Here is a 115,304-nt window from a genome sequence, read left to right on the forward strand (position 1 = left end):
AACCTCACTAGTCCTTCCTCCACTAAATACAGAGTTCCTGGATCTCTCTACCTGCTCATTGGAAACTATACCATCACTGCACAACCTCTGGAGACTCCATACACTACTTCTGGCACAGAATCACATTAAAGAAGTGAAACATGGACAGTGGAGAGGGTTGCAGAGTATACAGACCCTAAATCTAAATGGGAACCATATAAGAGAGCTGAATGACAGTTTCTCCTGGGGCTTGGATTCACTCACTCATCTTTTGCTTGCTTTCAACCAGCTGCATACTCTGCAAGGACTCATCTTTCAGCATCTTCAGAGTCTGGAATTTTTGGACCTTCAGGGAAACCTCCTCTCTAGCATTCAAGTCGGTTCGTTGAGACCCCTAACTCAGCTCCGTCGTCTACAGCTCCAAAACAACTTACTCCAGAGCTTGCAGAATAATGACTTTTCTGTGCTGCAAAAGCTAGAATGTCTTGACTTGTCTGGAAACCAGATCCAAGCTCTACCACCATTTGTGTTTGCACCACTCCTATCCCTCACTTTGCTCAACTTACAAAGTAACAAGTTGCGTCACCTCCGCTTTCAGACGTTGCGCAGTTTACCAGCACCCGGAACAATCATCTTGCTCTCCCACAATCCGTGGGAATGTGACTGTGATTTGCAGCGTGTATTTGGGAAATTAGGTGGAGTGCAAAGACTAAGCCTGCAAGACAGCGAGGAACTATATTGCTCAGAGCCTCCTGCACTTAAAGGGAGGCACCTAACATCTCTGGACACACGTCTCTGTGTAGCCGAAACAGTTACTGTTCTGGTCATCACCCTGACTATAGTTGTCACTGTAGTTGGAGCCATAGTTGCTGCAGAGAGGAGCAGGAAAAAAAGCCCCAGTAGCCGACATAGTCAAATGTTTGCACAGGACTGATGCTGATGAGATTTGGCAAGAAGAAATATGAAACCTGGAGTAACAATGAAAATCAAATTGTTTTCATTGTCATGCTGATGCTGAGCCCCCCATAGTTTAAACCAGAAATAATTTAACTTTGAGACAAGCCGCACTTATTAAAAATCGAATTTCTGATACTTTGTCTCTATGGCCTTATGTTAGAGCACTAAAAGTTCCCCAACAGGAACAAGTGTCTTCATAATGCATAATTAAATCTGTGAGTTAAAGTTTTCCAAGTCGCTGTTTGCTGTATGAGACACCACTAACATACACCTAATGCATGAAACACAGAGAAAGAGTGCCCGGGGCAAACAGAGGCAAACATACGGACTGGCAGCTTACAGCTTAGTGCACTAGAATACTTTACTCTCTGAAAAAGTGCTAATCATCAATAATTGGTGATAAAACTCCTTTAATAACACTGCACTATAACTCATTATCAATAACCTCAGATGTGTGCATCAAGGGTTTCAAAACTGACCTTCAGGGTTTGCAGTCATAGGCAAAGGTGGGTACCCATAAAAACTTACTCTGCTACTAAGTTTGAAAAGCAGTCTTATCACCATAGCAACCAGAGTAATATCCCTGCTGGTCAGACTGTTCCATTTGTTGCTATGGTGATGAGACCACTTAAAATGTTGTACATACACATAGGATTTGAGCCACGTACATTCGAAGTTTGCATATAAAAATACTTTACACTAATATTAATCAAACTTCTAACTGGATAAAATGCACTTGCCGATTCTCTCATGTAAATACAGCATGTGGTGCATCTGGGACAGGATGGCTTCTACAGTTTTGAAATAGTATGTAGTAATCTCGCAGTTCAGGACATTTGTCTCGGTTATAAACACATTGTCTCCGCGGTGTCTATCAGTGAAGTCAAGAACAAAAATATTGTAATTGTAACACCGTTCTAAAGGGTAAAAGATAACGGTAGATTTGCAGAAGGAGTCCGGTGATTCTGTGCAGGAGCATCAGCAGGACCACCAATGTCAGCAGGATCGGTCAGGTAAGTTCCCTGGTATGGGAGTCAGGTGCTTATCTAGTAGACTGGGCCAAGGTAACAGAGCTAGAAGCCTACGGGACATACCGATGCCAAATACCCAGCAATACCTATAACAATATATCCTGCAAAGCCCACAGCCGCTTCAAAAACGAAACTGCAAATATATTTCAAAGATTACTTTTAAACTGAGACCAGCTAACAAAATGGTGGCAGTTCCCCTTTAACACAGCCTGGCACTTTTAACCAGGACTACCGATCCGCTACTGATGGACTACACCTCCCGTCATCCTCCAATCAAGTGGCCGGTAGGGGCTCATCCGCGTTTCCGGGTTGCATGTGACTCATAGTCATGGAAAGATGGGATAAGAACCGGACAGGATAACAGAAAGAGACAGTGAAGGGCCATGGAGTATAAAGTAAACTGATGGATTTCTGCATACGGCTTACCGCCGGGGTCACAGCGGGTACATACGGCAGCGACATGGAGCGAGTTGGGTGTACGAGGAAAGAGACTGATGCGGAGGTCGCCGGGCGCGGGGAGGCTGATGCGGAGGTCGCCGGGCGCGGGGAGGCTGATGCGGAGGTCGCCGGGCGCGGGGAGGCTGATGCGGAGGTCGCCGGGCGCGGGGAGGCTGATGCGGAGGTCGCCGGGCGCGGGGACACTGAGGTGGAGGTCGCCGGGCGCGGGGACACTGAGGTGGAGGTCGCCGGGCGCAGGGACACTGAGGTGGAGGTCGCCGGAGGCGTTGTGGGGTGCCGCGTCGGGGACCCCGGCCTGGGTCCGTTGGGGTGCCGCGCCGGGGAGCCCGGCCTGGGTCCGGTGGGGTGCCGCGCCGGGGAGGACTATAGAGTTAGGAGAAGCTGCGTGGGTTTATCTGAGTCAAGAGGAAGCGGTGTGAATATTGGGTCACCGGGGAGTGAAGAGATCGAGTTGTCAGCAGCGCCTACCGAGCTCACAGCAGGGCAGAGTTCGGACACTGATGCTTTAGGGGTCTGCAGCACGGACGGCGATGCAGAGGAAGACGGGGTGGATGACCAATGTGAGAAGCTACAGGAGTTTTGGATGAAATGTGATTACTTTGCCGCCGATGACACTCAGGTATGTAGAGCAAGAAGTACAGCCAAAACTGCTGTATATTAACGGGAAAAACTCTGCATCGATATATATTAACAACAAAATCGAGAAAACCAATAATATTCTCTCATTTGCCTGAACAAACTACTTATAACATTTAAAGTGCAGATCATTTAATAAAAATTTGATTCATTTTTTTGCATAGTAAGGAGAAACATAACTGTCCTATCTTTTATAATTAATGTAACAACAATATAAATAACAGCCTCACTAATCCGATAATAATAATAATTAATGAAGTAAATGGCGGATGAAGAAATATGTGACCGTGCAAACTAATACACCTGGAGAACCACCAAGCAACAGGTTGTACAGCCTTGGATGATGGAGTTATGGCAAGTAGACCTGTTTGTAAAACAAAAATATACAAAATAATTTAAAGCAAATAAAAGTACAGATCACCAAACACTAAAAAGTCTGTGTTGACACGAATGTGGCGGAAACTATTGATGTTTGCGTAAGAGATTAACCAAAGGACAAAAAATGTAACAAAAATAAATGAATACTAAGCACAAGGGACTTGCTTTGCGGTATCTTAATTCATATCATGGTTTCTTTAAACGATCTCGTCTTGATTTTATTTTGCCATGTTGTTAGTGGTAAATATCATGTTTTATCTTAGATCTGTATCTTGACGTAAAGACTTGTTTACCGTGAAATATTTGGCCATAGTTGTGAGATTAAATGACTTGGTTCTATTTATTAAGTGATATTCATCACAGAATCTCTCTACCAAGCAGTATAAATCTTCATCAGGCTAAGTCTATTCATCTCATGTCTACTTGTAGCTCACTTTGTTTCAAGGAGACAAGGTGTCTCTAATCAATGTGGTGACACCAGATTGGTGGTGGGTTGTACACGATGGCAGTTATGGTTATGTACCGTCTGATTGTTTGAGCGAGACAGATACTGAAGAAGTGGATGACCCGTGGCAGGATGATGAATACTATGGAAGCTACCAGACTCTGGTGAGTGTAACTGTCATCTCATGCGGTCATGTGGAATAGATACATACCCGGGTATAAGCAATTTAGCATTCCGCTTCTTTTTAGTATTGCTAAGGATAGCCATGTTAGTCCAGTGGTATACACGGACATAATGAGTAATGTAGTATCTTGTCCTCAAAAGAACGGTTAGTCTAGTAAAAGGTATCATCACATACTGGAATATTTATGGTTTCCATTGGTGAATATCTCATCCATACATTCAGGAGAGATCCACAAAGGGAATGATACAAAAACAAAAGAATAATTACAAATTTAAAAACTCTAAAAGAAAGTGCCCCTTCAGCATACCAAGACATTTTGGACAATGCTATGCAGTGTGAGGGCGACCCTCTTCCATTTCAGCATGACTGTGTCCAAGTGCACAAAGCAAGGTCAATAAAGACATGGTTGGATGAGTTTGGTGTGAAAGAACTTGATTGACCTGCACAGAGCCCTGACCTCAACCCCATCGAACATCTACGGGATGAACTGCAATGGAGCCAGGCCTTAGCAAAAATGCTCTGCTAGATGAATATGCAAATATCCTTACAGGGACACTCAAATGAATGGGGGGGGGGGTTGCAGGTCATGATCTGGCCAAGATGGTTCTTTGAGTACTTTAATATCCACTTACCTTAGGGGAAAGCTCTATTAGAGAGCTGTCGCATTCAATCAGACAACTCGGGGCTACAAACATCTGCCCCAGCTGTAAAGGGGGACAATAGGTTGTTAAATAGGGACTAGACCTGCCACCAAGGGTCAACCGCTATTTCTGCCATATTAAATGTTAAAATATTTATTTTCAGAAGCTGCACTTGGAAATGCTGTCTGATGTTCCACGGACCGAGACATATCGAGAAGTCATAAAGCGCAACAGAGCGTCTCTGTTAGGCAAGCACATCCTGGATTTGGGTTGTGGAACTGGGATCATAAGCTTATTTTGTGCACAGCTGGCTCAGCCAAAGGCAGTGAGTATTGTCTCACCACTTGGAAAACATATGTTAAGAGTTAAAGAAACGCAGCCATGAAACTTGGATTTGAGTGATGAAAGTGACTTGTTGCTCCCAGGTGTATGCAGTGGAAGCGAGCAAGATTGCACAACAGACACGCAGGCTAATAGAAAAAAATGGATTTTCTAACGTTGTGCATGTTATTGACCAACGAGCAGAAGAAATGGAACTACCTACCAAAGTGGATGTCCTTGTGTCCGAATGGATGGGAACCTGTTTACTTGTATAGTCACAAGCTTTCTGTGCATTTTCCTTATATCTGTGCAACTAGCATGCATTTAGACCTTTAGCGTAACACTTTCCGTAGTGTACCTCGTAAATCTTGTGATTCAGGTCTTTTCCTGTATACTATTGTCCTGTGTAGAAGTCTGATCTTATTTTAACAACATTCCTACCTTTTATCTGTAGTTTGAATTCATGTTGGAGTCCGTTCTCCTAGCACGTGACTTCTGGCTAAAGGAGGATGGTGTGATGTGGCCAAGCACAGCGTCCATTCACTTGGTACCATGTAGTGCAGCCAGGGAATATGCCGGTAAAGTTCTCTTCTGGGATTCTCGGTACCAGCTGGACTTCAGTCCATTACAGTAAGTGGGACAGATGTTATCGCTTGCAATGCACAGCTCGTTCATATTAGCAGTATACATGGATCAGCCATAACATTATGACCACTGACAGGTGAAGTGAAGAACACTGATAATGTAGTTATCATGGCACCTGTCAGTGGGTGGATATATTGGGCAGCAAGTTGAACACTTAGTCCTCAAAGTTGATGTGTTACAAGCAGGAAAAATGGGCGAGCGTAAAGATTTGAGGGACTTTGACAAAGACCAATTTGTGATGACTGGGTCAAAGTATCTCCAACACCGCAGCTCTTGTGTGGTGTTCCTGGTCTGCAGCGGTCAGTACCTATCAAAAGTGGTCCAAGGACGGAAAAGAGGTGAATCAGGGTCATGGGTGGCCAAGGCCCATTGATGCACATAGGAGGAGAAGGCTGGCTCTTGTGGTCAGATCCAACAGAGCTACTGTAGCTCAATTTGCTGAAAAAGTTAATGCTGGTTCTGACAGGTGCCAGAACACACAGTGCATCAGTTTGTTGCGTATGGGACAACAGATCAGTCGGGGTGCCCATGCTGAACCCTGCCCACTACTGAAAGTGTGTACAATGGTGGGCATGTGAGGTTAAGAACTGGACCACGAAGCAATGGGAGGTGGTGGCCTGGTCTGATGAATGTTTTCATTTACATCATGTGGATGGCCAGGTGCGTGTAAGTCACTTACCTGGAGAACACATGGTATTAGGATGCATCCATGGAGGCCCCACCTCGTGCCTTACAGGAGTTAAAGGATCTGCTGCCAATGTCTTGGTGCCAGATACCACAGCACACCTTCAGAGGTCTAGTGGAGTCCATGAAACAACGGGTGGTCATAATGTTGTGATCACTTCATGTAGCAAAGATACTAGTTAAAGGACACTCCAGTCATCATAGGTGCTTCAAACCATATGATAACTGCGTGGTCCGTTTTGCAAAAGCAGAAAATCTGTGGCAAGAATAGTCGGATGGTGGAGGATGGTTAGTATAGCGGCTTCTGTTTTAGGTAAGTGATTTAGTTTTAGAAGAACTTATTCTTCTTTAGAGGGGGTGTCAGGACCACTAAACTATTCCTTAATAATAAGCACCTGCTTGGCATTATCTACCCCAGTTTATGTAAGAATATTATATGTATGTGAACAAAACCAGTAGAATGGCTCCACACATCTTTAATGATTGAATCACCGCACTGCAGGTCACTTGCTGTGAAAGAATTCCTTTCAAAACCTAACCCAGACTATGTGCTGCAGCCTGAAGACTGCCTGTCCGATCCCTGCATTTTACTGGATGTTAATCTGAGGACCCTGCAGATCGCTGATCTGGAGGTGAGCAATATGCTTATTGCTTCTGTTACAAAATGGCGGTATCTTCTGAATAATAAAAATAAATAAAAATAATGAATCAATGTGTCCCCTCAGCGAATGAGCGGCAATTTCACTTTCTGTGTAAAAAATGATGGCATCTTTCATGGATTCACTGCTTGGTTCAGTGTCCAGTTCCAAAATATTGAGGACAAGGGATGGCTTGAACTGAATACTGGACCCTTCAACATGTAAGTAAAAGAGCTACAAGCAAAGAAAACAAAACAAGCTTTCCCAGGTCTCCTTCACTTTGTGGCTTTAACTCTCCCGCTCCATTTTTCATAATGAAGAACTGAAATTAAATTGGTGAGGAGACGTATGATCTGTCACTGATTTTATGATGCATTATATATCGCCAGCCAAAGCTTTATGCAGCAGAAGTTCATTGTAGATAAGCCTTTATAATTTATAAAAGCTGTGAATAACCCTCAATAGCACAGACTTTGAAGAGTAATAAATATTGATAGGAAGAGAAAAATGTCTCAGGCTCAAATAATACAAATGTATAATACGAGGCCTACCAAACAGTGTGAGCATGCTGCAAATACAGTGTATTGGCTGTACAATGTATACAAAAACTGTCTGCGCTTCTCACCCTAATAAAGTTGGCAACAAATATATAAACTTAATATAAATGAGAGGTTTTGGTTATATGAATTGGCCAAAGCATAAATAATAAATATTGATGCTTACATGCCTTTCCCTCCCAAGGTAGGCCACACTACACAAACACCACTTTATCATAGTAATAACTTTCTTTGCTGTAGCAGAAAGCATTATGACGACATATTACAATAACTTCTGTCCTAACACTCAAGCTCAATTTCTGCTCCTGGTAGCTTCAGTCCAAGATGTTCATTTTCAGTGCAATTCAGATACCAGGGATCTTAAATATACCTAGGGTGAGCCACTCGCGGCAGGATCTGGCGGCAACTATATGCAAGCCCATTTCTCAAAATTCCAGAAATATGGGTAAAGTACTTTGGCTACAAAAGCCTTCTAACTTGTAGCTCACCAACTTAAATGTGTGATGCTGTTACAGGCTCACTCACTGGAAGCATACACTCTTCATGCTGGATGAACCAGTGCATGTGCATAAAGGGGATAGAATCAGAGGCACTGCCTTGTTCCAAAGAAATCCTGTATGGAGGCGTCATATGTCTGTCACATTGAGTTGGGAAATCACAAGCGATGCACATGACGTTCCATACGAGGTGAGTGTATAGTGCAACTGTGCTCCATATATGATGCAACAGGGTAGGTTGTTTGTCCACCATACTCCTGATTGATGATGTATACATTTGAATCCTCTCGGCAGGTCGGCTGCAAGAAATTTCCAATGTGGAGATGAGCCTTTTAAAGAAGCATTTTTTTTGGTTAAATACAAGAAGTGTGCTGCATTGTATCCAAGAGACACCTATAGAATCATACCCTTTCCATATGGATTACTAATATAGTTATTTAACGTTTTTGCCCCGTTTATTACAAGGATTTGCTGTTCCTCATACGTTTCTGTACCTACTAACACAAACCAAAGAGATGTTTTTAAAATGTTTAATGTGCTTTTGTCCATTCTTTATCACATGTAACATTGCCGGGCTTTGTAATGCTTTAATGCATTGCCAAAGTTATGTTTTGGTTTTTTTTTTTTTAACTATAAAAACTACAGTGTTAAAATTAAAGTGGTCCTGTCCCCTGATGGAGAACCAGCAGGAATTTCCTTTTAGCTTGATGCATTTAATAAATTACACAGCGTCTGTACATAATTACATTCAGTTCTTTGATAAGTGAAGCAGCAGCTCACTCAGGGCTGGTGAACATTCACAATTTGGAAAAGTTCCACTTGGCTCAGAGGGAAAGTCTTTCCCCCAGTTCTATGTAAAAAGACTGTGCTCAGCTTAAGGAGATTCAGAAATTCACATTATTGCATGAATTTGACTCTGTAAGGCGATACAACACGGGAGGGTGGACACCTAACGCACAGAAAGAGCAGCAATCGCAATGAGTAATGCTACATCCAGTGTCACAGTAAGAGGTAAAAGGTCACTAGGTACATTCTGATCTAGGGACTCTTGCCATCTGTGACTAGAAGCATCCCTGCTTTATAGTTGATGGGGAAAAAGGTTTAAGTGGCCAGGAATCACTTCAGAAGGAAGACGGCAGCAGTGTCCTCTCCAGCTATGCTTCCCTCCCCATAGCACCCACGTTTGTAAAGGGTTAAGGCTTGAAGCAATTACTGGCCGCTCACATGTTGTATGCCACATAAATAGGATCCAATTGATCGGCCAGGAAACCATCTCGAAGATGCATACGCTGCTTCTCTCCCCGTGAGTTGATGGGAATAACCCCCGGGTCCACAATTACCACTACTCCCACGATCAAGTAGTGCTCTTCCAAGACTACATTAGTCACCAACGCTACCAGGTCTAGCGCTTCCTGTTCCGGGCCATCGAGTTCCAACACAACCACCAGCAAGTTTGTCCATGTGAACACAGCGCTGGGAAGAAAGGAAAGATGTCGTCGAATTGTCATTTACTAGTTAAAGCTTAAAAGGTCCTAGCATTGTCAGATAAAGCAACATACTAACATTAAAAGACTAATGACAGCGTGTCCCCCACCCCAAGTCCTGATGCACTAACCATTCAGCGATATTCTTGTGAGAGCGGATCACAGACGTTTCTATATCAATGGGATGATATCTCATTCCACGCAACTCCAATGTCTCATCAAGGGATCCGACTACATACAAAGCATCATGTCTCTCTGCGAAAATATTTAACATTACCTGCTGTGGCACTATATCAAGTAAAACAACAACACTGTATGCTTTGCTCAATCCGTTACCTCCGCTGGCATCAGTCAATTCTGTCCTGCGGAGAAATCCAAGGTATCCCGTACGTGCCCAAACAGTTTGTGTATCACCGAAGCTGAGCCGCGCATTGAAATGGTCAGCGTGCAAAGCCTCCTCTCCATAAACCGTGTAATAACCATTAGCATTGTGTGGGCTGCTTACCCATACCTGCAGGAGCAGAGACGTTGCAAAAATCTTACAATCATCCACAAGCCCTATGCGTGAATATAAACTGCATGTATGTGAAATGTATCATACATGTAAACGATTAAACAGGTTTTGATGCATACCTCACCCAAGTGAGAGTCGCCAAGTGGTCCTTTGGTCTCTGTGTGTGCTATAATGACTTTCACACCAGGAAGAATCTATACGGGAATAAACAGATCACTTTGGAGTCGTTTGAAATAACCAGATACACAGGCTGAGGCCTTGCCTGAGCCATATGACTACAGGGTATGGACAGACAATATTTTACGATAAAGCCTAACATTCTCCCAGGACCTCGGCAGAGGTGGAGACTCTAAATAACCTACACACATATCTAAGAGAGTAGACATTACCTTTCCAGATTCCATTAGCGGAAGACTGTGCGGTGACCCTCTTTCCACTAAGCGTACCCTAAAGAATACAGACATGATTAGAGAAGGAACCCTAATGAGAGAAATCCGAGAACAGGGTCTAGACTTACCTGTCGTGACGCAGAGCTCTCATATCTACGTAAACAGTAGTTGGATCAGGGCCCGCAGTGCCCTGTAAAATAGTAAATTACGTGTCATTTCACAGGTAAAAATAATAATAAAAAAAAAAAAAAAACCCAAAATGAACCACGAGCTGGGGCTGCCATGCAGGTGATAAGCTGAACAAACCAATTCTACAAACGTGAAGGTGTGGATGTGCACTACAGTCCCTCCTCATCTCAAGTCCTGCACCTGCATTCAGCACTGTTCTCCAAAATGCCTCCTACCCTCGGTTTGCGTGTTTGGATACTACCTGTACCTAATTCACATATTGCCCTGGAACCAGCTCCCAACTTCCACTAATACTACGCTGACATCCATCTCGCCTGCACTTCCCAGGTATTTTTAAGGCAAAGCACGCTTTGGTTAGCATGTCAGCACGTACACATGCAGACACCATACCTGGTCAATAAGCTTGCCCAGTCTGTTGGGCTGAAAGAGGAACCACAAAGAGAAGTGAGTGCCAATACAGAATGAAAGAAAGAGTGGGAATAAACAAATGGTAGATAAAGCATACGGCTGAACATGAGTGGGGTTACGTGACCAGTTCCACGTGGCTCTAAATACAAAGCATTCCCATGACTCGCCCTGCACGGCACAAATCAGAAGGGAAACATACTCACTTGTAAACAGATGGCGACATTGACCCGGCAGCCAAAGGTGGTGCTGACAGCTCTGGTGGATAAGCCTAAATCCTTGAACAGCTTGGAGAAGGACTGAGTAAGCGAGATCCGTGGGCGCTCCTCTGCTACCACCATGCACGTGCGCACACAGGACAAATTTACACCACGTGACTGGGGAAAGGGAACAAATGGTCGCGGGTGAGCAATGGAAAGAAAGGGAAAGGGAAGTCGAGGCAGGAAAGCCACAGTTTCAAAGGTACAGGAGACAGGGGACAGTGGTAGGCTATAGGTGGAGGAATTCATATGGGAGAAAAATAAAAGTAGAAATGCATTTAGAGTAGGGGGATAAACAGTGTATGAGGAAAAGATAGAAAGCATAGTTTTACCCGCAGGGTGCCTGTTTGTGTACCCAGACCCCGGGTGCACATCTCCATCACTGAATAGGAGCAGAACGTGACACGCACTTTGTATTGACTCACAGCACTCAACCATAAAGATGGATTACTCTCCAACTCTAACGGTGGAACTAGAATAGACTGGTGCCCGGAATAAACACTGTAGAGAGAAGGGTACGTTGGTATTTTGCAATGCTGATTACCGTTATATCAATAGGAAAATGATGGCTCACCTGCAGAGGCACCAGAGGGCAAAGCCCAAGCCACAATATGGATCCAGGCAGATGGCAATCTGACGAGAGGGATATAGCTCACACTGCAGCTTAATGGAGCGACATAAGGCACTGCAGGCTGCATGCGTCATCTAGAAGGGAAATGGATGCATGAACTTTAGAGGGAAAGCAGAGAAGAAAAAAAGATGGCTGGGAGGGGAGTGTGTGAACACAAACTGTATGTAAAGTGCATTGGTGTACGTAGGCTGGGCTCTTTTTTGTGTGCTGGGATACAATGTCATAGCCTCCTGTTACTTTAGAAACACACCACAAGCTACATATACCAGAGATGACGCCAGCTAAGCACAAACCTACATATAGCAAGTTTGCCATTTACAAGGGAGATCTTGTGGCTCTCCCCACCAGATCTGTTACACCAGGCTGACAAGTATATGCCCTGTTTGTTTAGGTACTTAACAATACTGAGATATAATGCATAGGAGACCTAAAAAGACTGCATTCATAGTTAATTCAGAGTTAATATCGCACCTTCACTCCCGCTAGTATTCCTGTGGTGGATACACTGAAATCCAAATAAGCTAGGGTCTCCGGAGAGGGTGGCTTGTACACATGCGATATCTTCTTTTTGGGCATGTCCTCTGTAGAAACACACATAGATCATGCACATAGTTCAACTGCAACAACAAAAACATTCAAACAAACAAGCTTTGGCAGATTACAAGAACACCACATATTCTGGAACTTCATTTGACTGATACTGTGATGGATTACTAACCAAGCACATATATCAAGAAACATAAACACAGACGCGTACTACAGTCTCATAACTGCTACAAGGGGATCCCTGTTCCTGTGAATTGTGGATACTCTTAAAACCATCATTAAGGTACAAACCAGTTAAACTGCATTAAATCACAAGAGCAATCTTGAAGAAACTATTCATACAGCTTAGTTAGTACTTTAATCTCAAACACGGTATATCTAAACTAAGCTGCTCACCAGTGTCCAAAATGGTTGGCCATGTTTTGATGTCTACAGCTGCAGCAGCTTCCTTGGACTTGAGTAGACGCATTATTGCTTGTGTGGTAAGGATACAAGATGACTTACTGACCTGCACATGGAGATAACAGACATCACCAGCCCAGCACAAAAAGATGTAGCACAATTGGACACGTCCACACAGACGTACACAAAACAGGCCAGCACATGCAGGATAAAATGTTTATGGACAAAAGAAAAAGAAAAGGCGTCATTTACCTCTACAATCATCTTGACAGTAGGCAAGGTGGTTGTAAGGTTCTGCGGGTGAGGTGGTCGCACTGTGATTGGGATGCAGCCAGCATAAAGGCAGCCAAAAAACGTGGCAATCAGGTCAATTCCTGGGTTAACAAAAAATAGAAGAAAAAAACTTCAAACAAAGAACCCTCCTCCAAGTATGTATGTTATATTCTAAATCACTTCTGACCTCCGCAGCACACACAGTCAACGTATCCTGCTCCCACTAACCTGGTGGGTACACTAAAGCTACGTGATCCCCCACATTGAGACGCGCTTTCTCCACCAAACCGATGGCTATACGTTCTGCTTTCTTATGGAGCTGTAAACAAGATGCTGTACTCGACACAGTGCCCTGCAGAGAAGACAGAAAGACATCAACACAAATCAGTACGTAAAACAGAAACTAGACTACTTATAAATTATATACAGTATACACACACACACAAATGCATATTATTAAAAACATATTTAACATTTTCTATCGATTGATACGATAATAGCATTAGTAGCCAAGGAACTTATTACCTTAGCGTTCAACAGCAGTAGCAGTTGATGATCAGGAGTTGTTTGTGCCCTCCACTGCAATACATCAGCTAAGTAGAGGAACTGGGAGAGAATCAAGAAGAAAAAAATGATAAAAAGGGAAAAGCTAATTCTATTTAAAAAAATAAATAAATAAAAATCCTATTTCACCTTTCGTGCTTGATCATTGTCCTCGAGCTGAGACACATCTCTTCCACAAGCCTGAGCGATCCTCTTTCCAGCCACCAGATTACCCACAATCATGGAGGCAGGGCCCACATCTTCGACACGAGAAAGGAAGATTTTAGTGTGGCACGGGTAGCTAAAGTGAACTAATGATGTTTTGTAACACAAAAATTCGTCAAATGCAAGAGACAGAAAGAGAGCTCTTTATTTCCACAAGGCAGAAAAATAAAACTAGGAACGGATGAACATGCACATTCAGAGACCAGCTATCACAGGTAAGCTGCCAGGTGAATGAACGTGCAGCGGTTCTGCTCAAAGGGAGATCTGGATCGTGAATATAACTATTTCCTCTGCGGGTCAGTGAATAAAAACTGGCATGACTGCCATACAGATCTGAAAACAAACAGTGTGCTTTTATATGCCCATTATATGCAATTACTGTAAATTCTGTTCCAGATTTACATATCATAAATCAGCTATCTGCATTCACGCTTACAGAGTTCTGCATACGTGCTCAAAAGATCTGCGGGCAGAGAAATGCTCAAACAAACCCCTGCAGGAGGCTTTACCTCTGAGAAATGTTCGTGATCAAAGCAGTCATACTTTATGTGGTGAGGTTATTTAAATCATTTCATAACTTCAAGATTCCTCTCAAGCCAACAAAAGAAAATAAATGCCAGTTTCCCACCACGCCAATACAGAGAGGATGACAGAAAAAAAGCTCAAGCTGGCAGTTTAGCATGCCATCGTACCCGACCAATGTCAACGGGGTTAAATCCCGAACCCTGCTTGTTGAGAAAAAAAGCCCCCCATTGCTGATGCACTAAATGCATTCGTATCAGACGGTTGTGCTATGTGGAGCTACCTCAATGTGTATAAGCATGCCATTTGAGACCCCCGATACAGACACATTGCTCTCATCCCATTTGTTCTTATGGTATGTATATTATGTGTATTGAGGCAAGTGGTTTTAAAAAATAAAACAGATCTAATATTGTAGATTATGTAAATTATTAAAATTTTGAGTAACTAATTATGTGGCAAGACACACCTCATTTTGTTTAAAAACTCATTATGTATCCACATCGTGATACATCACCAAAGAGTTAAGACATTGTATTCCCTTTCACTTACCCGACTGTTTTTGGCGTGGCTTAGGCAGGTTGGTAACACACGTGTGCGGGCACATAAGAACATTGCAGGGGTGCAGAGATCCCTCCAAGAAGTGTTGCTTGGTTTCAGAGATATGGATTCCACCGAGAGGTGCCTTGGGAAGAGTGTTAGCAGGTACTAAAGCCAGGCAGTAAACTCCCACCTGGTGAATGCTGTCAATAGCCTGTGGAAATGATATCCTATGTAAAAATCGGTTATGTACAAGTAAACACTTAGGAAACAATCAAAGTTTGATTTACCTGCAGGACTCTGCTCATCCACTGGAAACTGTCTTCTTCAGAGGAGTCAGGTCTCTGCTCTGCTACCAGGACAATCCTCTCATCGTGTAATACATTAACTGAAAACACAGCTATCCTGCATTGGAGAACAGAGGACTTGTAGCACATAAAGCCTTCCCATTCCTAAATATAATATTACCAGCCAAATGACTAATGACTCAAGTTTTACACATCTAATTCAATAGGCCACAGTGTCCTTAGCAAGGACAAAGTGCTGCATCTCATCCATTCTCTCCAACACAGCCATCTCCCGTAGCATCTTACCTGCCTCTGTATACAAACTTCATTGGTTCCACAGCCAAGGCCGTTGCCACTACATCATCACAGCTGTGCCTGCGACCACTCACAACCATTTGGCCATCTACCTTCCCAACAACGTAGACCAAACGTTCCTGCAAAAAGGAAAAGAAATTAAAAAATGATATTGCCAAGAACAGCTAGCAATTTGGGGAGAGAAATATGATGGACTTGGGAGCGGATGACAACAAGCATGCAACAAAAATAAAGCTCTGAACATACTCACTTCCCCAATAAAGCCAAGTAATCCAGTTCTGGTAAAGTGTTGGTTGCACACCGGATCTCCATTGGCAGTCAGTGGGATGGTCTAGAAAAGGAAAACAGTTATTTCTTAAATTCACTTATGTGGGCTCATTATTCTAACAAAGCCTCTAAGCTTAGCACTTAACATACCTCAAACACATTTTTGGTAATTCCTTGTAGACCAAAGTATGCCGTTCCTGTTGACTGGGATGAAACACACAGCTCTCCAACCTCATCGGTTTTACAAAGGTATGGTGCTCCTTCTGCCTTCACCACACAAATGCTGGCTAGAAAATAGCATATACATATCACTGATCATGCTACCACGTTCAATGCAGGATATACCTTTCATCCAGTTTGTTACAGTTTGAAAGAATGCACGTGGAATTCTCTCAAGTACATTGTAATGATAGCAGAACTTTATCTTACCACCAGGAAGGACATGTCCCACATCCTGAACAGTCAGCACAGATAGTTTCTCCTCTGTGTCTGCGCGGATGACACCATAACTCAGCCCATTCATAGACAGAACTGCTCTCCCAGGCGGCATTCCCCCCATATCAGGTGGCCTGAATTGAAGCACATCAGATCAGAATGCGAAGGAAGTTGAGGGGATGAACAGTGACATATACTGGTGCATTAGAGAAGGCAACCAAAGCGGATGTTTACAGAAAGGAAACAGCATGAACTTATAATAGCATTAAAGTATAAAAGGAATGGGATATTGACAGAGCGGATGATAAATTATTGAAATAAGAACACACCTGCGCAAGGAAACCGTTAGCGCTTCTGATGAGCTGGCACATGGAGAGACCACTTCAGGTCTCAGACCTCGAGACTGGAAGACATTGAGAAAGGCATCGCAGGAAGAAATGGACCCTGTAAGTGCAGAATTTTGTTTAAGGTAAAGCCAGATATGCATACTACATGAGCAAGAAATTTGAGAAACGTATGAATCGTATGCGTTCAGGGCACACGTTGGTCTCACGTACATGGGTTAGCTCCATCTGCCACTATGAGCATTCGTAAAGAGCTGAGACTCACATCGCGTTGGTCCCTCTGTGCCAGGAGCGACCAATGCATATCTCTGGATTTTACCAGGGCTACACGAGCTACGGAAGAAAAAAAGGGTATTAAGACACGGGATGGAAACAATACGAGAGAAAATAAATACCTTGCACTTATTACTTCCATGTGTACACCTTTAAAAACTGGACAAATACAGGACAATTACCTTTGTAAGCACTGACTTTCTGGATCCATGAGAGGGGATTCACCTTCATTAAGGCATATGGTATACTGACAACATGCATTCTATTCATGACACTCTGTATGGGAATACATATACGAAGAATACAATGCCAATTTTGAAAAGAATACAAGTGATTTTTATCTTCTACAAATACAAAATTCAGGTGACCAGTGCCACTTGTTTAAAACAGAACTCATATTAGAGATCAAAAGGACAGAATCATTCCTAGAGCAAAGGTGTAACTTTAAACGGTTAAAAGTGAGACAATAAATTGCATGTATAATGGTAAATTATATAAAAGATGAGAGTTGGTACCGTGTTAGCCGTAGAACTACAGGAGACAAGTGGAGTTTGAATGATACCTTTATTGGCTAACTGAGTAAATATAGATTGCAAGCTTTCAAGACCTCTCAGATCCCTTCATCAGGCCTGATATTTACTCAGCCAATAAAGGTATCATTCAAACTCCACTTGTCTCTAGTAAATTATATGACAGAGACAGAGAGAAACTAAACAAAACTAACAAAAGAATGAATAAAAATAAAAAAAGAAACTCACAGTCAGTACACCATGCCACAGACCAGCATCTCTCTTGAAGTCCAGAACATTGGTTAATGTTTCAGCTAGAAAACAAAATAATCTGAAATCAGACGTCTTAGGTGTTTCAAACATTTTCAATGCACTACATTGCGTTCTTCTCAATACACAGTGATGGCATTACATTTTAATGCAGAAAGAATAATCCCTTTAATGTGTAACACCAGTTCTTGCTCATATTTATCCAGGCCCTAATGTACTGGCCGAGTCAGTCATACCTTCTGAGTAGCCGCACGCCTGTGTCAGTGAATGACAGTGCGCCAACATGGCAGCTTGAGACACCGTGACTCCCATCGTACTGCCCTCCTTGCTGGTCTTATACTGCGCAGAGACAGATACAATGTGAGAAAGATAATCTGTCACAGAGGAGAAGAATGACACCGGTACTGTGGTTTTAATACACTTTACATTGCAGACTACTGGATCATCACTATAACTAGTTCACAAACCAACGGCGCCAGAGAATGTACGTACTGATCATCGATTTACATAGAATGAAGCAACAGAACTAATTCGCTGTTTAAGTCTTTTCATATTGCAAGAACATATTACACAGAAATTTAATGCCATTCTGTAAATGGAGCATGTTGTGAGTAGGTTTCTTCTTCGAAGAAGAAATAAGCAGCCCGTACCTCGATATAGGCTGCATCGTTACTAGCATCTTTGATATGGGGTTGCCAGTCTTTAGGTGGTTTCATTAAGTGCTTTCCATCAATAACGAACCATGCCAGGCGAGGCCAGCCTGCAAAAACAAAAGAGGATCAGAGTACAGACTCACTAAGTCTTGCCATAAAAAGTCTAAAACAAATGTTTTTATGCCACCAAGTATGTGCCGACGTTTTTGCTTCATTCTCACCTTTGAATGTCACCACATCACCAGTCTGAGATTTGGGAAGTCCCTTCTGACATGCATCTGTTGTAAGAGCCAAAGAGACCCCACAACTTCCCAAAAGGAATCCAATCTGCTGACTGCCAGCATCCTATATAAGAAAGCAAACAGATGTAAGGCCATCATACACATACTAATGCAGAAGAGCTGAGAGAACTCGGTATTCCCAATTACAGAAGCTCGCCCTATGCATTTACCCCCTTGCCCACACCTCAGCTATTTTCCGTACACATTGCCTGGGATGTGATAAACTCACTGCCATTTAGCTCAAATACTGGCTCTGTGAACCACCTGCGCATGTGTGTGAAGCGCTCCCCTCGATCTCAATATCAGACCACCGTGGATGCTGGGAGCATTCAAAGAATACATATTGATGTACCCAAAAAGTATTTTAAAATGCATTCTTCTTTGGAGAGACGGTAAGGGACAGAAAACCGCCCCTTTAAAATGTGAAAGTGACCACCCCAAACCCAACTGAAACATTACCTTTCTAGTTAGAGGCACCTCTATGGGAACTGGAATAAGATCAGAAAGGAGGCAGCCATAAAATGCTACCATAAACATCACGGGATCATTGTTGGGAAACACGAGAGCCACCTGCAAGACACAATGAAACAAAGACTTATTTTTGCAATCATTCATTACCATTAGTCAAAGTGGCACTAATTCTGACACTAAAATGACATCTCTTCGCAGGGATACCGACAAACACGCCTTCAGGGTAACAGATCATTGACTCTCTGACACCCTGGGTTACATAGCTACATTCACGTTCCTTGTCCCTCTGTATAATGCTCGTACATACCCGGTCCCCTGGTTTGAGCAGTGGTTCATTCTTATTGGTCAATTTGTTTAGGAGTGTGTAGGCCAGTTTAACACTTCGACTCCATAACTTGCCTGAGAGAAAGATACATCATTTAAAAAAACATCTGTAGATGGTACAGGAATGTTATAGTGGACACAAGAACAGCGTAGTACACCATATGCTCTTAGCACTTTCCCGTTGAAAACATTTACCATAGGTTAGCGTATAGACTGCTTTCGCAGTGGTGTCTAGAGACGTCAGACACGGAGCTTTGGGCTGAGTAGTTCCCCACCGTTGCAGAGCAGTCAGCAATGAAGGAGGCCAGTTAGACACAACTCCAAGTGGCTCCCCTTTGAGAAGAGCCATTTCTACACCCTCTGGTTTTGGCTGGTTGGGGTCCGGCTGCTGGACTACACAACAAGGTGACAAAAGTACAGCATAAGGAAGAAATGTCTTCAAATGAACTAGAATACTCAGGAATCAAAAATAAAGCTTAATACGTACCTTCAAGGAGCTCCTCAAAATCATCCACGAAGAATTCTCTGAGTGGTGGACGCTTGGGCCTTTTAAGGGTATTCAGGAGCTGCTGTATTTTGGAAGATACTCTGCTGCTTACCGGTACCCCTGTTGGTGAAAAGAATGAAGTCGGTTAGAATGTTAAAACACTGTGTTGGCACAATAGCATGACTTAAAGTCAGCGCCTCTTCTCAACGCACCATCTGCTGTTTCTATAATGCTGCTGTTGAATCCCCTTGGCACACCACGAACTGACGCCACCTGTGGGCGCTCATGGTGTGAATGTCCTAAGAGTCCTGTGGTCACGTCTGGTGGCGCAGAAATACTCTCTAGTTATCAGGAAGAAGAACATAACATGGATCTGAAAATGTGCAGATAATATAGGGAGCAAAGCCTATTTCCCAGGGGTATAGTTAATAGAGAAATGCAAGGGTAATATATAGCCACAACTACTGAAATTACTCCAAACCGCCTCAAGACCCAGCTGCATATTTTACACGGTCCCTATAGCAAGGAAAAAACTTTTGTCCTTGCCATAGTGTTTGGCCTAACCATCTGAGTTACCCTCCGTCAACATAAGATTTCTTTAAAAACAATAAAGAAGCAATACAACTATCACAGTTTGTCTTGGGCTCCCATGACTAAATCCTGGCATACATAGTATAAGAGACCTGTAACAACACTAAGCATCCAGGGCTATATACAAGATTTTTTATATCCCAATATAAGATTTATAGAGTTGCAAATGATTGCAAATAGTTTGCGCTAAAACATATACAGAATTTGTAGAGCCTGTAACCCCTGGGGCTCAATGTGCCAACAACTATCCTTCAATAACACATCATTCAAGAAACAAAACACGTCAGCCCATATAATGGAGCGGACGTGCCAAAAGATTGGACAGCACATGCCCTGATACTGACCTATCTGGGCATGTGTCATGAGGTCTGCCAGCATGGTGGCAGTGGAATTAACAGAGCAGCTGTTGGAGACTGCAGGCTTGGCTCCTGGGTGGGATGAAGTGGAAGATGCTGATGATGAGGTGGAGGAGCCCTGGGTTACCCTGCTAATCCAGGGCTCCACGCTGGAATGACCCTGGAGAGGAGTGGATGTGAAGCGTCCCTGACGGAGCAATGAGCCCTCATCCTCTGAGGCTGACGAGGTGTCTGTGAGCAAAATAACCATGACAGTTGCGTAATGATGAGACTCCAAAATAAAGCTATATCAAACAAATGGAGAACAAGTGAAGGTTTATAACAATGGAGTAAGCTGGAACAAGCAGACCTAAGCGTTCACCAGTGACGTGCACTAACTGCTTGACCTGTGGAAAATTAAACTGCATTAAAAAAAACAAAACAAAAAGAAAATCCCAGTTACCAGGAGGAGTGTAGACCTCTACAGAAGACTGGACAAGGGTAGAGCGTCTTTTAGAAGGCATGGGCACTTTCCTTTCCTTGTATTTGGCCAGAGCTGCTTGTACGGCTTCTGTGTGAACATCTGTGCAAGAAACAATGCTCAGGGACACATCATTGCTGATAAACTCATTTGAAGGGGAACTCCAAACCAGGTTTTGCATTGCCATAAAAAGGATTTCCAAAATATTCTGCTGTTTTTCTTTTTAAAAACCGTTTTAGTTTTCGCAAAATATAAAGTCGTAGACAACGGTATATCAGCCATTTGTAGGTGGTCTAGCTCTGTTGCCGTAACCCAGTCTACTAGACACATACTCTGATTTCCTTATCTCACTGCCTGTGATAAACAATACAATGGCTCATTGCTAAGCATCTCTATGGAAGAACAGATAGTATTGCCGTAAAGAAATAGCGCGGTGTGGTGTTTGTGCAGAGAATGACAACGATGGCAGCCTCCAGGTTTGCAGATAACGGAAGATTATCGGAACAAAAGAAGATAAAGACCGTGTTTTTGTTACTGTGTTTCCCCCTTTAAGAAGGAAACTGAAAACTTTGCAGAAGAGATGAGATTCAGCTTTGAGATGGAAAAATCGAGTACAACCCCCATCCCATGCAAAACCTAAAGCCGCAAGAACAAATAAGCATTTTGTAACTTTGCATTACTCACCTGATCGAAAGCGCTCATCCCGTGAGCTTGTGGAACGAGACCTTTGCTGCTTATTCGGAGCTACAGTAATCTGCGAGGTCCCTGAAAGTTTACTCTCAGCTTGTAGAGAAGGATCTACTCCTACAAGGACATAAAGGTGAGAATAATGGGGGGGGGATAGGTAAAATAATCAGGCCATGGTGGTACATATCTTCATTCCCCTTCAAGATAATTCTATCCTGTAACCTTCCCACTACCCAGTTGAGAAGCAAACATGCTCTAACAAATTGTGCGATATTATTCAGCTTTTGCTTTTATTGACCACAAGAATCTCTGCTTATTTAGTTGGAGGTGAAACCGGGTAGCCGTCTGTGCATGGTTTTACAGTAATGCTGCACCAGGCGTTGGAGCTCAGCAAACACATTGGCTCAGCTACTGGAAGGTGGCCAGAACCTCCCAGAAAACCAACACGTGAGCACCAACAATTCCCGTTCCCACTATCGACGCATGCCTCACATTGAGTTACAGACAACAATTACGAGCTGGCCCAAAAGGAACAGGAAAAAGTCAAATTTCGAAGTTAAATAAGTAATGTCATCAGGTAAAACTAGCGCTTTACAACTGATGGGGACACCTGCAGGAACACACTGAAGAACTCCATGTTTCCCCACCTATAAATTACTATGTTGCAAATTCAGACACTGTTCACTTAAACCTTGCAATAATGTGCACAGATAGGAAAGAAAAGAGCAAGGATACATATAAGAAAACATTTGGGGGAGTAATCACTGTCATTTTGTTACTGGGGAGGCAGGACCCCCCTCATAACAAAACTACAATAATAAACTTTTACTCCCCAGACTGTTTTCTTATAAGTAATGTATCTTCATTGTATTCAATGTTTTGTGTTCCTATGTTAAAAGGGCACATTATTTTCCTTATTTGACTTTAACTTAAACAGGTATAAATTAAGATACCAGTTTCCCTTGAGTTCGGCAGCTTGCAACTCCATGCATCGCAAAAATATAAAACACTTAATAAACTTGGAAATAAACTATGCATCTATATGAAAATAAACAATCATTTTATCTTTAAAGGGAAAACATATTCTTTTACAGAGAAGAGAGGCTTTGGTCATTTTACGTTACTCAAGGCACCAAAATGTTTTTGTTCTCCTGTGAAGTACCCTCTTAGACTTCATGTCTGTCAGACGTGCCGAAAGCCTCAAAACTCAGACACTATAATGCCAAGCACTATTCGTGAACCCGCTGGAATAGACCCAAACTGCTACACATTTCATATGTTTTCATGAAAAGCCATTTTCTATGGAAATTGTTACCCTCTGAGTCTGAATAGAATTTGAATAGAATTTGATAGCAAATATACCCACTCAGTCCGTGTAGTCTGTCTATTATTCATGCTGTCAAGACTAAAACCTTAGTTATTTCTTGCTCTTTTCTTCTGTTCAGGATAGCCAAACGCCTATCCCATGCATGTTTTAATTCTCTGTTACTTTATAACATATCTGCTGGGAGGCTCTTACGCTTACCCACCACCCTCTTGGTAAAGTATAACTTCATGATCCCAGATTCTTAGTTTTAGGACATCTCCCCTCCTTTATGTATTTATAAGATATTCTCTCTCGCTTCTCTTCTGTGGGCTATACATATTGAGATCCCTTAGTCATTTATATTCTATTCATAATTATAGTAGACCCTGGATGGTCTCCTGAATGTCAACTATACAACCCAGCACCCCTGCATGTTATTGCATTTACTTGCCTTAAAGTCTTTATAATTACATTTATAAATAAAGACTACCAAACCCCTCTCCTCTATTGTCTGCAACAACAAAGTACACCTGATACATTTGGATTTTTACATTCCAAGTGCATTATTTCACATGTTTTAACATCGAACTGCAACTGCCACACTGTTGACCATTCTTTTAATCTACTGAAACCATCAGACATTTGGGATATTCCATCAGGAATGTCTACATAGATGTTACAGACCTTGGTGTCATCTGCATAAAGACATACTTTACCTTTGCGACCGCCTGTAATATCACTGATAAAATATTTTAAAAAGTATGGGCCCCAGTACTGATCCCTGAGGTACCCACACGGACAGACATGTACGGTATGTCCCCACAGTAATGTCCGTATCAGAAGCTGCTCAATGCAAAACAAAGCCATACCATCTAAGCATCACACTGACATAAAGCGAATGGTGTCATAACCAGACACCCTTAATCAGTACTAAAAGGAAACAGAGCAACAATTGCGTGATAGCAACAGAACAGATCCACACAACCTAACATATTGGAAACAAGATCCTTTGCAACCTTAAAAGATAGCCAAGTGGTAAGAGATCCAATCATTCCGTCTCCTCAAGCACTTTACGTCTATCCCTCTCGCCAAGAGGCTATCAGTTCTTCCCCATTGTCCATCAATTTCTTTTACAGCGTCATTACTTTTCCAACCCTCCTAGCCCTTCCAGTCCATACATACCTCCCCAGACTATTGCAACCTACTGTCCTATCCCAACTATACTTTTCCCAATTACTGTCAGCTCTTTTTCTCCCAGTCCTGTTTGTCCTTCTTGTCAGTTGCATTCCGCACTGGCTACTCATATACTGGACATTCTAAACTCGGAGCTGCATGAAGACTCCTGCAAACTCATGACTTTAATCTACTTTCCCCCGAAAAAAAGCTCACGTGTACCTTGAATGAGTGGGATATACCGAGCCAACAGTTTGGCCCTCTTCTTCTCATACCCCTTTTGAGTGATGTCACCTAGAAGAGACAAATGTATTGTACATGAGACAGGGTACGTTTTTGACTTTGCATCATACTGTTATTATTTTTAACATAGTGATGAGGATAAACGTAGTATTGATCTAGTAAGAACCAGACTGGTTACAGTAGCAAAAAAAACCCAGACACTGTTTTATCTAGTAGACAAACAAATGTAAATACAGTACAAATCTGTCTGGCCCAGAAGAGGTTTAATGTAATGCACGGAAAATCTCTTTATTATCAGGCCGCTTATCTACTGAAACCCTGCAGAGAAAAGAGTAGGCAACATAAAGCCCAGCGTAAGCCCGTTAATAGGATTCCAAAGCTGGGTTTCAAATAGGAGACAAGCAGCTGTCTCATACGCCGGCAAAACCCTAACGGAAGACACGGCACATCAGAAAATAACATGTAAAAGGCCATGATCGCCTTACATACCTTCAACATAGAGCCATACCGACTACACAACCACCAGGTGTATCATTCTACCGATTCGCAAGCGCCTACTGCAAATTTATATCAATGTCAAATAGGATGTAGATTAAGCCAGACAGGACATGCCAATCGCACCTCCACACAAAAGGTTATGTCCTGTGTTTCAGCTTCCTCAAAAACATGAACACATCCGATGTTTAATAATATAGGGTACACAGAAAAACAGCATCAAACCTTTAGCCATTAAACGGCCATTGGGAATCCCCAAAACATAGAAGGGTCATTATCTACCCCCCCCCCCAAAAAAAATGTTAGGGCTTACAACTTCCAGCATGAAATACAACGTTACATACCTGAGGTCAGTTTCAGTCTATACAAATATAATGAGAATCCATTTAATATGGCAGTACTTCATGTTAAGGTTTCCATGCATAGAATTAAAAAAATCCCAGTTTTGCTATCAGGAAGATGTTAAATTCCAGAACTGGACACAATTATGCCACCGCGAGCCAATCTTCACAGAAGAAAGGGTCCAAAATCCAAGTGATCAGCAGAGCCGTGCAAGCTCCAAGTGACTGTATTCAACACAATCACATCCCTTTGTTCCTCTCAACACACACTAGGGATGAGTATTCCCTCTCCATCGCAGAGACAATTTAAAGCTTTAACCACCCACATGCCCTGCCCCCAACCCCACACCCCTTAAACTGTCCCCTAAGCACACGGGAGCTCCAAGCAAGCAGCTGCTCCCCATGTCTACAGACAATTGCTCCCCCAGGAAAGATACAAAGTCACCAGATAATGTACTATTGCCCCAAAAAAACAGCTGAAGCCAGGAAAGCTGATATAATCTGTCCATTGGCAAAGTAAAGAGAGCTACAGTAACGACTGGGAGAAAGGTTTTTACACCCACAGCTTGAAGAAGGCTCACTGACCAAAGGTTTCACAGAACCAAATCAAATCACTTATCACGGTGATACTGACTACAATGCCTACAACCACCTCCCTCTATTCATCTCCAGTCCCACCATTCATGGGAATAAACAAGCATTCTGAACACACAAAGCATCGCCCATTCATGGACTGGGAAGGATAGAATCCATCCATCTGACCAAAAAATCCAACAGGCCAGACATACAAAGGCCCAGCACAGTAGCAAGGGGATCCTGCCCCAATCCTCTTGGGAGCATAGGGCACAGAACATAAACTACTAGCATTTAAACAGACAATAATACAAAGAGGATGAGGGATCCCAAAAATGTACTTAATCTATTTAATTATGTCTGTCTCTATGTCTCCAAAACTTTCCTCTAAATGTCTCCAAGAAAGAAAAACATTCAAATCGAAAAGCATATGCGGTTATTCATAATAAAAAAATTAAAAAAGACAACTTTTTCTCATAAAAAGCATTATGCTTCATAAAATAAAAATGGATTTCTAGCACAATACTGGTGGTGACTGATAACTGCACAGCATGATCCTAACCCACAGGAATTTACAGACAAGCCCAGCTGAAACAGATAGAGAAGTGCACACAGAAGAAAGGCAAGTTGAGTTGAAGACGATCATATCTTGATGACGCTGGCCTGTTTAGAAACCAAACCTGATGCTCGGGGGGGGGGGGGCGGTGCCCCAATGTCTGTTCATGAAGTGTCACATTAAGTGGGGGAATTTTGCTATACTGTGTGTTTCTATGAAAAAGTGGCTCTGTAGCAAAGGCAGGACAGATCCTTTTGTTATTAGAGTTAGAAGATTAGACTCCTATCTTATTTAACTCCGCCCCTGACTGCCTCTGCATAAAACAGGAAGTGTAATTAAGTACACTTCCTGCACGTACCATGTAGTGCTCCTATTGAAGTCTATGGGAGCAGCAACCACCAATCACATGTATGCTAGTTTAATTGAAATAATAATACATGCTATCCACTTGCAGTAACATTAGCTAACTACTGATTGGTAAAAAAAACAAAACATTGTAAACAATATGAGGATTAAACTAAAGGGGTAGCACCAATCAAAGCAGCTTCAGCTGCCATGAAACATTTAAATTTCATCTACACCACTCTACCTAAAAAATGATGGCTTCACATCTTAACACAAAACCAAAACCTGGTCTTTCTGCAATCCACGTATATCTGAGATTCTAATGCATATCCCAAAATCATTCACTATTGAAATGTGATTGCAAATTATATACATTCATCATAAAACCTCATGTATAGCTTGGAAGAATGAATTCAGCTTGGGATAGCTGTGATAGTCCAGCAGTGTACATTTAAGGAATAAAAAATACCATTTTATTGGACTAACAATACATTTTAAGGATAAGCTTTTAAGAGAGTATCAACATCCCTTTATTGAGTATTAAGCCATACTCCCATGATAAAATACATGGATTTACAAAGTACAGGCAGGAGATTTACTTTAAAGGTGGAGAAACATCAGAGCATGTCACAGTCTAACACTAGATTGTCAGAGGTTTACTTTACTGGACAAACAAACAAGTAGAACCACCTTCCATCAGAAGTGGTAGAGGTAATTGTAAGCTCTTATGAGCAGGGCCTTCCTCACCTTCTGTTTATGTAAGTCGAAATGTTATATAATACACTACTTGTTATGTCCAGTTTACACATTGTACAGGGCTACAGGATAAGATGTCGCTATATAAAATAATACATGCATGGGACAGGCATAAATCTACACTGAATCTAAGAATCTATTGAAGGAGCACGTTTCTACTTCATGGGCTGAATGCTGTCAAATTCTATGTTTCTATCTGATTTTCTGTCTATTCCAAGTGTGACATTGAAACCTCATATATACCCAATTATATTTTATTATACGCATGCTCCGCTACAGGTACTGCATATCACGTTTTGTATGCACTGTGTTACTTAAAACGCATGAATGTTCTATCACAAAAACAATACAGAATCATGGTCCATATCCTCCATATTTGAGTCTCACACAAAGGTTTTTCTGCCCATAATGAAATCCCAAGTCTAAGCCGTCCACCTACACTCACCGGCCACTTTATTAGGTACACCTGTTCAATTGCTTGTTAACACAATCAGCCAATCACATGGCAGCAACTCAATGCATTTAGGCATGTAGCCATAACCAAGACAACTGTATATCAAATCAAAAAGACGTACACTCGCTGGCGACTTTATTAGGTACACCTTGCTACTACCTGGTTGAACTCCCTTTTGCCTTCAGAACTGCCTTGATTCTTCGTGGAATACTTTCTAGAAGGAAACATTCCTCAGAGATTTTGGTCCATATGGACATGATGGCATCACACAGTTGCTGCAGATTTGTCTGCTGCACATGATGCGAATCTCGCGTTCCACCACATCCCAAAGGTGCTCTATTGGATTGAGATCTGGTGACTGTGGAGGGCATTGGAGTTCAGTGAACTAATTGTCATGTTCAAGAAACCAGTTTTGAGATGATGTGAGCTTTGTGACACGGGGCATTATCCTGCTGGAAGTAGCCATTAGAAGATGTGTGACCACTGTGGTCATAAAGGGATGGACATGGTCAGCAGCAATACTCAGGTAGGCTGTCGCTTTAACAACGCTCAATTGGTACTAAGGGGCCCAAAGTGTGCCACAGTATTACACCACCACGTTTAATACAAGGCCGGATGGATCCATGCTTTCATGTTGTTTACGCCAAAGTCTGACCCTGCCATCTGAATGTCGCAGATGGAATCGAGACTCATCAGACCAGGCAACGTTCCTTCAGTCTTCCATTGTCCAATTATGGTGAGTCTGTGCGCATTGTAGCCTCAGTTTCCTGTTCTTAGCTGACAGGAGTAGCACCCGGTGTTCGACATGTTGTGCGTACAGAGATGGTATTCTGCATACCTTGGTTGTAAGGAGTGGTTATTTGAGTTACTGTTGCCTTTCTGTCATTTCGAGCCAGTCTGCCCATTCTCCTCTGACATCAAACACAACTGCCACTCACTGGATATTTTCTCTTTTTCAGACCATTCTCTGTAAACCCTAGAGATGGTTGCGAGTTAAAATCCCAGTAGATCAGCAATTTCTGGAATACTCAGACCAGCCTGTCTGGCACCAGCAACCATGCCACATTCAAAGTCACTTTAATCCCCTTTCTTCCCCATTCTGATGCTCGGTTTGAACTTGTCTTGACCATGTCTACATGCTTAAATGCATTGAGTTGCTGCCATGTGATGGCTGATTAGCTATTTATGTTAACAAGCAACTGAACAGGCGTACCTAAAAGTGGCCAGTGAGTGTATTCACCACAAGCCATCACAGTATACTCTATTGAGGCTAACAATAAACCTGCTACATAATTGTATTCTTCCTAGAATGGTTTAAACTGTATATGTGAAGTGCTGGCCTGAAGATCTGTCTCAGACATTTGCTCAAATGGTGGGGCATACTAGCAGCACGATACCCCAAAGCGGACCACAAGACCAATAAAATAAAACACTAAAATATTAAGCATTTATTTGTTGTTTTTTACATGTTTTTCCAGTGTACATGCCCACATTGGTACTGTTGCTTGGATCTGCACATACATATGCACTGCTGGATGCCTCACGTCAGTGACTCCACCGCGCACCCGCAGGAAACCATAGTGTGCTTGTTTCACAACGGCAGAACATAGGCAGCGGCGCAGCAAGACGGGGAGTAGTGTATGTGAGTGTGTATGTATGTTATAGTGCGAGAGTATGTATTTATATGTATAGTGCTGGAGTCAGTCTTTATGTGTATACTGTACTATTAGTGTGTGTGTATATGTGTGTAGCCCTAGAGTTAGTGTGTGTAAATTTAAAGTGCCAGAGTCAGTATGGCTATTGTATTGTAGTGCCAGATTGAGTGTACACGTGTCCATAGTGTTAGTGTGTAATTTTATATATGTATAGTGTTAGCCAGTGTGTGTGTATAAGAGTGTGGTGCAAGAGTGTATGTTGTTGCTTATGTTACAGTATGTCACCATAGAGCATGTGTGTACATGAGCGTAGAACGTTAGCGTGTTACTGTAAGGTGTTAGCTTTGGAGAGCATAAGATGTTAGTGTGTGTCTGTTACTATATGGGGTTAGAGTGTATAAATGTATGTTACTGTATGGCAAGGCTGAAAAACCCCAGGTTGGGTAATATATGAATAATTAAAACATTATCCGAACTTAATTTGAAGACCCCTGGTCTACATTAAATCTGCATCTTCTGCATCTGTAATGCGATAATGGGCATATCTACCGAAGAGTAAGGCAGCAGTAATAGCGGAAAATAATAATTACTTTATTATAGTGAGGTCTAGTATTCCATACACATGAACACTGTGTATGTTGTATAGAATAAAGATCTGTATATGTAGATAATATGGAAAAGAAAAAGTGTCTGTGCGCTAAGCTAGTCTCAGGCTCAAATAATACAAGTGTGTAATACGAGGCCTACCAAACAGGTGTAAGCATGCTGCAAGAAACAGTGTATTGGCTGTACAATGTATACAAGAAACAAAAACTGTCTGCGCTTCTTACCCTAATAAAGTTGGCAACAAATATATAAACATAATATAAATGAGAGGTTTTGGTTTCTTGTGTAGATAATATGTTACATCTTTGTGTGAAAATGCACAGCTATGTACACAGTTGATTACCATTTCTACCAGACGCAGTAAGTGGGGACCTTGGCCCTTTTTCAATTTTTATGTAAGCTTGGTTCTTTAAAAAATTATATACAGTATGTATCAGTACGCTCATCACGGGGAGTGAAAGTGACTGGGAGTGAAACGTGTCAGACTGTTGTGTGTGAGTGTACGACAGTGGCTGAGAGTTGTCTGCATGAGTGTGTGTCGGTATGATCTCTCCAATTGAGCGGTAGGTGTGATCCCTCTGATCGAGTGATCAGTGTGATAAAGTTTGATGTGTCCATCAGTCCGGCTGAGAGCAATAAGTACTAATGTATACAGTAGGAGGGTGTGTAAGTGAATCTGTCTCGTAAGTGATTTCCAGGCCCTGGGGCATGTGGGTTGCGATACGTGGAGGGAGTGATCAGCAGGGCACAGCGAGGTCACAGTGGCTGCTCACACAATGAACACTTTAACATCTGGGGCCTCTTCCTCCTTCACTTCCTGTAAAGACAATAAGCCGGACAGAGGCAAAAATCCAGCACATTCTTCCGTATGGAAAGTGCAAAACAACCAGAAGCACTCTCATACACCGTGTTTGTTTCACATTCACCATGACAGCGTGCGTTACACAGCATTCTGGAACACAATGTAAAATCAAGAGACTTTAAATGTTCACTTATTTAATATTTAACCTATAAAGCTCCATTTCACTTTAAAAATGAACAAAGCCTGCATATAACAACAGCCCCTCTTCTAGGAGGGGCAGTCCCTCTGGGAATCAAATACCTCTGTGCTCAAAACTTTGGTCACATGGTGGGACAGCCCTAAAAGTCACAACAATGTGACTATGAAAGTAGGTTTATAAATCAAATTATGTACAAAAATATAACATAATATGCCTTATTTAGTTACATACATAGCCGTCAACAGATCATAAAGGTGCATAGAAATAAATCTCAGTAAGAGCGTGCAGTATAGTTTTCTTCTCTCTTTAATGCATTTTGTAAATCATTTCTACACTTTTGTATCTCATCATTTTACGGCTACTTTCTATAACTCAGAACAGGATCCAGATTTTCATCTGACGTGATCGAGCGCGAATTAAATGAAAATGTTTTAATCAGTTGGGGGAATGCTTTGGGGATCCAAGGGTGCTGCAGGGGTAGACAGAAGTGTGAACATTACGGCCTTTACTGCAAACCGACTGCTAACGGAAAATCATTTTTTAAATGAATATATACATTTTCATTCCATAGGTATGTGTAGGACTTCTTAGTCTTCTTCTTCGCCTACAGTAGAAACCGACAAACTGCACAATTGGATCACGTCGAGAATAACAGGTATAAGCCTTACACAACGAGCAAAGAACTAGAAACCATCAGCCTCGATCCCAAGCCCTGCGAGTTGGTACAGGTGCCAAAACCACAGCGTGGTGCTTAATACAGTTCATCACAAAGCACTAAAGGTACGGGTAAAACACGAAATATACCGTACGTTAGATCTGGACCGGCGCAAACATGTTTCGTAATGAACCACAGTCTGCAGACATCTAGGATATTGTTTGGGAAACAGAATAGCGAGGACATTATTGTAACAGAGACTGTCACTGGGAGCCGGCAATGCAAGCAAAACACAACACAAATAAAACAAGGCAAAAACATTTGATATTTGGGAGCCGTTTGGCCTTTCCGAGCTGGCCTGGCTAGGTGAGGCCAGCATCAGAATCCTGGTGGGCACAGTAACTGTAATTAGTGGGCAGATCAGATTAGCACTAGATATAAACTACTGGCACAGGTTGAAACTTCTCAGCACAACCCATCCCCTGACATCAAGCGTCAAATCACATCCTCAATTATCAATTACCGACCCACTCCCACCCAATGGATGATAAAAACAATATCACTTCCCCATATCCATGCGTATTGATTTATATAGCGCCATCATATTCCGTAGCGCTGTATTCTTATGTGAGTGTATAAGGTCATATGTATAAAATTCAAATACATAAAAACCTTTAGGGGCAGTCTAATGCGCCACGCAGCCCCACCAGCAAAGGCATATTAAAGTACATTAACCCCTTAAGAACCAAGGTTTTTTTTTTAGTTTTTTTTTTTAACTAAAGCATTTTTAGCACTTTTGTGAAGTCTTTATTCAACTGTGACTTGCCTCTCGCTTGTTCAGACTACCTACACAAAATGAGGGCTTTTATTTAAAACTTTATGGCTATAAAATACTATTTGAATATTGCTGCTAATCATACCCAATTGAGGTTAAACAGCATCCCCTGAATACAGCAAAAGCCCTTGTGCAAGAGCAATGTGACCTTATACACTCTTGGGGTCTTTGTAGACCCCATGGATCTCCCCTGTCTCTAGTAGGTACCCATTGTAACATCACAAAAGTTCTATAATTTATCTTTTTATTTAGGTTTCATTTAAAAAAAAAAAAAAAAAAAGTGTTTTAAATTTTTCAAAAGGCATTTATTCTCTCTCTCCTTCTTACTGTGTGCTGATCACGCCATACCAAATGTCACGCCATACACAAAGCTAGAGTATTATCGCAAATACACATTCATTTTGTTGTTTTTGTGATATTTGTCTCCACTTGTGGCATCTATATTTATGCAGTTGCTCTGCCTGCTGCCTCATGTGTAAAGCAATTGGTACCATGTTCCGAACGCTAAGAGGCTTTCAGGTAGCCAAAACTAGATCCCCCAAACAGCAGATGGCCAGGGGTAGTAGACGAGTACCCACATGAAGTAAAATGAGAACGTTTGTGACTTTTTAAAGCAACTATTACATGCATAAGCCTTACAACCCTTGGAGAATAAAGGATATCAAAGTATGGTGGGAGTTCCACGTTAAAAAGCTTTAACATTCCACAAACCACCCTCCGTTCCACGTACCATGATCTACACACCCTTCTGCCACACATCACGAAAAAACACACCCGAGATCAGTAAACCGGGCATGGTTCCAAAATAAACATGAAGAACTTGGGACAAGTGCAGCCTGGACAACCCAGATATCAGAAAAATGATGTCTGATAAATCCATAATTAGCATTTCTGAATGCAAAGAAAGTTACCCCGCTCAACAGTCCGGGTGATGTTTCACACAGATAATCACACGTACATGTAAACTCTTGCGATGCTCGGCTTCCTTGTGGCAACCTAACACAGAAGCATCAACACGTTGTGGCTCCACAAAAACGGCATGGTTCCATGATGGCTATTCCTGATTTACAATCTGCAGCAATTGCTTATAAATGTATATATTTCAGTTATTTAGGGTTAAAAATGCATTTTTGTAATATGTTCCTCTTTGTAGTGTTCTTTACATTAAAGGGGGAACTCCCAGCAAAATTATTTAGAATTAAAAGAAAGTTCCAAAAGTATATAAGTGAATGACTCGGTACTAATCACCCACTCGGTACTAGACACCAACACTCCGACTAATGAAAACCTGTTGAGGATGGACTTCATTACCATAAGCAGTCAGCTCAATTTAGTTTTCACCCTGGAAAAGTTATTGGAACAACGCCAGTCTACATTATTGTATTCCGGACTGCATTTTATACTTAATACATTTTTTCCTACATTATCCCTTAAAATGCATCTATTCACTTACTTCATTTGATAGACTGAGTTTTCTTTTTATCTCTGTCCCTCAAAGAAAGCCTACGCTCCACCGCGATACGCCGGGCGTCTTTTTTCAAAGTGAAAGTGTTGAATGTTTCAGTGGAATTAAACACACATACAGATCAGTGAAATAACACTAGCCATTTAAAGTAACGGGCTACCGTAAAGGGTTTGCTCTGTATTAATGCCCAGCCGGTGATACACCGCAGCACATACGTGCCATGTGTCCTGAGCGTGCGGTGCAGGCAGCAGGTAATGTCAGGACTGAAGCCTGCTGAGGTGCATTTAAGATAACACAACTGTACTACAGCCAGGGCTTCATGGAGAGTTTGGATTTGCCTTCCTTCTAATGACCATACCTGGTGGCCACTTGCCTACTGGTCCTATTTCTCTTACTTGATTTTAAGGCACATTGAAGGCAGCCGCCTCTTGTTAATTTGACTTTGTTTTGTTGTGAAACCAGCGATACTAGACTTTTGGCCCTGACAATCTACTCTTTTGGTCTCTTCAAGTCTAGAATGGCCAGAACGGAGGATGGAGATGGACCTGGGATAAAGGTCCAGTCATCTTGTTTGGCCTTCATCTCAGAGATTAAAAAAATCGGGAGACGAGGACTTGGTTTACAGGAGATACTCATCATTTCAGGATCTCTCACGTCCCAAGAGGTTGACGGCCGAACCCGACTGGCCTCAGGAGAGTGACATTTCCGCATCCCTTAGAACTAGATTCTTCACCGGTCTCCAAAGAGTTTAGAATTTCTCAAACATAGCCTTGTAGCCAAGCAAGTGCATCACTGGGAGCATCTTTATTACATTTATTTATGTAGCGCTATTACAATCAGTGGGATAAGTTAAAGTCACACATAATAAGGAGCTGGTACAAGAAGAAGCGGGCCCTGCTCTTGCGAGCTTCTGATGCATATTGAGGTTGATAGTCACCATATGACACAGGCCTGCTTCCAAGACTGCACGTTATACAGAGCACACAGCTTGTACGGAGATACAGTAACGGCCCGGGTAGGTGTCACGAGTGTGCACGACAAGGGCACCAGGATGCGGCAGGCGGCTACTGACAGGGTACCAACAGGTCTCTGCAGTGCCGGTAACTGAAAGAGCAGCAGCGGGTCGGAGGGCGGGATGCATGCTAGCGGAACCCGGCTGGTATGAGGCTCACCGGGATCTTACCTTCAGAAAGCTCCAGCTCCAGCTCTGCCAAACTCTCCCGAACATCCACTGGCAGTGATTCCAGCAGTGCACATCCCCCTCTCTCAGCCATCCCCTGCTGCCTGTCACATACCCCACCGAGATCACGGACACTTCATAGCCCCGGCACCACAGACTAAACCAGCGGGAGCCCCTTTCCGTCTGCCTAGGAGGGGTAGGTCAGGCTCCTTCCCCGACTATGTTACGGGTCAATGCCTGCTTTGATTTTGTCAGACCCTTCACGCCCTCTGCTTTGCCTATTCTGTCAAGGCCTCTCCTCACTTGCTTCATCCGCTCCTGTCCCCACAGGACCGGCCCGACGCGGGACCGCGCGTGGGAGCGGTCCGCGAATGCGCATAGGAGGCGTGTAATTTTCTCGGGAACACGCCTAACGCACAGAATCTGCCTGGTAACTGCGCAGAATTGTCGCTTCTCCGAGTTCCATTGACCACTCCCCCGGAGGTGTGATCTTACGGAAGACCCGCCCACAATGCGCGTGCAACGCAGCAAACGTATATCACAACCATGCCTCATTTGATTGGGTACAACATAAGTCGCTATGGTCTTATTGGTCAGCAGCCGCCGCACCTTCGCAGTGATTTAAACGCTTACAGCAAAACGTAACTGTTTAACGGTTTACAGAATGCGATGGTCATGGTACAGGCGACGCATAGGCAAGAACAAGCTTCGCAACTCACGTTTGACTAAACATTCCATATTAGCTTTTACCTCCCTATTGTGGACGCCGGTGTCAATGTGCTGCATCCGACCGTTAAAAAGGCAGCCGAGCGATTGACGGCTTCAGAGAGAATTGTAGGAGTTCGCTGTTTTCAGGATGCCTTTTCTGGCTGCCTGTTGAACTATTTTTCAGTCATTCCAAAACATGTGACCCGGTTCCTACAAACACATGCCTGATGACATAAAAGGAAAGCACTAATTCTTGTGAACCAGACTCTCCTCCCAGTCACATCTAGCAGTACATTAACTCAGAGATATATCTTGGCTGGGTCAGGCCCCGGGGCCCCTGGCTAGGGTAGCACTGCACCATACTTCTTACCTCTGTGGCCGCCATCTGGCATGCCAAGTGCCAGATGTGATATCATACCCATATGAAGCACCAGTTCTCTGGGTTGACACCTTAATCCTCAGGGTCTAGTGAGCGGGGCCTGACACACCTATTTCCCCCTAAAATGGGGGGGGTCCTATGATGTCAGCAGGAACTCCCACAGACATCAACGGGTAGTCATGGGCACATCCCGCAAGGGGGGGCTCTGGGTACCAGAGCCTAAAAGTTCCCATGTATGGTATTACCCCAGTGTGCTTCATGCGCCCTGTGGTCCAAGGTCACTATGGAGGCTGTGCAGATTAGGCACACTGCTCTATAGTATATTGGCCCCAGTCACAAGCGAGATCTCCAACCACTCCAGTGGGCCCAACAAGAAGCAGTGCATCTGGCACACTGTTATGCAGCAGAGGGGCTCAGCTCCCCAGGAACTGTCTCCCTAGGCGAGTATACGTCACTGAGTCTTCCCCACATTCTATATCTATAAGGTTTCCTCCTGGCCGGAGAGCCACATTTCAGAAGCACACATTTTTTTCAAATTGGAATTTTGACAAGTTGAAAATTCTACTCCCATGTCCTATTTGGGAGATCTTTGAAGCAGCCAATACTGGGGGCTGGCTTTTAAGCCAGGGTTTAGCAATCTGTTCTTCCTTGGTGTAAACAGGAGAAACAATATTTACAATATCTGCTTTCTCTCTGTCCTTACTAACCAAATTTCCAATTTTGGATAATGAAGGACAAATGTTTTCTGTCTTTAGCTTTTTTTCATACAAACATTTTTGGGAAATTCTGCAGATTAGCCATTTTAATAACCTCTTTACAGGCTTTAACATCTTTTTATTGATGCTGCCGATTCCTCACTTTTATAAACATTTGAATACTAAATTTCTTTTTTTTTTTTTACGTTACTGGTAAGCCCCATCGGTATTTGTTTCCCAAAGGTATACATTGATGTGTGTAACTAACATGTGTTTAAATGTATTCCACTTGTCTTCTGTGTTATATCCAGAAAATTATCCATCCCAGTCTACATGTTCAATAGATGCCCTCTGTCTGTCAAGGTTGTGTTTTGGTGAAGTAGTTACCAATTTGCTCTTTTGAATTAATCTCAAAGTAAACCATGTTTACGGTCACTATTCTCTTACTTGGAAGATTCTTGCATTGAGGCAACCGGTAGTTATCTTTCAAGTCTTCCAGGTCTCTTCTGTATAAATCATTCCCCAGCAACATCTCCAGAGTACAGTGATACCCATGCATGGGTTTTTCAGGTTATTTGGGGCTAAAAGGCCGCATTTAGGAACCTCAATTCAGGTTTTCAACTTGGAACTTTGACATCTGGTCCTTTTGCCCCATGTCCTAATTGGGCCATCTTTGAAGCCGGTTAATTCAATTTACCCCATCAAACTATATATAAACTAGACACCCCAGGGTATGGTATTTTAACCCTTCCCATACACGATATTATACCAACAGCATTTGCCAAAGTTAGTGGCAGTAGTTTTTTTTCCCCCACACAAATTGTACTTCAGGTATGGATTTATAGCTCCTGGTATATGTCACTTTCACACAACACCCCACCCAATATGTGTTCAGCAGCATCTCCCGAGTACAGTGATACCAGCCATGTTTTTCAGGTTGTTTGGGGGCTAAAAGGCCACATTTGGGAGGTGCACTTTTTTCATTTTCACATCTGGTCAGTCTGCACTTGTGCCCCAATTTACCCCATCAAACCATAAATTTCTTTTTGAAACTAGACCCCCAGGGTATTTAAAATGATAGTATTTCCATGCCAGTATTTTTGGGAAGAATAAAAAGAATATCCCCCCCCCCCATATTTTTGGACTTACAGTACCTGCATTCAATCTGCAAGGGGAGCCAAAGTTCTCAGGAGGCTCTGGAGAGACCCTCTTGGAAGCGTTTATTTTTTTGAAGGACGAGAGGAAAAATCTCTTGCATCGGTACTTGTGATCGCTTTCCGTAGCAGTGACAGTGCGCCCTGGGCTGAGTTTATTGGGGCATGCCCGAAATGTCATTGGTCGGGTTAATCTCTGATTTTTTTCAGACTCACTACAGAATATGGTCCAGTCAAATGAATTCAATCATTTGTAAATATAGGTTTATTTTGTACAAAAATCAGATTTACATTTAAAAACTAAACAAAACAAGCAGACAAACATTACATTGAACACCCTGTGCTTCCGTAGTCTGTGCTTGTGAACAGAGATCTTTTCTGTGATGGGGTGGTGTGCACCTAATATAAAAACACTTAATTATTATACGTGCTAAAATATTTTCAGTGCATGTGTTTATCACAACTGAAAGCAGAGCAAAAAATTATAAATAAAATAAGACGGGCTCCAGGTTGCACTTCCCAGGTAAATTTAAAAAAAATGGTGAAACTTCAGAAAAGTACCTGTAGGCAAAGAGAAAAGATCAGTGAGCAAAAAAGATCACTATTTTAGGTACTATCCTAGCCGACACTAGGGTTGCTATATCTGCCATTTGTGTATATGATAACCACATATACAGGATGTATAAAACTCACAGAACACATACAAAAATTTAAATTTTGTTGAATTCAAAGCACACAACACGTTTAAGACGACTGCTTCACAGATACATTAAGATAACTACGTGGAAAACAAAACTCAGCAGATCCAAAGTTTGTGCAACAGGTAAGCAGAGGGCACCAGCTCGCATGAAAATTAGATTAAATAGGCTCACTATACGTGGAACATAATTAGACAGCCCTAGCCTGTACACAAGGACAGATATGTTTCCATTGTGCTGGTAACGAAGCATTGCACCCTACCATGTGTGTTGTAATTTGGCTCTTGGAACCAGCATCCTACAGCCCGCCTAGTCTCTTCTGTACCATCTCTAGATGTTTGATATATTTTGTGATTGAGTGCTCAGGATTCTGACTGTTGCAATGTAGTCGTTCCGAGGGTATGCCAGGAGAGTACGTAAGTCTGTAAAAGAAAAACAAAACCCAATCTTTAAACTAGGCATTCACTATCCAGTGTTGGCACCTTTAATAACATATCCTATCACTGACCTGGTGGGAGTCCAGCTATTCTTCTGCTTTGGAGAAAGAATACCTACTGGAACAGGGCTGCTGCGAAAGGATGGTCCATCTCTAGTAGGAGGAGAGTTAAGCACTTTACTGCCCAACTGTTGCAGAGCATCTGTCCTGCTCAGGGCCACTGGAAACAAGAAGATGTTTAGCTCGACAACCGTAACAACGCCATTCTCTGCACTTCCAACACATTATATGATTTACTACGGAACCAAGTTTGTGAATAGGAGAGTGTCAGTACAGGGTTCATGTTAATGATGAACCCTTTGTCACTTTCCTACTGTAAACACCTCAAATCTTATTAAGACCTTGGTATTAGGATATAGCATTATGAATATCCAATGTATGCCACAAATAATTTCATAATTGATAGCAACTGCCACCATACATTATCAAGTCCACAGTACATGAACACATGCTAAACATAAAGAAAGCAAAGGGAACAAGAGACTCCCTTTAAACAGAAATGTATAATGCTAATCCAAATGTACCTTGCTGAAGCAGAGCGGAACTCTGTGCTCCTGTCTCTCCAGAGCTTCCCTTCCTAGTAATTTTGTGCCATTTCTCTACCAAATACTTTAATCTGGAAAAATAAAATGTGAGAAATAAGAAAGGAAACGCGGTTATGTGTGAAAAAACAAGCATGAAGAGTTAAACTGGCATTCTCACTGCAATTGCAGTTAGTAGGCATATGCAAAATGTTTGACACCAAATATCAGATATAAAACCGCCACTGTTTTAGAAGCGTAATCTACTTGATGATCACCCTACATACACACACTACAGACTTGTTTTTACCTGGAAATCGCTATTACAACTCTCACAGCGGATCGAAACCTGGTAAGCCCCGGCCGGGAAACCGCAGGAACCTGTACATCCGCAGGTGATGGGTATACACCCATGCGGGCGATCAGAGACAGAGTCGCTTTCTCACAAGCCTGGAAACCACCAAGCAGGAGCAATAGATATTTCTTTTGGTAGATAAGAGCTTTCCGAAAGCTTTCTGCTCTCAGGTACTTCCTGTAGAGCCGCTGTATCTGAAAAAGGCAAATTAATTTGCGGTGGGAAATATTTAACGAGCCCGCTCACAAAATGTTTCCATTTCTATTACAATGTAATAGAACTAGCTCAATTGTATAACTTCCCTCTTCAAAACAACGTCAGTGTTCTACATATCCACGTGAAAAGCAAGCCTGATAAATTATTACTGCATACCTTGGAGTCAGACAAGTCCATTGTAGGCTTGTTCTCAGAGGCCTTCTTGCTGAGTTCTGACTCGGCACGAGCTAAGGCAGCCTGCAAGAGACGTTTCTCACACTGCCAAGCGGCCCTTTCAGCGTCCAACACGGAGTTTACAGCATCAGTTGAATGCAGCTGAGAATGGGAAGGAAGAATAGTTAGCAATTACCATCAATACACTGGGCAAAGATGACCGCATAACATAAGGTTTACAAGCCGTGCCATAAGCCATTTGTTAGTTTGGCTAGCTGGCTTCTGAGTTCTAGCTTTTCCTCGCTCAACTAGGCCAAAGACTTTGTAAGCTCCTACTTCTCACTCCGCAGGCCATCTATTATACTCGGCAAAAGCCAATAAGAGGATTACATTTATTTCAGAGGAAAAATTAGAACAAGAGGGTCAGAGACTTAGCTGAAGAAAGAAAGAAAAAAAAACACAACAGCTGTAAAACTAGAGGGTCAGAGAGCTGTAGAAAGGGAATTTTAATTTACCAAGACAGTGGTAGATTGGCGGGGTTACTTCAGGGAGAGAACTTAAACCTCAATACGGCTATCCTGAATCTAAGATGAGACCACAGACTGATTTATTTGAGTCTTTAATAAAGACACTAAATGGGAAGATTAGATGGGCTGAATGGTTATTATGCGTCAATTTTGAACATAATATAACATGCGCATTATGAACATAATACAAGACGTTATTAACTGCAAACTCGCTGAATACTCACTGGTGAATTTTCTTGCTGAAGTTCAGATTTCAACTCTGACAAGGTTGCCAGCAACGACAGCACGTCTTCTTTTGCAGGAGGACTTGGCAAAACAAGGCAAAAGAGAAACAGTCAGGGCCGGCCCAAGACAAAATGCCGCCTGGGGCGAAGTTTAAAATAAAGCCCCCCCCCCCCATTATCTACCCATCCTCTCCCTGCTGCCCCCCATTATTTACCCTCCCCCCGTACTTACCTTTCAGCAGTCTTGCGGTGAGTCTCCCTGCTCTGTCTCGGTGCCGGCTTGTAATGCTAAGCGCCGGAAATGATGTCATCTTCCAGCGCTCAACATTACAAGCGGGCACCGAGACCGAGCTAGAGGGCTCGCAGGAGAGAGAGAGGGGCGCCAAGCAGGTACTGACAACTTGGTAAGAAAACCACTCGGCGCCCCCTCTCTCTCTCTCGGCTTTTAAAAAAGGGCTTCAAAAGTGCCGCCTGGAGCGGTTGCCCCACTCGGCTCCATTGTCGGGCCGGCTCTGGAAACAGTGTGTTATTAAAGACCATGGTCATCCTTATAATTAAACCGCTAACAGATATTGTATTCACCTGCTCTTATTCTCCACCCAGTTCTTCACTTGGTGGACAGCTTGGAACAGATGCTGCTGCCAAACCTTGTCCTGTCTGTGCGCTACAGATAAGCTGCCGCCAGGGATTTTTCTAGGACTGCGCGTTTCAGCCCACAGTCGGCTCCTTCGAGAAGTCAGCGCACGTTCCTGGTCCTCTAAATCTGCCAACATGTTCTGCAGTTCTTTAATACGAGACATATCTTGTTCATGCTGACGCTGCAAATCCTGTGCGGCAAGAACAGGTTAATCTACAATCATCCAACTAAAAAGGGTACACCATAATTAAAAATATATACATACATATACATCTTTCAATTTTCTACCCATTAACTATAATATGTGCTTACTTTATAGAAATCAATCCATTTGCTACTCAAAAAGCAATGTTTGGAAGAGACTTTTTAGCGCGACCAACGGATATTCTAAACATTTTGATTAACAAAACCATGTTTCCAAGACAACACAAGTATTTCTTGAAGACACATACACTTTTGTATCATTTATAGGCACACTACACTAATCAAGTGTATGTTAATACATATGATTGCAGAGTAGGGTATAGTGGGAAGCACGGCCATTGATTTCAATGGGGGACACTTACTTGCCAGTGATTGGCTGATTTTTGCAGCCAAAAAATGGTGTGGATTTTAGAGATGAGGGGATGGTATGCTTAAACAGTTTGTATTAGTTTAGATGTATTATTTCCAAATACTTCCATTTAGCCTTCACCAGGCTCACTATTCAAAAGGGACAAAAGGAATGAATCTTAGCACATTCTCTCCTGTTTTGCTCTGCCGAAGTAAAGCGAATTGAAAATATTTTAAAAAAGTCATGCACTAGTGATTGTTTTTATGTGGTCTGCTCACTTGGTGACTGGACATTTGCTGATGCCCAACTGTAATGGAGTAGAATTAAAATCAGGAAATACTTACATATATCCGTCTTTCACGTTCATCTATTTTCTCTTTGTTTGTCTTTGCTTCTTGATCCCTTTTCTTTTCTCGCTCTCTCTCTTTAATCCAGTTTCGTTGTTCCGATTGGAGGAATAAGATTTCGGCTTGGCAGCGATCACACTCTTTCTGTAGACCGCTCACGCGTTCCCTGTGCACCTCTAGGAAGCTGTTCAGCTGTTGTTTCTCGCTCTGCAAGGACTCTACGAGAGCACGTAGCCTTAAGGCCTCTTCCTGAGCTTTCTTGGTTTCCTCACGAACGCTTTGCACCTCAGACTCATGCAGACGTTTGGTAGAGTTGGATTGCCTCTGGGCCTTCTCCAACATGGAAGCCAATTCCCTGGCCTGACTGCTCAGTTCCTCTATCCGGCTTCGTGATTGTAGAACCAGACTGTGCTCTTGCTGCCTTTCTTGATCTTTTTTGGACCACTCTTGTGCATGATTCATTTTTAGTTGTTCCCTCATATTGCGTTCGAGGGTTAGAGTGTCAGAGAGACTCTGCAAGTCTTGCCTCAGCTTTTCCACCTCTTGCTGCGCATGTGACAGTTTACCGCACTCCAGGGAAAGAAGAACTTCAAACCGAGACTGCTCTATCTGAAGTTCTTTGATGAGGTTATAATTACAAGATGGTTCCCGACTTATATCTGCAGATAGCTTGTTAATCAGTGCTTGTTGTACCTCCAAGGACATAGAGATCTCCTGAATGCACAATACAGAATGAAAAATAAAAAGTAAAAACACAATATGTAAGACATACATAAGAGATAACAATGCACAGATAGCTACTAATATTATGCGAGCGTGCTTATATTTCTTTTTTTGTACCACTGCTTGCCAGCAGAGGGGGACCTTGGAACAACCAAGTAATGTGGTGTCCAGACCGACGTGGACATGTAATGGAACAGAATAAGATCAGACAATTTACCCTTAGCCACTTTTCCCGTCCATCTCCTCTCTCTTTGTTCGTCTTTGCATCTTGGTCTGTCTGCCTTTCATTCTCGCTCGGTTTTATCCAGTTTTGTTGTTCAGCTTGAAGGATTAAAAGTTGAGCTTTTGAACGATCACGTTCACTCTGTAAACTGCCCTCGTGTTCTCTGTGTAGTACGAGAGAGCTATTGAGCTGTTGTTTCTCACTCTGTAAGGACTCTATGATGGCACGTAGCTTTAAGCCCTCTTCCTGTTCTCTTACAGTTTCCTTGCGTACAACTTGGATCTCCGACTCTAGCTGATGTTTGGAAGAGTTGGCTTGTTTCTGAATCTTCTCCATTGTGGAAGCTAGCTCTCGGGCCTGACTGCTCACTTCCTCTAGCCGGCTTTGTAACTGTAGAACCAGACTGTGCTCCTTCTGCCATTCTTGCCCCTTCCTGGAGACCTCTTGCACGTGCTGAATTTTAAGTTGTTCTTTCATATTGCGCTCAAGCGTTAGAGTGTCAGAGAGACTTTGCAAGTTTTGCTTCAGCTTTTCCACCTCTTGTTGAGACTGTGACAGCATGCTGCGCTCCTGCGAAAGCAAAGCCTCAAACCGAGACTGCTCTATTTGAAGCTCTTTGCGGAGGTTGTTACTGCACGAGTGCTCCTGGCTCAGATCCGCTGAGAGCTTGTTCGTTAGTGTCCGTTGCTCCTCCAACGATGAAGAAAGCTCCTGAATGCACAACAAAGAAGCACAGATAAAATGTGCAGAGGAGACAAACAAAACGGGTATCATGGAACATTACAAAATTCTAAATTTTTCAGAACTGTTTGTTCTTTGTGAACCTTATGGATGCTGCGCATTTTGGTAAGAAAAAAAAATCCTAATGCATCAAAAGTGTTTGTGATCTCACCTGAATGCATTTTTCATTTAGCGCCTGTCTCTGCTGTGCAAACGCCTTCTCTTCTTCCATCAGTTTATTTTCCAGTTCATGCTGCACCTTTAAGGCTTGAATGGCTTGCTCCCTTCTCTCCAGTTCTTCACTAAAGTGAGAAGACAAGAAAACATTCCAATTCAAAACAAACTACAGTTCAGGAAAGCAAGGTAGCTGGGGGTGAAGAGACAGGTTATTTCTCACAGCAAGAAAGGGCAAACTGATCATATGATCCCACCTCAGCCTGGATATTTCCATCTGGAGCTCCTTCTGGGACTGCACAAGCTTTTCTTGCTCCAACATCATTCTTTCCTGTTCTTCACGCAACTGAGAAACGGTGCCCTGCGCTAGCGTTAGCACGCCAAGCTGCTCAGCCGCTCTGTCTCTTTCATGGGCCAGGGAGGCCTTCAGATCTGCAGAAACGGTGCATTCCTGCTGCAGCTTATATTCCAACAGCTCCGCTAAATTAAAAAGAAATCATTTTAGGAAATGGTTAAAATTAAACTATAAAAAAAGAAGCCAGAAAATACTTGCACTGGGCAACAAAACAGCTTGTTTCACAAATAATGAATAAAACATGTAAGATTAGCAAAACAAATAAAATAAGGAATGGTTACACAGTACAAGACCAACTTAACAGCATTTAACAAATAACATATCAATGCAGAGTATTTGAGAATTTGTGCTCTGGAGTCTCTGAACGAAGTCACTTACCCTCCCGGCGCAGCTGATGCTCCACGGTTTTCCCTCTTTCCTCGGTTTTGGCGAGGGTCTCCTGCAGCTGCTGCAGTTTCTCTTGGTTTTGTGAGTGAGCCCTCTGCAACTCTGAGCGCAGGTCCTTCACTTCCGAGAGGAGGTTGCTACGGTCAGAAGCCAGGAGATGCTCCACTTTCTCAGAGAGGAAATCGTGCGGAGCGGACACTTGGACAACGGGGTGTTCTGAAAGGGCCAGGATCTCACAGCTCTCTTTATGTACCACTTTCACCATATTCTGAAAAAAGGAAGCCACAAAACAAAAACACATCACACTAGCGCTCCCATGAAAGAGACCGTTAAACCCCGGAGTAGTCCACTTTCTCAGATTTTGTTTTAGTGCCAGATAATTCATTCACATTACCTGTAGGTATCCAATGAGACCTTTTTGACCCACAGAATTCACATCCTGTATTTTATGCAGCAACTGTTCTGTTGTCATCATTTCAGGATTAAAGTGATCGCTAAAGTCTGAATTGTCACCTGAAACACAAAAAAAACTTTACATTACACCTAGCACAGGCCAGTGTCGTGCACACAAATCTGCAACAATCCAAGTGATATCGCCAGCATAAGTCAGTCCTCATTTTACATCGGTAGCATAATGACGCAATAAGCACTTCACCGATATCCTTATATGCAGAAAACGTTACATAATAAAGAAAAAAAGCTTTTTTGTGGGGAGCGGTTGATTTAGTATTCTTAAAGCAAAACTTTATACCAGCACTTAAGATTATTGCTAAGGTGTAATCTTTACCCCAAAATTTCAAAAGGTCATTTTTCATCCTCACGTGTTTATAAGAAACACAAAATATGACACCAACGCTGCTTTTTGGGGTCCCAATGACTGAAGTACATCTATGCGTACGCTATACATTTGAGATCTCAGTGGTACCTTGTTTGGGTAGAATATGGTTTGAGTACAAACGTTTGGTACGTGCAAAGGGACTCCATGTCCTCTATGAAAATGGTGGCCGACTAAAAGCTAAGTGGAATATGGGAACTGTTGTCTTTTAGCTTAACCACTTCTTTACAGAGTGCCCAAAACACCGTTACCTTAACCATTATTCTCCTTTTTGATTTTTTATACAGATAAAGACAGATAATGTTTTCTTGATGCCATTTTTAGATGTATAGTCCAACAATAAGGATGAATACAAATAAAATATTTTTCTCACTATCTTAATAAGAAAATGGCCTTCAAACCAAAATAACAATAGCAACTGTATAACAAAAAAAAAACAAAACAAAAAAAAACCACCCAAAACATTCAGGTAGATTACAGAAATACTGCATATCAGAATAGGGCAAGGAGGCCACACAAAGTCAAGGGTTGAATGATAATACACTACAAACACACGGGAAATCCGGAACGGTGGTTGCAGAGGACTGCCTTGGGTGTGAGGCAGTCCTCTGCGACGATAACCACCAGGTAGCAGGAGCGCACACCACTGCGTTCTTCATGATGTTCTATGCCACCATGATAGGTTTTTTGTTTTTCTTTCGGCAATGGCATGGAATGTCATGACGGTTTTAAGTGGTTAATTTAACAGGTTTCTTATTTTAAATCTATAAAATTACATTTATTTGGTATAGAGCACAGTAAAAGGTAGGCTTCTGGAAAAGCGACAGAGCTGCTTACATTAAAGTTTAAAGGGTATAAAGTAGAATGTTTTTAGGAAGGGTAGAGATAAATGGCACTCCCATGTGATAAACCCAACTTGTTTTCCTGCATGTAGCACCAAGATGCCCCCTTTATAAAGCTCATCCTGTGAGATGAGAAATTAGGTGTAGAACAAGTCACAGCTCAGGTGTACTTACAGAGCTCAGATCGCTCATAAACCATTTCACGATCCTTTGCGGTTCTTGGGTCTTCACTGGAGTCATAGTCTATGGTGGCATGTTCTGTGCTATCAACCTGATATGGAATGAAACAAAGTATATCACAACTACTAATTCTATCACATGTTGCGGTTTCATTACTCTGTCTTTGTCTTCCTACTATCATGATTTTTTGTATGAGGGGAACAAATTGACACTGTTTCTAAGCAACAGTTTGATACCCCTGCTCAATCCAGCGCAAAGTAATTTTACAGTATTATATATTCAGATCATGAATTACAACAGAATTGAATGTATCCGTACAGGGGTGACCTCTCTTTTTTTTTTTCTTACAAATGTACAAAAATTTTTTTTCTTACAAATGTACAGAGATTATTCAGAATAAAACTGAGAAGCATTACTAGATTCTGTGAGAGTGAGAGATTTACCGGACTGCTCCTATCGTTGGAGGGTGGAATGGAGTAAGTGCTTCCGGCAACAGATGGTGTACTGAATACCCTGTCATGGGGCGGATCAAGCCTTGATACGTGGCCAGATGACTTTGAAGAAACAAAGTTTGGTTCGTTGCTGCATTCAATGCTGAGAAGAGACAAGGGAGTGAAGGCTCTCAAACTGTTCATCGCCTCTTCTTGTTTCCTGACCATCTCTGGAGAATCCCAGGCACTCATGTCAGTCAGACTCTCAGTAAAGCTTCCAGTCTTGATAGTCTTCAAATCATTAGTGTTATTACGTTGGTGCTCATGGCTCTCTTGCTGCTCTGACATGTTGTAAATAGAAGCCTCTTTGAATCTATGCCCCAGAGCTCCATAATTCTGCAAGTGATGCTGCAATTCCGCCATATTAACATTTTGCCTCTGTTGAAAAGAAAAATAAAATGAATTTCTGAAGGCAATGTATTGAGGTTTTCATTGTAAATGCAAACTATCATTTGCTAGTTATGATCTACGGCATTCTCTCAAGCTACAACCCAATAAGCTAGTTTTGCTGTCACTAAAAACCTCATGAGTGCAAATTTTGTTTACATAAAATCATTGCTCAGCTAGTACAGGAAAAATATATATCATAAATTAACTTAATATTTAGAATATGATGGACAGGTAACTACTCTCCAGTCCAGTAAACGTAAGCAATAACACTAAAGAAGAAACAATATGCGTTTCATTTTGGAGGGCCAACTTCTAAAGTATAACAGGGACCCTGTCCCTGGGGGAATTCAATAAATAGCTTTGAGATGGCAAGGTAAGAAAACAAAACCCCATCTCAAGCCATTAACTAAGCATTTATGTTTTGTTTTAAATAGAGGACTCCCTTTAATGCTCCTTCCAACTCCAGAATTCTATAAATAGTTTTCAGTCGAAACTATGAAACCCATGAGTAGAGTTAATGAAGGTTGAATCTCACATACCATGACAGACTCAAACAAAAAACATCTAACTTCTGCATCTCACACATTAAGCACTGATCTTTAATCTTGTGTTTTTGTAGGTGTACCTTCAGGATCTCCTCTTTGAACTTCTCCCTCTTGCCAACGTCCTGGTGAGCAGCATTGCTTTCCTGTAAATCCTGCAGCTCAGCCCATGCCTCTTCCAGGTGGATGCCCCTCTGCAGCAGATGATTTTCAATCCCAAGCATATATGCAGCCCTTTGCTCCTGAAGGGTTTGTACCAGCAGGTCCTTCTCTATGAGTGAAGCAGTCTGTTTGCGCAGGGAGTCTTGCATTTCCTGCACCCGCGAGGATAAAGCAGCAAGTTCATCATCCCGCTCCGCCAAAAGACTCTTGAGTAGTTCACTCTCCTCTTGGAAAGTTGTACACTGCATTTGAAGAGAGACAAGTTCTTGAGACTGCTGCCTGTTGGTCTCCTGTAGATTGTGCAGATTCTCCTCCAGCACCTCCACCTCTGCATTGTGCAAAACCTCTTTCTCCTCTAGTTGTTGCCTCAAGGTATCTAGCTCAAGATCACGCAGATCCTCCTGACCCTCCACCTGCCGCAGTTCTTGACTCAGCTTTCTCGCTTGCTCAAGCCCAAAGCCACTAGTTTGTCGAGGATGCTGCACCCCTTTTCTCAGTTCGTTATGCAAGTTTTCCACCACGCCAAGCTCCAGCTGATCCAGGCTTTCCTGGCTGTCGCTGACCTCATGCCGATTGGGTCCCAGCTGCTCCAGCTCTTGTTGCAGCTTCTCAATGACTTCATGCAGACGTTCCACCTCTTCCTCTTTGTCTTTACGCAGCCGCTGCTGGTCACTGCGGAGATGTTCTACTAGTGATTTCAAGTCTTCTAGCTCCGCATGGTGCGAGTCAGCAGCCTGGGAGAGGGGAAATAAAAAAATAAATAAAAAAAGAAACAAAAAAAAATTAATGACGTGTAAACAAACGTGTAAATAACTGGAATGTTACTCAAAACAGATTTCCATATTTTTACTAATTTCTATACAAGCAAATGCTATTCAATATAAGCAACTTTTCCGACGGTATTTGTGATGAGGGAGAGGGGAAGCGGTGTTAAACAATTTCTAGGCCTGTAGCTTCTGAACCAATTAACCTCACCGTAAGGCTCACATACACCAGTACCAAAAGTTGCTTAATTTGAATATCACTTAGATTTTGAGGCATGTGAAGCGTATATTCAGCAGAGAGAAAAATGCCAGAACTATTAAAGCTACGTGCTCTTAAAACATCAATTATTTAGCAAGAATAAAAATGACATAACATTCTTTAATGCAACATGTGTTTTTGATGTCTAGTACATATAGATAGCCAAACTTGACTAGAAATATTTTTTAGCCCAGTAAGTTGGTTCGCATTATGTTAGTACTAACGGTGTGTTCTCGTTGCAATCTTAACAACTGATCATTCAGGTGATCAATTTCTTGGTTTTTCTCCTGCATCAATGCCTGGGGGAGCAGCATCGAAGAGCTGGCTCTGTTCTGGTCCACTTTCTGTCGCAGTGAATATACTTCATTCTGTGGCAAATACATTTTAAAGATTACCAATTGTTCCTAGAGGAGGGAAAAAAAGGCCTAAATAAAATGACAGCAACTGTAACCAAATATTCTCACCTTTAGGTTAAGGTACTCTGCTTGTGCTTGCTGTAAGGCCAGATCGGCTTGTTTGCGTTGTATCTCAAGCTGCATATTTAGCTGAAGAGCTTCCTCTGTTTTATTCACTAGCTCCCCTCTGAACTGCTCCAGCTGTTCAGCCAGATTGTCTGCCTGGAAATAGAAGCACATGGCTTTAGCTTATGTTTTTGTCATACCTCGCCCTTTAAGTACCCATTTTAGTTCTTTACCTCCTTTTCTTTTCGGTGCAAAGCCTCCCGCTCTGCCTGTAACTCTTCTCTTATGGCACTGTCAGGATCTCCTTCTGTAGGGACTCTATGCCTGGTCTCATCTAGTTTGGATTGAAGAGCAGATATCTGAAGTACACTGTTGTACTGCTGCTGTTGCAGAGCTTCCTTATCCTAAGATATAAAACATGATGTGAGTTACGCAATACTACAGAGTCAACCATAATGACCACACCAACTTATAATGTACAACAAGCATGCACTCTTATTCAACACTTTCCGAATCTACACCAACCATAAGGCAGTAATAATTCAAGATACTAGTGCCCTCCAAGAATACAGCCAATATACTAATATAAAGAGGGTGGGGTATGCTCATCACTATATTAAAATTTTTTAACGCAGATCTTAATACAACTACACCCAAAACGGGAGGCTGTATGATCCAGAAGGAATAACTAGGGATGGACTTTAGCAGTTCTCTCCTGGTCAATGTGATTTTTCTTGCATGACCTTGTCTATGGACACATATATAACGAGCTATAACTTGAGTCTGACTGACACTGTTGCAAGAAACACACACTTACACTCTACTGAAAGGGCTGTGGTACATGGTCCTTCACGTGAACGGTCCAGTTGTGATACTTACATGGAAATGCATATCAAACTGGCGCAGGCATTTCAATGAATCACTTTGTACCCGATGGCTACCTATCAAGGGCAACCTGGTACATTGTGAAGATGCCATTAAAACCTGCCTTGCGAACTGGAGTATTCCGCTACACAATATTAGAACGTGACCGGAGTATTGAGGTCTGGTAGCACCGCCTTGCACATAATTTCTCCTCCATATTTACCTGTTGAAGCTCTTTCTGAACCTTCTGCATTCTCTGCAGTTCTGCTTCCAACTGGCTGCACTTTTTGGCTGCATCTGCGTTGCTCAGGGCAGCTTGTTCTAGGTCTTGTATTCTCAGGAGCATCCGATCGATTTCCTCATTGCTTTCAGCAATCTGTTGCTCTAGATCATCTTTCCCCTTAAGCAGTAAGTTACAGTTTTCTGCCTTCTCTTTCACTTGAGCTTCTAAGCTCTCAACCTGTGGCAAGAAGGTAATTGGGTGGAATGTCAAGACAAAAAAAGGTTTGGGTGGGGAATCTGAATTAAACATCCACAAAATAAAACTACTAAGATTAAGAATTTTATCAACATGCAGATAGGCCGACTACGATTCCTATGTAGCTTTAAATACATTTTACATATTTAAATATGTAAAATATAAGTCCCAAGGTCAGATGTATGGAAGTGGTGCCATGCGTGAACACACAATTACCAGCCATCTACGGGTTGCAGCAGACACAGCCTAGCACTACTGAAGATAAGCGCCATGCAGGAATGAAAGGAACATAAGGGGTTAGAGAGGAACCATTAGGGCTATTATTCCAGCCGATAAGATACCTGGATACTCCAGTCAAGGAACTGAGACACCATCACATAGAAAAGAGCAAAGGAAAGTGCATTTTAAGTTTTGTGGTCATTGTACACATCAAAACAACAATCTTAAGAGGATCTGTCAAACCATTACCAAATTCCGTAGTAAGACACTATCACAAGACACCTCCTTTCACTCATTAAATAATTAGGGCAAGGGAACTGAAATCAGGAGTAGCCTGGAGTGTGACAGTTACCCTTTAAAGTGCTTCAATCACCAAAACTATACCGGACTTTTTATACCTCTTGTATTCTGTTCCAGTTGTAAAACTCAAATATCAGTGACCAATACAGAAGCACAACTGAAAAAACCTTAATTTAGAATATAGTGCGTTAAAATAATGTTAACACACAAACCCCCCCCCAGGAAATGCTCTGATATTAAGGTCACACATACAGGATGACATAAAGTTCAAGAGGTCTCCTAAAAATTAATTTAAAGCTGAACAGCAGTTGATGTAGGTGTTGAGCCAGAAAATCAAACGCATGGAAATAATTTCCTTTTAATCAAATGAATCTGCACATGCACCATCAGTGCCTCTATCCACTGTCACACTACTTGTGCGTTTCTCCGGGTTTATTTAGACACCGGGGAAACGCTACTACATTTCAAACTCACCCCATATCCTTTAAGATCTCCTTGATTCTTTGACGCATGCTTCAGCTGCTCCTCAAGGTTTTGAATTTCTTGCTGAAACTCATCTCTCTCATGCTCTCTCTCCACAGCCTGCTCCTAAAAGTCAAAAAATATGAAAATCTTGTGTAAGAACCGCTCATTAATCCATGTCTTTCCGCCGGTCTTTCGAGCAGGTTCATGACCACCAAGAACAATCTTGGCCACTAATAGACGTGTGTGTATTAATCAAAAAGAAAAAAGGGAGCACACTAGAACTCTTAGTTTGATTAAATAAGCATGGCAAAATAAAGGTCCTGGGTCCTTTCTTCAGGACAACCACCAGTGTTGCAGGTGAACTGTACTAAAAAGAGAAAAAAGTAAAAACAGCAAATATTGCATACGGATATATACACTTATTTGTATTTTAGAGACTGGAAACATTGTTCCTAAGCATAAAAAAAAAGTTTGAAACATTTTCCTTTTAGTGGGTAAGTGATAAACAGTCCACTCTGAAATATTTGTGCACTCTCTCGTGAAAAAGAGAGATCATGCCACTGGGGGCTTCCAGACAGTTTCATCTGTACAGCCCACATGGCTACAAAAAGGTGAGAATTCCATTTAAACGCTATATAAAACCTTTGCACCCATATCAATAGGTATAATCCCTCACATGGATATATAGCTTGGAATCAGAACTTTTTACAATACACGGTCATTAAACTAAAATGTTATTTGATAATAATAAAAAAAAAGTCATTTATACCCTGCCAAGTACTCACATCCATAAACTGTCTCTGGTTCTTTAATTGCTTTTCCAGAGACTGGATTTGCTGTTTAAGGTCAGACATTTCTTTGGTTTCTTTTAAGAGTTCCTGATTACAAGACATTTGTTCCTCGAGCTCCATTTCCAGGACCTTCATCTGGGAAAGCAAATTGGACCGATCTTTTTTTGCCTGGCACGCTAGCTCCAGCTTTTCGCTGGCCAAACGTTCGGTTTCTTTTAACAGCTCTGCAAGAAAAAGTAAAATAGTCAGAGTCGGACATCTACTCCAAAAACGGGACTCCTGCACAAAAACACTTTGTCGTTTGAGTCAGCAGAGAATACAAAAAAGTGGATCTTAAAGAAAAAAAAAAAAAAGATTGACATTGTTTTGGAAAGAGTTTAAAAAAAGGTTACAAGGAAGATAAGGCCTATATTTTAATGTAGCAATCTAGCTTTATTTAATTTATTTCCTATCCAAAGTCATTCTCTCTTCCCCATGCCCTTACAAAGGATGCCTTATTATCAGCAAAATCTTTACAAAACTGTGTGTGTTTTAGACGCAAAACAGGGCTGAAATATATATATATATATATATATATATATATTTCTAGAGAAATTCAGCATATGCATGCGTCAGTGAGATACTAGAAAAAGAAAGCAGAGAGAGGAGGAGGAGGAGGAGGAGGAGGAGAAGAGATAAGCGGCTAAAATCACCAAAATCGATGATCCAAAAATATTTGTTTAGACAATTACAATGGCCGGCAGGACAGCGTCTGTGTTAGAAGCGTGCCCCCACGCTTATCTCCCTAAATTCGGTATACTGGGAATCAGCTATCCCATAAGACTTCCAAATACCTCTTTTGTGATAGGACTTGTGATTTCAAACAGAGAATTATCCATGGTATCATTCCTAGACAGGCTGTTGCTTCTAAACCTCACCTCTGAGGCTTTGCAGCGTAACAAACACTTGTTAATCATACGGACTGTCAATATTCTATGTATTGTAGCCCGGTACTTTTCACAGCCCTATCACCGTCCTGTTTTAGTGTAGGGCCTTCTTTTGAAATCACAGGCATACTAGTTGCAATATGTAATACAAAAATGTTAGGCAGGGTATAAACTTTAATATAAATGAAAGAAACAGATACAAATACCAGGGTCCGTTTCATACATTAAACCATAAGATCCTTACCCACTTCAACATCTTTGGAATTCCCAGACAGAATCTCCTGCAGCCTCACTAGAATTTCCTTCTGATCATCAGACACTGTGGGTTCCTTGGTCAAGATCTTCAGCTGTTCGCGTGACTTCTCAAGTTCTAGAATCAAATGATGCTCTGCACTCTCCTTTGCTGACAAGGCCTCTTTCAACGATGCCTTTTCAGCAGCAAAACCCTCAATAAGGCCTGTAGCACAGATTAAAAACAAGTGTGTTAGATTATGAATTCAAAGGGTAGAAAACAAAGGGTTTCTAGCATTTGCAAATTTAGTATAATCCAGCAATGCCAAATGGCTGGATAACCATGATAGGACTTTAAATTCAGCAATAAAAAGAATGGTTAAAAGGTTCCAACCCAAAGATTAATAAATCTAGTTTGGATCTAAGTGCCAGATAAGATACTGCAGCTGACAACTATCTCTAGTTTACTACAGTCATTAGCCATTTAGGTTATTCCACCAGGAACTGACTGTGTACCTTACCTTTGGTTATAAGTACATTATTTTATATTCCATCCATCTCTAACCTTTAAATCTTTTGAGGTTGCCAAGGATTGCCATTCATTACCCTACTACCAATACAAGGCTTATTAGTTTGAAGTTAGCAGAATCATACTGTATACTTTTTGTTAACTCAATCTTCTGAAAACAACCACTGTCGGCAGTCAGGGGTTTACTATGCCTGCCAGAAGTTTTGCCGCAACACTAAAAATATAATTTAATATTTATTGGTATCCAGTTGATTTATCCATTTCTAGTTTGGAAAGTTCATGTAGAACTTCAGAGGGAGAGGAAAAAAAGCATGAAAAATGAGTTTACTGATTAGGTCCACTTCCTTCAGTAACAAAAAAAATAAAAAAAGAAGAGCAGAAGTAGTTATTTAGGCAGTCTGGTAGACCTTTACCATCAAATTTCACCCGAGATGCAAGGCAAAAGGACCTGGATGTTTAACGTACTATAAGAGATTGTGAGGTTATAAAATAATGACCAAAACCTGCTCACCCTGGGCTTTGTGCAGCTCCACCTGTAAGAGATTCTTTGCCTCAGCCTCATGTACCAGTCGCTTTAAAAGATCTTGGTTTTGGCTCACCACCTGAGCCATGTCTTCAGACCTGCTGCTGAACTCCTCCTGTAAGCGAGTTTGCATCTCTCGAGTCTGTTCAATCTACACGAAGACAGAATATACTGGTAAGTTTTAGCCACCATAGGAGACGTAGACATATATCTATCACAAACATAAAAGTTTAGATTGTCTGAGTACAATCCTCAGGCAAAACATTTATAATATGGCTTATTATATGACAGACATATATTAGTCATTGTCTCACCTGGACTGCTGACCCAGTAACCATCTCCAGGAGTCTCTCGACTGCAAGACGTAATCGCTGGCTAATTTGCAGAACCTTGTCCTCATTTTCCAGGCCAGCATCCAACCCTCCGAGCACACTATCACACAGATACTCTGACAACTCACAGCCTTCATCTGAAGACATTAAACTGTGTTCAGTAAGAGTGTCACAGTCTGGACTTACACGATGCTTATCATCTAAAAAGGAGAAAAGAACGTTTGTCCCATTTGAGAACAAAAATCGACCTCTCCTTTCCGGAGTGTCAGAATAGAGCTGTGTCTGCTTCTAATACAGAAGGTCTTATCTGGAGGTTTACCATCTTTAAGATGCATCGAGACACTCCACGGCTTTGAGTCCATGCTGTCCTCAACATCCCTCTGCGCCAAGCTTTTGTCGATGTTCTTACATATGAGATCCTCTGTTGACAGTGTACTCTTCAGGACATCAGTGAAGAGCTTGAGAAGACGCTGACAGGAATCTTGCAGTTTTTTCCTGAAAGTAAATACCAGTCAATCAAATCTGAACAACCAAAGCATTTATGGTGGTAAACTGAATTAATGATATTCACAGCATGGGTAAACAATGTATTCTGGGTTAGCAAGATAACGTATAGATAGAAGAAATCTGAAGACTCATGTCTCAATATCACATGTCAAATTGTGACAAATAATTCACTATTAGCTGAGCAGCAAAGTATTAATTATCAAGAAAACAAAACTTAAAAAAAAAAAAAAAAGCGGACATTTCAGTCATATGATTAACATTGTTTTTTTCTGGTTCATGGGGGGGGGTTTAATCACAATACATGCATGTATTTGCTGCCTCCCCCTGCTCCCAAACCATTTCCATTGTAAGAGATACATTTGGCCGAAGCGAGTCTGAGACCTAATATGTGCACGTATGTATAAAAAGCTGTATTGTATAAAGTGCTATCTGGAGATGCTCATAAGACAAATGGTCAGAGCTTAGTTCTCGGCCCGCATTATTCTTAATTGCCTTCGTTTTTTTCCTCCCACATTTTTCTAATCCTAAACTCACAGTTCTTGCTGGGAATTGTGTGCATCCGACTGTAGCATCGCTACCAAGTTATCTGCTTCCTGGTTCTCACGCTCCCTTCTCTGCACAAGAAGCTCCAGCTGGGATTTAAAGGCTTCCACTTCTTTGGTCAGGGAGGACACTTGTTCCTGTAACTGATCAGCGGCACAGAACAGAGAGGTATCAGAAAGCTGAGCATGTACACGGCAAACAAACCACGTCTTGCATATTATAGGAACTTATAAATAACAGTCCGAACAATTCAAGGTAATTTGAGCCCCTTGCAATTTACTGAAATTGTTCCCTTCATTTGACACAATCAGCTTCCTGGCAGCAACACCTTTGAGAGCCATTCCATCCCTAAGCAATCAGTTGTCACCCAGCCAACAGGTTGCAGCTGTCTGCTTGAGTGTAAGGGTGTAAAGAAACCTTTTTTAATAATCTGCAGACAATTGGCAGATCGGAGTTTAGAGAGGTATCAATTTTTAAGGAAGGCAACTCCCAAACACAGATCATTTACTACAAAAATAAATACAAGCTTAGCACCTTTCAAAACACCGTCTTACCAATCAGTGACTATTTCATTCCTATTGTAATAGGAGATAGAGATATATTATATAATTATATATATATATATATATATATATATATATATATATATATATATATATATATATATATATTCCCATGAATATACAGAAGGCTTATTTTTATTTTTTTAGTTCTATTTGACACTGAAACTGCGAGGGGTTTCTAATGTTTCACAGATTACTTCTTCACAAAAAGGGATTCTCAAACTCCTGAAATAGTTCAGATGTGTTGTACTAATTCTTGCTTCTGCATCCAGCACAACTGCATAACACAGGGCTTGACAAATTTGTTGTGAATCTAGGCGCCAGGTAAAAAAGTTAGGAGCCAGGATTTTTTTAAACTAACAGTTGGTCAAGAGTGATCTGATCATCATCAGCCCACTTACTAAACTCACAGCATTTGACCTGGAAGCACCCTGGACTTTCAGGTCAGTGCTGTTTTATTTTTATTTTTTTTTTAATTTTTTTTTTTTTAACTCTTTTGATGCTGATGTTCCTTTGGAGCACAGCATTGACTGATATTTAGTCCCCAAATGTTAACCCCTGCAATGCCACGAATGTGTCATACACAATTGTGGCACTGAAGGGGTTAACGCTGCACTGTCGCTCTCATGGAGCGATCAGGCAGCAGGGGGGTGTTGGGGCTGGTCTCCACACTCATGTGGAGACCAAAGAACCCTCTCCCCTGTCCCTGAAGCTGCCTCTGGCAGCTGGGACACAATTGCTGGTCTATAGACCAGCCACTGCAGGAGGAGTCTCTGATGACTGCTGTAGGCTTCCATGCCTACAGGAATCATCAAAGGGCTTTTGGGGGCTCGTTTTTGCTGTTGCTGGTTTGCCTGGGCTTCCAGGCAGACCACCAGCAGCAGAGCCCCCTGAAAAACGGGAATTAACCCCTAAATGCCGCGATCGCGGCATTGAAGGGGTTAACGCTGCACTGTCGCTCTCATGGAGCGATCAGGCAGCAGGGGGATGTTGTGTTAGGTCCCCACACTTGTGTGGGGACCCAATCAACACTGAACCCCCTTTCCTGAAGCTGCCTGTGGCAGCTGAAAACACGATTGCTAGTTTTCCAACAACCGCGTTTTCAGCCTACAGGATCACTCCGTGGGAGTGATCTCAGGCTCGGGGGCGGGCTCGGAGTGGCTGTGCAGTCTGCCCATACACATGGGCAGACAGAAGAAGCAGCGCCCCCGTGTGGTGACTCAGCCTCTTACATCCACAATTTTTTCTGGATGTAAGAGGCTGACAAAACCTAGGCGCCAGGACAAAATTCTCTGTCGCCATGGCGACCTGGCGCCTGGGATTTGTCGAGCCCTGGCATAACACATGTATAAAAGTTCTCATCAGATTGAGCAGCAGCTGGCGTTATAGAGGTCGAGATTAAATTTACAAGGGTTTTGCACAGCATCTGGGAAATATTAAAATGACATTAGCTTGCTGTGAAATAGAAAAGTGAATACCTCTATTTTATCGCTCACCTCTAGTACTAATTGGCCCCTCTCTTCAAGCTGTCCCTTTAAGCATTCAACTTCAGCCTGATGGGCAGTCGTCATCTGCTCTCTCTCCTGCTGAGCACAGTGTTTGCTTGCATCAAACTCCCCCTGAAGCAGAAATTTTGCCAAAAACTTAGCCCAACTTGCAGTAAATCATACATTTCATCTACGCATATCATGCAAAGGATTCCTTAATAAAAAATAAAAGCACACGACGATCTGCGTCTGTTAACAAGGCTGCGACAGAGGCCCAAAGGCATCACCCAAGTTCATACCTTCAGCTGGGTAACCTGCTGCTCCACAAGCACAGGTGTCTGACACTTTAACAACTCTATTTCCTCCTGTAACTGGAGCTCATGGTCACATCTGTTTTTGAGTTCTGCAGACAGTGCCCGACATTGACAATCCAGTTCTGAGATTAATATCTTGAGAAAAAAAAAAGGAAAGAGGGGCATCAGTACTCAGGATTTTGTCATAAGAGTAGAAGCCTTTAATCTAACATTGTTTATGTCCAAAAGGTAGCTACCATTTCGGTTTTAAATGCCCCTTAGGGGCATGGACCAACCATGATAATCCTACAGTCCACAAATTTGCACCTTTTTGAAAAAAACAGATCAAGCTCTAGATTACGTGCACACATTGGGCCATTTGATATGATTTTAGGGTATATTCCCAAACACACATGCTAAGCGTTTAGCAAGCAGTACTTCTAAAGCCTAAAAGGTAAAAGAAGGTTAACTAGAAACGCCCATTGTCTTCACTGACACGTTACTGACCTCCTGTTTCTGGAGATGTTCTTTGAGCGTGGTCACTTCATCATGCATCTTCTGTGATTGCTCTAGGGTCTTCTGCTGAACCTCTGCCCTATGCAGGTCCTGTAGCTCCTCCAACGCAAGCTTGTTCTGTTGTTCCATTTGCAGCACCTCCTCACGTAAAGCATCCAGGGCCTGCCTTTTTTCCTCTTCTAGCTGGGAACGCAGTCTACTTAGTTTCTCATTCATGTCCTCCTATTAAAAAATATAAAATAAATACAAAGGATATGAGCAAAGAAAATGTATTGGGTACAAGATACGCATATAAATAAATTGCACTACAAATCATTTTTTCTACCAGGCCACCTTCCCTTTGTCTTTAAGGCATATCTATAGCAACCATAAAACGTGGACCCTACACAATCTCTGCAGTGTGCTTTACAAGTTGTTGCAGTGTTAAAATCATCATGTTTTTTCATTATGGAGGTATTTTAAAGGAAGTGCAAATATTAAGTAGCCTGTTTGAACCGCAGTTACCATGAACAAAATTATTTGTTTCTAAAGTTAAATGGACCAGAAAGCAGGTGTATTACTCTTAATGCAAGATCCTCCAAACTGCTAGGTTTGATCCATGCAATTAGGAAGGAATTTGGCAGAGGATCTTACTGGATCCCATTAATACTAAATATTAATAAGTAGAATTTGTGGTCTGCAAGGTATATGTTGGCTTTTCTGTGCTACTCTGAAGTCTCACAGGTGACGTTAAATCCATCTGCTATGAAATTCAATCCTAGCAACAAGACAGCCTTGTGGAAAAGCAAGGTGTGGCCAAACACCTGGCTTTACAGAACGTGTGAATTAAGACCAATTACAGAAATAATAAATAAAAAACCACATGTTTTGCAGCATTACTACAGAGATGATGAACCCAATTTTATTACTCATTTTACAAATATAGACTGGGTGTTTGTAAAGAAAAAAAGATTAAAATCATGAAAAACTATTATACTGTAGTTGTATTATTATTATTAACAACAGTAATTAGAGCAAACTATTAGGAAATCATGCCAAAACCAAACGAATGAGAGGTCCTCACCATGTGAGCAGCTTCCAGCTCCTGTGACATGGCCTGAAATTTTTCAAGGTGAATAGCAGCTAGTTCTTTCTTTAGGAGGTCCTGTGCCAGCTCTAGCTTCTGTTTGTGCTGTTCGTGCCACTGAGCTTCTGCCTGTGTTATTTTTCCCAATATTTCCTTGTCTTTTTCCTGGAGGCATTCAGAAAAACATATTTCCAGCTCTGCCACAGCATGTGCATGCTCATCACGGATCTTCTGTATCTCTATAAGGTAGGACGACTCCAAAGTGTCCAGTTTTGACAGGTGTGTCATCTCCAGATGTTGAACTTGTGACTCGTGCAGACGCTGGAGCTCCGCGACCCGAGCGCCAAGCTCTTCCTCGTGCAGACGCTGGAGCTCCGCGACCCGAGCGCCAAGCTCTTCCTCGTGCAGACCCTGGAGCTCCGCGACCCGAGCGCCAAGCTCTTCCTCGTGCAGACGCTGTAGCTCCGCGACCCGAGCACCAAGCTCTTCCTCGTGCAGACGATGGAGCTCCGCGACCCGAGCACCAAGCTCTTCCTCGTGCAGACCCTGGAGCTCCGCGACCCGAGCGCCAAGCTCTTCCTCGTGCAGACGCTGGAGCTCCGCGACCCGAGCACCAAGCTCTTCCTCCTGCAGCGGCGGAAGTTCTTCCTTGTGCAGTTTCTGCGAGTCTGATAATTGAGCGTTGAGTTCTTCCTCAAGCTGGTGCTGATGCACAGTTAAAGAGATGGGATGCTCCTCATGTTGGTACTGAAGCTCCGACACCAGGGAGGTTAACTCTTTTTTGTGCTGCTGCTTGAAGTTAAACACACGAATGCTGAGTTGTTTGTTTAAGTCAGAGACAGTATTTATGACCTCCTCCTCGTATACATCAGGGATGTTTTCCTTTTGCAGACCTCTCAAGAGGCTCTGTGGTATGTCATTGTGTTGCAGCTCAAACCTGCAGAAGGATAGGGAGGTATTTACTGGTAAGTAAAGCTCAAAGGTAAGCCCAGAACAGTAAAACAATGTATCTTGCAATGAGACAGCAATTCAGCCACTGCATGATATATACATGAAATTAAACAGTGTGTTAAACACAATAACATATCAACCTACTGAATTGATATCTACCTGTAATAAGCTTGCATAACTCTGCATTTCCATCAGAAGGAGCCTATTTACTGAAGTAACTTCTCACCTGTTCTGGTTATTAGTGTCACATTCTGCCTTTGGGAGAAGGGTGACTTTCACCAACTCCTTGATCTGTTCCTCTGTTTCAAGTTGGCCAGAACTTGCTTCAGGAGCGTACAAATTGTGCTGCAGCTCTGTCTGACAACATTGATCCTGCTGCAGAAAAGTGATAATCAAGGATAATACAAAATCATTGGTGCAAATAAATGTTGGCATTGGAGATACTTTGATGGAAGGAGGGCTTTACCATACTGTTGTGGCCACTCATAACACATACTCACCTTGCTTGCAACCAAGCTTAGGACATCCTGGTGGCGTCTATTTGGCAGATGTTCCAGTGTTTGGATCTTTTCTTCAGCCTCTGTATCCACCTTATAAGAAGCTTCCTGAGCCCTCTGCAGGTGGAACTTCATCTCTAAGGAAAATTAAACATTTGTATTAGGAAAAAAGGCATAAGGAAGACCAGTTAAGACAAAATAAGAAAAACCTAAAAACACAATGACACCAAGTTCCAAACACGCTAAAACGAAATACAACTTCTTAAATAATTTTGGTTAAATTAAACCCTCACTAAAACACACACATTAAATGCATATTAGGAGCTCAATGCAATTCACTGCATGCACTCTTTAGTTAACCAAGTTAGGAAATGACAATTCGGTGTCATTTAAATGTGTCTTCACAGAAAACAAGCAGCATTTCTATGTACATTTCTGGAAAATACTCCAAATCTAGTCAATGGTAGCCGAGCTACCATTGAAATAAAAGTATCAGCAGCCAATCACAGGAATGCTACCCAAACAGTTTACTAGCAATATATATGCAACTGGCTGTTGCTACTCTAGTTGGAGTATTGCTTCCAAGGATAGGCAATGAGTATACTCACTGCTGCAGCTTCCTATGAGAAATGGACTAACATGCATGAAGAGTAAACCTATGTGTTAAGCACAAGACAGTACATTTCCAAAATCAGACATGTAGAGGATCAACCAACCAGATTAGCAGAACCTTCTTCTCCATGGCTACCACCAGTAGATTCTGGTAAAAACCCTAAAGACACAGAACAGTACTTGCAGACTCCTATTTCACAAACTCTGCTGCCCTAGAGTCCAGCTTTGCACAATGATCTAGCCCATGACAAAGTAAGGGCATGAAAAACCATTCTGGAAAAACCAGCACAGCTACCCAGTCATACTTCACACTAGAGGACCGCATTGGGATGTGGGGCCCGCCAAAAAACTTGCGGACGGTCAGACACTGTACCTGCGGGTCCTGGTAATCCCGCAAAGTCCCCCAAGGCTGCCTTCACGTTGCTCCCTCACAGCGTCTCTTATCTTTCTCCGTCCAGGAACACAGTGGACTCCGCTGGGCTCCCGGGCGGAACAAGAGAAGAGACGCTGTGAGGGAGCAACACAAAGGCAGCCTTGCAGGTCTGTGCAGGAAATCTGCAGATCAGGTAAGGAGGTGGGCGGGACTGACCACATACGTGGCGGGAGCGGAACACATACATTGCGGGAGGGGGCGGGATTGGACAAAAGCAGCCCCGCGCAGGGCTCTACTTCACACCTCTAATATGCTCTTCTGATAGCTTTGCCCTGAGCTGCTCCAGCTCCATGCTGTGCTTTCTCTTCAGAGCCTCCATCTCAGTCAGGTATCTTTCAGAAAGGTCCATTTTCATGTTCAGCACGTCCTCTTTATATTGTAGAGTTAATGCTGCATGCAGGGTCTCTATTTCATGCCTGTGCTTCTCCTCGGACTGGAGTCGCAAGTAGACAAGCTCCTCCTGTAGAACAAAGAAAACAAATGAGTATGTGAAATACTCGCTATGGGGGAACAACTACCTCTCTTTCTCTAGCCACATACTTTGTCGTAACAGTTTGGGAGCATGGAGTGTCAATGTTTACTAGCGGATCACTAACCTTATGCTGCTCTAGCTGGTGAGTAAGTTGCTGAAGAAGGTCCCCCTGCTCATTGTCAGACTCCAAATCTATATCCAAAGCGGAGCTGCAGGACAAAACAGAAAGACCATTTTAGTGTATATTTAGCTGGTTTCTAAATTCTTATTTTTAATAAACTCGGCCCATCAAAGCAAATAAGAAATTTACAATAAAGCAGCATTCAAGTCAAACAGTTAATGAATGTCAATCGCTGGATTTTGGATGTCACTGTAGAAGTGTTTGGGCTCCAGTGATCATCAGTGTGGTTTAAACCAAGCTTTTAGGTTTTAGAAAGGCTGAGAGTATTTAAGCATGGAAAAGGTCCATAAAGCTATCCTGAATGCAAGGCCAGACCAAGGACCGGTTAAAGTTTACGTCAGGAATAATGGGCTGCATGGTTCTTATCTTACAGCAAACTCTAGGTTTCATTGCCTGCACAGTTTTTAGCAGAATTAAATTGATTAACCATTCCTAAAGTTACTAGCATTTCCTCCTAAAGGGACTTAAAGGGTTAAGCAAACCATGGTAGGTAGAGGGCAAGTAAATCTAAAGGCAGAAAAACACACAAAGATAGAAGTCTTTTCTCACAGCTAGCAAAGCCACTTTAGTGGCTTTTGTCAGATTCAATGAACAGCCACCTGTTCAGCATAGTCAGCTCTTCTTTCTCCTCCTCCTCATTCATTTGCTGTAAACGCTGATGAAGAATTTCCGATTCCTCCCTGTAATTTTCTTCTGTTGCACGAGATTTCTCTTCAAAATATATCCTCAGTTCCTCCATTTCCCTCTCGTGATCAATTTTCAATTGCAGTTTCTGCTGTTCAAAGTCCTTCTTCAGTCTTTCCATCTCCCCTACTTGAGCAGAGCGGGCCAGAAGCTGCTCTTTGAGATCTGTGAAGAGCGGCATTTGCTTTTAACTGCACACGTACAATTTATCAGCTTAACATCACGTACGGTGTACATTTCTCAAGGAATGAGAATTACATTAAAACAAACAAAAACAAAAGACAATACCGTTTAGCTCCCGACGACTGGCCCGTCTGTCGTCTAGTTGGGCCTGGAGGAGTTTGTATTCTTGACTAGATTGATCCTTCAGCTTTTCAATCTAGCGAGAAGCACAGACATTTAGTTCAAGAATGGGTGACAACTTAAAAACTCAGAACACAATTATTACGCAATTGGTTATTTGTTATACCTGTAAAAGTATTACCTGTTCCTCCTCCTCCCTGCAGTTTTCTATGTTGTGAGCCTCTTCCTGCTCTCTTAGCTGGTTCTTGTGTTCTGCGTCCAACACACTATGCAGGTCTGCAAAGAGAGAGTTTTATGTTGGGTTGTAAATCGAATCTCTTATGTAAGCACTAAATAGTGTATTCAATGTTAAAATAACGCATAGACGTCTGACAATCATACTATAAATGTATCAGTGGTACGAATTTAAACTTGCAACCACAGTGCGAACAAGTTTCAATTGTCTTTCTTACTTGCCAGTTTCAATATATAGTTCATCTGGAATATTACTACTTCTGATACCTGGAGTCTGGAACTAATACTGGCTGTAAGTAACTGCTATCATTTTAGAAAGAAAACTACCTTGAAATGGAGAAATTAAAGTAGCATGTATGGCTTCTCTAAACCCTTAATTGCACTTAAATGTATACAACGACCAAATAAAATACATTTTACAATGACCACAAGAATACTACTGGTGTTAAGGGAATCATTCAAGGATCCCTCAAAACTAAGATAACCAAAAATATTTAGTAACTATCAAGCTACTAATATAAAACAAAATGATATGTTCTACTGCTGTGGGGGCAGCGAGAGACTTCCAGTAAATAAAGACAAGCTAATACATGGAGCCGATCATATCACATGCTGCCATTAAATAGAACTACCGCTTAGATCTCCACGTGCTGCATCCCCTGACAAAGACACAACGGGGGAGAGACATGTGTTGGGCTTTTAGTTTTCTTTAGAAACTTGCATATTTCTAAAAATTAGTTAATGTAAGAAATTTCAGAAAGCCATTCTGCCACTTTTCAGGCACATACTTTGCCTTCAGTCTGAATATAATGCATATATACTTATGCATTTTTTTTGTGTACTTTTTGCAATTTGGTTATAAAAAATAGGTGCCACAGCTGATAACACAAATATATATATATAAAGGATGTACGCTACAGCTTATTTTTTTCCTTCACCCTTTCGAAAGAGAATTGGCACCAAAGGGCTCTATTATACCATTTATTTTAAAACACTTCTGAGTTGGCAGACTGCAAAAGTGTTTTGTTTTTTTTACTTTTTTATCATATACTTCTCACTTTTATTTGCAAGAACATTATCAGGACCCCATTAATAGTACAATACTATACCAAAGTCATCTTGGCATCGCTGCTCTTGCTTCTTCACCCAGTTTTCTTTTTCTTGGATATGGCACTCCCTCAGTGCTTCCATCTGATTGCTATGCTGTTCTTGTAGACCAAGCATTTCCCGCGCATGGTCATCCTGCATCTGTGCAATAACCCGTGTGTGCTCCTCTTGTATTTGCAACTTTTCACGTGATTGATCCTCTCTCAGCTGTTCCAGTTTTTGAACATGATCCTCACGGACGCACTCCATCTCTTGTGAATGTTGTTTTTCAAGATGTTGCATTTCAAACTGGAGTCTGCTCTGGATGATGGCCACCTCTTGTTCCCACTTTTCATTCAATGCTTCACGCAGCTGTACCAGTGCATTATCCTTTTCTTTGTGCAGGTTTGCCTGACTCATTTCTAGGTGTGCAGCATGCATGTTGGTCAGACTCAGACGCAACGCTTCAAACTCCAAGTGATGAGCAGCCTGTGAACAAACAGCATACAACAATACTGAGAGGTCCTAAGCAATCATGTATACAGATGACATCTACTGGAACATGGTAATATCCTTTCTATAAATGTCATAAATGTGATTTATTCACCGCTTGGATGGTGGTATTAGTAGTGCACATGTTACACATCTAAACATGCTGGATCCTTTCTATTCTGTTAGCTTACTTTTGTTTGTTGCATAGTCTCCTGGATATGGGACATGTGAGATGCTTCAAGTCTCTGTTGAAGTTCCTCCATCTGTTGCTGCTGTTCTATGTTCAGATTGGCGCGAACCCCAAGAAGCTCCTCCTTATGTCTGTCATGAAGAAACCTCAGCTCTTTCTCATGTTCCTGATGGATACACAAAGCTTACTCATACTTCAACCCCTTCACTCCTTTAAGAAGTATATTTAAGTCCTAACTTCCTTGCAGCAGGAATATCTTCCTGGTGCTACATGGGAGATGAGGCAGTCTTTTGAAGTCAGAATCACTGGCTTCCTACCGACCTATAATTTGAAACGGCTGGCAGCATGAGCGCTGTTAGATAAGTGTTGGAGCATTCCCTTCCAGGAGATATCACTACTGACGTCAACTGGAAGGTCAGCAGAGAGCAGGATCCATGCTAGGATATCTGGATGCTTCCCCTTCTGATCAATTACATACATTGCATTTCTTTCTACAAAAATATATTATATATTATGTATAATCAGGGGATGCTGCCAAACAGATTTGACCATCGTTCAACAGGGGCACCAAAAATGTAAAAAGAAAATTATTTTTTTTACAATTTAAATTTTTTGTGGGTTTCTATGGTTTTTAAATGAAAGCCCCAACTCTTTAATTTGTGAGCTCTGGGACCTAGGGTACCTAAAAACCCTGGGAATGAATTTCCAGGAGCATCTTATAAACTGTGCTTTTGTTCATTACTTTTGGAAGAAAAGAATATGCTTTTATTGAGATGGCCCTGCCTTGAGCAATCTATTTGAGTGCATCTTGTAAACCAAGAATAACTGAAACTACCTCTAGTTGCTGAGGTTCTAGTTAGTTACATACACTCCTGGTGCATAATATTTAATCGGGTGTTCTCCAGAGTACCTGTTTTAGCAAATCCATTTGCTCTTTCCATTTATCTTCGGATAACACCATGCTTTTCCGAAAGCCTTCATTCAAACGAACAACCTATAAGAGATCACAAAAAATGTGGATACGATTAACTGTTTCCTCCAGAACCAGTTATTTGTCATATGAGGATACAGACAAACATATGTCGACTGAAGATGTGGATGCAGTGAAAGAATGTATGGCTGAAACATTGACTCCCAAGAACTACCCTCATAAAGACATTGCAAATGTTGTGGAATATCTTGAAAGTGATCTAAGCTAGTTTAATGCCATGATGTGCCAGACATGTCATTTGTCTTTAAGGGGTTAACAAACATATTAATGCAAAAATATCACAATATAAGGCGTTGCTTATTCTTTATGGACACTCCTCATTCCTTCAACAGATCTCTCTCTCTCTCTCTCTCTCTCTCTCTGCTCACCTCATTTTGCAGCCTACTCTCTAACTCCGCTTTCACCTCCTTTAGTGCACTTAATTCATCATATAGAGTCTTCTCCTTTCTTAAGAATTCCGCTTCCTTTTCCTCAACAGCCTTATGCAGAAGTTGCTGCTCAACTCCTTTGTAGTTTAATTTATTGTCAAATTTTTGCTGATCAGCCTCCCTGTCTTTTTCAGATTGTTCCAACCTTTCGGTGAGTTGAGAATTGCTTAGTTCGAGTTTGTCTTTTAACTCCAGGGCCATTTTCAGAGAATGATCTGTCTCTGATAATTTCTCTTGTAATCCTTTGTTATCTCCCAAAAGCTGGGACAAGGATTTTTCTTTATCCGACAGGCAAAGTTTCAGAAGGTCTCTTTCATGGCCGAGGTCCTCTAGATATAGTTTCTGTTCATAGGAATCCTTGATATTCTGCTCATGATCCAATAATTTATGTCTTAGCATATCTCTTTCCATTTTAAGTTCTTTTATTACCTCTTGACATCCCTTACAGTCTCCTTTATTGATGGCCTTTTCTCGTTCCAGCTCATCTTGCGCAATAGACAATTCCTTTGACACCTCACGCCATTTCCCTAGAGCTTCCTCCAGGGTATCAGAACATCGCTGCAACTCCTGCTCTTTCTGTTGCAGCTTCTCCATTAGTACTGTGCACCTCTCAAACAAGCTTTCATCAGACATATTGCTTAGTTCACTATGTCCATCAGGAGACAAGTTGTTTGAAAGATATACTGCAAAAGACTCTGGATCTAGAAGATTCCCAACAGAAGCACCCCCTGCTAAAACATTGGTGATTGGCATAGGTGAACAAAGAATATTGATGTTCCCCTCCACAGCAGAATCCATGCTTTGTTCCAGTATAAAGTCACTATCCAACTCAAAACGGCTGGAGTCTTGCTGGTTATCAGACTGTTCAAACTCTGTCCTGCAACTAGGCACCAAGTACCTATCCATTGTTGAGTTGGCATCGGGGAAGTTAAGCAGTTCTTCACTATCTTCTTCCTCATGAAGTTGTGCTACTTTACAGTTCTCATGTTCCTTTCTGGCTTTGACTCTATTAAAGCTCTTTTTTAAATCCTCGAGTTCATGCCTGAAATTGTCAATTTTGAAGTCTTTTTGAAGGATGTTTACTTCACTTTGAGTGATGAAAAGATTGCTACTTGTGTTCTCCGTTGCACTGGAGATCTCCTGGTGGATTTTATCTCTTTCTTCCTCCAAGTTTTGTAGTTTTACCATATAAGATTGCAACTCTTTATTATGCTGCATCTCAAGAGCCTGGCTGCTCTCAGTTTCTAACTTTAGCTTTTCCTTTAGGTCACGGAGCTCCTCATTTAAATGCTCTTTCTCTTGTTTGTTCTGGGCCGCAGTCTCCTTTGCTTGCTCTTCTGCATGTTCTAATTGCAAAGTGAGTTTCTTTACTGTATCAGCATGCTTTTGTTCCCAGCTCCATCTTTCACTCTCAAACTGAAGCATCTGTTCTTCAAGTTTTTTGTGCAAACTCTCACGGAGAGCTTCTGATTCCATGAGTTTTTCTTTTAAATCTCCAATCATAGCTGTGAGAGACTCTAGACGGTCCACACCAATGTTACAAGAGACGGGGTCTCTATATTCGGATATGTACCCATCATGAGGCGATAGAGGCTCTGTCTGCATGCCGACAGATACATTATGATGGAATACGATGATTTCTTGCTCATTATAAGAATGTTTCTGCTGTAGTGCAGACAGTGAACTTTCGGAAGCTTGCAGCTTCTCTTGCAAAATTGAGAGTTTCTTCTCTTGTTCCTGTATTAAATCTTCCAGTTTTGCCATCCGATTTCCCTCATCATTAGTTGGCTGCAAATACAAATATGCATTATTTACACAAGCTATTCTGCACCCTGTTAAAGAAAATATGTATACTTCAAAAGCACAATTTCATTTGCTATGTCACAGGATTTGTCCATCCTTTACTAGACAACTAATAAGAGCACTCACGGTATCTCCTGCCTGCCAACTTAGAGACTTCTGGAGCTCCCTCGGCTCTCTTTTCAAATGACTGAACAAATGCAAGGTTAAAGGTTCCCCCCCCAGATTAATAGACATTTTAGAAAAAGAAACATATACTTTGCAACACAGAAGAAACTTGAATAGGATTTTTCTATGTGGGGGAGGACATAAGGTGGTAGGACCACAACAACAATCTATGATCAGCCTAAGGCGGCAAAAATTGATTTAAAAAATAGCAGAAGACCTTTAAGATCCGTCATCAATGTTACTAGTGCCATACCCATGATATTCCTTGTATAGGTCTCTGCTCATTTCTAAAATGGTGGTTTTGGGTAAGAAAACAGGCTGATTTTAACAAAATATTTCTACCCAAATAAAGGATTCTGAAAAAACATTAAGAAAATACACTTAGCTGCAGTGACATTAACAAGAAAGATGCATATATAGTTATGAGGAAAACCCGAGAACTTGCATCGCTGTCCTATTGTCCTTACCTTGCGAGACATTTCAAGCTCTTTTTCCAGATCTCGAGCTCTCTTGTCCAGTTGGGTCATGTGTGTGGCGTGTTCTTTAAAATTCTGCTGAATTACAGAGATTTTCTGCTGAATGTTTAATAATTCTGTCTCTCCTGGACTCTTGTTTCTTAGAACATCGCTCACCTAAACAAACAAAAAGGTTAAAAATCAAATACCTTGAAAGCATTTCTTTACCAAGACCCTAAAGCAGAAGTAAATGAGTTATACTTTGTTAACTTCTAGTTATACTCACATCCTGGAGTTGAAGGTCGATGGCAAGTATCTTATTTGATAGCAACGTGAACTCTTCTTCCATTTGCTCTCGACTCTGCAGAGTTTCCTGCAAGCTGCTCGATAGCCGAGCGGTAACATCATCATGGAGAGCACTCTGCAAATCCAACAAGCAACAATGTTATGGCATTTACCAATCAAAAATATGTAAAGTACGCACAAGCCACCGATATCCACACGAAAGGCCAATAGGTTATTCAGCCATAAGCAAGTCAAACGCCCTCTTACAAACGTTTGCATATAGCCAGGTGTAGCCCATGGGTCTATCAAAGCAGCATACAATACCCAACACGGATATATTTTGGAATTAAAAATAGGAAATAAAGTCCACTGCGCCACGGAGACAGGATGATCATTTTGCATTAAAAAGATTAAAAATCTCTTTGAAAACAGCAACATTTTAGGTATAAAAACTTTTACTTGAGGGTACCAAGAAACCCTGAGTGACTGTATGAACACTTTTCACCTGTAGCTCTAGAAAGAAAGAAAAATCCCTGACACACGATAATCTATGATTGAATACGGGTTGGAACAAATATGATCCAACCTTAATTAAAGTCTGACCCTGACCTGTTTACGTACTTAGAACCAAAGATTTTTTTAGCCTAAAGGGATAGCCACTGTATAACGCCGGTACAATTGGGTTAAGGATGTAAGGGCAAAATGCCAGTAAAATTGCCTCTAGGGGGTGACACAGATTATCAATGCATTTTACGTTGAAGGTAAGTGGGCATTTTGCTAGTTTACCTTTAAAAAAAAGCAATTTTTGGTGTACTGTTACACTCACGTAGTTATTTACCCAAGTCTGTCTTATTATAGAGAAATGTTTTAACCCTATCTTAGTTGCAGTGTTTAAGGCAGTTACAAATGGCACTTCTACCCACAAGAAGTCAATGAGCCCTTTCCCCAACGAATATACTTTTCGTGCAGGGAAGCAAATGCCTCCTACAAACACTCGCACAGCTCATAATCATTAAGCATATGACTCCCAAATCATCCTCCCATAACATTAGGATTCAGGACCAAAACCAGTCCCATCCTGTTTACTCCACTGGTGTGCTAACCAGCCCAGCTGCTATATGGGAAGAGAGCGAGGTTTCTGTGCAAAACATGTTCCAGAACGTTCTAGAAATAATATATTATAATATACACACACACCTGCTGAAGAGTTTGAGAAGCCAGCTCCTGATCATCATTAGCCCCTGGGATTTTGTCTGCATGTCTAGTAACTGTGGCCTGTCTCATGTTGAGCTGGACATCTAACTCAGACAAGTTTTGCTGAAGATCTGGAACATCCAATGAACTGCTCTCCATGCTAACCTAAAAATGAAGAAAAAAACAAACAAAAAAAAAAAACAAAAAAAACAGACGGTTAGAAATTCAGTTATTCTGACCTCAAACACCATCATTGAACGTTGTATTATGAAATTAGTATCTGGTTTTTCAAAGATGTCCTACATTATTCCGCACCAGGAGGCACAGTATGCAGTTTCTGTAAAAGTGTGATGTTTGTGAAAGATAAGAACAAGAGCGTTTATAGTGGCATGTAATCCCGAACCAGAATGAACAGGTTGTCTAGAAGACATCCGCGATTATAAGACGAGAGGTATTTTTCAATCAGACCTCAAATAGAGGTCTGACTACAAATGTAGGATCCAGATCCCCCGCAGCGCTGCAGGGAATTCACCTCTCTGGCAGCCGGGGAAGGTATGAACAATGAGCGTAGACAACCTACCTAGAGCCTCCTGTCTGGTAACCTCCGCTGCTGTCGGGGCTTCTATCACCGAGCGTCGGCAAAAGTGCCGGCAGCAGCGGAGGTTACCAGACAGGAGGATCCAGGTCCCCTGCAGCACTGCGGGGGATCTGGATCTTACGTTTGTAGTCAGACCTCTATTTGAGGTCTGATTAGAAGACGACCTTGCTTATAAGACGAGGGGTATTTTTCAGAGCACCTTGCCCTATGATGGAGAAAATTTGGTATTTTAATAAGATTACCTATTAAAGTGACAGTACCAGAAGATCAAATTGACAGTTATTTTACACGCAGAGCCAGTTATTAAATGAACAAAGGTCCTGATGGCAATTGATGAAATTGCCACAGGGAAGGCTTTTTTTTTTCTTTTTTTTTTAAATATACACACACACACACAATAGGTTTGTGATTTGACAATTGGCTCTGTGGGTTTGCTTTCTTTCGGCTACAGCAAAATTGTAACAAACTTACAGTAACAATCTGAGCTATAAATGTTTTGATGCCTATTTATTTTATGAAGCTACATTTGAATTGTATGATGCTGCAGCCTATTTACATTTCAGCTGTCACCACTGAACATACATTTGCATATTGCTCTAAGAGTTAAATGGCTTCCCATCAGGCATTACATACCATTTCTGCAGAATTCATTTTGCTCATAAAGACATGTCACCTACCTTCAACATATTTAAATATTAAAATATATTGATTTAAATTAATATGAAAGTCAGGTGCACAGTGAAGTCTATGCGCATGTTCCTAAAGTCTGAAATCATTACCCCTGAATAATTTCTCAGTTATCCCACATTCTTCTTGTGTATTGCATGTTCTCTAGTTTGGGGATTATATTGAGCCCCCCTACCAAGTACCAAAGATGGCCCTTTCAATATGTCTCCCCACATTCTACTAGTCCTTAAAATATTAGTAGCTGGCATATGAATCCTAAAAATAATGAATTGCAGTATTCTTATCAGCCAAACTGTTATTCCATCAACTCAAACTCCTATTTTAATAAATTAAAGCATAAATTCAAGGGACACTCCAGCCATCATACGCACCTTAATGCATATGATAGCTGAGCGATCACTTAATTTTCGGGTCAGTTTTGCAAATGGAGTCAGAATGCATTTGTCCCTTTCCCCAACGCAGTTAACACTCCTGCGGGAGACGCATGTGGACAATGGTGAACACTCTGTCCAAGGGTCTGACTCTGTTTAGACTCCAGTATGACTCAATGTGAGCACTTCCCTGCCACTGACTGCCAGCTTCAAGCAGCCAATATGTGCAAAACAAATGACAACATTCAGCATATATAAAAAACGGTCTTCAAAATAACCAGTGTACTAAGAGCCGAGCAGAGATACACAGAACAAACCTTTATTTCGATATCTGAAACAAGATCAGGCTATGTTATCATTGTCATGAAACTATTGACTATCTATCCCATTTTCATTGAGAAAACGAATCATGAAATGAAAAGGTTTGTATTACTTTACCTCTGCCTGTGTGTTCCCTCCTACAGGTAATGATTCTTCTGCAGCATTCTGTGCAGCCGCTAACGAGCTCTCCGCCGGCGAAAAGTCATTCGCGTGTACAAGCGCACCCTTCCTCGCCTTCTTCTTTTTCGACGTCTGTGAGCTTTCCCCTTTTGTTTTGCGCTGTCTGAAGTGAGCAAGCTGCACACGAAGGTAAAGGAGAGGTAGAAAGACAGGTAGGTGAGAAACAGGTAACACGGCCACAATACAGGGGCAGGCATGATTAGGCAGACACGGGTACATTGACGCAAAGTATCTTAAAAAGCAGCAAAATAAATAAGTTAGCGAACAAGTAACATATATTATTTTAAATAGTTTGGTCAGTGTGCCCATACGGAGAGTGCTGCTGCATCCGTATACGCACGCAAAGTAAACAGTTTAAAGAGCTTGGAATCTTAGTGAAAGATAAGCGGCTTGATGTGGATTAGAGATTTACAGGTGGTGAAGTGTTATAGAAGGGGTTCTCAGGTTTCTACAGTGTGGGATCCAGGTGAAAGCGTGTGTGTATAGTGTAAAATAGATGATATATATAATATATTATATATAACACATACACTTAGAGGGAGATGTGACAAACTTTTAACAACGTGCCTGGGGGAAGTTTATTTCAAATGTGGAGAAATATTAGAACAAGAGGTCATAATGTAAAACTAGAGTATCAGAGGCTCGGTGGAAGACAAGATTTGGGGCTGATTGGGGTCTGTGTTAACATAAGGAGAAATGGGCAGAGTAGTTCATATATATTCTTTTCATAGAGTTTAGAGTTATGGATTACTATCATTTAACGCCTCCACGGACCTTGCAAAAACCCTCTTCCACATAGAGGAAAAAAGAACCAGTTAAGATTTAGCCAATAGCAAGAGGGGGGGGAAGGTGTGCTGAACTTCACCTGTCCTACAGAGCATACGCAACATATACATGAGACTCCGCAGAGATGCCTTCACCAAATGGATCCCTCGGTGGCACATTGACTGGTTACTAGAGAACAGCTCAAAGCCCACAGGTTTGTTTTCACCACCACGCACCTCCGTAATCATGTAACGCATCATTCGTGGTTGTTCAATGTCATTGCAAATACAATACAATCTGTTTTATTACTGGGACCCATAAAACTACCACTGCAAGAGACTCGTGCTTTATGGACACCTCACGAGAAGAGGACGAAGGCTGTAGTGTGCTGCCATACCAGAGCTGTTCACTTGTGGGGACAGAGACTTGAGCGTTACCACAATTTATAGAGGTGACTTTTATGTTATTTACTTCACCTGGATAGTAGATTCTGATGAGTGACAATGTCAAGCTCAGGTAAAAACCAGCGACAACTTATCAGTAGTGTGATCACTTTATCAGTTTATTAATTTCTTTCCTCCAATGAAGCATCCACTAAGTTTAACGGACTCATCAGGACCAAAGGCAGGGTCAGTCCTGACTCTATGGACCATGCACATTGTGAAACACGTTACAAGCTGTTTATACCCTTAATCCACGTATGTAGCAAAGCAGGCCACCTGATGTACTGCGGCTACAGAGAGACTCTCCAATGTGGACCATACATCTCCCTCAATAACCACCTTAGAAAAAGAGACAACGTTTTCCAGTCCAGCAGTGACGCACTTTCAGTATCGTGGTGATGTAAAAAGTAACAACTCACGTATTAGACATACAATGCAAACAATGGGGGCTTCCTTATGAACAGCATGAGCAAGTTGTTAGAGAGGAGGACGCACCTGCAACAGGACCGGCATTGAGAAAATATACTATTAAGCTAAAGCTTGAAGCCTCACCGTAGCCTTCCCAGCCTGCACTTTACTTCTTCTCTGTTCTTCAGCCGAGTCTTCCATACTTCTCACAAACTGTCACTTCAGAGACTCAACATGGCGCTACGAAGCCCGCCTCATCCGCCAAACTGGGCAACCAATTAGCATAAACATCCAAACATTGCACCCAATCCCCAATCTGTGCAGAACGTAAAGCCACACCCGCTCAAATAACTTTTATTGGCCTTCTTTGATTGGACATAAATGCGCCCCTTTAAATTAGTCCCCACCCCGTTACTATGGTTATCCTATAGTTGGACGACGCTGCGCTTTTCGTTCTGCCCTCCTTCAGCCATAAGGTCCAATGGGAGGCTATGCTGCCCTGTTTCAAAACTTTGCTTTCGGACACGCCCTCTGCAGCGCTATCAGGAAATCAGCAAAGAACCGCTTGTAACCCGGGAAGCGGGCGGCTTTGAGCGGGCTGGTCCTATTGAGTTAGCCGTATAAGCAGATTTATGCTGTAAATAACGGATAGCTTTAAGAGCGTATTACAACTCGCTTCTTGGTTGGCACCCGTTTATATTACCGATTTCCTTTATTCACACTTTCCATGAGAAAAACAATGCAGTCAATTATGCAACAAACAATAAATATTCATGCTTTCCGCGTTACTTTATTTTAACACGCCGTTCCAAACCCGAGTTTGTGCAGCAGTCGCGATGTAAAAACGACACTACGATCGCGACAGTCTGCTGGAGATCTCAATAGGATCCATACAGTTATGGCTTTTAAGATTGTAAGCTGGTTTGAGCAGCGCCCTCGTTACCTTATGTTTGCGTATAAGTGGAGCTGTTGTGTTATGCACAACGTATCTCCTGTGTTGCCATTTGTACAGTGCTGTGGAATATGACGGCTTATAAATCAATAATGATATTAAAGCACAGAGGACACCTGCTGGAGGAAGCAAAGTAACACAATAACACAAAAGTAACATCCTTGTGCCAACTTCACCTTTAATCCTTCCCTTTTTAAATCCCAACCTACTTGGCGCAATAATTTTACCAACAGAGGAAGTGTAGCTTTTCTCAAGGTATAGCATTAGCCGTGTTTATGTTCAGTGTTACCGTCACTATGTACCGTAACCACAGTGTATATGAAAAAACAGCTTAGTGGTTTTGGGCGTGGAACGGGAAGGGACTCGTAAGTCACATGCCCTGGATACCAGATTGTTGTAGGAGATGGCAGGTAACAACCAAAGCAACAACTGAGGACACAAACTCACTGGACTGAAGTTCATAGACAGGATTTATATTTACCGGGCTGAGTCTTAAGGTACCCTATCTAACCCGCTTCTCTCCATAATACCATATTTTCTGTTCTCTGTCTGTCTTTCCACTCAAGCACAGGTGTAACTACTACCTTCTCCCTGTCTCCTCGTACCGGTATAAAATAGTTTAGAAAGGGCCCTTCCGACCTGGACTGGATGGATTGATGGGTGGGGGGTGAGTGTGAACGTGCATGTGTACGTGTGTGTGAGCATGTGTGTGTACTTTGTGTGTGTGAGAGCATGGGTGTGTAATTGTGTAAGCGGGGTGAGTGTGTGTTAGTGAATATGAGTAAGTGTGTAATTTGTGTGTGTTTACATATGTTGGAATGGGGGTAAGGGGCAAAGAAGGCACAGACCACTTGTGTGGGGGCAATGATGGCATCGACTAGCTGTTGAAGTTGGGGGGCCCGGGGCAATTTTTCAGACCAGGGCCTGGTGGTTTCTGGTTACGCCCCTGCACTTAAGGACTCATTTTCAGCAAGGACACACAAAGTGGACAACTTGGTTCTTTCTGCTGAAATATGGCTGTTATTCTTTATGGCTGAGCCAGAGGTTCATGTGCATTTCTCAGCATGTATGTGGCAACATATTGTGGCTGTGGCCGGATCAATCAGGCTTATTTGTGATCGACAGGCCAGGCGTCCATTAGTATAGAGGACTGCGCTTATATGACATAGCCCTCATTGCTTGCTTAAGAGGCAGAGCGCTGGAATATGATGTCATATGCACTCAGCATAGGGAAGAGTGGCTGGGGTTGCTGCGTTGGGTCAGGGCTAAGGCAGGGTCCATAATAAATATGTTGCTGCATGCATGAGACCATATTAGTAAACAAGTGATAAACATAATGCTAAACAACTCTGAGTGATGCTCCAGAATTGGATAACCTGGCACTTATCGTTTTACTAAATCAATAATGCTTGATTAGAAGTTTGATCCCAAAGTAAAACTGCATCCTCTCTGTGCTTTGAAGAATGATACTTGTTACGTCTGACTAATTTAGGTGCAGCAGAATTGTTTTCACTATCTATGTGGACGCCTTGGGTTATTTGGATAGGTGCTATTATGATTGTAACTATCAACGTAAGTGAATCACATCCTTAGGCAAAAATGTAATTCCGTTCATTTGTGTGTAGAAATCAGACAGATTATATTATTTCAATTTCCATTACTTTTTGCTGGAACCTAAGCCTTGTAAATCTATGAGCAGTCTATACAAGTTAAACAATTGAAGATAACCACTGAAGGGACCAGGCAGGCAAATAACACAGGGGGGTAATTAAAAATGTCTGTATATATTACATTACAGCTACACTGAGGATGGCCGATCCTTCCTTGATAGATCACATGACTAGGCTGAAACTCAAACTCCTGGAGAAGGTGAGATGATCATATCCTTTGTGACCAAGTTCTTCTCTCACCCACCCCATACATACATACATACATACATCTGTCGGCACTTTCCCAACACGCACTTCGGAGGTTTCTCTCTGTTCTGAATTTAATGCTTCTATAAAAAATGGTTTTATTAACCACACAAATCCAAGTTCTACCTCTTTGAAAAAAACTATTTATGTTCTTGTTCTTATCATACAGCGGTTGGAGAATGAGCGTGACATGGTTGATGAATCGGAGGAGACCGAACCCAGCACTGCAAGTAAGAATCCTGTGAGGTCAAAGAGGGCGATGATGACAGAAGCAGGGGGTAGTCTAGGGAAGAAGATAATCTGATGATTTTAATGTGCTATGTTAGGGGCAGGTATTCATTTTCTGCAAAAGTTGACAGTAGACCTTTTAGTTAGTTGCAGATGTAGTATTTGATAAAGAAAAGCTTAATCTTTAGAACATTCAAGTCTGCGTTAATGAGCTATAATTGTTAAATAGGGTTGAGGTTGAGACCTCGGGCTCATGACCAAGGTCAAACCTTTGATTAGAGATGTAATTTGCTGAGATACAGATGTTTGTGTCTTGTGTGCTTAGGAAGCTATGATGGACAAGAGGAAGCTCTGCAGTCTGCGTTGCGGAGGAGAAAGGATCTACTCCACAAACTGCGTGTATGTAACATTTCTTGGTAGATATATGTTTTTTTCCCCCAATCTGAATATCATTGTAGTGTGTTGCACTGCCCTGATTTGAAATTACTGTTTATTCACAGGAGCAGCAACTCCTAGAAGAAATTTCACGTCCCCATACCTGGGAGGGCACTCGTCGCCCAAAAATGAACATTGAACCTCTTCATCAGGTGGCCCCCGTTAACTACTATCACCCACCTCCTCCAGGTCCACCTGTACGTTTCTATCCACCACCACCACCCCCTGAGCCTCCTAGGATCATCCAGCAGCAGGTGAGACCCCTGACCTGCTAGTGGTTTTACTTCAAAGTCCAGTTCCATTCTTCAAATTGTAATGCAGTTTGAAGTAGGTTTTTACTCTTGAAGCATTTTTTTGTCGTGGCCTTTTCATGTCAGAAAAATTGTGGGCTTTACAAACATTTGCAGTAAATATTTTGTGAAAGGTATATATGTGTGTGTATGTATGTGTGTGTATATATATATATATATATATATATATATATACATGCATATACACACACACACAGCAGTGTGTAATGAATATTTGTTGTGACCACCCTTTGCCTTCAAAACATCATCAATCCTTCTAGGGAAAAACCCCTTTCAACAAAACTCAGCCTTATTTATCTGTCACAGTTACCCCAGCAGCCAGCAACCATAATTCAACAGTTACCTGCACAGCAGCCACTCATCACCCAGATTCCATCTCCACAAGCCTTTCAACCAGCCCGCTCAGGCAGCATAAAGGAAGGTAAGGACATCATGAGTGTCTTAAGTGTAACGCATTCTGCACTTGTCCCATTTTATCAGGCAGATGTCATAGATGATCCATTCCTTCTGTTCCCATGGCTAATGCTGTATTCTAATAGATTGTAAGCAGGCCCCCTCTTCTCCTACAGTACCAATGGGTCTTAAACGATGTTAAGGTTCTTCCTATATTATATATTATTGTTGTTTTCACTGTCCCCCTTTTATGATAGCACTGCAGATATCATGTGTTATATATTGTATGTATCTGTCTGTCTTGATTCCACGCACATCTTCTTTCCATTAATTTTATTATGCAAAGCTTTTTAAAGCTCAAGGTATTGATGGACTTGAGGGTGACCAGTTTATAATGTTTTGGTAATGTTTTCTTTAAAATACGTGCATGTTAAGTGTCTTCTAATAAATATATCATATAGACATGGTGATGATTCTGGTAACCCTCACTCATAGCCAAAGCATATATCTGTAGTCTTACATTATATTGTCATCTTCTTTTGCAGACATGGTGGAGATGATGCTCATGCAGAATGCACAAATGCACCAGATAATAATGCAAAACATGATGCTAAAAGCACTGCCTCCTCTTGCTTTGTCACAGCCTGCAAGCAGTGCCCCCCCACCCCAGTCCCAGTCCCACCAGGTACTGCCTGAAGTATTGCCTGAAGTATTGCCCCTTCGGCTCAACTTTATGGTTCCAAAAATATTTATTTTTATATCTAAGCGGCAATACTAACATTTTCTATAAATACGGTTTTCTGGGCCTATGACAGATTTTTAAAGGTAAACAAAAGCTTCTTGTAGCCCATGCAACTGCAGTTTGCTTACAACTCTCCATAGTTGCAGTATGATGGACTAGAATAATGTCAAAATAAACCAAAAATAACGTTCTAAATAAATGTAATGCAAGCTTTTAATTATTATCAACTAACATGGGCTAAAGAGACCAAAAAAGTCTAGTTCAGTCTATGAGTGTTATAATATTTTTGGGGCAGTAACTCTGTTATAGAGTAAAATAACAATAATAGACATTATTAACAACTGATTTAAAGATCACAAGTTTATATTGCAAAAAAAAAAATGCTTTAAAAAGTTGCTTATTATGTAGGTGAAATGTAAGAGTAAGGTAGGTTATGGTACATTAACATAAAGGGATTTAACCAAAGAGGGAAGGTTGAGGTTTCAATTTATTGATTTTACTATGCATTATGGAGGGCTCTCCCTGATAATGTTCTCCAAAACTTTGCTACCAGGATTCAGCGGTTCTTACAATATTTTGTTTATGTTATATTGCTGCTTTATTAATGAATCAGCAGTTGTACATGATTACAAAGAGGCCTCCTATCTTATTACCCGAATAAAGAGACTACCTTTTAATGTGTCCCTAAAAATGTTTTTGATGGTTAATAAATAGCTTATTGTGACCCCCATTCCTAAATTTTATTATTGTACCTTTTTTTCTGGTATAAGGAAAGCCATGGACCAAACATACTAATTATGATGACTATGTTTCTATAATTAGGATTCAAATTTTCCTACTTCTATGGTGCTAAGACCTGAGAAGATTCGACCTTCTTCTGTCCACCATCATCACCACTATACACCTCCGACCCTGCCACCTGCACCACCCACCATGCAGCCTGGACCAGGATATCCAATGTGGTCTCAAATGATGCATTCAAATCCAGCGGGACACATGGGTGGATTTCCCCACACTATTCATCATGTGACTGGACCAACCACAACACTACCTGCAATACATACGTAGGTCACGTGACCTGAATAACTTTGTTAAAATGTTGTTTAGGTTTACTGTTTTTTAAGTTATTTATCAGCAGACCCTTATCTTTTCTTACACGGATCTCTCTCTCTTTGCTGATCACACAGATCTCTCTCTCTTTGCTGATCACACAGTGATCAAGTAGGTGTCTGCAGCCCCCTATTTCTGAGAACAGTATGTGCGTAATCTCTCTGCCGATCCAAACAGTGCAGTAAATGAATGTACTACTGTATTCTCAAACAACAGTGATTCAAGATGTACTATTGGCTTCTGCACCGTTACTGGGTTAATATATTCATAATAGTGTAATCTCATTTTCAAGTGTAGTAACAAATGGATTCTTCCACAGAGTCCCAAGTGGCCTATGAAGACCATGAGCTGTAAAAGGTAAGAGTCGACCGTATGTACACTGAGTCTGTGCAACATGCTCACACTCTTCCGCATCCCTTGCAGACAATAGGTACTAAATCTCATTGTGCTTAGTCTCCCACCAGTATTACAATGCGGTGAAAAGGTATATAAATTGAAAACAATGGCTATCCAACCCTACCTGACCCTATCTGAAAAAATAATTGCCCCTTTAGTTACTAAATCAACCAATTAACCAAACGTAATTGATAATTGGGTTTCCAGTTTCACTAGGAACCCCCAATGTTTACTGTCAGTTCTGTTGAATCTAAACACCAATGGAACTGCCTGTCCCGGGCGTCGGGCGCTAGACTCCGAATAAAGGCCGCACCCCCACTTTAAAGACTTAAAGTGGGAGAAAAAAGTGCGGCCTATATTCGGGCAAATACGGTATGTATTGTATTAAGTGCTGCGTAAATTGTTGGCGCTATATAAATAAAACATAATAATTATCATCGCTTTTCTATGTTTTATAGATGTACCTGAATAGAAAGCAAAATAATGGGAACTTCAGAAACAGACTCAACTCGCCATGTATGTTTTACACTTAAAAAACAACTGTATGTTATAAACATTATTTCTATAGGATGCTGACATATGTAACCGGAGCAGGCAGTAGTGTCACTATGCCTCGTCTGTCAAAGAGAAACCGCTCTATTCTGGTAACCAGCTCCCCCGCTCTGCTTTTGGACTTCGTACAAAAAGGGACATCTTTTACCTCTACTTTCATTTGGTTATTTTATGGTCATCATTATCATGTAATAAAAAGTATCTAGATGGCGTATCTAGTATCTATAGTACCATATGTTTTGTACAATGTTGATACATTTTTCTCTTATAGACAAAATGTCTGCCGCTGTAGCATGTCACAAAGTAAAAAACTGTTTTCTGATACTGAATTGTTAATAAAGAAGTATAAATTATACAACTATTATATATGCCTTCAAATAAGGACTAAAATAGTCAAAAGCCAGTTGTCCTCTGTGAAAATGTCCTCCATGAAATGTCTCCAGGCCTGTTCCTGGTTAAAATAAGCATCTGTGAGTCACTGTATGCAGCATTTGTGCACAAGAGAATATTGCCGGGGGGCCACTTGGTCTAGGGCCAGCCCTGGGCATCACTAATACAAAGCGCCATGCGTTTAATCTAGGGGTAGGCAGGGTAAGTGAATGATGTGTGTCTAGGAATGATAGTGTATGTTTGTGGGTATGTTATTGTGCACATCTGCTTTTATGGGTATGTTAGTGTGGGAATGTTTCTGGGTATATTATTGTGTGTGCTTTTATGTATGTTAGTGTGTGCTTGTATATGTGCATGTGTGTGTTTGTTATTCAAGTATTTAAGTGTGTGGATATGTTCCTGTGTGCATGGGGGTGTGTGACCCCATGTTTGAAATGTTAAAGTGTGACTGAATTTGGAACTAAATGGCACATCTAAACGTATGGGCACACAGTTGCCCAAAGGCCCCGAGTTCTAGAGGCCCCATGGTGAAATGGTCACATTTCTGCCAGAAATTACAGATCTCGTGCTCCCACAACTGGAAGGAAGATAACGGAAGATGAAGGAAGATGATAAAAAAAAGGTCTACAAGGGCACTGTATGTGTAATATATGTATATATATATATATATATATATATATATATATACACATATATATACACATATATACATATATATATATATATATACACACACACACACTCTGGACACATTGTTAGGTACACCTGTTCAATTGCTTGATAACACAAATAGCTAATCAGCCAATCACATGGTGCTGGAAACATTCCTCAGAGATTTTGGTCCATATGGACATGATGCAATCACGCAGTTGCTGCAGATTTGTCGGCTGCACATGATGCGAATCTTCTGTTCTACCACATCCCAAAGGTGCTCTATTGGATTGAGATCTGGTGACTGTGGAGGGCATTGGAGTTCAGTGAACTCATTGTCATGTTCAAGAAACCAGTTTGAGATGATGTGAGCTTTGTGACACGGGGCATTATCCTGCTGGAAGCAGCCATCAGAAGATAGGTACACTGTGGTCATAAAGGGATGGACAGGGTCAGCAACAATACTCAGGTAGGCTGTCACATTTAAACAATGATCAGTTGGTACTAAAGGACCCAAAGTGTGCCAAGAAAATGTTTCCCACACCATTACACCACCACCATCCTGAACTGTTGATACATGCTTTCATGTTGTTTACACTAAAATCTGACCCTGCCATCTGAATGTTGCAGCTGGAACTGAGATTCATCAGACCAGGCAATGTTCTTCCAGTCTTTCATTGTCCAATTATGGTGAGTCTGTGCGAATTGTAGCCTCAGTTTCCCGTTCTTAGCTGATAGGAGTGGCACCTGGTGTGGTCTTCTGCTGCTGTAGCCCACCTGCTTCAACACAACTGCTGCTCACTGAATATTTTCTTTTTTTCGGACCATTTTCTGTAAACCCTAGAGATGGTTGTGTGTGAAAATCTCAGTAGATTAGCAGTTTCTGAACTACTTAGATCAGCCCGCCTGGCGCCAACAACCATGCCACATTCAAAGTCACTTGAATCCCCTTTCTTCCCCATTCTGATGCTTGGTTTGAACTTCAGCAAGTTGTCTTGACCATATCTACTTGTATAAATGCATTGCATTGCTGCCATGTGATTGGCTGATTAGCTATTTGTGTTAACAAGCAATTGAACAGCAATTGTACATAATAAAGTGGCCAGTGAGTGTATATGTCAATTAATTTAATTTGGAATGTAACATAAATGTATTTGTTGATTTAAAATTCTGTTGAATTTACCTTGAATGTAAAAATAATTATTTAATTTGGAGTTGGGTATCAGCTTGATATTCTGAATGTCTAAAGTTGTGACTTGGGACTTTCAGGCAATAAGGCAAGAAGCTGTGACTGCAGGCAATAAGGCTGGGATACCAGGGGTATAAAAGATACCAGGGGTATAAAAGATAATTTAGATAACATTATGTATCAGTGATGATACAGGTACAGGTAAGGTATAACAATAAAAAAATCACTAAAATACAATAAATACTAATAATAAAACAATAAAGTGAGCTAAATGATGTAATTGTGACATCACTGGGATTAATAACATGTTCAAGAGGTCTCTAAGAGGACCTCTAACAATACTGCACTGATATTTAAAAAAAAAAATACAACAAAAAATAAACCCTCCTGCACTCTCTCAAACCCGTTCAACCATAAGTTAAAAAATACTACCCTATAGGGTACTATATGTAAGGGATGGATATTGGCCCCCTAGAAAGAAAATAACTAAGGATGTGGGGTATTTCCGTAATCAGGAGATGCAGCTAAACAGTTTTGGCCTGGTTTCTCTGTGTCGTAACACCAATGGCGCCGCCCCCATGTGCCCCCCCCCAATTGAAACGCTGTTTTTATTTTTTGTAGCCTGGAGGAAGCGCTAGACCCGGAGGAGAGAGGGGTGCCAAGCGGTCGCGCAAGGTGTCAGCAACCGACCGGCACCCCTCACTCTCCATCTAAAGGTAAGTGAACTACAAAGGGAGGAGAGGGGGTAGATAGTAAGAAGGAGAGGGGGGTCGATAGTAAGAAGGAGGTACCCTTCATGCATGGGTTTGTCCTTCAGGTGTGAATTTACAGCTCCTGACATCACTGTGAAACAACACCCCAATATGTGTTCAGCAAAATCTCTTGAGTACAGTGATACCACCCATGCATGGGTTTGTCTGGTTGTATGGGGGCTAAAAGCCCACCTCTGGGAAGTGCGATTTTTCCCCACTTAGGGCATAGGAATAGACTGACCAATCTTTGAACCCGGCCACTCTGATGTTACTCAATCAAACCATTTATTTTTGTAAAAGTAGATATCCCTTGGGTATTTAAAATGCTTATATTTTAACTGCGTTCATTTAAGCACTTGCTCATAATAATAAACGTTATTTATTTATCTTTTTTATTATTGTTTTTGGATTTAGTTTTTACATTTATTATACTAATCACATTGTGTTTAGAAAGCTGGGCTCCATTGATTTGCATGGTTGAATGCAGTGCCTGTATTCAACCTGCAAGGAGAGCCAGAGTTCTTAGGAGGGTCTGGAGAGACCCGATTGGAAACCTGTTTATTTTATTTTAAAGGAAGCCGACATATGACAAGTGGCAAAATCTCTCGCAGTGGTGGTTGTGACCGTTCTCTGGTGAGGTCACAGACAGTGGCGGAACTACCGGGGTCGTAGGGGTCGCGACTGCGACCGGGCCCTGGAGTTCTGCCACTCAGGGGGGCCCAAGCAGGCCGGACTGGCCGGCAAATTCGTGGGCCTGGCGGCCAGCAAACTAAAGGGGCGGGCTGGGCAGGGGGACAATTGCCCCCCAGGCTGGCGGGCTACTTTAATTCTTTTTTTTTTTTATTTAATATGGCAAACCGGACCGGCTTGCCATATTAAATTTTAAAAAAGAAAGTATTAAAGTAGCGCCGGCCGCACACAGCGGCTGGGTGCTGATGTGGCCGGCCGGCGCTACTTTAATACTTTCTAAAGAATTAAAGTAGCGCCGGCTGGCCGCATCAGCACCCAGCGGCTGTGTGCGATGGCCACCTAGTGATGAGAGCAGCGTGAGGGGTGAAAGCTCCGCCCCCTCGCACGGACCTTTCACCCCTCACGCTGCTCCCATCACTATGCGGCCATCAGATTGCTGGAAATGTAAATCTAAACGGCCGCTGCGTGCTGATCCCGCCGGCCGGCGCTACTTTAATACTTTATTTATTTATTTTTAATATGGCAAGCTGATCCGGCATATTAAATAAATAAAAAAAAGTATTAAAGTAACTCTGGCCGGCGGCATCCGCACGCAGTGGCCGTTTAGATTTACATTTCCAGCAATCTGATGGCCGCCTAGTGATGATGAGACTGAGAGCAGGGTAAGGGGTGAAAGCTCCGCCCCCTCGCACTCAGACTGCTGGAACACCGGATGTCGTGTCACTGACATCCTGTTACCATGGAAAACGGCGGCCTGCAGCTACCAGAAGACGGAGGACAAGATGAAAAAGCCCCAAAGTGGAAGAAGTAGAAGGTCAGTAAACTAATTAATTTTTGGTACAAACTCTATAATATTTTTTTTGTATTTTTTAAAAACAAAAACAATCGGTATGTGTGTGTATGTAAGTGTATCCGTAGGGGACAACCAACATAATGCTTTTTTAAATTATTAATTATTTTTAAATGATTAAACAAAAAAAAGAAATCTCTGTGTCTGTATGTGTTCACAAGTTCAGCTCCCCAGTGTCACTTCTGTCCCCTTTCAGCTCCCCCCATGTCATTGCTGTCCCAATTCAGCCCCCCATGTAATCTTTGTCCCCAATCAGCCCCTGTCCCCATTCAGCTCCCCAGTGTCACCTCTGTCCCCATTCAGGAGGCAGAGTGCCCCATGATATGCCTTTTAACCCCCTTTATGCCACTCTGTCTCCAGAAATGTCTTTTAACCCCCTATTAGCCACTCTGCCTCTATAAATGCCTTGTACCCTTACGAAAAATTACTGCAGTTTTTCTGAAGTAATACTGCAGTTTTTTGGACATGAAAAAACTGCAATACTGCAGTTTTACTGCACATTTACTGCATTTGTACTTCACTGTACTGCAGTATTACTGCACATTTAGTGCACTTTTTTTATATTGCAAAGCTACTGTACTTCAATGTACTGCAGCTTTATTACATTTGTACTTCCGTACAAAAATACGGAGGCAGAGGGGCATATAGGGGATTAAAAGGCATATCAGGGGGCAGAGTGGCAAGCCTGGGGCAGATGTGCATAACTGGGGGGGGGCAATAAAACCAAAAATGTAGATAGTGAGAAGGGGGGTAGAGGGGGTAGATGGTGTGAGAGGGGGTAGATTGGGTTGGGGGGGCCCTTAACAGATTCTCGCACCGGGGCCCTGAGGCTTCTAGTTACACCCCTGGTCACAGAGCACCTGAGGTGGGTGTTTGGTATTGCTGAAAGCCTCACTATTGATGCATTTCAGCGACACCATTGTCGCCATTGTCTTTTAAAACGGGCGTCTGCCCCGGGAGGGGTCAGACATTGCTCCTGATGCTGATCTCGGTTTTGCTGAATGTCTCGACATTGAGGCATCACACCAACACAGTTCAAGCGAAGAAAGTGTTTGTAGATCAATTTCTAAGCTTGTTTAATGCTCATGAGGTGCCATGGACGTCATTGGTCCTTAACTGACCATTTTGTGTGACGTGCCTGGCATGTTGAGCGCACATCGAGCAATGTTTTGTCTATTTATCACTTTCATATATATATTTATTTATACTTATATATATATATAATGAGTCAGGTGAGGATTTCAAATTGTATTGTTTGAAAAAAAAAGATGGAGCCAAGCAGTAAGAGATCTGGGAGCTTTCCTGCTTTTGGGAGCTTTGTTTTGTTTTGTGTGTTTTTAACTTAATGACAAAGCCCGTACATGTTCGGGCTCAAAATACATTGTTTTTAATGGGTTTAGGGACCACCCATTGTCCTTAAGGGGAGCTTTAACCCCTTCGTGACAAAGGCTGATTTTACTTTTTGTACCCTTCGGAACAATGGCCGTTTTAACATTTCTGCGCTGCTCGTGTTTAGCTGTAATTTTCTTCTTTCCCGTTTACTGAACCCACACAAGTTATATATTGTTTTTTTCAGGACAAGAAGGGCTTTCTTTAGATGACATTGTTTTGATTGTATCATATTATTTACTATTAAAAAAAGTATAAAATATGGTGAAACATTTAGAAAAAAATGACTGTTTCTAACTTTTAGTTGAAAAATCTTTTACTAATCTATAAAAGGTAATAAAAAAACCTGCTAAATAGATTCTACTATTTGTCCTGAGTTTAGAAATACCCAATGTTTTTATGTTTTTTTGCTTTTTTCCTACACATTATGGGGCAATAAGTACAGGTAGCGTTTTGCTATTTCAAAGCCATTTTTTCCAACTCTGGTAATTCTTCCCCCCATGTGCCATTTCTGGTATCTTTGAACCCGGCCAATGCAATTTACCCCATCAAGTCATATATTTTTGAAAACTAGACAGTCCAGGGTATTCCAAATGCTAGTATTTTAACCCTTTCCAAGCACTTATTCTACCATCAGCCTTTGTCAAACTTTATGGTAGTAATTTTTTTGCATTTGTTCTTTCACACACATTTTACTTCAGGTATGAATTAAACAGGTTCTGGTATATGTCACTATCATAAAACACCCCAATATGTGTTCAGCAACATCTCCTGAGTGCAGTGATACCCCACATGAATGATTTTGCCTGGCTATTTGGGGGCAAAAGGGCCACATTTGGGGAATGCACATTTTTCAATGTTGAACTTTGGCATTTGGGGATCCACTGCCCATGCCCTATTTGGTACATCTTTGAGCCGGGCCATTTCAGTGTGCCCAACAAAACCATATATTTTTGAAAACTGCACACCACAGGGTATTTTAAATATTTTTCCCACACACACCTACTTTATGTATGAATTTACAGCTCCTGGTATATGCCGCTGTCACACGACACCCCAATATATGTTCAGCAACATCTCCTGAGTACAGTGATACCCCACATGCATGGGTTTGTCATTTTTTGGGGGAACTAAAAGGCCACATTTGGTACGTGTGCATTTTTCTAATTGGAAATTAGATGTGTGGCCATCCTTCCCCCCGTGTTAATTGGGACCTTGTTGAATCCGGCCAATTCAATTTACCCCATCAAATCATACATTTTTTAAAAGTAGACGCCCCATGGGCATTTAATATGCCAGTATTTTAACTCTTTCCATGCGAGAATTGTTTTAAGCTAATATGCTAATTTTAGGACTTGCTCACAAAAATATATTTTTTATATATATATATATTTTTTTTTTGCCTTTTTTTTTTAAAAATTTTTACATTTTTTTTCAACTTGAAGGTTCCCCTGATAGTGACATCAGTGGGAAATTATTTTTACATTTTACTGTTTTTTTACTATTTTTTTTCTAATTATTATTAATTTTATTTTAAATTTATTTTAACTAATCACACTGTGATTAGAAAGCTGAGCTCCATTGACTTGCATGTCTGGAGACCGTCTAGCGAACTTTTTCGTCTTTATTGTTTTTTTTCCCGGGTCGCCGCCATCTTGCTTGATGGCGAAGCTCACCGGCAGCGGCGGCTGTGACCGCTCTCCGGAGCGGTCACAGTCCATCCCAAGGTAAGTGTTTGGTGTCGTTGGATGCCTCCTGATCGAGGCATTCCAGCGACACCATTTAAAACGGGCGTCCGCCGACATACAAAGTATGGCGGATGTTGACGCCCCGGGGAGGGGCCAGAGATGGCCCCTTTGTGCCGATCATGGCGTTGCTGAATGCCTCGAGGTCGAGACATTACAGCAACGCCGTTTCGGTGAAAATAGTTTGCTTTCTGCACCCGTTTAAAGACGTGCCGTTCCTGGCACGTCAATTGTCATTTTCGACTTGATTTTCGGTGACGTGCCCGGACCGGCAATTGTCATCAAGGGGTTAAGTATGGGTTTTGGGCTGCAGGAGGGTTAGGTTGGCGGGTGGGAGATGGGAGATCGCTTTACTTCCCAAGTGGAGCTCTGATGGGCTCCTCACTTGAGTGTTTCCATTTAAGATTTTGGGATAGCTCTTCTTTACGTGTTTAATTTGGGTGAGGGGAGGGGAGGTTATGATGAGATTCTGGGAGGATGGGAGGGTTGTGTTCTGAGGGGCGCTGTCCAGGAGCTATTTGCTATTCGATCTTAATTGCTTCGCTATATTTGGGGTTTCACGTCACTAACACTGGTCCCACGTGATGAGACTTATCTGTCTCTTTGATGGAGGGGGGCTCCTCCCATAGATTGTTTGGCTAGTAGTCTACGGCGGTCTTATGAGGGGTCGAATCTCTGTCACTTGAACTATGTCTGTCATCTATATCGCTGCACAAGCCCCCACCATTAGCTTGGAAGGCGGGCTCGGACATCTGGACGATGGGGGAGACAATTTGTGGGGTTGGTTTTTTCGGGGGGAGGGTTTTTTGCCCCATTGTAGGGGTTTCCTGGGGGTTTTCCATACGTTCATCTTGGGAAGGCTGCCTGGTGCGAGTCTGCATAGCCACGCATTTAGAGTTCTGGTTAAATCCTTCGTGGCTGCTGTTTGCCGGTGGTGCCATTGTCGCGTGCATATTATGGTTCCATTACCTGGTCGGACCACGCCCCTCTAATTATATCATTTCGATCCCTGTTAGGCCTACGCAGATTACGTGGCGTCTAAATGAGTCGTTGCTCTTTGACCCCCAGAATGTGGACTCTGTAAACTCTGCCCTTAGGGACTATTTTTCTGTCAACTTGACACCGGAGGTGCCGATCCCTATGGTCTGGGAGGCACATAAGTGTGTGATTCCGGGTCTTCTGAGTGTAGAGAGGAAGAGGGTTCGTGCTCAGAAATTGAGTAATTTGTACTCAAGAATAGGGGATTTAGAGAATTTGCATAAAGATACATTGCGAGATGATGATTACTCTCAGCTGATTGCTCTCTGGGGTGAGCTGGCATGTATTCTTGACGATCAGGCTCAGAGGCATTATACTAGATTTAAGGCCTTGTTCCACAAACAAGGGAACAAGCCCGGGAAGTTCCTGGCTCGGGTGTTATGTAAGCGATGGCAGCGTTCATATATTACTAAGATTAGAGATCCGAGGGGTGTTACGTGTCACCTCCCATCGGAGATTGCTAAGCAATTTGTTTCTTACTATTCTGACCTTTATAACCATTCCCCGACACAAGACTACCCTGCGGGCTTGTCGGATCATACATTGGCCATTACCCAATACCTGTCCGCAAATTTGTCCCGTAAACTATCTCCCGAGGACTCTGCCTCATTAGAAGACCCGATTTCCCCTGAGGAACTTGAACTGGCTTTGAAATTGTCCAAAACTGGTAAATGCCCAGGGCCTGATGGGATCTCACTAATATACTACAAGAGGTTTTATGACGTATTAGGAAACCATTTGACAGGAGTCTTCAACTCTGTCCTGGAGGGTATCCATCCCCATACCCTGGCAGCCGCGATCTCGGTGATTCATAAAAATGGGAGAGAACCCGAGCTCTGTGGGAGTTATAGGCCCATTTCGCTGTTAAATGTGGATCTGAATTAGTTGCTAAGATTCTCGCGCTGCGGATGGGTTGGTTCCTCCCCAGGTTGGTTCACCCGGATCAATCGGGTTTTATCCCGGGACAGGAGTGTAGGGTCAGAAACCCGTCTGTGTCAGGTCTATGTCTGATGTTTCCCTCATGTATTTTGCTTTCTGTACTTTCTCTTCCTCCTTGTTTTATCTGTTAAAGCAATAAAAATCTTGATTCACAAAAAGAAAAACTTTTAATAAAGCATAGATGACAAGTACATGCTACAACTAAACTTTTCTTCAAATTCTTCACAAGAAATATTTTTAGTTCACAACCTCCATCAGCCTTCAACCTGTTTTTATACGGTCACAATTTGCAGTGGCCCTACTTATGTATATTGCTTATGCCGCCCTTAGTCACAATGAGAAGGCTGAGGTTCTTATCTCACAGATGTTTAATGCACATATCAGGTTCCAACTAAGACATTTACATCAACACCGTAGAACTAAATAAAGATAAATATGAAAGACAAATCATCAGACTTACAGTCAATTACATCAAAAAACACATGACTGGAAACTCATAATTAGACAGAAATACACCTACATACCACTTTTGCCTGCTTGTGAACTAAGAGAGGGGTGTGTATCTTGAATTTTCTTAATCAGATGGCTTATGATTCTCAGAGACAACTTTATGACTTCTGATGACAAGACCATTCAATCCTTTATGTAAGTGACTTGTAACAATGCATTATGGGAATAAAATACAATGACAATTATGCTCATAAGCGCCATCTAGTGGACACAGAAAACTTTGTGACTGCAAACACATTGCTTGTTAGCCCAAATGAAAAACAATCAGAGAGTCCACAGAACATCGTGACCAATATGCGCCAAATACAGGCAGAGGCGGAGTGACATACATTTGAGAGCCGCAGCTAAGCTGCCAGAGAAATCTCAGGATTTTCATAACTTTTACAGCATATGACAACCAAAAGAAAACACACTATCCAAGAAGAATACAGAGGAGGAAAAGAAAGTGGGAGAAAAAGAGAAAGAGAGGGGGGGAAAAAAAGGAGGGGGGAATATACCCAAGAACTCATCAATCACGAGTCAGTGACTACTTTCGTGTACCAGGGAGTACGCATATTTCCTAGAATGAAACCCCCAGGCGCAGGTGTGAACGTGTGCATATAATAATCTTCCCAATTCTCCCAGGTAGAATGAAAGAGATGCTTTTTAATCATTTAGTAAATTAAATAAAGCTGGAAGTTTTTTTCAAGTGCTGGATCGATCCTTTTGGGTTTTTTTTGTGAGAATGAAAGAGATGTACCGTATATTCCGGCGTATAAGACGACTGGGCGTATAAGACGACCCCCAACTTTTCCACTTAAAATATAGAATTTGGGCTATACTCGCCGTATAAGACTACCCCTCTACCCAGCATACAACAACCAGCCAATCACGGCAAGCGATGTACCTTACCGGTGATTGGCTGGTTGTTATACAGACATATACATACATACACTGCCCTTAAACACACACACATATATATATATATATATATCTACACATACTCACACACGCCTGCCCATACATACACATTTATACACTGCCCTCACCACACACCCCTGCCTTTACACACACACATATATAATATACATATATACATGTATATATATATATATATATATATATACACACACACATGTATATTATATATATACATGTGTGTGTGTGTATATATACACACACACACGTCTATATATATATATATAAATATATATATATATACATATATATATATATATATTTATATATTTATATACACTTGCCAGCTTACAAGCACACAAATACCTACACTGCTCTTACACACACCTGACCATACACATACACTGACCATCTCACACAACATACATACACTGCACTCACACCCCTTTCTCCCCATCTCTTACCTTTCTCATCTTCTATCTTCTTTCTTCCATCCAGTTGTGGGAGCGCGAGGTCTGTCATTTCAGACCTCTGCTTTACTGCTCCCTCATCACTACGCGCCGGCAATTGATGCCGAGCGCCGGGACATGACGTCATCCCTGCGCTCGGCATCAATAGCCGGCGCGTAGTGATTAGGGAGCAGGGAAGCCGAGGTCTGAAGTGCCATGAATGTTGGGATCAGCCCGAATCGCGATTGCCAACGGTTCCATAGCCAGAGCGAAAAGGAGAGGGGAGAGTGGGCATCCTTGCCTGGTGCCATTGTAAATGTTGAGCGGTTTGGAGAGGAACCCGGAGGTGTAAACTTGTGTTGTAGGTTGGTGGTATAGTATATCAACAGCCGCAACAAAGGCCTCCGGTAAACCAAAAGCGCGTAACACCGACAGCAGGTAGCCCCAGTGTAAGCGGTTGAACGCTTTCTCAGCGTCGAGAGAGAGTAGGAAGCATGGAGAGTTCGTTTTCTGGGAGACCGAGGTAATGTTAATCAATCTCCTCGTATTATGAGACGGTTGCCGTCCCAGGATGAAGCCGACCTGGTCGTTTTTGATCAGAGCCGGGAGCAGGGCATTCAAGCGAATAGCCAAAAGTTTTGAGTATAGTTTAGTGTCCGTATTCAGTAAGGCGATGGGCCTGTAATTTGCACATTCAGCGGTGGATTTCCCAGGTTTAGGGATGGTAACCACATATGCTTCGGACATTTCTTGAGGTAAGGGACCCACCATCATGAAAACGGAGAAGAGAGTACAAAGCCGCGGGGCAAGTATGTGTTTGAATTGCCGGTAGTATATGTTGGACAAGCCATCCGGACCCGGAGCCTTGTGCAATTTGAGACCGGCAATAGTCCTCTCCACTTCTTCTGTCGAAGGTGGTTGAGTGAGGGTGTCCCATTGCTGTCTGGGGAGCTTCGGTATCGGTAACGTGCTCAGAAGTTCTGCAATATCCGCCAATCGTGGTTGTGGTAGGTCCTTCTGGTCTCGTAGGTTATATAAAGTCCCGTAAAAGTCTGCAAATTTATCTGCAATCTCCCTGGGGTTGAACATTTTGCCACCCTGAGGAGTCTGAAGATAGTGAGTGGAAGCATGGGCTTCCTGAAGACGAAGCCACTGCGCCAGGAGGGAATAAGCCTTGTTGCCCTTTGAGTAGTAAGCCAGGTGTAGTCGTCGTAATGCGAACTCAGTGCGTTGGAGTTGCAGTTTGTATAATTCCGTCCTGATCTCCTTGAGTTCCTCATGGGTGGCAGCAGACCATGAGGCTTTCTCTGAACATTCCAGAATTCCCAGACGGGTGGTCAGATCAGTCAGCATCTGTAGTCTTTGCTTCTTTTGTCTAGCAGCAATCTCAAGGAAATGTCCACGAATGACTGCCTTGTGGGCCAGCCAAAGTGTGGAAGATGAGACATCGGGGGTGTCGTTAGTGTGAAAGTAATGTGTAAGGGTGTCCTCTATTTCTGCGCATGTGGAAGATTGTTGAAGGAGGCTTTCATTCAGTCACCATCTAGATGGTGATGCGAGTTGCGGGCCATCCTGTATAGTTATCCACACCGGAGCGCGATCGGACCATGAGATGTGTCCTATTTCCGCACGCTTCGCTCCTTGCAATGTAATTTTATCTACAAGTATCAAGTCATGTATACCTTATATGAAATAGAGTTCTACACAAGCCCTTGTTTTTTATAAAAAAAAATAATTTTATTGTACAGAAAATCAATCAAGTTATAAAAACATATAGTATATCTCATAATATAGACAACAGAGGTTTTCAAAGGACTAATCTGAGCATATGGAGGGAGTATGGTAGCATAAATATAAAGTGTCTTGAGTGCATAAAAATAGAGAATCAATTGTAAAGTGCTTAGTCATTTCAGAACTATTTACTTGTAACTCACCATGGAGTGCACATATTAATCATATACACATTTATTGGGCTAATTACATTTTCAGTAGGAACATAAGTAGTAATCAAGAAAAAGGTCCTCAAAATATCAAAAATGCTTACCCATGTTTAATCTCCACTTCCCCTACTCCGTTTCGGTTCTCCTTTTTCAAGGGGTTGCTATTACTGCCTCATTGTACGGAGTATATATACCCCTCCCTTCGGAAATTACGTGTCGAAGCCTAAATTGGCGCAGATGCCGCGTCTCCGCCCCGTAATTCACTACTTCATGTCTGGTGTCTACCCCCACAGCACGCAGACTCGAGAGACTATTTCTCGAGCATGCGTGCTACGGACGAGGCACCAGGCAAGAGAGGACCTCAGGACGGACATCGCCGCACCGGCGCACCAGGATTCGGCTCGGAACTTCTCATCCACCTATAACAACACTGATGTGCCAGAATGTCGCCTAACTGTATTGATGAGACTGATTCCAAACAAAATATATCAAGATGTGTATAATAAATAAATATAAAGTGCATAAAATGTGTGCTAAATAAATGGATGTGAATAAATAAAAATAGTATAGGACGAATAAATTCATACATATCCTCATGGATGTAATGTACATTTAAAAATAAAATAAATTACTGTGCTTAAACTAATTATCAATGTGAATAATGAATTAATATTAAGGTGAAAATAAATCCCAGAATCAAATTTAAAAATACAGATTCAATAAATTATTATAAATAATTATTAAATATAAATACATAATCCAATAATAAAGTGACAGTGCATAATAGCAGTATAATAATAACTGCTCATATATGAACATATTCATGTAGTGTTTATAAAGGTGTTAATATAAATAATCAATTAATTTTTAAAGTGAATAAATATAAAAAAAAAATAATAACTTATGACACATCTTATCAATTAATATAAATATATAATCAAAATTATAAAGTGACAGTGCATGATAGCAGCATAATAATAGTTGTTTATATATAAACATACATATAGAGTGAAATAGTGCTGTTAGATCAGTATATAATGATGTTATTAACTCATTACTGGCTTCTATCCATATTGCTTTTCATGGTTGATCTTTTTTCATGTATGGATTTCCGATGGTTTTGCTGATGGGGGTATTCTTAAGTCATAATATATAGATATATAGGCTACAAAGAAAGGAAATAAAAGCAAATATTAAAATCACCAATGGAAAGAAAAATTGTTATAAAAAAGCAGAAAAAGACAATTGCTCATTTAGGCCAGCAGGTGTCATAGTACCTAATTGTACAATCCACCTGCATTCCTTTTGAGCTAGAATTTTTTTAACATTACCTCCTCGTATTCCCGTGTTGATCTTTTCAATTCCTTTTACTTGTAGACTTGAGGGATCACAGTTGTGTGAGGTTTTAAAGTGACGTGGTATTGTTTTTAATATTGTCCAATCTGACGCATTTCTAGCCACCAAGATGTCTTGTACATGTTCCCGAGTACGGATTCGTAATTCTCTTGATGTTAGTCCTATATATATTTTAGGACATCCACAAGTTGCATAATAGATCACATTTTTAGTACTATAGGATATATATTGGCGGATAGAATATTCACAAGATCCATCTGCTGATTTAAACATATTGGCCCGAACTATATTTTTACATGCTACACAATCACCACAGGGATAACATCCTAACAGTGGATTTGTTGTTCCAAAAAATTGTTGATTTTTTGCTACATAATGGCTTCTCACTAGTAGATCTTTCAGGTTATTGCCTCTTCTTGCAGTAAAGGAAACCCCATCTGGAATTACTGACGCCAAAATTGGATCCATTTTTAGGACTCTCCAATGTTTTCTTATAGCTTCTTGCATATGTTCCCACTGACAATTATACGTTGATATAAATCTGGCTGTATTATCATATTTATCCTTATTTCTCTTCTTTTGTTGGTTTTGTAAAAGATTTTGTCTTGATTCTTTTTTGGCTCTTCTATACCCTTGTTTAATACATCTCTTACTATAGCCTCGTTCAATAAACCTTTTTGTTAGATCTATAATTTGATTTTCAAATTTAGTTTCTGTTAAACAAATTCTCCTCATCCGGAGGAATTGGCCCACTGGTATTGCTCTAACTGTAGACCTAATATGGGCAGAATAAGCATGCAATAACGAATTAGTTGATGTAGTTTTCCAAAAAAACATCTGTCTCAAGGGTACCATCATATTGTCTCTCTCTTTTAAGATCCAAAAAATCTACCTGTTGGTGACTGTAGATATAAGTTAGTTTAACATCGATGTCATTTGTATTAAGGATCGTCATAAAGGATTCCAAATCTGGTACTGATCCCTGCCAAATAAATAAGAAATCATCAATATATCTCAACCAACATTGCACATGATTCACATACTGTGCTCCGTTACACTCCAAAATACTTCTTTCCCAAAAACCTAGGAAGAGATTTGCGTATGACGGGGCACAGGCTGCACCCATGGCGGTGCCTCGTTTTGAAGATAAAATCCATCCTTGAATGTAAAGAAATTATGACTCAAAATAAATTGTAATAGTTGTAATATTAGTTGATTGAGGTCTGTATCTAGGTTACTGCTTTCTAAATAGAACTGAACAGCCCTGAGTCCATCTGTATGTTTAATACAGGTATAAAGGGACTCCACATTTGCAGTTACCAACAACATGTCTGGTTCCAAAGAGTTCCCATCAATCCTCCCTAATACATCTATCGTATCTTTGGCAAAGTTTCTACTAATGTTTTAAGATAAATATCTATGAATTTACATATTGGGTCACATATCCCATCGATCCCTGACACAATCGGGCATCCTGGAGGATTGAGGGGATCTTTATGTACTTTAGGAATTAAATAAAAGGTTGGAATTTGTGGGTATTGTTTAATTAGCCCTTCTTTTATTTTTTTTAGATATTATTCCCTTTTCTTCTGCCTGCTCTAATATTGTGGTTAACTCCAGAGCATATGATGACCTAGGGTTATATGCTAATTTCTCATATGTTGATTTGTCTTTTAGTTGGCGAAATGCCTCTCATACATTGTATTTGGCCAGATAACTATATTACCCCCTTTATCTGCCTGTTTTATTATAATATCATCCATTTTTTGAAGTTCATTTAAAGCTCTTCTCTGTATTTGAGTCAGATTATCTTTAGATCTCTTTGCTGAAATCTTTTTAAATTCTTCTGTTACTAATCGAGTAAAGATGTCTATAGCTGGACATATAGAAAGCGGGGGAAATATTTTAGATTTAGGCAGAATGCATTCAGCCAACTTACCAGGATCAACTAGTTGTTGTTCTTCCCATAATTCCTCTAGGTCTCGTAAGTATCAAGTCAATCCGTGAGTAACTGGAATGTACATTGGAATAAAATGAATAGTCTCTATCCAGAGGATGCAGGATTCTCCACGTGTCAAAAAGTGAATGTTGATGAAATAAGTGTTGCAATTTCAAGCCCTGGTTAGTCACCAGTTTCAAGTACTTAGTTGCGAGTTTAGCCGAAGAGTCCTGAGAAGGATTGGCCAGGAGATTGAAGTCGTCTCCTACAATCACTCTGCCCTCCCATACCCCATGCAATTTAGTGAGTACTTAAACCAAAAAGGCCAGTTGGCCAGAATTTGGGGCATATAGGTTAAGAATGGTATAAGAGGTCCCTTGTATGGAACCTTTCAAAATCAAATAACGGCCCTGGGGGTCACAGGTCTGGGACTGCAGCTGGAAATCAACATTTTTATGAAACAATATTTTCACACCACAAGTCGTCCCGGATGCACGAGCATGATACTCTAAGGGGTAGTATTTAGAGGCCAAGAAGCGGTGATTGGACAGGTGAGTTTCCTGGACCATAACCACGGAAGCCTTTAATGGCTTAAGCTCCCTGAACAATTTGACGTTTATGCGGAGTGTTCAGACCACGCGCATTAATGGAGACCACAGTGAGTTGCATTGTAGAGGAGAACAAAGGGGGGGGGGTTTAGAAAAGAGTATGAAAGGAAAAGATACAAAGAAACAACAGAGAGTGTGTTGAAAGCACGTCCCCGTCAGACACTATGTCACGGAGCCGCAGGGAAGACACAACACCAAGCGACTGACGGGAAAAAAGTACGTTTAGTATGAGTAGTAGAAAGAGAGGAAACACCAGCAACCACGGATATAAACTTGATATACCGATACAAGGCATAAACTGTATACATAACAGAAGTAAACAAGTACAATATAAAAAAGGAGGTAACTGTAATCAATAGAAGACCCTGAGGCACGTATAGTGAGAGCCTACACGTCCGCTACGAGAGAACCTGTGTATGCATGAGAAAAAAAAAAAAAAAGCAATGTATATGTAAGTGTATGTATGTGCCTCCCGAGGAAGGGATGGAGACTCCAAACCCGTGCGGCCACTGAGAGTGGCGGAGGCAATGTGCGTGGAAAAGGAGTGCGTCTGCCTGAGGAGTGATACATACGGAGAAACCAACAGGCAAAGTAATGGCGCATAAGGTGGGAATATGTGAGCAGATGAACAGGGACGGCCCTCACAAGAGTGTATGGAGAAATGGGGTTGTAAAAATATGGTGAAGGGAACAACACACCATCCCCCGAACATGTGAGGCCAAAAAAGGAATACCGAAAGAAATAACAAATATAATAAAAAGAATAAAATAAGGCTATCGTGTAAAGGCGGAGTGATGAGTAGAGTTGAGTGTACTATGTGTTGTGGGTCAACAAGAAGGCAGCTCAGTGTATCTGAAATATACAGGTAAGTTAAACTAAAAACAGAATAATAATAATAATAATAAAAGAAAAACATGTAAACCGACATGTTAATAAGTGAGCAATAACATCGCATAATGCATAGTAGACCTCAAATCGGGCAAACCGTTACAGTTTGAAGCGGAGCCGACGAGACTCGTCCCTAGGGCTGCACATCGGTTGAACGAAGGTGACTCAGATCGGTCAGGTTGACGCAGGGGACAAGGCCGGAGGAGACGCTGCCGCGGAGACCGTCGCTGTGTCGGAGCCATATTTATTGTTTCGCCTCGATGGAAGTCGTCGTTCAGATCTCACCGGTGGTTGTGTAGTAGCAATATCCCGCGGGGCTGGTCGATCAGCTGGATCCTCAGAAGTAGTCCCAGTGTCGCGTACCAACTCCCACTGTTGCAGGAGGGAGAGACCTTCTGCCGGTTGGCGGATGATGTGTAGAACCCCATTTCTGGTGATCAATAGCTTGGTAGGGAAGCCCCAACAATAGGGAACATGGTTTTTCCGCAACACCATGTGATAGGGGCAAAAGATCTACGTAGGGCAAGGGTTTCAGCCGAGAGGTCAGCGAAAAGATGGAGTTGATCATAGGGCGCAGGAAATGGAGAGCACCGTCAGGCCTGATCCAATATGGCCTCTTTAGTAGAAAAATAATGGAATCGTAGGACCACATCCCTCGGAATTGACAGTGAGCGTGGCTTGGGCACCCTGTGGACTCGGTCAACTCTAAGCTCCGATTCGGAGACTTCAGGTAATAATGTGTGAAAAAAGTCATGTACATACGACCTGAGGGTATCATTAGGCACGTCCTCCGGGACTCCTCGTATGCGGAGGTTGTTACGCCTGGAACGGTCCTCCGTATCAGCCATCTTCAGAAGAAGTTTATCATACTTGTCTTCCAATGAGTTGTGTCGGTCCACCAGGTCGTTAAAAGTCGAGGCAAAATCATCAAACTTATGTTCCATGTGGTCAGTGCGGGCTCCAAGTTGCACGATATCCTGCTTGAGGTCCGACAGCATCCCCTTGATCGCCTCTGTCATGGCTGTCTGCATGGAATCTAGCATATTGCGTAGAATCTCAGATGTTACTGGTGTCGTTGGGTCTATGTCTTGATCTTCCCCATCCGTGTCTGGTTGTGAGAGTGGGAAAGGTAAGTCGCCGCCATCTTGAGGCCAACTGCCCGGCCGGGCACGCTTGGAAAAATAATGAGGAAGCTTGCGCGGGGTCTTTTTAGACTGCTTCGTCGACATCACCGCCATGATAGAGGGTCAGAATACGTACGTATCCGTTAAATTGTTCGATAAATCAACCGGTATAGCCGCTTATTTGCTCGTGTGGTGGCAGAGCTCTTCACTCACACGTCCATCGAGCTCCGCCACCAGGCCACTCCCCCGCGTTATTTTTTTTGCACTGTACACAAACAAAATATTTTGATACTCAACCCATGATATTCAACCCATAATTACCACCTATAAAAATATTTATAACCATACTCTTATAAGAAACTTGTCAAATATATTACTATGAATGTGTAAGCATATTATTCCTCCCATAATCCCCATGTAGAAAATTATTATACCCACATTTGTGTCAGAGACAGCACAAATATGTCACTTAGCATGTGTAACCATGATATTCCACCCATAATCCCCATGTAAAAAAATATTTATAACTATATCACTATCAGAAACAGGTCAAATGCGTCCCTTGGTAATAGAAAAAAACAAAGAAACCACCTTCACGTGTAGATGTGTAGATAAAAATAGAAATAAAAATACCCTACACGTTCTGCTGCTCCCAAACAACACTCCTCACAAGTGTTCAAAAAGTCAATAAGGCAAGAGAGGACCGCATGAACATGTGGAGAAAGTAAAATAAAAATACAAAATAGTGTAGTAAATTCTGGTCAAAAGAGAAATAAATGATGTGTGAATTGCACTCACAAAAACAGCTCATCAGTAAGACCTTGGTGTCTTCATAGGGTAAGCAGGTTGGCATAACAACCAGGTTATGCATAAAAGCGGTAGGTAAAGGTCTCCACTGAGACTGCAGAAGGTAAGTAAAATGTCCGGGAAAAGTCTGTATGTCTGTAGTTAAAATTCTGTGAGTATTCTGTGAGTATCTCAACGCGTTTCGCCGAGCTGAATCTCGGTTTCCTCAGGAGAAATTCAAATGATCATTTACTACACTATTTTGTATTTTTATTTTACTTTCTCCAAATGCGTCCCTTGGCATGTGTGACCATGCTATTCCGCCCATAATTCCTATGTAGAAAAAAAATATACCATATGTTTTCTTCTTGTTCTTTATGTTGGAAGCTAAAGGCACTATGCTTCATGTTTGGTGGTCATGTCTCCCCATTTCTAAGTTATGGGAAAAGGTATTTCATCTGCTTGAAACCATGCTACGTATTCATCTCCCTTTCACCCCACAATTGGCATTGCTTCATATGTTCCCTGATGACCTTCTCCCATTAGGAAGCTAGTAATCCACTTTTTCTCGGTCATGAAGCTACTAATCACTCGCATTTGGAGATCGGCTAAGATCCCGAAATTATCTGATATTTTCCATCACTTGGAACGTATGCATGTCTTAGAGAAAATGTCTGTTCAAAATGATCAATTGCGCCACTTATTTAATAAAATTTGGGCTCCCTGGACCCAGCTCCAGCTCCAGCTTTCCCAATATGGCAAGGATAATAAGTATCAAATTAGTGTTGTGCCGTCCGGTCCCTTCCACTCCTTTTGTAGTGTTTTCATGGATTTTACCATAGATATGTGAAATACTGTTTGTTTACTGTTACTGATGTAACCGCGTGACTAATCTGATCCAACTTTTTCTTTTTTTTGTTGTATGGTTTATGTTCCTCGTTAGTTGCATTATGCGGTTCGGTATTCCAGGCATGCTAAAGGGTGGGGCTCATGGATTAGGAGAGGCTGTTGCTACCAGCGTCGTTGGTTGACCTTCGCCCATCCTGTGTCGTTTGGGTCCTCTTCTAGCCTACCACCTTTTCCTAATTGTTTATTCTTCTGCTGTCAATGACAATGTATTGCTATATATGTTTGTCACCTGTATGCCTGTACTTTTTATACAGTTATTGTATTGTTTTTACTAATTATACTGGTATGCCAACATTCAAACGTTACAATGCAAAAAAAGAATAAAAAACATAAAGAAACTTTAAATTTTTTTTTTAAAAAGAGTCTAAACAAAGAGAATTGTTGTAACGGGTTCACCTAGAGAGCTGTAGTAACTCCCAGAGATCACCCACATGTATCCTCCTGTTGTCCCCGAAATCACTTCCAGCACCAGTCAGCATGCATACCTTGGAACCCTGCTATGTGTACCCAATATGTAGACACAACTACCTTGAATTGAGTACAGCAGGAATGAACAGTTTATTGATGTAAAACATAGACACATATATCCACAGAACTTCATTAACATAAATTAACATTGATAAACAGGTCCATGTAGACAACCCAACCTTAAATCCCCTGACAGCAATCCTATTGATTGGATTAATTAAACAATGGAGTTCCTACCTGTGCTATCTTTGACAACCAGGCTGGAGCCATCTCTGACTACCTTGGGGCCATTCTGTCACAATTGTATAGCCTGTGCTGGAGCCCGTCCACAGTTGGCTACGGTGCCATTTCCATTGACAAAAGAAAGTGATCCAATTGGATTTGATTGTATAATAAAATTGTTTGAGAAGATGTATACCCCACCTGGAAATGGAACTTGTCATACACTAGATCTGTTGTTTCCTAGTGTAAAAAAGGCTCAATTACCTCCAGCAGTGCAAATGTATGAGGGACATTACACCTGCATGGAACTTCAGGGTAATGGAACCTATTTTGATTATAAGGATTTGTCTAATTCACTATGTGTTGAGACATTTTCTACAGAAAATTTGACAACCAACCCAGATGAGAGCAGATATTTGGTGGTTATGTGGAGACCGAAAGATAAGATCCTTTAAGATTCAAGAGGAAAAGGAAAATGTGCTATAATACAACTCATTGTACCTATAAACCTGTTGACTTCATAGAAGGAGCCAAAGTCAAGGAAAAGGTCGATCAATACAACCACAAGGATCGTTTGATGATCGAATATATATTGATGAAATTGGAGCACCAAATGAGTGCAAGGCCCGAAATAAATTTGCTGCAGGTTTGGAATCGGTCATTTTCTGGTGGAGTACAATAGTGGAAAATGTGGACTGGATAAACTACATCTATTATAATCAACAGCGATTTGTGAATTATACTCAAGATGCTATTCAAGGGATACATGAACAACTGGATGCGACCTCTCTTACAGCCTGGCAGAATCGAATGGCCTTGGACATGCTGTTAGCTGAGAGAGGAGGAGTGTGTAAAATGCTGCTGATTGGCGCATCACCAAAGCCCTTGACAGACTAACATCCTTATCAAATGAACTTTCCGAGAATACAGAGATACATGATGTATTCAGCTCTTGGTTAGAAGGATGGTTTGGGCGATGGTCAGGAATGATAACGTCTGGAATATTTACTATAACTATAATAGCTGCAGTCGAGTGCCCTGCAGCGCGACTCCCAAGTATGCACAACCAGGGCCGGCCTTTGGGGTGTGCGACCTGTGCGACTGCACAGGGCGCCACACTCCAGGGGGCGCCGCCGCGGGGTCCGCCGCCGCCGCAGCGCGGTCCGACGCCACTGCCGCCGCGGGGTCCGCCGTAGCGCGGTCCGACGCCACTGCCGCCGCGGGGTCCGCTGCCGCCAGTATGGGGGCACCCGGCACCCCTCCAGAGACGGACAGTAATGTCCGCCGCTGGAGGAGCAGGCTCGCAAGGGAGCAGTATCGTAGGTCTTTAACAGACCTCCGATACCGCTCCCTTGTGATCCCCGCGGCAACAGCTGCTGTGCGCCGGGGTTTGCTGTCAGATCCCGGCGCACAGCACTGAAGCCGCGCCCACCGGTCTCCGTGCCCTCTGACCCGGAAGAAGAGAAGACAGAAGAACTAAGAAGAAGAGCGAAGAGGAGGCAAAGAAACTGAAAGAGGAAAGGTAGGAAAGCATAGAGTGACAGTGAGAGTGGATTGGTGTATATGTGTGGATTAGTATATATGTGTGGTTTGGTATATATGTGTGGTTTGGTATATGTGTGGATTAGTATATATGTGTGGATTGGTGTATATGTGTGGATTGGTGTATATGTGTGGTTTGGTATATATGTGTGGTTTGGTATATATGTGTGGTTTGGTATATGTGTGGATTAGTATATATGTGTGGATTGGTGTATATGTGTGGATTGGTGTATATGTGTGGATTGGTATATGTGTGGATTGGTATATATGTGTGGATTGGTATATGTGTGGATTGGTGTATATGTGTGGATTGGTGTATATGTGTGGATTGGTGTATATGTGTGGAGTGGATTGGTGTATATGTGTGGAGTGGATTGGTGTATATGTGTGGATTGGTATATATGTGTGGATTGGTGTATGTGTGTGGATTGGTGTATGTGTGTGGATTGGTGTATGTGTGTGGATTGGTGTATGTGTGTGGATTGGTGTATATGTGTGGAGTGGATTGGTGTATATGTGTGGATTGGTGTATGTGTGTGGATTGGTGTATATGTGTGGAGTGGATTGGTGTATATGTGTGGATTGGTGTATGTGTGTGGATTGGTGTATATGTGTGGAGTGGATTGGTGTATGTGTGTGGATTGGTATATATGTGTGGATTGGTGTATGTGTGTGGATTGGTAAGGGTGTGAGAGTGATGGGTGTTATGCTGTACCATTTCCAATGTATTTTTCATTATATAATTATGCTCTAAAGTACATCATAACTCCCATCACTCTATACTGTTCCATACAGTGGCAGAGCTGGGAGGCAGAGGCCTTGCACCCTCACCGCAGGACTTCTGAAAGGTAAGTGAACTTCAAAGAGGGAGAGGGTAGATAGTTAGGAGAGGGTAGATAGGGAGAATGGAGTGAGACGGGGTACATAGGGCAATCATACTCCTATCATGCCAAGTAGTCTACGAGTACATCCTGGAATCTGCGGGCATGATAAGAATGTGATTGCTGTTAATCATATATATATATATATATATATATATATATATATATATATATATATATATATATATATATATATTGTTATTTAATTGTTTTGTTATGTGTTATGGTGTGGGGGGGGGTCATATTCGGTTTCGGCCAGGTAAATGCTGCACTTTTGGTTTCAGTCCAGAATTCGTTTCGGTGCATCCCTACTACTAAGCCAGACAATGAAGTGGTAGGCCTACACCACATCAATGTTTGGCGTAGTATATAGTGATTGGGGTTTTGTTACAAGTTTTGATTCCTTTCTTTTTTTGGGATGGGGGGGGCGCCAGACGAGTAGTCCGCACAGGGCGCCAGAACACCTAAGGCCGGCTCTGTGCACAACCCTAGATGCTCATCACCCGGGTGAGTGCAGTCGCCCTGCACCAGGCCCTGTCCTGTGACTTGCGTACTGCCGTCTGCGCCCCATCAAGGGGGGGCAACCTGCCGTCTGCGCCCCATCAAAGGGTTGTTACCTGTCATACGAGTCCATCCGGAGGGACTACCTGTTTTCATCCTGTATCTGCACCTGTTCCGGTTCCTGATCCTTTCCTGTATTGTTCCTGAGTTGCGGCCAGCGCCCGACTAGTGGACTCCCAAGTTGAGTGCCCTGCATTGCGAATCCCAGAATGAGTGCCCTGCATCCAGACTCCCTGGTTGAGTGCCCTGCAGGTGGGTTACCTGTTGTATGCACCCCAGCAGGGGGGTTACCTGTCGTGTTGGCCCTGTCAAGTGGGCTGATCTGCCTTGCCTTCGCCTGGACCTAAAAGTCCGCTAGAGACAGCTTCCTCATTCCCATTCAGATATGCTGATTCTTGTTTAGGAGGAGGTTGGTCTGCTAAGCGGTAGTGCTGGTCATCGAAGGACTCCTAAGTGATTTCAGACTCCTGAGTTTGTAGGTTCCTGGGTTGCCTTGTTTACGCAGTCCTTCCGTCAGAGAGCGGGCCTTGCTTCTGTTTATGTTGCTGTTCGCGTCCGGAGGCTGCTTGTTCGGAGGGGGATACTGTTACATTCTACCCAGGCTGTGGAGCTGCATATCTCAATCTTGCTATAGTTTCTGTTTTGCTTCCATTCGTTCCTGAATATCCTTATGCTCTGCTCTGCCATTCCTTGCTTCTAGTTCTTCTCTTTGCTTTAGCTCCTGTCTGCAGTTAAAGGTATGTCTCATTGCTATGTGTTTGGATTTCATGTTTGGTTTGTTTCGTACCTCTGTAATCAGGGATTAGCGTTAGGACCCACCGTCATTGGAGTACTTTGACGTAGCGGTGGGCTAAGGATACTATGGCCATAAGATGTGATGGAATCTCCAATAGTTATCAATTAGTCCTAGGCTTGTCTGTTATGTTTCTTGCCTGGTCTCCCTATCCCTTGCTCGCTATTTTTCAGCTATATACTCGGCTTAGCTTCCACACTCCCAGGCTGCAGCATCCCGCACATGAGTCTTGTGCAATGTCTCATGTCTGTTCCAGGGTGCTTGCAGAATTTATCTTCGTTCTGGACTACATCTGCTGCTAAATCAGGGCGCTGGTATGAGTCTGCCCAACCCTAGATGCTCATCACCCGGGTGAGTGCAGTCACCCTGCACCAGGCCCTGTCCTGACTCCGCTACTGCATACTGAAGTCCTGAACTCCATCTTTGGACGCCCTGGGTCATTACAGTTCCTGACAAACAGATTACAATCCAGAGTGAGCCAACTTTGTCCCAAACAGCCCAGAGTGAGCCAATGTTGTCCCTAAACAGCCTAGCGTGAGCCATTTTTGCCCCCAAACAGCTCACCCTGTGCCATCTTTGTCGCATAAAATCCCTGTCTGTGCCATCTTGGTCCCCAAGACTCAAACACCCGGCTTGTGCCATCTTTGCCTTTCCTTAAATCACATCCATGATAGACATATACATTAATGCACTCTCTCATACTCACTCTTTATTTCAATATTCTTACTTTATATTCCCCCTTTCTCACTATCTACCCATCTAAAGTCCTGCGGTGGGAGCGCAAGACCTCTGTCTCGCTGCTCTGCCATGGTGCGCGTGACTTCACTGCTGAGCCGGGATATGTCATATTCCAGTGCTCAGTGTGAAGCGCCGGCACCGAGACAGCAGCCTCGCGCTCCCACCACCGCAGTCAGGGCAGCACTGAGGCAGGTTGCAGGGAGAGGAGGAGACAGAGGGATGCAGAGCGCTTGCTTAACTCTTTCATGAGCGACAGCTCGGTAACCCTCTCTCTCTGGGTGCCGTACAGCGTTTTGTTTGGGGGGGGGCTGTATATATACACATATAATTATCAATAAACCAAGCTGGTTAAGCAACGTGTTCATAGGCCTTTTCTTAATTCAGTTACATGACATTCCTAAATAGGAAGAGCTGACCCATATGTACCATTGAATATAAATGCAAATGTTTACAGCACACATTTAACTTTTGACATTTAATTTAGATTTCTAATTTGAAGGACAGTCTAGCCATCATATGTACTTTAATACATAGAGTATGATAGTTGAGGGGTCCTTTCAACTTTTCTGTGATAAAAATATGCTACCCTGCCACTTTCTTTTGAGGTGCTGCTTATCTTTCAAAGTAATAATGGCTGCTTTTCTACTTGCAATACAGAGCAAGTGGCATTTTAACCAAGCTATTTGTGAACCTCCATGTTTTTATGTAGACATTGATCTGTTTGGTGACATTCACTCTTGTTATACTGATACACGTTTTTATTGAGACTGATTAATGGGATCTTAAGTCCTTCTGCAGATCTTATGTAAAAAAACAAAACAAAAAAAGAAAGGAAAGGCTGACTGAGCCAGACCAACTCACAGGTGATTAGCTGGGGCATATATTGACTAAATCTAATCAGCAAAAAAGGATAAACATAAAATGATGTAGGTAATCCACTGAGGTTTTTTTTATTATTATTATTATTTTTGGCTATATTTGATAAATGGCCCAGAGAAACTAAGGACATTGTTCAATGTTTAATGACTCAGTAAGTGCTTGCTTAATCAAGGTGCTGCACTTAATTCAATGGATTTCTTGAAGTTGTCATCAGGTCACCATGATGAGCAAGGACATCTCCGACCTGCTGGAAGAATGAGTTGTGGTCCTGCGACATGGTGATTGCTGAAAGAGGAAGCCACCACTGAAATATAACAAAGGAGTCAAATAAAGAGTCTACAGTCTCAGCAACCACAAGATGATAATATGAATCCAGAGGTTTGCTCCTTAAAGTATTTACCTTCTTGACACAGACAACTTGCTGCATTCACATTCTTTTCCAGAAATTATCCAAATGACATGAAGTGCATCACACTTAAATTAATAAAATTCCTCTTGTGGCTGTGATTTCTCTTTAGTAAACCAGTCTGATACATGAAATATTTAAACACAGAGGGCCACCACAGTTCGATGCTTCTTTACAAACAATTTGTAGACAGTGGTTTCAAGCTGTATCCGGTAACTTTGTTTATTTCCATTAGAACCTTGTTTTCTTTTTCAAACATCTGTAGGAGAAAAACACATTTTAAAAACATTTCTTCATTACTTTAAACACAAGGGTTGCCACCTGGCCTGTATTTAGCTGGTGCTGGCATAAGTCAAATACTAGTAATGCAAAGACCTATTTTTTGGGCAGCGAGATCTCTCTCACACATTTTCTGGGACAGTTGCCACTAACTATAAGCTTCTTCTGCTGGGAGGCTATTCCAACATATCCACTACTCTCTCAGTAAGTAAGTCATCCTTACATTAAATAGAACTTTATTACATTAAATGAAAGTAAAACCCTCAGGACTGCATAATTAATATGGAAATGGCAATTTACGATTTCAGGGTCTGTAACAAAAGCTGTATATTCATTTACCTCTAACAATTCATCGTCCAAAAACGAATGAGCCGAAAATTAAACGAAAAATTCCGAAATGACTTTGGGCAACGCGCACAAATCCAATATACAATGTACACCTGTATGTGTAATCTCATCAGTTCCATACTGTCTCTCTGAATGGCAGAAATAAAATGAAGTCACCCTAGTCCTTCCCGGTAGAGGTGCATCCATGATCTTTGCGCAATATTTGCACCAAAATGGCTTGTATGAGCCGTCTTTGCCACCAAAATAGATGCACAGAAGAGAAAATACTGGTGGTTCAGAGGTAGGTTTAACTATGGCCAGTATTTTTTTGAGAAAAAGGTGGCAATCCTAAATGCAACTATGCCATAAGAAGTTCATCTCACAGAAAAAAAACATAAAAAAATCAAAGTATCTGGTTCTTGATGCCTCTGATATGCTTTGGCAGCTGAAGTGTCACCAGCAATCTTACAGAAATCTAGAAGCATGAAAACTAATTTTCTGGATGCACAGGAAGGAAAAACATCTTCTACAGCCACCCTATCTCAACAGTGAACAGGGCAGGAAAACAGAATCTTTAAAATTCAAACCCCCACCCAGAGCGATAAAAAAAAAATTCAAAATTATAGAGGTGCTTTGAGAGAAAGCATGCTCAGTATATATATATATATATATATATATATATATATATATATATATATATATATATATATATATATATATATAGTTGGGAATATGGCATGATAGCGATATTCGGAGATGTTATATGTAGTAAAGCCTTTTGTGACAGTTTCTAGAGGTCTCTCGTATAGTCAACTTGTACCGTTTACAACTAGATAAAATATATATGTATTTCTATGTATAAAAAACACAATCATGGCATGTGGGTAGTTGGTTTTTTTTTATTATTATTATTTTTATTATTTTGACTGACCCTTTTCCACTGTTCTTCAGTATCATGCCGGTATCCAAGAAGATGGCAAAGTCCATGCACAGCAGTTACCTGACAAAGGCAGAAATTATGTTAAGTGACCCCATAATAAGTCAAACAGTAGAAGGCCTTTTGGTGATTGCCAGTTTCTCGCAAAAGTTCTGAAGAGAATGCTACTGCCGCTCTTTTTTGGTTCAAGCTAAATTTCTTTCGAAATAATGGTCTAATTTATGCCTAGTTGTCTTGATTAAAATCATCAGGGAGAGGACTGTAATAGCTTATTTACTGCACATATTTTTTTCATAAAATCATTGGGTCTTCTTCATTCATAGTTTAGATATCACTGTATCTACATAGACAGGTAGAAAGACACCAAATAAGGAAACGTAGACAGATACCCAAAAATGAAACACATTAGTCTTTCTTTACATTATTGGTGGCAAAGTCTCTTTTCAGCAGGTATTTATAAAATCATAGCAAAAACCTCTATTTGTGTGATCCCTTTAAGCCTAACCAAACCTACAATACACAGGGCATGAACACCCCGAACCACCTACTAATACATAACATGAGTGTCATTAGTTTGAGATACTCTTAAAACAAAAACCATATTATTAAACATACTATATATTTCAGGAAGTTATATCTGAAGAGAATTTTCACAAGTCTTAATCCAAGGCTCCCTAGCATACAGCACAAGAGGTGTCTGTCAAAGCGCTATTCAAAATGAATGCAGAAAACAACATTTAGGGAATTTAGGTGACGCAAATATACTTTAGTGACCTTCCCAATTAAAAATACATTCACACAAACAATAAGATAACACTTACAGTCAGGGTGCTGTTGTAATCATCCTTTGTTTCTTGACATTGTTGATAGATAAACTCAACTCCGAGATATATATCACCCAAATTGTATTCATCCTTAAAGGATGGAATGGGCAATATCCCAGGTTGCAGCTCCTGCAAATTCACATCACAAACAATGAATTACAGTGCGCTTCCCAAAACATGAAGTCTTAGTCTAGTTTCTGTTGCTGGACTATGTCTACCAGGGTTAAGAATTTAGGATTTTATTTTTATATAAATTGTATTGCGGACATACTCTGTGTTTATACTGCCCTCAAAATATCCTATTAGTCTTAAAGTCAGATATATCTCCATATATCTACCCTGTCTGAACGTAGAGAGGGAGGCAGATGTTGACTGCTCAGCATTCACAAAGATCTAGCTGTAAAATCTGCCTAGTTCTACTGGACAGTGATGCCCTTCTTGCTTCACACAAACACAGTGAGACCTGTAGGGGTTTCAAAAGTGTTCATGTTCACCTTAAAGACCTTCTTTTTTTCATGTACCTCGTGAAAGGGAAACGACAGTACATCTGTGGCTGTGTCCTTTCCTCTATATGTTTTGTTGATTTTCCTAATCATTGTATTGTTTGTGCAGATTACCGCCAGGTCAAATCTCTTCACTCCAAGGCAATTTCGAGCAATATTCAGGTTGAATCTTAGGGGGGCTCTGCGCAGAGGAACAACACGTTGCACATTTCTTACAATGAAAGACATATTCCTAAAAAAATAAAAATAAATAGAGGGTCTTTATTTCTGTATTATTAGATAGGCTTTGTGTACAACCCCACAGACTTTAGAAAGAAATGTAAAAGTTTTCTAGAGGTCTGTAAACTGTATACAATACTATAATACACTGATAACCACCACATATCTTAAGCTCTGGGAAGCAACAATTACACCTAAAATGTAAATATGTGCAAAGGAAACATTGTGATCTTTTAGGTGACTTTGTAACAGCTATACGTGTATACACACTTATGCACGGTCCATCACACGCACACACTAACTTCCTTTACACACACATATACGCACTGCGCGCGCACACATATATACACCAGGGCTCGACAAATCCCAGGTGTTTGTCAGCCTGTTAAGTCCCTAAAAAAATGCTCCCACATCGCCACAATCGTGGTGATTGTGGGTGCGCTGCTGCTGTCTGCCCAGGAGTCTGAGCAGACCAGCACAGCCACCCCGAGCCAGCCCCCGAGCCTGAGATCACTCCCACGGAGTGATTCTATAGGCTGAAAACTCGATGGCAGAAAAACCTGCCACAGGCAGCTTCAGGGAAGGGGGTTTAGTGTTGATTGGGTCCCCACACAACATCCCCCTGCTGCCTGATCGCTCCACGAGAGCGACAGTGCAGCGTTAACCCCTTCAATGCCGCAATCGGAAGCCCAGGCAGACCAGCAACAGCAAAAACGAGCCCCCACAAAATAAAATAATAATTTATAAAAAAAAAAAAAAAACCCAAGAAAAAAACAGCACTGACCTGAAAGTCCAGTGTGCTTCCAGGTCAAATGCTGTAAGTTTAGTACATGGGCTGATGATGATCAGATCACTCCTGACCAACTGTTAGTTTTTAAAAAATCCTGGCTTCTAACTTTTTTAGCTGGTGCCTAGATTCATAACAAATTCGTCAAGCCCTGCATATACGCACTGCGCTCGCACACACACATAAACGCACTGTGCGCACACACAC

The 115,304-nt window shown here is 41.8% G+C and overlaps 5 protein-coding genes across 7 annotated transcripts; 2 read left to right on the forward strand and 3 right to left on the reverse strand.

Annotated features, from left to right (window-relative positions):
• Positions 1-2,688: 2,688 nt before the first annotated feature.
• PRMT2 (protein arginine methyltransferase 2) lies at positions 2,689-8,794 on the forward strand (the record flags this gene model as incomplete). The annotated part of the gene is made up of 9 exons (XM_053471960.1): positions 2,689-3,045; positions 3,870-4,049; positions 4,874-5,035; positions 5,136-5,300; positions 5,486-5,661; positions 6,863-6,992; positions 7,086-7,219; positions 8,071-8,242; positions 8,347-8,794. Coding segments are annotated over 9 exons (1,509 nt in total), but the record flags the coding sequence as incomplete, so codon positions are not given.
• On the reverse strand, positions 8,569-35,963 carry DIP2A (disco interacting protein 2 homolog A). 3 transcript variants are annotated; one of them, XM_053470790.1, is made up of 39 exons: positions 35,628-35,963; positions 24,687-24,758; positions 21,983-22,102; positions 21,281-21,400; positions 20,827-21,069; positions 20,104-20,232; positions 19,892-20,011; positions 19,600-19,797; positions 19,388-19,479; positions 19,069-19,179; positions 18,550-18,673; positions 18,326-18,435; positions 17,912-18,014; positions 17,655-17,719; positions 17,079-17,172; positions 16,837-16,956; positions 16,609-16,723; positions 16,274-16,413; positions 15,995-16,131; positions 15,828-15,908; positions 15,569-15,696; positions 15,266-15,380; positions 14,988-15,189; positions 13,839-13,948; positions 13,671-13,751; positions 13,374-13,497; positions 13,125-13,246; positions 12,867-12,978; positions 12,396-12,505; positions 11,868-11,998; positions 11,626-11,794; positions 11,240-11,410; positions 11,019-11,048; positions 10,568-10,629; positions 10,440-10,497; positions 10,170-10,244; positions 9,873-10,047; positions 9,668-9,791; positions 8,569-9,525 (listed from the first exon to the last, which is right to left on the reverse strand). In XM_053470790.1, exons 1-39 carry the CDS (start codon positions 35,716-35,718, stop codon positions 9,273-9,275), a joined length of 4,737 nt encoding a protein of 1,578 aa, XP_053326765.1. In that variant the 5' UTR covers positions 35,719-35,963; the 3' UTR covers positions 8,569-9,272. The 3 variants fall into 3 exon arrangements, with proteins under 3 accessions (XP_053326765.1, XP_053326767.1, XP_053326766.1); XM_053470792.1 differs by lacking the exon at positions 21,281-21,400; XM_053470791.1 differs by lacking the exon at positions 11,019-11,048.
• Positions 35,964-38,807: 2,844 nt separating this feature from the next.
• PCNT (pericentrin) lies at positions 38,808-77,003 on the reverse strand. Its single transcript, XM_053471961.1, has 49 exons — positions 76,802-77,003; positions 74,979-75,158; positions 72,888-73,049; positions 71,692-71,826; positions 71,418-71,582; positions 68,923-70,770; positions 68,474-68,557; positions 67,565-67,729; positions 66,905-67,370; positions 65,728-65,837; positions 65,547-65,637; positions 65,174-65,423; positions 64,518-64,602; positions 64,165-64,381; positions 62,880-63,013; positions 62,606-62,751; positions 61,426-62,365; positions 60,354-60,584; positions 59,853-60,002; positions 59,563-59,685; positions 57,495-57,646; positions 56,773-56,948; positions 56,436-56,653; positions 56,110-56,272; positions 55,083-55,295; positions 53,907-54,136; positions 53,131-53,244; positions 52,479-52,499; positions 51,883-52,119; positions 51,029-51,199; positions 50,799-50,951; positions 50,559-50,702; positions 49,233-50,045; positions 48,170-48,595; positions 47,721-47,937; positions 46,264-46,382; positions 45,861-46,137; positions 45,385-45,607; positions 45,126-45,255; positions 44,228-44,944; positions 43,285-44,001; positions 42,333-42,577; positions 41,751-41,832; positions 41,003-41,161; positions 40,586-40,824; positions 40,279-40,370; positions 39,767-39,914; positions 39,521-39,680; positions 38,808-39,121 (listed from the first exon to the last, which is right to left on the reverse strand). Exons 1-48 carry the CDS (start codon positions 76,856-76,858, stop codon positions 39,557-39,559), a joined length of 12,459 nt encoding a protein of 4,152 aa, XP_053327936.1. The 5' UTR covers positions 76,859-77,003; the 3' UTR covers positions 38,808-39,121; positions 39,521-39,556.
• A 999-nt stretch (positions 77,004-78,002) lies between these two features.
• C7H21orf58 (chromosome 7 C21orf58 homolog) lies at positions 78,003-84,050 on the forward strand. Its single transcript, XM_053471583.1, has 10 exons — positions 78,003-78,106; positions 79,408-79,478; positions 79,695-79,755; positions 80,079-80,152; positions 80,254-80,442; positions 80,806-80,920; positions 81,438-81,577; positions 82,457-82,698; positions 83,064-83,101; positions 83,599-84,050. The coding sequence occupies exons 2-9, from the start codon at positions 79,419-79,421 to the stop codon at positions 83,080-83,082; spliced, it is 900 nt and encodes a 299-aa protein (XP_053327558.1). The 5' UTR covers positions 78,003-78,106; positions 79,408-79,418; the 3' UTR covers positions 83,083-83,101; positions 83,599-84,050.
• A 26,743-nt stretch (positions 84,051-110,793) lies between these two features.
• On the reverse strand, positions 110,794-114,323 carry YBEY (ybeY metalloendoribonuclease). Its single transcript, XM_053470895.1, has 5 exons — positions 114,110-114,323; positions 113,586-113,717; positions 112,759-112,827; positions 111,216-111,480; positions 110,794-111,119 (listed from the first exon to the last, which is right to left on the reverse strand). The coding sequence occupies exons 1-4, from the start codon at positions 114,317-114,319 to the stop codon at positions 111,394-111,396; spliced, it is 498 nt and encodes a 165-aa protein (XP_053326870.1). The 5' UTR covers positions 114,320-114,323; the 3' UTR covers positions 110,794-111,119; positions 111,216-111,393.
• Between the last annotated feature and the right edge of the window lie 981 nt (positions 114,324-115,304).

The sequence above is a fragment of the Spea bombifrons genome, chromosome 7 (genome assembly GCF_027358695.1).
Source record: "Spea bombifrons isolate aSpeBom1 chromosome 7, aSpeBom1.2.pri, whole genome shotgun sequence".
Taxonomy (NCBI): Eukaryota; Metazoa; Chordata; class Amphibia; order Anura; family Pelobatidae; genus Spea; species Spea bombifrons.

Excerpts from the sequence above, each read along its gene's own strand:
- DIP2A (XM_053470790.1), bottom strand. The coding sequence starts at position 35,718 with ATGGCTGAGAGAGGGGGATGTGCACTGCTGGAATCACTGCCAGTGGAT. Across the intron at positions 16,132-16,273 it reads GGGACATGTCCTTCCTGGTG|CCAGCATTTGTGTGGTGAAG; the intron begins GTAAGATAAAGT and ends GCTATTTTCTAG. Across the intron at positions 15,190-15,265 it reads GGATGAGCAGAGTCCTGCAG|GCTATTGACAGCATTCACCA; the intron begins GTAAATCAAACT and ends TCATTTCCACAG.
- PCNT (XM_053471961.1), bottom strand. The coding sequence starts at position 76,858 with ATGGAAGACTCGGCTGAAGAACAGAGAAGAAGTAAAGTGCAGGCTGGG. Across the intron at positions 70,771-71,417 it reads AGCTTGAAATGTCTCGCAAG|CCAACTAATGATGAGGGAAA; the intron begins GTAAGGACAATA and ends TTGTATTTGCAG. Across the intron at positions 45,256-45,384 it reads ATGGAAATATCCAGGCTGAG|TGAAGAACTGGAGAGAAGGG; the intron begins GTGGGATCATAT and ends TTCTCACTTTAG.
- C7H21orf58 (XM_053471583.1), top strand. The coding sequence starts at position 79,419 with ATGGCCGATCCTTCCTTGATAGATCACATGACTAGGCTGAAACTCAAA. Across the intron at positions 79,756-80,078 it reads GACCGAACCCAGCACTGCAA|GAAGCTATGATGGACAAGAG; the intron begins GTAAGAATCCTG and ends TTGTGTGCTTAG. Across the intron at positions 81,578-82,456 it reads CCCAGTCCCAGTCCCACCAG|GATTCAAATTTTCCTACTTC; the intron begins GTACTGCCTGAA and ends TTCTATAATTAG.
- YBEY (XM_053470895.1), bottom strand. The coding sequence starts at position 114,319 with ATGTCTTTCATTGTAAGAAATGTGCAACGTGTTGTTCCTCTGCGCAGA. Across the intron at positions 113,718-114,109 it reads TGTCGTTTCCCTTTCACGAG|GAGCTGCAACCTGGGATATT; the intron begins GTACATGAAAAA and ends GTGAATTTGCAG. Across the intron at positions 111,481-112,758 it reads CTGAAGAACAGTGGAAAAGG|ATGTTTGAAAAAGAAAACAA; the intron begins GTCAGTCAAAAT and ends TTTCTCCTACAG.